The sequence below is a fragment of the Harpegnathos saltator genome, unplaced genomic scaffold (genome assembly GCF_003227715.2).
Source record: "Harpegnathos saltator strain DR-91 unplaced genomic scaffold, Hsal_v8.6 scaffold160, whole genome shotgun sequence".
Lineage (NCBI taxonomy): Eukaryota > Metazoa > Arthropoda > Insecta > Hymenoptera > Formicidae > Harpegnathos > Harpegnathos saltator.
This window is the reverse complement of record NW_020229940.1, coordinates 4,733-148,911: the sequence shown is the minus strand read 5'-3', so window position 1 is coordinate 148,911 and position 144,179 is coordinate 4,733. Positions and strand designations below refer to the sequence as shown.

General features: G+C 34.4%; 11 protein-coding genes across 28 annotated transcripts in view; 7 read left to right on the top strand and 4 right to left on the bottom strand.

Moving 5' to 3' along the window:
• Window positions 1-4,321, bottom strand: part of LOC105188442 (uncharacterized) — a 34,717-nt gene extending 30,396 nt beyond the window's left edge. The window contains exons 1-3 of one of the 2 annotated variants that reach the window (XM_011149895.3): window positions 4,096-4,321; window positions 3,488-3,752; window positions 1,427-1,578 (exon numbers count right to left, since the gene is read on the bottom strand). In XM_011149895.3, the coding sequence (XP_011148197.1) occupies window positions 1,427-1,578; window positions 3,488-3,736 (401 nt within the window). In that variant the 5' untranslated portion in view covers window positions 3,737-3,752; window positions 4,096-4,321. The other variant, XM_019843757.2, reaches the window with a different exon arrangement.
• A 1,417-nt stretch (window positions 4,322-5,738) lies between these two features.
• Window positions 5,739-11,305, top strand: Usp30 (ubiquitin specific protease 30). 4 transcript variants are annotated; one of them, XM_025296888.1, is made up of 8 exons: window positions 5,739-5,923; window positions 6,005-6,296; window positions 6,390-6,832; window positions 7,156-7,311; window positions 8,551-8,714; window positions 9,124-9,387; window positions 9,486-9,818; window positions 9,951-11,305. In XM_025296888.1, exons 3-8 carry the CDS (start codon window positions 6,736-6,738, stop codon window positions 10,221-10,223), a joined length of 1,287 nt encoding a protein of 428 aa, XP_025152673.1. In that variant the 5' UTR covers window positions 5,739-5,923; window positions 6,005-6,296; window positions 6,390-6,735; the 3' UTR covers window positions 10,224-11,305. The 4 variants fall into 4 exon arrangements, with proteins under 4 accessions (XP_025152673.1, XP_011148201.1, XP_011148203.1 ...); XM_011149899.2 differs by lacking the exon at window positions 5,739-5,923 and having other exon boundaries at window positions 5,971-6,296; window positions 6,596-6,832; XM_011149901.2 differs by lacking the exon at window positions 5,739-5,923 and having other exon boundaries at window positions 5,971-6,296; window positions 9,124-9,372.
• Window positions 11,306-12,302: 997 nt separating this feature from the next.
• DENR (density-regulated protein) lies at window positions 12,303-13,839 on the top strand. Its single transcript, XM_011149903.3, has 5 exons — window positions 12,303-12,569; window positions 12,823-12,907; window positions 12,981-13,163; window positions 13,420-13,559; window positions 13,687-13,839. The coding sequence occupies exons 1-5, from the start codon at window positions 12,468-12,470 to the stop codon at window positions 13,729-13,731; spliced, it is 555 nt and encodes a 184-aa protein (XP_011148205.1). The 5' UTR covers window positions 12,303-12,467; the 3' UTR covers window positions 13,732-13,839.
• Window positions 13,737-14,675, bottom strand: crcp (CGRP receptor component). Its single transcript, XM_011149904.3, has 3 exons — window positions 14,374-14,675; window positions 14,048-14,306; window positions 13,737-13,948 (listed from the first exon to the last, which is right to left on the bottom strand). The coding sequence occupies exons 1-3, from the start codon at window positions 14,379-14,381 to the stop codon at window positions 13,844-13,846; spliced, it is 372 nt and encodes a 123-aa protein (XP_011148206.1). The 5' UTR covers window positions 14,382-14,675; the 3' UTR covers window positions 13,737-13,843.
• Window positions 14,676-16,116: 1,441 nt separating this feature from the next.
• On the top strand, window positions 16,117-19,806 carry dx (deltex E3 ubiquitin ligase). Of its 4 annotated transcripts, none has more exons than XM_025296881.1 (7): window positions 16,117-16,215; window positions 16,676-17,051; window positions 17,192-17,405; window positions 17,478-17,744; window positions 17,839-18,127; window positions 18,299-18,617; window positions 18,800-19,806. In XM_025296881.1, the coding sequence occupies exons 2-7, from the start codon at window positions 16,882-16,884 to the stop codon at window positions 19,140-19,142; spliced, it is 1,602 nt and encodes a 533-aa protein (XP_025152666.1). In that variant the 5' UTR covers window positions 16,117-16,215; window positions 16,676-16,881; the 3' UTR covers window positions 19,143-19,806. The 4 variants fall into 4 exon arrangements, with proteins under 4 accessions (XP_025152666.1, XP_025152665.1, XP_025152664.1 ...); XM_025296880.1 differs by having other exon boundaries at window positions 16,288-17,051; XM_025296879.1 differs by having other exon boundaries at window positions 16,117-17,051.
• A 4,374-nt stretch (window positions 19,807-24,180) lies between these two features.
• On the bottom strand, window positions 24,181-47,039 carry CLIP-190 (Cytoplasmic linker protein 190). 7 transcript variants are annotated; one of them, XM_011149907.3, is made up of 22 exons: window positions 46,854-47,039; window positions 46,153-46,290; window positions 41,295-41,363; window positions 38,476-38,628; window positions 38,152-38,337; window positions 36,141-36,345; window positions 34,995-35,217; window positions 34,204-34,248; window positions 32,779-32,919; window positions 32,138-32,302; window positions 31,468-31,488; window positions 30,166-30,346; window positions 28,965-29,633; window positions 28,577-28,695; window positions 28,181-28,493; window positions 27,947-28,098; window positions 26,159-27,804; window positions 25,913-26,003; window positions 25,721-25,748; window positions 25,472-25,646; window positions 25,206-25,387; window positions 24,181-24,893 (listed from the first exon to the last, which is right to left on the bottom strand). In XM_011149907.3, the coding sequence occupies exons 2-22, from the start codon at window positions 46,262-46,264 to the stop codon at window positions 24,847-24,849; spliced, it is 4,923 nt and encodes a 1,640-aa protein (XP_011148209.2). In that variant the 5' UTR covers window positions 46,265-46,290; window positions 46,854-47,039; the 3' UTR covers window positions 24,181-24,846. The 7 variants fall into 7 exon arrangements, with proteins under 7 accessions (XP_011148209.2, XP_011148211.2, XP_011148212.2 ...); XM_011149909.3 differs by lacking the exon at window positions 31,468-31,488; XM_011149910.3 differs by lacking the exon at window positions 34,204-34,248.
• A 1,015-nt stretch (window positions 47,040-48,054) lies between these two features.
• LOC105188451 (nuclear cap-binding protein subunit 3) lies at window positions 48,055-51,015 on the top strand. Its single transcript, XM_011149915.2, has 8 exons — window positions 48,055-48,106; window positions 48,239-48,363; window positions 48,454-48,605; window positions 48,679-48,827; window positions 48,912-49,295; window positions 49,408-49,793; window positions 49,858-50,405; window positions 50,778-51,015. Exons 2-8 carry the CDS (start codon window positions 48,247-48,249, stop codon window positions 50,920-50,922), a joined length of 1,881 nt encoding a protein of 626 aa, XP_011148217.1. The 5' UTR covers window positions 48,055-48,106; window positions 48,239-48,246; the 3' UTR covers window positions 50,923-51,015.
• Window positions 51,016-54,309: 3,294 nt separating this feature from the next.
• On the top strand, window positions 54,310-73,609 carry rl (Mitogen-activated protein kinase rl). The gene is made up of 8 exons (XM_011149917.3): window positions 54,310-54,642; window positions 64,664-64,790; window positions 64,861-64,971; window positions 71,053-71,304; window positions 71,385-71,552; window positions 71,690-71,878; window positions 71,999-72,128; window positions 72,417-73,609. Exons 1-7 carry the CDS (start codon window positions 54,515-54,517, stop codon window positions 72,119-72,121), a joined length of 1,098 nt encoding a protein of 365 aa, XP_011148219.1. The 5' UTR covers window positions 54,310-54,514; the 3' UTR covers window positions 72,122-72,128; window positions 72,417-73,609.
• A 12,140-nt stretch (window positions 73,610-85,749) lies between these two features.
• Window positions 85,750-90,402, top strand: LOC105188453 (uncharacterized). Of its 2 annotated transcripts, XM_011149919.3 has the most exons (7): window positions 85,750-85,826; window positions 86,113-86,218; window positions 86,389-86,941; window positions 87,039-87,212; window positions 89,592-89,726; window positions 89,797-89,931; window positions 90,006-90,402. In XM_011149919.3, the coding sequence occupies exons 3-7, from the start codon at window positions 86,549-86,551 to the stop codon at window positions 90,096-90,098; spliced, it is 930 nt and encodes a 309-aa protein (XP_011148221.1). In that variant the 5' UTR covers window positions 85,750-85,826; window positions 86,113-86,218; window positions 86,389-86,548; the 3' UTR covers window positions 90,099-90,402. The 2 variants fall into 2 exon arrangements, with proteins under 2 accessions (XP_011148221.1, XP_011148220.1); XM_011149918.3 differs by lacking the exon at window positions 85,750-85,826 and having other exon boundaries at window positions 85,854-86,218.
• Window positions 90,403-94,703: 4,301 nt separating this feature from the next.
• Window positions 94,704-100,652, bottom strand: Cul1 (cullin 1). 2 transcript variants are annotated; one of them, XR_003112588.1, is made up of 13 exons: window positions 100,014-100,652; window positions 99,216-99,436; window positions 98,955-99,117; window positions 98,639-98,857; window positions 98,317-98,571; window positions 97,383-97,676; window positions 97,032-97,295; window positions 96,687-96,866; window positions 95,942-96,091; window positions 95,608-95,847; window positions 95,445-95,548; window positions 95,155-95,325; window positions 94,704-95,030 (listed from the first exon to the last, which is right to left on the bottom strand). XR_003112588.1 is itself a non-coding variant. In XM_011149920.3 (13 exons), exons 2-13 carry the CDS (start codon window positions 99,377-99,379, stop codon window positions 94,950-94,952), a joined length of 2,334 nt encoding a protein of 777 aa, XP_011148222.1. In that variant the 5' UTR covers window positions 99,380-99,436; window positions 100,014-100,648; the 3' UTR covers window positions 94,704-94,949. The 2 variants fall into 2 exon arrangements, 1 of the variants encoding a protein (XP_011148222.1); XM_011149920.3 differs by having other exon boundaries at window positions 95,155-95,374; window positions 100,014-100,648.
• A 3,812-nt stretch (window positions 100,653-104,464) lies between these two features.
• Window positions 104,465-141,054, top strand: sl (small wing phospholipase C gamma 1). Of its 3 annotated transcripts, XR_002162991.2 has the most exons (19): window positions 104,465-104,620; window positions 105,616-105,811; window positions 105,941-106,090; window positions 106,210-106,348; window positions 106,461-106,623; window positions 106,753-107,075; window positions 107,142-107,348; window positions 107,457-107,877; window positions 119,546-119,857; window positions 124,197-124,378; window positions 134,236-134,413; window positions 134,515-134,580; window positions 134,651-134,842; window positions 137,004-137,228; window positions 137,302-137,508; window positions 138,777-139,158; window positions 139,225-139,364; window positions 139,759-139,991; window positions 140,812-140,882. XR_002162991.2 is itself a non-coding variant. In XM_019843769.2 (18 exons), the coding sequence occupies exons 2-18, from the start codon at window positions 105,637-105,639 to the stop codon at window positions 140,923-140,925; spliced, it is 3,576 nt and encodes a 1,191-aa protein (XP_019699328.1). In that variant the 5' UTR covers window positions 104,465-104,620; window positions 105,616-105,636; the 3' UTR covers window positions 140,926-141,054. The 3 variants fall into 3 exon arrangements, 2 of the variants coding, with proteins under 2 accessions (XP_019699328.1, XP_011148228.1); XM_019843769.2 differs by lacking the exon at window positions 139,759-139,991 and having other exon boundaries at window positions 140,812-141,054; XM_011149926.3 differs by lacking the exon at window positions 139,759-139,991 and having other exon boundaries at window positions 104,466-104,620; window positions 106,762-107,075; window positions 140,812-141,054.
• Window positions 141,055-144,179: the final 3,125 nt, after the last annotated feature.

Here is a 144,179-nt window from a genome sequence, read left to right as displayed (position 1 = left end):
GAAGCTTTTTTGTCTTAAATCCGTACACATGCATGTGCCCATGCGCACGCACGTGCGTGCGTATGCGCAATATAATTGAAGATCTCATAAACTTTCCAGTCCATCTAGGTATCTAGGAAGTTATAATTATGTAGTAATCTAGGGAATATTATATTGTTACGGCACTGAAATATTGATTAGACAGAAGACGGATAGCAAGCGGCGGCATCAGCTGTTGTTTGGTTGTTGTTGTTAATAACGAGAGAGAGTCGGGAGAGGACCTCCGAGTTGTAAAGATGTAGCGAGTTCAATTAAACCATTCTTAAGCACTTTAAAACAGTTGATAAATCCCGAAAAAGCATCCATAACTTTAACGAGTCAAAACTGCCAAGATCTTTTCGCGAAGGCATTCATCAGTCACCCGAAAGATGGAGTAAAGTCATCGAAAATAATGGAAATTGTTTCAAATATGAAATATGTACTTGTCTTTTTATTAATAAACTTTGAATTTCATGAAAAAAGACATCAAATTAATTTGTACACCTAATAGAATATATTTTATAAATTTTGTAAGCACTAGAAGCAAGTAGACTTTGTTCTAATCAAAATAAATAATTGTGTACATGCATAAATACGTATGCATGTGTGTACATAGTGTATTTGTACGTGTATGTACGTAGTATGTGCGTGCGTATATGTGTATGTGTGCGTGTCGTTTGTGAGCGCACGCGCGTATATGTGTATAATATATTAAAAAATAGTTTAGAACACTAAGATAGTCGAGAACACTGAAATAAATACATACGAAATATATGACGTACGAAATATATGATATACAAAACAATAAAAATATTCAATTTTGCAATAAGCGCACATGTGCTCTTTTCTCAATCTTTCCTCTCCCTGTTTCTTTCTTCCCTCTCTCTTACTGTCTTATCTACTTTTGCCTATATACTTATTTTTTTATCTTTTAATTATTCTTAACAAATGCACAATAATTTTTGTAAGCTTCAAAATATATCATTAAAAAAATAATAACAATATTGTTTTGAAGAAATATGGTACAAAATGTTCAAATTAATAACTTTATACATTATGTTGCTCAAATATCTAAATATTGTAAAATTATTATATTATTTTTAAAGTTACCTCAAAATATATACATGTACATGTATATTAGTTTTATTGTAGTATAAATTAATCAAAACAATTAAATGTGTATCTTGTTTAAGATATAAATAAATTATCTATATACATGAGATAACAAAATTTAAATATTAAATTTTGATAGTATAAAAATATCCCCAAGTATTATATAAAAAGTATTATAATTATACAATAAAATAAATTAGTGAAAATGATTTATTTTTAATCATATAATGCTCTGTATCTTTTTATATATGTTTCCATTATATTAGAGAACATTTGGTTTTGGTAAAGAACTTACCAATGTCTTCCATTTCGTAATTCTACTCCGATAATCCATTTATCATGAAGAACACATTGCCATTGAGAAGTTATTTCCAAGTTTCTTTCTATGTTATTAGTTTTGTAATCTTGTTTCTTTTTTATAACAGGTTCACCTTCAATAGTATATAACTGTAACATCAAGTTACCAGAAATTAATATATTTAAATTATACTGAAAATAAACCTAAATTAACTCTAATTTAACAAAACTTAATATTATATTTCTAGTTGTAATAAACTTAAAAAAGTAATAGATCTGATTAAATTGAACAACTTTTCTTTAATAACTTGTGTTTGGCAATGTTTTCCTAAAATGATAATTATCAGTTGAATATTCTATAGATAAATTACCAAAAACTATCTGATAGATTATATTAGGTACAATGTTTCTTTTGTATGTATATTTACCCCTAAACAACATTTGTCTTTCATTATCAACAAGTTTTCTGTGACTATTTGGGAAACAAAATTGTTCATGATAATTTAATTAGTCCATGTAATATAATACCAGCACAATTATTAAAAGAATTATCTTTTCTTCAAAACAGTCATCCTATATTGTTATATGTTATATTGTTATATGTATCACTTAAGATCAAATAAGAAATATAGTTCCAACATAAAGATGCATCACTTCATTTCCATCTTCAAATGCTAAATATATTATTGATACTTTTGAAGGTAAGTAAGAAAAAATAAATTTGTTCTTTGGCCAATGTGTTTACTAAACATAGCTTACAACATAGTTTACAACATGGTTTATGGGAACATATTAAACCTGTTATGTGTTGTATAAATATGTCAAAGTTAGGGAACATATCAAAAGAATTTGCTGTGTACAACTTGTATCAATATATGAACTCATGTTAGAACTCATCAACAGAATAATTAATGTATCTAATATAATACTTAACTTTTAGTTTTTTAGAGGATATATCAATCAATATATTATAGATATAATATGCCTATAATGAGGTTAAAAATTATCTCGAACATTTGTTGTAAAACAAAATAATAAATAAAATTCAAAAATACAGGACTTATTTTTTAATACCGATATAATTTTATAAGAATTAAGTAATATCAAGAATTCAACAGAGCTAAAGAATTATACCTAGAATATCAAAGAAACATTACCAGACATGAATTATTTGAGAAAAGTTATTCAATTTTACGAGATGTATCTTTTAAGTTTGTTGCTACACTAATGGTCTGTTCTTTGTAGCTGCACTGTTGAACTGGTGCAATAAGTTAAAGTGAGACAAATATAGGTTTTCTCATTCTAGCTTATTCTATATCTATATCTATATATCTAGCTTATACTAGTTCAGCAGCTACAAAGAACAGACCATATTTCATACTATACATGTACTTATACATACGATTATCGTGTATAATGGAAATATAATAGATCTTGCAATTTTATAAATTTGGTAGTAATAAGAAAACTTGCACTTACGCATGCACATACAAATTTAATTATTTGGATAAATTATACTGTACACCTAAATTGTATTGTATACATACATAAATCTGTCAGGACACAATTATAAATTTATATAGACTAATAATACAAATTTAACTCTTCATATATTCATTTTAAATTTACATAACTGGTGCCGTAATACTACAATATCGGTTAATATTTATATATTTATACAATATAAGTACAAAAATAATTATCACCAAGCAGTCTTAGTATGACAGATTTCCTAACCTTGAAACCGCCACCGTTCAATAGTTCACTTGTAATATCGGAATACGATTTTTATTCTCTTATTTTTTACATACATAATAAGTACACAGATATATTAATTTTCTGAAAACAGTGAAAAAGTTCTGTATAATTACTTTTTATTATATTTATAACAAAAGGATGATTTTAACCATGTTTTAATTGGAAATATTAAAGAGCACACAATACTGCTAAATATTATTATAACTATTAATAAATATTTTCCTATATATGTCCATAAACAGAGTGTAATAAAATTCAACGTAAAATTAAGTAAAGGATTGTAAATAACATTCAAATTTACATCATTGTCAATATCCGAATTAATATCAGTCCCATATTGTACATGTTGTTGTAAAACATTCAAAATATAGCCAGCAGTTGCTTTCACTTCTTCAATATCATTAGTCGTAGTTTCAATCTTGTTCTGAACATTAATAAATTGCTTCATCAAGTACTTCTCAACAGGATTCGATAATCGCACAAATTGTGAAGATGAAGATGACACTTCTTCATCGGTAATAGCAAACAAATCCTCATCGCAAGAATTCATTATACTGTCACTTGCACTAGAAATAAGCAAACGATGCGACTGCAAACCGATTCAATTCTTCTTCTTTCTTAAGTGTTTTAATTTATAAAGTTATGCACAATCCACACAAAACCGATTCAATTCATTCAATTGAGTGATTCAATTCAATTCAATTCAATAAATGGCTCTGGGCAAAATAGGGTACTGCTCCAACGCCACTCTCACGGTGTAGATAGATTAAATTCTGTAAGGCTATTTTCCAATAGTATGGAGGTAAAAGAGAAACAGAGACAACGCGTACGCAATCCCCACGATCAAAAAATATGCGTAACCTTACAGGAACCACATCCAACCGTCACGGAGGCGAACAAAAGACTTACCAATTGGGTGATTACGGAGCAGCATAGTTGTTAAATGCGATATATTGCGACGCTACAGCGCATGCGTGAAATGATATAGGAGCTCTACGAAAGCATATGCCAATAACGGCAATAAAGCGCATCGCAGGGTCCATGGAGGGGCCTGCGCTATCCGATCAGCTGTCTTCCCGCATAGTTTTCCCGCGTTTCTTGCGCAAGTGCCTTATCCCAGGTTATGTTGTCCAGTGGATACTAAATACAGTTACGTTACATCAACATTATAATTTTTCACTCGACTATATAATTGTTACATAATACTTGTATTATGTAATAATGACATTGTTAAGTGAAAAATTGTAATGTAGATTGAGAATTACTATCGAACCAATTAAAATAACCACGATTTAGATTATGTAATTTACTCGATTGCAATGCATAGTTCTCAATGCATAGTATAATACGGGCGCTATAATACCTTAAAAGAGATACGATACTGGGACTTTTACTCAAGCAACGTGCCTACGTCATCTCACGCATGCGCTGTAGCGTCGCAATATATGCATCTAGCAACTATGTCGTATATACGGTCGCGGACATAAAGGTTGTCACTTTTTTTTTAATGATTTTCGGGACGTTCCCGACTCGAGAAAGATGAGAGCTGCTGCTCCGCCTGCGGAGCACGCCTACGCAGTAAAACCAGCGGCACACGGTGCTTGTTTTCATGCTGGATTGCTTGCTGGATGAAAATACTGCGTTCTGATTGGTGCATTTCCGAAGATGGGTGGAAATGCACCAATCAGAACGCAATATTTTCATCCAGCAAGCAATCCAGCACAAAAACAAGCACCGTGTGCCGCTGGCTTTACTCACAATAAAAGACGAGAAATGAAATATACATGGTATGGCATAAGTATGTCAACAATCATTACGTTCAGCGGAGAAAACCGCTCAGTGAGCAATTAGTGACTAAATAAATACGATTTCACTTAAAATTTAATATACATACCTGTTCAATACCTTGCAAAAGACGCATTCCCATTTGAATGACTTACACTATGTATCTATCCCTCCGCTGCTGATTTTTCAAAATGTAAGAATTGGGTGCGTTCACGACACTCAACGGTTGAGCAACTGTTGAATAATTTGTCAACATTATTGGTCTGAATGTAAGGATCTAACAGTAAGTATCAATAGTGACCAATAGTCACTAATCGCTCATTGAGCGGTTTTCTCCGCTAAACGCGATAAAATGGTTGCGTTTAGAAATCAAAGCGCTCACTGAGTGCTTAGTAACTACTATTGGTCCTTACTGTTAGATCCTTACATTCAGACCAATAACGTTGACGAATTATTCAACCGTTGTGTAACCGTTGTGTTTTCTGAACGCAGCCACTGAATGCACCCATTAAAGCTAAGACTCCATGCATGCGGTGAGCTGCGGCAAATGCTGCGATGACCAATCAGGAGGGAGGCGCAAGTCCGGTTGCGGCAAAAGCTCCGGCATGCGTCTGTCTCCTGATTGGTCACCGCAGCCGTTTGCCAGAGCTCACCGCATGCATGGAGTCTTAGCTTAAGCGCGCATCAGCTACTACAGCTCGGACTAGAAGCAGTTGATGCGAGCATGCGCAGATTAGTATTTATAATCTTTCATATAACCCTATTTAAATACTGACAACGTGACGTGACGACTGATATATTTAACGTACCGATATTTTTTTATTTTAAACATACAGATAATCACAGATACGTATAATGGACAAAGTCGACAAAGTTAAATTCCCCGTATTAGTGGATAACGAAATGATCACTATGTTTCTCGAAAAAGAGATCGCGTTAAGAGCATCGAAAGGTAAAATTGAAATTTTTAAGTTTTAGAAACAATTCAATTGTATTTTTAAATTAATGCATGTGTGTGAATATTTTTCTACAGATCAAGATTTCTTGATAAAATATAGACTCACTACTACTACTGCTACTACTGCTGCTAATTCTGTTGTCATCATTCACTAATGAAAATAAGGCTATTGTTGGCAATGTTTCGATGTCCATTGTGACCATGGTAGCATCCATTTTTCCTTTCACATCAAACGCATTAAAAGTCGTTCCGTTCCCAAAAGCGCATAGGCGCATTAACGAAAACGGAACGATATCAATGCGCGTAACGCATTGGTTGCGATCGATGCGCTCGATGCGTGAAACGGAACGCAGCCTAAGTTATAGAGGTAAGTTCACAACAATTGGTTAGTGTTCAGTAGAAATCTGGATATTTCGACGAAGCTTGAAATAAAGTTGGTATTGAAAGCTGACTTTTCCAGTTCCTGGGTACACCTATCATAGAACTCGTCGGAATCGATTCCGATCGGAATAATTCCGTTTCCCCTAGAAAAGACAACAGAAATCTAGGAAATAACGGAATAAATTCGATCGGAATCGATTCCGACGAGTTCCATAATAGGCACCCCGGTTCAGCAGTGCAGCTACAAAGAACAGACCAATAATCCACGGTAATCCGTACGGTTAGTGAGTTCATGCACGGTGCCGTCACGAATGGATCATCCAGGGAGATTCATTAGAAGAGAGTTGGACGAGCTTGAACGTATACAATTCACATTTGAAGAGCCGATAAATCGCTACAGTAAAAGCAACTGACCTTTAGACGCCATGGAAAAGTTCACGATGTTCGCTGCCGGTGTGGGCTTCGCTTTCTTCATCGGTCTATTTGTTTTATGGGGTCCGTCGCCTAAACCAAGAAAAAGAGGTGATATTCTAAGGAATTTTTAGATTGTCGTTGAATGAGACAATATTAATCTATTAATTTTTTACGATCTTACATCATTCATGACAAATTTAATCTCTGTGAAGAGAATGAGAATTTAATGGACATGTTTAAAAAGAGAAAAAGATTATTAAATTATTAATATTTATACAAATTAGGAATGTTAATCTATAAAAATTAATATGAAAAATTTATGTAAGAGAAAGAAAGTATCCTTAAGGAATAAAATATAATGAAGATAACCTAACTGTGTAACATTGAACAGATATTAATATCTGTAATTTTATTTTTTATCATATTTTTAGGCAAAATTATAGGGATTAACAATTTAGGATACACATGCTTCTTGAATTCTCTCCTGCAAGCATTGGGTTCTTGTCCTCAATTCATCCTATGGCTTGAAAAACAACGGGGAAAGAAGAACAGGAACTTTATTAATACTCTATTTTCTATTCTCAACAGTATGTTAGTTTTGATTTAATAATATCTTGATTTTTAATTCCACATTTAAAAAATAATATTTATATAGAACAAATATATCCATATGGAATATATAGAATACATACAGGATGAGTCAAAAGTATGAAAACCCATAAGAATCTCGAAAGATATAAGTTTTACAGAAAAGTGTTTCAAACAAAAGTTATAAGGCTCAAAACAATGTATTTACTGATCTTATCAGTCTGACCTTGAGTGGTGTTGCCAAGGTCAGGTCAAGGTTAACTTGTTTTTTTTTTTAATAGAAATCCTTATTTTTTATTATATCATCTTTTTCTATCAATTAATTTTAATAACTTTTGTCTGAAGTATTTTTTTATTTATCTGATATTGAGATATTTAAGAAAAACTCAGAAACTTTCTTAATATTTAACTTACGATATTTTGCCAACTATTTGTCGGAAGAAAGAGTGATACTAGACTTTTTTGCTCTATTTAGCCTCAAGAATATATTGTTCCAATAGCGCTCTGAATTTGGTTAATTTGATGATTTTGAAATTTTCAAAAATCAGCAAGTTAATAAAAGTTAGAGAATTATTGTAACAATATGTTCTTGAGACCAAATAGAGTAGAAAATCTAATATCATTTCTTCTGCCGACAAATGATTAGCGAGATATCGTAAATTAAGTATTGAAAAAGTCACCAAATTTTCCTTAAATATCTCAAAACATATTAGGTAAATAAAAAAATCTTTCAAACAAAAGTTCAAATTAATTTGTATAGAAAAAGATGATACAATAAAAAATAAGGGTTTCTGTTTAAAAAAAAAAAGTTGACCTTCACCTGACAAAGGCAGCGCTACTCAAGGTCAAACTGATAAAATCAATAAATACATCGTTTTGAGCCTTATAACTTTTGTCTGAATCACTTTTCTATAAAACTTATATCATTCGAGATTTTTAAGGGTTTCCATATTTTTGACTCATCCTGTATGTAGAAGAGAGAAAACAAATATCTGTACATACAATATATACATATAAATATATATAAAATATAAATATATTTAATTTTTTTATCTCACTTAATATTAAAATATCCATCTAAATTTTTAAAAATTGTTTTGTTGATACATGATTATTATTGAGAGCTCCTAATTTTATATGTACTTTTTTATTTTTCAAAACTTTAAGAAGTCTGCATTATTACTCAAACTGATTTGAATACTTGATATTTCTACATTGATCCAATTTATGTCTGGCAGAAATTAATGGTTTTGATGAGGATTTTTATGGTAATGTGACACCTACTGAAATAATCTCTTCCCTTGGCACATCTTGGAATTTTGGACCTGGTCATCAAGATGCACATGAATTATTCCATGTGATTTTCAATGCATTAGAAGATGAAGTACAACCTGTGAATAGGGTATGATATTAGAAATCAATAATTTATGTAATAGTATAAATTTTCTTGTTCCATTTCTAAAAAAAATATTTTTAATATTACTGTATCATATATTGATAAATATATACAGGTAAATATTATTGATAATAAAAATTATACACTTAATTATTTCCTTTCAAAAGGTAAATTCTGAAAGGTTTAACCTTTAAGTAGGCACAGGTTAAGTGGGATCAGAGCAGACTGACAGAAGTAGTTCCTAAGTATATATAAGAAAATGTTTATTTTTTTGTTAACTTAAAAAGAATTTATTTGTTTTTTGTTAAAGTGATAAACTTTAATTATCAAACTGCTTACTCATGTACTCACATCTGTGATTTGTCAATGTATTTACTTAAGGATTAAAAGACAAAAATTGCTCTTATGATTCTAGAAGGGATGTTTGTCCGATGTGTTATATAAAGGAAATGAATTGAAAGATATCTTAAACAAAACCAAACCTGGCATGATTATCGCCAGATCACCAGAGCTGTTGTCAAGAAACAATGGCGAGTATATAAATTCCATATGGTCTTGGCAGTGTCTGTTTACTATACCATATTCTAACACTCCATCGACGGAAACAAATCCATTCTCAGGACTGATTACCAGCCAGTTACAGTGTAGCACCTGTGTGAAGAAGGTACTGCAAACTAAAGTAAGGTTTTTTTTTTCTTTTTTTAATATATTCAAATTAAATGTTTGAATAATATTAATGTCAGCATTTACAGCATTTAATATATTTTTTTTTTGTAGTCTTCAGTACGTTATGATAAGTTTGAGAGTTTGCTATTACCATTACCACCATATACTTCGCAATTCATGCCGCAGTATACTTTGGAAGATCTGCTGTCACGCTTTGTAGACAGTGAAGTGGTGAGCGACGTAGAGTGTGATCGATGTTCATCACGCTGTGAAGCCACCAAAACTCTCCGAATTGGCAAACTGCCAAAGTGTTTGTGTTTGCATATTTCAAGGACTACATGGAGCTCCTCAGGATCAACTAAGAGGGACGATCCAGTTACTTTCCCACAAACGCTTATATTGGATCCTTTCATCTATAAGGAGCAAAAAAGAAGAAACGCGCAGGTATGTATAAATAAAATTGATAAATATAATATACATATAAGAAATTGATCAAGTATATAAGAGCTCTATAGTGAGAAAATGTTGAAATCAATATGTAGTCTGATTGATATTGAACTACATTATTGCTTGCAGGGTGATGCAAAAGATCTATGTAACGGTTTCACGATGACGCAAAACAAATACAAATACCAGTTGTGTGCGGTAATCGAGCATCGCGGCCCGGTAGATAGTGGTCACTTCGTTTGCTATAGACGTGCTCACAAAGAGAATATGTGGTTGTATACGTCTGATGTTGTCGTCGAAAGCGTGTCTCTGACACATGTGTTGTTCACCAATCCATACATGCTTTTTTACGAGCGCATCACGGCTTCGCAGGAGACTACGATGCGCAAAGGCTGTAGCTAGGAATGAATTTTCAATGCGATAGAAATTACGAAATCTAGGAATTACGAAATTGCGCTTTGATCGGTAATGGGTCTGTTCTTAGCTACGTTCTTACGTGCTTCCGATATTTGGAATGAAGCGACTATGACAGCGACACGGAGATCGTGCGAAGATACAGAATTGCAGATGGAATTTGCAATTGTGGAATTGCAACGAAAGAGACGCGAGGTTCGCGCGGACCGCAACAGACTGTTGAATTTTTTTTACACTCGATATAATATCGCTTGATATCGCGATGTAATAGTAAATGTAATTTCATCGTAGCGTCGAATTATAGAACGTGTTTCTTAAGTGATATTTTACAGCGATGGCTCTATACTATATTAAATGCGTATAATCTAAAATTCATCGGTGTGTCATAAATGACGAACGACGATAATCGCCATTACGCCATAACAAGTTTGGCAATTAATAGTGTCGAAAAAAGAGAAGTTCCGCTTCGAACACAAATAATGTGATGATATTAGATTTATATTTGAAAAAACTGCCAATACTAATCGAATCCTTTGATCTTATTAAAGTTTATTCTAACGAAAATGTGCCAAAATAAAATGCTTTAAATTTAATGAATCAAAGGTAACAAATTTTACATATTTTTATTTTATTTATATCCGTGACGTATACTCGTATTTATATGTAAGATTAATATTGCAATCAGAGACTAATAATTAATTTATGGAAAATTATCGGATGTATTAGTTGGCCATCGAATAGAGAATTACTACAAATTCCAAACTGCTTTCTTCAAGAAACCAGAAATTCTCTATTTGATGACCAATTGGTTGTAATGTGCAATATCAGTTTTCGGATGTCACAAGCTATTAAATTAAATGAAATTAATAAGCTGTTTAAATCTTTCTTAATTTGTAATATCAGATTTTATTATCGATTATTTATTGCGAGTTATCGATTCGGAAAATCGTGACATAGTCTTAAACAATTCGCAACCAAAATCGTTAAATTCAACTGCATATAGTGTATTGATTTTATCTCTAGTGGAAAAGAAGGAATTATTAAAATTTCTAATTCTTTTAATTATAAAATTTTCTCATTTTTCTTGTTCAATCCTATCAAACTGTTAAATCTATACTTTAAGCACATTGATTTACTATTTCATATATTTCTTAATTTTATTTAATAAATCTGTTTGATCTTTTTTTTTATAATTTAGCAGTTTTCTTTTTAGAGAGTCTAAAAATCCTAATGTATCTATCTTTTCAAAGAGAGAAAGAAAGAAAGAGAATTAAACTAATAGCGATTTTCATTATAAGATTTTCACATACAACTTCTATTATTTGAGGATCAGGACAGAAACTATACTTATTTTTCTCGAGACACACTTTTTTCATCGAAAGAGAAATTGAAAAATGTCGCAAAGTATATTCGACGAATTTGTACGACAAATAAAATATTAGTTGAAGATTATAAATGTTTTCTTTTCTTGTATTAAAAAATTGCCCTTCTATTTATATATATAGTGCTAAAGGAAAACATATATATATATGTATATATATGCTTTAAAGATGTTAAAGTAGTATATATAGGTAGTATATCTAATTAAAAATTTTACAAGAAAAAAATGTACAGAAATGGAATAAACTTTAGAATATATAGAATATATATAACTTTAGAATGTATATATATTTTCTTTCATTGCTTATCTTTCTGTTCTCAAAATAACCAATTATGTAAAAATATTAAATTTAATTTAACAAATTTAACTGAACGTTATTTACTTATACAACTACTTAAATTTAACATAGAAAAGTACGAAAAAAAGTGCATTCAATTATTAAAGAAAATATTACTGATTGATATTTAATTATTATTAAATCTCGAAATGTATAACACAATTATATTATGATTTAATAAAAATAAAGATGGTCTGAATTTCAGTGAATCTGAATTATCTAATTTTGCATGCGTTTCACAAATATAACTAGAAGATAATTCTCTCTATATGTAAATCTTTTTTAAATGAAAAATACGGATTCTTAGTTTACAGTCCTCCATTAGAGGTCTCCACAAGTTTCTCCCCTAGGCCTTAACAACGGCGCATGGTGTTTATTTGCGGAAGGTAAAAGTGTCACGTTTCCAATAGCACGGATAGCATAGACACCGGTTGTATAGATCAAACTGAAAGGCTCTTTAAAATAGTTGTTCTAATAAAGACCGCCTGTAAAAGTAAAGTTAAACGTTGTAAGAATGACAACGGAAGTACAATCGGATCTTCGATTAGGACCAGATCCTAACATTACATATCCAATTCAGGTCCTTTATTGCGGAAATTGCTCCCTTCCTATCGAGGTAAATTTCATCGAACAATAATCTTAAAAATAAGATGAACACAGAAAGTTTAATAGCGATTAATAGATAGAACTTAATTATAACTTATATAACTGTCTTTAACTTTATGTACCTGTTTTATGCTTTAAAGTTTTCTTATAAAAAAGTATTTACTTTATATATATATATATATATATAAAATCTATCAAAGAGATAGTAAATTTTTAGTCAATATGTGACCATAAAATTTGACAATTGGATTTTTAATTCACAGTATTGCGAATATTATCCTGAGTATGACAAATGCAAACAATGGCTGGAGAGAAATCTGCCTACTGAGTTTGAAAAAGTAAAACTAGGTAATTATAAAAGATCGATAATCTTTATAACAATTATTGGAATTTCTAACTTAATGGTTTGTGTTTTGATCAGCTGTGGAGGATGGTTCTACAGAAGCTGGTGGAGGTGAAGATGAGAAGAAACGTCAGAAACGAGGTGGTAAGGGCATGTTAAAGACGAAGAAGAAGGAAGATGTGCCACGATTAGTAACTGTCTCCAGAGCACCTAGAGGAAAGAAAAAATCTGTCACTGTTGTAACTGGCCTCAGCACTTTCGGTAATTTGCTAAATTAATAAAATTATTGCACTAGTAAAATGCATACATTACTAAATGCATTTAATATTACTACTAAATATATTTAATACTACTAAAAATAATACTCTAATAATATTTATTATTAAAACTTGAAATACATAATATTATTGAATTATGATTTCATGAATGTAAAGATAATTTAAATTTGAATGAGTTTAAATTATTTAGCACTGAGAAATTCTAATGACATGATTTTAATTTTTTGGACTTTCTACAGATATAGACTTGAAGGTAGCAGCAAAATTTTTTGGTAGCAAATTTGCCTGTGGCTCCAGTGTAACTGGAGATGATGAAATTGTCATACAAGGAGATATCAAGGATGATCTGTTTGAAGTGATACCAGAAAAGTGGCCGCAAGTAAGTCAAATCTATACTCTCTTTCTCCAAAGACCACTAGCTGCTTAATTAGCTAATAAATTATCTAAAATACATTTTGTCTCGCTAAAAATTCTAAATTTATAGAATTTCATTTTTTTTTATTTAGATTGATGAAGACTCTATAGATGATCTTGGGGATCAAAAAAGATAATAAGGTTATTTATACTATATCATTGTATTTAAATATTATGGTATTTCTATTCATATTTACTACATGAATAAAAAAATGTACATAAAAATATAAACATGTCAAGGCCTAGAAATTAAATATGTTCAGTATCTTGTTCACTTTCTCGCAAGTTGGCAATAATTTGTAACACAGCCGTAACATCTTCTTCTGACAGTCGGTCCTCACTGTCCTCTACAATCTGTTTTCAATCATATAATTATTTAAAAGATAATTATATAAATTTCTTATATAAACTTATAGTACTTCAGTTATTAAAACACTAAAAAATAAACCTTACCAATTGTATTTCAAGCGCAGTTGTAGGACAAAGATTTAGAAGAGTAAGTTTCTCGCATTTAGTTAAGTTAAAAGATCCTATTGCCTGTAAGAACTTCTTAATCTTTTCTGGGTTCTGTTTTATACATGGTGTACTTCCTAGGTATCCCTTTGTTAGGAAAGTAATAGTTGCTAAATTCTTGAACTTCTCACTGGATTCTACATTTTGTATAAGGTCTAAAACTTCATAATTGCTCAAATAGGCAGAGCAACTTTCTACCCTGAAAGAAACATGTTATTTTCGTATATAAGATAAAAATCAAATAAACGCTAAATTTAATAACTTACACTTGCATGTTGTATTATCCTTAAGATTAAAAATAATTGGACGATAATGTTGAAATGATTATCAATTAATCAAATTGAAATTTATAGCTAGAGGTTATATGCATATGTACCACGATACTTCATTTCAATAAATAACTATAGTGCGTGTTCGCGACCAAACCATCGCTTCATGCCGGTCGCGCTGCTTTCCGGCGCACTCGTCGGTGCTCGTCGGCAAGAGGGAAACCGCCTAGTCCCTCACAAATCCACAACGCGTCGCGTGAGTGGTCTGCTTATGCACGCAGCGCTCTCGCGAAGTCAAATTCGTTGTAGACACTACAACTTTACAGCTTAAAGGCCATCACACACAATAGAACGTAAGCAGTACTGACCAATCACAATCAATTATTCTCGTAAGTTTTAAAATGGCGTCTTTAAGTTTCGATTGTGATTGGTCGATTTGCTTACTGCTTACGTCTTACGTCTTACGTCTTACTGCTTAAGTTCGTTTGTGTGTGATGGCTTTAAGTCTAAAGCGTCGTCTACAATGGCAGTAAGCAGTAAGAAGTAAGCGTGAGCGGTAAGAAATAAACCAATCACAGTCGATTATGACAAAGATAATCAACTGTGGTTGGTCCATTTCTTACTGTTCACCCTTACTTCTTACTGCTTACTGCCATTGTAGACGACGCTTTAAGGTCATTCTACAATGAGGTTGTAGTAGTATGCAGTAGGCAAGTTGACCAATCACAGTCGATTTTTCTTCGATCGTAAAGAGAACAATCGATCGTGATTGGTCAATTTGCCTACTGCATACTACTACACCTCATTGTAGAATGACCTTTAAGGCTCGTCTACAATAGTTGTAGGAGTAAGGCTATAAGGCTGTAACGTAAGCTGTCAGCGAATGAAAATATTTCATTTCGTGTCTTGCAACCTCACAGCAACCTTAGGCTCGTCTACATTAGCTGTAAGAGTAAGGCTGTAAGGCTGTAACGTAAGCTGTCAGCGAATGAAAATATTTCATTTCGTGTCTTGCAACCTTACAGCCTTACTCTTACAGCTAATGTAGACGAGCCTTTAGTCTGAATGTGGTCTACAATAACAGTAAGCAATAAGAAGTAAGCGTAAGCGGCAAGAAGTAAACCAATCACAGTCGATTATGACAAAAATAATCAACTGTAGTTGGTCCATTTCTTACTATTTCTATTTCTACGCTAAGTTCTACGCTTACTTCTTACTGCTTACGGCCATTGTAGACCACGCTTATGGCTTAAGGCGTAAAGCTTAAATCTTACGCCTTAAATTTTCATTGTAGACGCCGCTTTAGCCCTGGTCTACAATAGATGATTTAAGCTTTAAGCTATAAGAAATTAACCAATTACAGTAGAATGTGAGGAAAATAATCGACTGCCGCTGATTAATTTCTTATACATTAAAGCTTAAATCATCTATTGTAGACCAGGACTTATATTTAAGACTGTCTTAAGTTCACTTTCAGATATAGCCCATAGCCAATGAAATAATTTGCACAGCATCTGAAAATGTACTTAAGACGGTCTTAAATATAAGATTTGACTATGAATACCGGCCTAAGACCTACTAACTTTATAACCAAAACCAAAGTTTTTGAGACCGATTTCAGAACAGACCTTTGCTAAAAATAGCCTTTAATGTAGTACAACCTTGCTAGATGGCGCCAGATAGTTGGTTATACCCCCAGACTTATATAGATAGACTGCGCATCCTTATGGGTACGCTGGGAAGACTACATTAGAGGACAGAGCTATTATGTGAGGCAGGCTCTCTCTCGCTCTGTGTTAGGAGAGGGGTGAAAACGGTGAAAACGACACAAGGGGAGAGGTAACGTCGGGTGCGGTCCAGCGACCGCTACAAATGTTTCGAGGTGTTCTCTGTTCTATTCTATTTTTTCAGATAAGCCGTAACAGTGATTAAAACAAGCAGAGAGTTTAAATCTAGCAAGGTCAATTGATTTGCGAACCATAACCTTTGTACATAGCTCGTACAACTGTCCTCCTACCTCCTATTCTCCTCTTCGGCTTGCCCCACCAAGATACATGTTCGACAGAGGCACACTCACTCAGCTATCGCTCCTCTCACTTTAATGTTGTCTTCAAGTCCTCTCACGGGACGCGCAGTCTATCTATATATGTCTATGGTTATACCAGTTTTCAGTTTACCCAGTGTGCATCGTTTCTTTTGGTATTGAAGAGAGTTGCGATTTTTATGCGATTTCGTAGATATTGGTGTTTTCACGGTGGGTTCTGGTGATTTCACGGTGAGCGAAAAGTTTAATTTGCAGGTGAAAATAGAGATAGATTGATAATATTCATTGTCATCGCCGTGGAGAACGACGACGCGTACGATACGACCGTGGGAAAACTCAAAAATGTTCCCACGCTCCTGCTGTACAAGTGTGCGTGGCACGTGCGTGTGAAATTCCACAGTGAGAGCTGTGTGGAAGAATAAGAGTGTGGGAGGTAGCGAGGGTTGGTAGTGGTGGAGAGGATGAGTGCCCAGGGGCAGGAGCACGGGCACGCGGTGGTCGTATGGGAGTGGGAGAACCGTCACGGACGGTGGCGACCGTACAGTCCAGCTGTATCGCAACTTCTTGAGCGGGCCCATTGCAAGAAGCTCACTCGTGTCTTCCTTCACGATGCGGATCCTACGCTTGACAGGTTCGTTTACGTAAAATAACATAGGTCTGTTTCCCTCTCACTCTTCTTAAAACAACAAACGAACGACTATAATAATTATAAAGTACAAGTAGAGGTTACATATAAAGTAAAATTATATATAATAAAAATATTATCAAAAGGAACCGATGTTGTTATATTAGATATTATATAAATCTGAAAACTAAGACACAATGCAGCGATGATGGCGATGAGACATACAATGTAAGGAGAAAGTTTTATCTGCCTGGCTCACCAGCCGGCAAAGGTGCCAAATGGGAATGGGCAGGTGATTCGGATGACTGGCATACTTATGACATGGAAGTGCAATGTCTCATAGAAGAAGCATGGGCAAGAGTAAGTTAAAGGTTGCTGTAAATTAAACAATTTTGCAATTATTTTCCTAGTAAAACTTTTCTCTTTTGTTAGGGTGATAAAACTATTGATGTCTCCAAGACTTATCTAGGTTTCCCCTATATCATTAACTTCTGCAATCTGACCCAAGTGAGATGTTGCACCGGCTATGTAAGGCCTATAAAGCGTATACAGCAAGCACCCTATCCTCTAGTCAAAGTTGCTCTGGAGGAACTGCAAGTCACTTCTGGTAGCAGGAGATCTACGTCAATTAAAAATTCAACTGTTAAAGTCACACATAAAAAGTCGTCCAACGGAAGTACAAAGAAAGGTAGCAAGAAGGTAATACATGTAATTATGAATGAGAAAATTATAATTTATTATAAATTATAAATAGAAATTTATTTCCAAATATATCTATTATTAATTTGTTTAGGGTAAAAGTGGAGAGAATAGTCCGACGAATATTGCACGTGTTATCTTGAGCAATTTCAATATCTTTGGCAGTAAACATGGCATTGAGACCAACAATCCAGTGGCAAACATGGAATCTGGTCAGAAAAGAAAAACCTGGGATACAGTTTTAGATATGGATTCTAGTAGCACCAAAAGTGGCCGCAGGCCGAGTGTAGATACTGTGTCGACGTATCTGAGTCATGAGAATCCAGTGGATTTGTTGGACAGTAGTGTCGGAAGCGACGACGCATTCAAAGATTCTGCCCTCGGTGCGTTTAGAGAGACGCACTTTTGCATGTTTGTCATTCCACTTATTTTTAATATTTACACTTACATCTCCAAATTTATACATATACTTCTAGATCGATGGCCATTTCCTTTTTTTGCGTGCCTAGATATTGAATATTATTTATATTTCATCTTTTAAACATTTTTCACAGGTGTGGATGTTACATCGGACGTGATATCTCAGTATGTAAAAGTGGTCGAGAGCGACGGCTCTGATTCATGTCCAGTATGCTTGGGTGCTCCTGAGCCACTGACGGTGGAGCTGACACGATGTAGGCACAGACTACATTTGGCGTGCTTGAACGCGATGCTCAACTGTCAGCAACCTCCCATGTATATACAGTGTCCAGTCTGTCGTATGATCTACGGCGAAAAGCGAGGCAATCAACCACCAGGAACGATGAACTGGACGCGAATACCGCGCGCACTGCCGGGTTTTTCAAACACCAATACTATACAAATTACTTATGAGTATGTTGTCAGTGAATATTTATTTATTGTTTCCGATACTTGTCAAATATATCATTAACAATATTTATCGTTTTTCAGAAGATTCGCGCAATCTGAAAATATTATTGAGATTAAATTAAAATTTGAACTAACAGTAAAATCGCTTGTATATTGATCTTAATCTTACATTAATTATCTTTCAGCATTCCGTCCGGGATTCAGACTAACGAGCATCCTAATCCTGGCCAAGCTTACTATGCCGTGGGCTTTCCTCGAGTGTGTTACCTGCCGGATAATAGTCTCGGTCGCCGAGTGTTGAGATTATTGCAAATCGCATTTGAACGTAGACTAATTTTCACGATCGGCCGATCGGTGACTACTGGCCGCGAAGACGTCGTCACCTGGAATGAGATCCATCATAAGACTGAGCTAGGTCCGTCTACGTCCGGCCATGGTTACCCCGACATGAGTTACCTCGAAAGAACACTCGCGGAATTGGCAGCGCAGGGTGTAACCGATGGACAATCACCGTCGACGTATCAATAATTACATTAATCACTTTTTCTTTTCACTTTGCATTATTCTTGGGATTTACATATAACTAGCGATATTACGCGAAAATGAACTGAACAAATGGATAACAGTTAAAAAAAAATTGCCGTTTTAATTTTGCTCAACTCGATTTTACGTAATATCGTAACACAACTGTTCATTTTAAACTTTTCACATTAAGGATTTTATTAGCATAAACCTAAACCGGATAAGAATAAAAAGACAGTACGCATATAAACGAATTAGAGATGTATATTTTGACACGATTATTCCGTGCTATGCAAGGAACTGATAGATATATTTCTTCTAGAGCAGAGTCTTAGAGTTTTATATATACATATAATTTTTTTAAGCTAGAGCAAATATATCGCGCCTAAATTCGCAGAAGCAATCGTCAGGCAAAAGTGTTATAAATTTGTATTCTATAAAATATTGATTTACACACTAAAGAATATATATAGAAAAGAAAAATTCATCTTCCATGAAACATATCCTAAAGAGAAAATATAATGAAATTATAAGTCACGGGAACAAGTTATAGAAACTATTAATTCTTGAAAAAATAAAAAGTTTATTGTTATTATTCCAAATTCTACGTTCAAAATTGAATTATAAGTTATATTAATTGTAGTGTGAAATATATTTAACATATTGGTAAAAATGAAAATGAATTTTATAATAGAATATATGTAATGAGAGCGCAAAATTTTATTATAATATATAAAAATGCCCTGTACTCTCTTTTTCTGCCCACACATGTATTCCTAAAGTCCATTATCCATTATCAGCAATTCTATTTCAAAACTGGTCATTATATCTTTATTTCAATTTAATACTTGTTCTAATTTACAATTTTACTTTTAATTATGTAACAGTTAAAACATTCGGCGGTAATATACATATATTATATAACATGTTTTATAAATAAAATTCAAATATATATCAAATTGTATCTCTCTTTTATCTGACATATCTGTTTGCAATTAATTATATTTATAAAAATATATACATAACATGTATGCAGTACATCGAAAGTTTACTTGTTCGTTACAATGATTAAAGGTAAAAATATAAATTAGAAAAAAGGAACCGAAATATATGGACTTATTTTAAAAATAAGATATTTAGATATTTACATGTGTGTGTGTGTGTGCGTGTGTGTGTGTGTGTGTGTGTGTGTGTGTGTGTGTATAGTGTCTTATATAGATAAAATATATGTACAGGGTGTTTGAAAGCTTATCATGCAGACGAAAGTTGGAGACAGATTGGGTGTAGCTGAGAAGAAAAGTCATGTACCATAATGTCAAATTGGCAATAGTTACCGAATTATTAATTAAAATATGTGAGCCAACGAGCGCGTAGAGGGCAAAGGGCGGCCGCAGTAAGCACGTAGACATTTGGTACAGGCGGAGTTAGCGAGCGGCGATAGGCGAGCGCGCGCGCGGCGAGGGGCAACGTAAGCGACAAACAAGAGGCGAGCGAACGCGACGAAGAGCGAGCGAGCGAGCTATAAGGAAAAAGCTCCTTGTCGCTTAAGTTGCCTCTCGCCGCGCGCGCTCGCCTATCGCCGCTCGCTGACTCTGCTTGTACCAAATGTCTACGTGCTTACTGCGGCCGCCCTCCGCTCTCTACGCGCTCGTTGGCTCACATATTTCAATTAATAACTCGATAACTATTGCCAATTTGACATTATGGTGCGTGACTTTTCTTCTCGGCTACACCCAATCTACCAGTACACAAAATATTAATGATCACATTCCGGACACCCTGTATATATTATAGAGATAAAAATCATGTGCGGATAGAACGGATCAAAATGAAAAAATGAATAGTAAAGTCCTGTACTGAACTTTTCTGAACAACTACGTTTTTGAGCTATTTGTGGAAGAAAATTGAAGAATCAAAGTGCGTGAATCAAAGTGGGATGTCGCGATAAAAAATGGCTTTGCGTAATTGTTTCTTAACAGCGATTAATGGTGAATGACAGCGAAAAATAGAAGAGATGTAAGCGGCATACAAACAATTTTTGGTTGTAACATTGATTATTGTTATAGTTATCTAACATTAATAGGAGTCATTCACGCGGTCAATCATTTTCTATGCGACGCACACACACACACACACGCACACGCACACGCACACATACACACGTAAATATCTAAATATCTTATTTTTAAAATAACCACATCGCACACGCTGATTCGTCAATACTCTTTCACTAATAACTTGAAATTTTACATGGTTATTTAAGAAAATGGAAGATATAGGCGGTGCCAAGGGTTGGGGAGGGAATGTCAGCGCAGTTCCCCCGACTCCTTCACTCCGGCCCGCTTGGTAGGCACCCTGGGAGGGTTTTAGCCGGTAAGAGTCCGGCATAACCCCGCCCCCCCCCCCCAAGGGGAGAGGAATGAGGATTTTCCCCCGTTAACAAAAAAAAAGGCGACGCCAAGGGTGGGTTTAAATGAGCCCTGGCCCATCTAAAAATACGTTGGCCCACCTTAAAATTTTAGAAAATTTTAGCATAATTATGCTGTCCTATTCTGTCCAAGTTTTCAGCTTTTTTATATGAAATTATTTTTATAACTAAAATTCTACAATATAATTTTAAATTCTATCTTCATAATTAATTTCTCCTAGAGACAAAGTGCAACGGTTAGAAACATTAAAGTCAATGATAAAATGATATATAATATACACGGTGTTTGATAGCTGATCATGCAGACGAAAGTTGGAGATAGATTGGATATAGCCGAGAAGAAAAGTCATGTACCATATAATGTCAAATGAGCAATAGTTACCGACTTATTAATTAAAATGTGTGAGCCAACGAGCGCGTAGAGAGCGGAGGGCGGCCGCAGTAAGCACGTAGACATTTGATACAGGCGGAGTCAGCGAGTGACGGTAGGCAAGCGCGCGCGGCGAGGGGCAACGTAAGCGACAAGAGGCGATCGCGCGCGACGAGGAGCGAGCGAGCTTTTTCTTTCTAGCTTTTTCCTTATAGCTCGCTCGCTCCTCGTCGTTCGCGCTCGCTCGCTCTTCGTCGCGCTCGCTCGCTCCTCGTCGCGCGCGCTCGCCTCTTGTCGTTTATGTTGCCCCTCGCCGCGCGCGCTTGCCTACCGTCACTCGCTGACTCCGCCTGTATCAAATGTCTACGTGCTTACTGCGGCCGCCCTCCGCTCTCTACGCGCTCGTTGGCTCACATATTTTAATTAATAAGTCGGTAACTATTGCCCATTTGACATTATATGGTACATGACTTTTCTTCTCGGCTACACCCAATCTATCTCCAACTTTCGTCTGCATGATCAGCTATCAAACACCCTGTATAATAAATATGACCCATCCATAAAAACACTGGCTCACCTGTGGCCCGCATGAATAGTTTTGGCGCCGCTTATGATGGAAGAGGACTTTTCTATTTGTTGTAACTCATTCTATTCGTACAAGAGCTTTGCTACGTGTTGTGGTGAACATCTGTATACAAGATATCTCGGTCACACACATATATGTTATAAGAAATATATTATTTTATATATGAACTGAGTCAAAACATCCTTTACAGTTTCGAATATTTTTAATATTAACCGAGATATTGTAAGTTGAAGTTTGAATAATGTCTCCAATCAAAAGCTACAGTTTGTGCGTTGCACGCTCGATAGTTCACTCAAGAGCGCGAAGTCGCAGATTTTTCTACTTACCTCATTACCAAAAGCGAACTTTCAATCTTCCTGATGGCGGTTCCATCAGGAAGATCCATTCAAATCCACACTGCGCAGCCACGGCGAGTCCTGCGGAACATCTTCCACGCGAACGTCAATGGGTGCATAGGGCGCATTCAGTACTACAACCGCTCACTGAGCGCTAAGTGAGCTCTTGCATCTGATTGGTATATACCTTTAGATTTAAAAATATACACCAATCAGATGCAAGAGCTCATTTAGCGCTCAGTGAGCGGTTGTAGTACTGAATGCACCCAACGCGTACTTATTTGACACCTCGTATATGTCATTTTTCGTTTATCGTTGTGAGTCACTGCGCAGGCGTGCTCCGCAGGCGGTTATAAACATGTTGTAATCTGAAGTATTCTTTCATACAAATATCTTTTTATTTGGAAATTGCACGTCAGAATTTTGGGCATATGTTTTCTCTTCTAATGACATCAATCAAGAATCCCGCGATGAGGGATTAAGAACTTTAGATGCGTTCCGGGGCTCGATTCCTGACGGCGTGCGAGATGCGTATGCAAAAATGTACAGTTCACGTTACATATAATATAGATTTTCGCATGCGCATCTCGCACGCCGTCAGGAATCGAGCCCCCCCGATTCCTATATTCGCTGCCAGTGTTGAAATTTTAGAATAGACGTGATATGAATTATGAATTTCCAGTTCTGTCAGCGAATATTAAAACAACACAACTTTAATAAATATTCAAAATGTCACGCTCAAGCTTCGATGCAAGTAACAGAGGAAATAAGGAAAATCTGTGGTTCCGCTCTTTTTGCGAATTGTCGTGCGTGGCGCGTAAACGTAGCGTTTCATTGGAGAAATTTTTTAAATTTCAACTTGCAAAAAAATATTTCGGTTAGTATTAAAAATATTCAAAAATTGTAAGGAGCTTTCCAGTTTTTTATATAAAATATGCGATCATTCCTGTAATATACATGAGCGAGACACCCGTGCGCTTATACGCGTATGCACACGTACGCATACACAAATACAAAATTTTAATATCGTCTTTAACTTTCCTTGCAACATTTTTCTTTAAATAACATTACTTATCAGAAAGCTTATGCTGCTTAAGTAAGAATCATTATTGAAGATCCCACTTTTTTTATAACTATTGCTGAAGATTCAATTTATTTTTATCTACAAAGCATTATTTGCGATTCCTAGGCATATCACATGTTACAACAGTACAATTAATTTAGAAAATATATTGGTTTCGATCCTAAATGTCATAGCGAAAAGCAAGACAATGGCAAGTCATTGTATTTGTAAAAATCGACATTAATCGTTAAACTTTTGAGACATGCTAGTTTTTTTTTTTTTTTCATTACGTATTAGACGAAGACTGTAAAGTGGAAAGCCGAATATATTGCGGTCGAATTAGAAGCGTCGATTAATCGAATAGTCTTATATTGTAAACTGCGCTTTTACTATAGTTGGTATTACAGGAACTATTTTTTTCTTTAAAGCCGCTCGAAATGCGGAGAATAAATATTAGAATTAAATGTTAATTCGAGTATCTAGTATATACACAAAATTATACATAATTCGTCTCGATGTTACAAAACAGGTTAAAGCTGGAAAACAAATGTATGTTCCCTTCAAATGGAATATTAAAAACAATTGAATAGAAAACAATTGTTATCATTATTAAATTATTAAAAAATAAATTAATGTCTAATCTAACTGTAATAAGACAAAATGATATAACAATTATTAAACTTCTTAAATTTTAGTAAAGGACATTTTAATTTATGTGGGAATAACGTCATTTGAAGGGAACATAAATTTTTATAATACATCGGGAAGTTCTATGCCGATGTCCATTCTATGTGGGAAGACTTATTCGAATTCAATTGAGAAATTCACCATACAAAAATATACTCTGTAAAGTCTAACAGATCTCTTTACAGATACGAGATACTTGGCAAGCAATGGATCGTATTGGTTTACGAACAATAATATAACGTTAAAATGTTTCGGTGTCGTCACAATCACGCGTGTCATGTCCAAACACTGCAATCAACAAGAAAAAAAGTATTAGTAGCAATTATTAATAAAATTTTCGAGAAGATAATAGCTGTAAAAAATGAGAATATAAATATAAGACAAATATTTCGATAAAATATAATATCATAATAAAATTTAATTTCGAACAGAATTATATCTTATTCAACTTAAATTTGTAATTATAATGAGATATAAATTGACAAAAGAATGTTAATTTTGACTTCAATTTAACTTGAAAAATTTATATCTTCTATATATTTTTCTAAATATATTTCACTGTTTAGATAATTTAACGATTACATAGATGATGAATCTTACTCTCGCAGTTTTCGCAGTACGGTCGTTCCACCGATTGCTTTTTCGATGATTTCGGCAATTTCTCGGTGCTTTCCGAGAAATCTTGAGCCTGTCGAGGACAGTCCTCCGTTTCGTGCAGATCAAACTGATCGCAAATATCACAGAACATACGAGGCACCGCCATTCGTTTGTCCAAAGTACTTCTGTCAAGCACAAACTCTAACTACTTATTATACTGTAATTTAAGAAAGAAATTATATTTTATAAATATAAAATTTTTGCTGTACCGATTGTAGTCGTCGGCCTCGTTTGTTGGTATTCCCATCTCGAGGACTTCGATTTTACATAGAAGAGTTTCATTCTTACGTTGCATATCGACTATTACAGAGTTCAAAAAGTCTATTTGACTCTTAGCGGTGTCATTTTCTTCCTGTAATTTCGCGATATCTGCATCCTTCGTAACTAGAAGAGATCAGTCGATATTATATCGCCATCGCTTTTTCTTTTTATTATAATAATAATTACGAGTAACGTACCGATATGTTGCCTTATGTCTCCTGTTGCCTAAATACACAGATCAATAATCTTTTATATATAATATGTCTGTATGGAACTATTTTAGTATTTTATGTACTATCGTTGATGAAAATAATAAATCAAGTAATAAATTAAAGATATAATATTGTTAAATTGTTATTTCCATATTAATTTAGAGAGACAGTACTTACATCAAAAGTATTTTTCATATTTTCATGCGTCAGTTTCAACTGATTTGTTGCTTCTATCCATTTTGCAGTAACTTGCTTATTTTCTTTTTCCCTGTAAAATATATGACTGAATAAAATATAAAAAAAAGTCTTCTTTCCCTCCTACCTCTATCTATCTATCTTTCTTTATCTTCTTCGTTCTCCCTCTCTTTGTGTTAAAAACGAAACAATGTTCAGTGCAACGAAGACATCCTACAGCATACTCACAACCGACTTAACTCGTCCAGGAGTCGCGTCTCTTCCACTTTAGCAACATTCAGCTTCTCCATGAGGTTTTGCACGTTCTTGTCTACTTCTTGCTCATTGCACTCCATGGTTTTCGCTAGATCCGCTGACTTCGTCTCTTGTTCCCTCAGCCTTTTCTCCAATGTGTATACCATGCTCTGTAGTTCATTGATCCGCTTATTCGCGCCACTTAACTCGTTCTGCTTCTGCTTGATTTCCTCGTTGCGTAATTGTTGTTCCGCTTTTGCCCTCTCCACTTGTGCATCTTTCAAAACTTTCACCTGTACTCGCAGATCGCCGATAGCGGTTTCCTTTTCATCCCGATCGGCTATCTGCTTGTCAAAAAGATCCTGGGATCGTTGTAGCTGCTCTTCGAGTTCTTTATTTCGCTTGTTCGTTTCTTCATTCTCCTTTTGTCGTACTACTACTTCGGATTCAAATATATTCCGTAGCTTCAGTATCTCTTCTGTTTTTAAAGCGTCTGATTCCTTCATTTCAATTTCCATTTTCGTTAACAGTTTGTCCTTTTTCTGTATTTCTTCCTCCGCATTCGACAACTGCGTCTCCAGTGACTTCATGGAATTTTCTAAAATGACCTTAGTCTTTGTTAGTTCGTTTATTATGCTTTGTTGTTGCGTAAGTGTTTCTTGTGCGTTCTTCAATTCGTCAGCATTACGCATTTGCTCCTCTCGCATGGAGGAGACTGCGGTGTTCAGTTCAGCAATTTGTGTGTGACATTTTTCCACTTCCACTTTCGCCTCCAATAGTCTGTCCGCCTTGTTTTCAATTGTTTCTTCCGCGTTCTTTAACTTGTTCTTCAACTCTTCTATCATGCTGGTCAAGCTGTTTAATGATGAGGTTAAATTCTTATCGCACGCTTCTTTATCGGTAGACAAAGCGTCGTTCATCCTCTGCAACTCTGCCAATTTATTTTCCATGTCATGAAGCTTCGAATCTTTTTCCTGAACTGAATTTAATAATTTTAATGCGTTCTCAGATTCAATATGCATTTTTTCCGTCAGCTCCTCGATTGTCCATCGATTCGCGCTTTGGTCGGCCTCCAACTTGTTCTTCAATTTCTGTAAATTTTTCATCTCATCTCGGGATGTCAATAATTCGGATAACATGCCAGCGATCTCTTTTCGCAGCGAAGATGTCTCTTCTTCATGGGATTTTTGCAGATTTTCGCACTGACTTCGAAGAGCAGTAATTTGTTCTTCGCTGTGCTTTAATTGTTCTAAAAGGCTGGTAACCTCGCGCGATCTGTCCGCCAACTTTTCCTTGGCACATTCACCTTCATCGATCTTCAGCAGCAATTCGTTCTCTTTTTGCTGGAATTCGCGAGTCCTTTCAGCATAGTCGGCGTTTGATTTTTTCGCGTCACTCATTTGCAATTCTAAACTTGACTTTTCCGAACGCAATTGTTCTACTAATGCGGCACTTTTATTCATTTCCAGTTCAATTTTCGATAATTTCTCCTGCGTCAGCTTCAAAGTATTATCCATCTGGAAGACTTTCTCGTGAGCTTCGTCCAATTCTTTCTCCCGTTGTCGCAGATTCTCATTGTACCTCGAGAGTTGTTCCGACGAGTTGGCGGAACTGCTGATTGAACTAGCTGTGTCAGATTCCTATCGGTCAAGATATTTTAACCAATTATTTTGCTCCTATGAGATTAGAATTTAAAATGAAGAATTTAAAATGAAAAGATAAAAGGATAATGTTGAAAGAAAAATTTGCGGAATCAAAAAGCTGAACAATTCTTATACTGACCAGTTTCTCCTTCTGAGACAGAAGTTGCGATATTTTCTCTTCTGCTCTGGCAACTTGCTGATTCAAAGATTGTGCATTGGATTCAAACACGCGAAGCTCGCTCTCCAAATTTGTTTTCGTTTGCTCGGACAGCGTGAGAGCATCTTGTAATTCTAATGAGTACACCAAGGACCGAGTTACATTTAAATGAATGCACAATTTATATCATGAAATATGATTTATGTCTGACTTTACCCGAGGTCTTTTCGAGCAGATGTTTTATCTGCTCATCCTTGCTTATAATAACCGCTTTCAGTTCGGCGATGTCCTTCTCCAACTTGGCAAGCACCAGGACCTTCTGCGCGACGTCCGCATTTATCTCGTCGATGTACTTGATTTTGTCATTAATTTGCGACTCAAAGCGTTTAGTGATTTCTTGTATTTGTACCATAGTAGCGTTACGCAGTTCCGCGAGTTCTTTATCTTTCACTTTTAGTTCCTCACTCAACTTGTTTAGTTGCACGGTAGACTTCTCTTCTGATGCAACCCGACTAGCCAGGTTTTGTTCCTAAAGTGACAACACAAAGAAGATGAAATCGCGAGTGTTACATTCGCACATATACAGGCAGAAAAAGAGAAAGATATACTTACTAGCTTCTGTTTCTCTTGAATAATTCTGGCACTGTCGTTGCTCTTAGATTTGTAATCTTGGATCTGTTTTGAGAGTACATTGTTACTTTCCTCAGCTAGTTTCAGCTTCGTACTTAATTCTGCAAAATGATAAAACTTATAAAGATCTCACATTAAGATCTTATATCCTTAAATCTTAAATCCTTTTAAGAAAGGAGAAATATAAATACTTCATATAAATAAAAGATTAAATAAATATAAGATATCCGTAAATAAAAAATTATATAAATATAAACTATACAGATATAAAATATAAAGAAAACAATTATTTTTTTGTTAACAATTCAATATTATACAAATTCTTTCTCTTCACAATTATCTTATATGATTTTACTTCCATGAAACGAACCTTCCAACTTTCGCAAAGCGTTCTCCAGTTCTTTGCCTTTCTTTTCACACAGTTCCCGTTGAGCAGATAATTCGCTCAACAGTCTCTCGGTTTCGGATGTTTTCTGATTAAGTTGCAACAAGATTTCCTCGATTTTCGAGTCCTTCATATGCAACTGTTGCTTGAACGACTCTGAAAGTTCATGTATACACTTAACGTTCTCGGCCTTTAGGCCCTCCAGAGCACTCCGCTGCTCTAACAGCTTCTTGGTTTCGTTTTCCAGGTCTTCAGTCTTTACCTTTATCAACCGATCTTTCTCCTCGATCGTACGACGGTACTCAGATAATAACGTGTCCTTCTCACTCACGTTCTCTCGCTCGATTCTTTCAATCATCTCCTTTGATTTCCGCAGCTCTTCGCTCAACGAGTTCGTGTTCTTCTCGAATTCCAGTTTCATGTTCTTCAATAGTGTCTCCCTATCTTGCAATCTTTGATTGGCGGCTTCTAGTTCTCTTTTCAGATGAACTTTAAACTCTTTGTGCGTTATGTTGTCTTGTTGTGCTTCATTCAGTACGACTTCCAATTCCCTAATACGTTTTACGCACTCGTCCGCAAAGCTCAATTTCTCTTGCAGTTTTTTCTCGAGGCTGCCTTTTATCTCTTCCAAGCTTTGATTGCGATTCTCCAGATCTAAAAGCATGCTTTGGTTAAGATTGAGTTTCAAAGAAAGAGGTAAATAAAGAAACTTCTTTATCTTTATTAAAGAAAGAAATTATCTTTATTAAAATACTATTGGATTGTGTAGTAAGTAATTTGGAATCCTTTAGATAAAATGAAATAATTGTATTTTTATATTGTTATAATTTTATGAAACAAAATATATACGAAGGATGATAAGAGACCATAGATAAAAATGGAGCATATATTGTTTTATAAAATTATAATGACACAGTACAATCGTCTCATTTCATTTGTGTGTGAAAAATCCGGAAGTACTTATTACATAACACCTGATGTATATAAAATAATTGAAACTTAAATATGAGCTTTTGAAAAGAATTCTGAAACTAGAAGAGTCGATACTTCCTTTCTGCACGCTATTCGTATATTTGTTATTTTATCGTTGTTTGGAAACTGCCTAATTTAATGAAAAAGTCTAGGATATATATTCCGCTTAATAGCGGAAGTAAATCTAGTTCAGTCTGTAACTATATCTAAATACCTTGTAGCTGAGAGTTTTGTAGACTCGTTACGCTACTGATTTCGTTACGAAGCCGAGTCAATTCCTCTTCGGTTTCAAAGAGCTTGATATTGTCACGTTCCAACTGAACGACCCGCTCGCGCTCCTCTGAGAGTTCTTTTTCGAGCTCCTTGATCCTACTTTCATTTACAGTATTTATGACCTAGTGATAAGGGGCAGCAGTTTAGTCGGTGAGTGACGAGGTCGTGTACAATATGTCCGTTTTCAAGCGTTAATGTACAACTAAATAACAAATAGAAATTATAATATTTGCCTTTCTGGTAAAACTCATGTTGCTTAAATGAACTTGTCGATCGATCTAAGCGTGAATCTTGTAACATTAAAACGTCGCGCTTTCAATGATTACAACAATAACGGCATATTAACACTTGAAATCGCACATTAAAGAAATAAGAAGCACACACTGAGATACGCGAAGCCTATAATTGTTTAATCGTACGCATTGTGCGATAATCGGACGTTTAATCGGATAATAAAGCAAGAGAAAAAACAGAAAACAGAAAAAAAGAAATTATATGTGTACCCTTGTAAGAAATATATTATTCAATTTCAACGCTCAAACATGTATACATATTCACATGTATATAAATGATATAACACGTATAAGCGAGTGATAAATAATATGAAATTAATAATCGTGCGACAACAAATGAATAGGAAACAAATTATATTAAATAAAAAGAAATAAAAAAATAAAAAAAAGATATGAAAAATACAATGCGAGAAAATAAATAAATAATAAATAAGTAATAGCAAACGAACGTATCACGCCTACGATGATACCAATATATCCTTGTGTGTATAAAGCATGTAAGGCATACTCTTTTTAATTGCGCAATAGCAAAGCATTTTAAAATTAATATTATTAGCTCAAACGTGTTTCTATATATCGTTTGAGGTTACAGAGCGTGACCAAAACGCGTGATCAAATAATTCTAAGGAAATTTTTACACATTAGTATTCGAGAAATATTCGAATTTCGTTCGTTATCTGCTTTCTTATCTGCTGAGATGAGCAATGAACCGTGGTCGTCTCAGGAAACTGACGACTCGATATGGCGTAATTTAGCGTTAGTGGAGTTTACAGCCGACAAAGTTAATGAACAACGAAGTTAGCGTCCCGCGCGTTTTTGTATACACGTCAGGCGGCTCTCTGATAGAATTGCGACGAAATGCAAAACGACATGGCTAGAGTGATGACTAGACAAGCGGTGCCGAAATACTGCGTCAATCCTTCCACGGGCCCAAACCTTCGGATACTCACACATTGTTCAGATCTCTCTTTCTGAAAATAAACGATAAGTTGGCCAGATTAACCAAGGGAACTAACTACGTTCTCTGCTCTTCCTAAAAATTCCACATTTATTCCATCATTCGATGAAACAAAATTTAAGAGAGTGAGAATAATTTCACCGACGTTATGAGAAAAATCACCGATTTGTCGAAATATTGAGTCGCAAAATATTTTTTGCAGAAAATTACCGAGACAAGATATATAGCCAAGCGCATATATTGTTACCCGCTTACATTACCCGCCACCGTTATTCCCCGTAGACGTATATTCAATTAATTGCGAATTTCACATCGAAAGCATGATACGATATTCGTCGAGTGACTATATCATACGAAATCCTAAGTAGAGGGCTTATAACTAATTTAAGAATATTACAGTTAAAGCGCACATCTTTGGAAAAAAATCAAAGATCATCATTATCATTAAAATTAAACATTTCGATATTATCCACTATTTTATCGAATACTCAGAGACACACGCGTTCCGTGAGATTCTTTGCCGAAAAGACAGATTCCATAAATTTGGAGACAAATATACTTACCGGTCGTTCTCCCCGAGTATATACTTTTATAATGTATCCCCCATTTATTGCGCTTTATCAATGATTATGTGTTGGAATGCGGCACTTATACGTACTCACCTGTATGTCGTCCTTATTCACCGACTCCTCTTCAAAACGAAACAGAAGGTCCTCACATTTCCGCTTCTCCTCTTCCAACTGCACTACCAACGCGTTCTTCTCGCCAAGGAGCTTAGAAACGGTGATCTCCGCTTCGTTAATCGTTTGTTGTACATCTTCACGATACTGGACATCAATAATAAAAATGATGAAAAAGATAAGAACCAAAACACACACACACACAGAGAGAGAGAGAGAGAGAGAGAGAGAGAGAGAGAGAGAGAGAGAGAGAGAGAGAGAGAGAGAGAGAGAGAGAAGAGAGAGAGAGAGAGAGAGAGAGAGAGAGAGAGAGAGAGATCGAAATCGGGACGAGATACCTCGAAATGTCATTGAATTAATTCGTTTATTATTTCGGAATTACACATACATACGCACGCGCGAACAACGCATGTATACGCACAAACGGTCAAGTCGCTTTCATAACATGTGAAATTCTTTGACATTTGAAGTTTCAAAGCTAAAGCTAAAAATCGCTTATAATTTTTCACGTCGATGCTTTATGTTGCCGAATACATGGTGTTTTCAACATATAAACACGAGTTTTCCCTGTTTAAAAGGAAGAAAACAATGTAATTCAATGTGTCACAAAAATATTTACTTGCCTTTTCGTATTCTTGCTTGATCGATAATGCTGATTGTTCCGCCTGATCAGCCTGACTTGCCGCTTTCGTGACCCTCTCGCGCTCCAGATCCCGCTCCTTCCGCAAAAAGTCTATTTCCTGCTGCTTTTCCTTCAAAATCTCCTACAAACACGAGCCAGGTTCTAACTCGAAATTGCGGCAGTGGGATCTTATAGACGAATAATCGAGCGAGTAAAACAATTTTCATTGTACGTTTCTTGCGAAATTAAATGAAAGTAAACTACCGAGCTAAGCGCTTAATTTTGCACTTGGATATTGACAGTTGCGAAAATGATAAAACGAATATGATCAACGCAAGTTGCAGAGCGAGGGGAGAGGGGCGAAAAATTAAGGCATCATCGTAACTAATCAAGATCGAACCCGCCAACTAATTGTTTACTCTGCGCTGTGCTCCAACATTATGCAACAGGTGTCAGTCGCCTCGCGATCGCGTTGTTAATCGTTTGTCGACGAGCTTTTAAACGATGCTGAACAGACACGTAAGACACGTAGAGGCGATACCCTTCGATCGCCTTATAATTATAATAACGCGCGATTAGTAATACAAATCATGTAGTCAATATCACGTTATCATCCGACCAACGAGAGATCAACGAGATTAATCGTCTCGGTGATGCTGCTGGTCGTCGTTTCTTCGCGTATAGATCAGTCCTCGAGAGAGATCCTCGCGATAAATTAATCGAGAGACGTATCGAGGTATGTATTTTTCAAAATGAATAGTAACATTTACGTCGCGTCAAAATCGATAGCTGTTGTTTCGCGCACACAATAGTTGTCACAATAAATGTACGAAACTCTTCGATACTATGAACACGTCATTTACGTCCGATTGTGCGTTAATCATTATTTATGTACATGTAAAAGAAAAGAAGAACGCAAAGCGCTCCGACATGGAACTAATTGAAATATCCATCTAAAGACTACATTAGCGAAGAGATCACAAGGAGAAAGAGAGAAAAAAGGACCTTAGGATTTTATTAACATTATATACACATAAGTCGGCTATATATTACTATAACATTACAAGCTCCTGTGACAATATAAATTATAAAACGACGAATAAATAATAAATAAAATGCAAGTGGCGATTGCGAGAGATCGTGCTCTCGCGCCGCGCTAATTACATCCTTTATTATTATACTAATGTACTATCACACGTCATAATACGCCCGATAAATCTACTAATTTGTAGTTAATCTATATCTGCGCGCGTTCTACGGCAGATTATTTCATACATTTCACAGGGATAATTGCGAATGAGACAGAAAGAGACGGGGGCAAAAGAAGGGGGAAAAATCATGGGAGCTCGTCGATCGGCAGCGATCGCTTAATTGGCTGCGTTAAATGGGGATCAATCGGATGATGTACAAGTCATTATGGTCTCACCTGCAATGAACCTCGTGCAGGTATCGACGTGCGCATGCCAGGCTTCTGGAATGTCGGATGTAATGGATGAAACAAGAAAAAGATAGAAAAGAAAAAGAAAGAAGAAGATAAAACCATGCACAGAGACTTTGCAAAAGTAACCTTTAAAAAAAAAAGAAAAAAAAAAAACTATGAACACGCCAATTGTAGGTAGGATGTGTGTAATCACGCGCGACGTGATAACGTCAATAATTGCACTAATGTGCAATTTAATTGCGTTACAATGTTTATCGCTGATTGGACGGAACGAAACGGGCTGCCTATAAGAAAAGCGGCGAGAGCGATTACTATCAATTTACACAGCGCGATGTTGACCCTCGAGCGACGCACCAAGCGAAAAGGATGAACTTTAGTCCGCACAAGGCTTTATAGGCTTGAAAGGACCGAGTCCGCCTTTTTTTTTTTTAAAAATGTGTAAAAAGCGCTTGAGACATTCTCGCACTTCCTGTACGTTTTTTTCTCGTTGCAACCGTCTTCCCACTTGCCACTTGCCGAAAGGCTAAAGCCGAATCCGCGTCATCTCGACGATCCTCGTCGAGTGAGAAGAGCTCGCTCGAGGGTCAAGTGCTGTTAGTATCAACATTCATAAGAACAACAACAAAATCTACACACAACTAGATAACAACTACCAAACGCGTGGGATCGAGGCGGAGGGCGAACGCTAAGGAAGGGGAGGGAACGCTGCGGTGTTCATATCCGCGTTCCTTGCGCATCCTCTCGGCTCTCCCTTACTTTGGCATGGTGAATCTTACCCTCGCGGTGTTGCCGCCGGTAGTTTTCGCGACGATATTGCTGGAGACGCTCGACGTAAGAGAGGTGAGTGACTCACGCGAGCCGCTTCTCTTCAGGCTGGCATTAAGGGCGGCGCCGGTCGGTTTGTGCACCATGCACGTGGACTGACGTTTATTGGACGGCGACCTGCTGACCTTGTGCACGGGCGCGAACAGGCCATATTTGGGCGAGCACTCGAAGTATCTGGATCAATGGGTGGGTTAATGGCGCGGGTCTCGGCATATTTCTCTCACTATGCTCGTTCTCTTACGGGAACGCGGTCCCCGGGATTGCGAGTCGCGCGAGGCAAGTGCATGTAAACTATACAATATGTCGCGACGCATTTCGAGCGGGGGGCGTCTATCAAGTCGCCGGAGACTTCGGAGCGAACGCGCATATCATGCACGATAGTCATGAGGAGTCGAGACAGAGCGAAGACGTTCTCGAGACGTTCGTGTCGTCGACGAACGAAGAAGATTATCCAAGATCCAAACCGATTCTCTTCCGTTCCGAGGTGAACGCGAAGGTGCGACAAAATCGCGCTTGACGCGCGAATCTGATTCCGCGGACTAACGGTCGCCCGGATTCTTCTGGTTTCGCTTCTTTTGGTACGGACTGGTTAGGATCTCGTTGATAAAGCAAGAAGGTCCTCGATCTATAAGGGCGGCATTTATAGAGGAATTTTATATTTGAGATCGCCTTGAATTCATTTTCGAATGCTGTATGGGACGAAGTTACCGGCTACGAAGCATCTGAAGATCGACTTAAGACGGTCTTAAATATAAGATAAATACCAGCAGGAAAATAGCGGTGTACGACGTAGCGCTTCCGATAAAGACGAATCTAATATCACGAATCAACAATCTCTCGGATTCTCTCGGTCTCGCTCCTTCGGGGATAAATGTTCTCGGCCGAGGGAGAAAGAGGGTCTCTCTCTTCAAACGATCTTTATCTATATGAATCATGCAACGACGCGTCTGGGAACGCGCGATTTCTTTTCTCGCCGACATCGACTAACGGAAAGCGCATGACTGTATCGAATGATCATCGCGGATGTTCGGTGAAACGGCAAAGGACGAGCTTTCCTATAGTCGGAGAGCCGTGTTGGCGATACAGGAGATGCACACCTTTTGTCGTTGACGGAGCCGTCGTTCTTGCCAACTGGCTCGTCCAACTCCACACCGCACCATTCGCCCAGAGCGAATTCCGTGGTGCCCAAATACTTTAGCACGCCGGTTTTACTGCCCTGGCTTGATGAGACTATCACTCGGTCACCTATCTTCAGATCAGTCCTCTGCGATATCGTCGATGACAGGCTAGTTGTGGATGCATCTGCATTTACAGTGTTTAGCGCGGACAATACGATCAGTATGATGACGATTCGTACAAAAAGCCGCATAGCATCACTCTGCGCTACTCTCTCTCTCTCTCTCTCTCTCTCTCTCTCTCTCTCTCTCTCTCTCTCTCTCTCTCTCTCTTCGTGTTTCACACGAAGCGCTACGAAGCTATACGTTACTCCCTGCGCAAGCGTTTCTACTACAGCGACGGTGGTACAACATCGTTCTCCATCCACCTTCGTTAATTAATGCGCTTTGCCGACTAAATTAAATCGGGATCTTCGCGCATCCGCGAACACGTCTCACATTCGAGATCGATCCTCACGAATGTGAGTATCGATCTTATTCAATGTGTTTTTTATTAGTGAATCTGTTATTCGCAGAATTAGTTCGCTATATCTTGACGAACCGAGTCACATGGCAGCTTCGTCTCGGCATTCTACGCATCGTCGGAGCGGGATTGCTGCCGCGTATTGCATGCCGATCTCAGAAAGAAAACTCAATTACTTTGTCGCCACCTTTTGCATCAGATGGTCGCGTGAATTTCTACTTGGGGTTACAGGCAATAAGCGCGTTCACCAAACACTATCGCAATATGTCACACTTGAAATAAATAATCGCCATCGCTACGCTCAGTGCTCGATAAGCATCTAATATACATACAGCAACGTTCGATTGATTAACCCTTATAACCCTTTTACCCCTGCACTTTCCTTATTGAATAATATCGAAGAAATCGAAGGAATTCTGATAAATATATCCCAAAAACGCGTCTCTCTGCTTAACTAGATAAGTCTTGATAAATCATTTTTTGGTATTTATGCATAAAAGGGGCCCCCTCCCCGATTTAATTAATTTTTAAATATGTTGTTGGGGGAGTCTTTCTAAGTTGTTTCATATACATATACATATATAAGGGTCGGACGCAAACTAGCTTCGGAGATAGAGGAAGCTGAGAAACGATGAAAGTAGCAAATATGAAAATTCATTTAAAGTAATGAATCACCGAAGCATGCATACACACAAACACACACACACACACACACACACACACACACACATCGAAGGGAAGGGATGCGGGAGGCCTTCGGCCCCCTCCCCCCCCTCCCTCGTCTGGTCGAACTTGCGTCACGTGGAGAATCGCAAACTCATGTGACACAGAACAATACGACTTTCCATATGAAGCGAGTTTCATTCGTCAAGGGGAAGTGCAGGTGGGGGGCCTGTTTGTTTATGTTTTCAAAATGGCTCTATTGGTTTGTTTATGTTTGAATCTCTTCATATATTTTAGACGTAGAACATTCAGCATTCACTTAGAGATCATCGTACAGTTTTCGAAATGTGAAAAATAATGAAACTACACGAATTTCTATCCTTTCTCAACCTATATCTCCGAAGCTATTTACGTCCGACCCTTATATATATATATGAAACGACTCAGAAAGACTCCCTCAACAACATATTTAAAAATAAATTAAATCGGGGAGGGGGCCCCTTTTATGCCTATAAATACCTTCTTTCTTTCTTTTTTTTTTTTTTTTTTTTTTTTTTACCACAGTAAACAGCGTATTAATCGAATCTTCCTGAATCCGATACTGAAATTAGTGAACATTGAAATGAGCGCATCTGAGAATGAAACTTTTCATTCATTGTCGAAGAGGGGAATAAAAAGAGAGAAGCAAGAGGGTTAAAGAGTAGACCAAGAAACTAAATAAAACTGGTGGATAGCGTATAGCGTGCGTGCAGCGCGCTAATTAACAGATCTACGGACGTGGTGAGTATCTCTTGAGACGATCCTTACTTAGAGACTGCGACATGGACTTGCTGAGAAGGCTTCGGGTGCTGTCCGGCGGTGTGGTCGGGGTTCTCGGCGAGGTGATCGGATCGCTTAGCGGTGTTCTCGTGAGTCTGGTGAGCCTCGAGAAAATGCCTCGCTTCGGCTCACACTGGAAGTATCGACTGCCAGCCACCGAGCCGTCATTCTTTCCTAAAGTTCAAGCTCATGTCTTCACTCGCTCCGAATTATCATCGCGCTCTGGATTACTCTTTGAACGCATCTGCCACAGAACTCTCCCCCGCGGATCATCTAAGAGCCGTCAGGACGGTTCTGAGCTGGGTTTCTTACCAATGGGCTCATCCAGAACAACCCCTGCCCAGTCGCCGGGCGCAAATTTGGTTTCACCAATGTAGGCGATCGTACCAGGTTTCGTGCCGCCAACCCACACTCGGTCTCCTATCTTAAAGCTGTCTGTGTCTTCGGTCAGCACGACGCTAGTATCTGCGCGGGATCGAAGAGAATACACTGTGAGACGTGAGATCGAATCACCATCGGCAATCAAATGTCGTCCGACTGAACGAATTCGTCGCGGAGGCAAGGCAATTTATCTTTCGAACAAATGGCACGCTTAATCACGCGAGAACTCGCGGTTTCGCGACCACACACACATATAATCACCACTCTATAATCTATAATATATCCGCGGATTACGTTATGTTCAACGTACAACGTACACGTTACACGACGCTACTACTGCTACATTCTATCACGAAATACGTGTACATTACCTACCTACGCATGCAATACTACGTTACTGTATATATTACACGTACTACATGTTACAATATTGTGATCGGGGTGCGAAGTGAGAGTATAACGCGCTACCTTAAAACGAATGACAACATCGCGCACAATGTTATGAGCGAACGATGCTCGCGACATCGAAACTGGAGTTGAACTTATCGAGATTTACATTTTGCATATGATCGCCCTACTTAACTCTCACCGTTACCGAGGCGATTTAGTTAGTCTAAGAGATTTGCAGGATTGGGAAAGTTACTTTGTAAAAGTATCTAGTAGAGATGTGCGAATCAAGAATTTTTCTGTCGAATCGAATCGAATCTCATTCTTTTAATTCGAATCGAATCGAATCGAATCATTAAAAAATGTAACATAACTATTAAACATGCACATAATGATGGAAGATTTTAATATGAAAGGGAATATTGATATTGTAATATCATCTTAAAGTAAAATATATGTTTAAATATTTAAAGCAATTTATAATTACTAAGTTATTAATTATAAGTTAAGTTAATTACAAAAGTTAAGGGTTCAAACATACAGGCCCAGATGGCCTATTTTGTAGCTGATGTATGCAAACGCTGCAAATATATTTGATTCGTATTCGAATCTTCGATTCGAAATTTTCGAATTATTCGGATTCGAATCATAGGGATTCGGATTCGAATCGAATCACATTACATTAGATTCGATTCGATTCGAATTCGAATAGTTCGCACATCTCTAGTATCTGGTTACAGTTACAGTTTTTTCACTGAAGAAGTAACTAGTTACAATTACAGGTTACTGACCTTCAAAAATACCATGTTATAGTTATTTAGAAAGTAACGAGTCGTTACTTTTTTTACAACAATTGTGCTCTTATTTTATATTTCGTAATTGTATAAATTCCTTCAATTTTATATAAAAGTAGTATGTTGATTATTATATTCCTCATATAATTGTATATAATTTTTATAAATTAGATTTATTAATTTAAATAAGCAATTCATATTTATTCTCTAAAACTATTAATAACAAAGTGAATAAGAAAGTGAATGAATTTGATCTGGATAATAAATACTAAAAATACTAAACGTAATCTTAATATCAAAAGTTAGATTTTTTTATTGACTGATAAAAATATATCGATATTTTTATCGATAAATAAAGACACACTGATATGTTTTCTTAAATTTGCAATTGAAATTCTACTTGCATGAATAATTCTTTTGCCGGCGCATGTTTTGCAGAGAAATGCCCAGTGGTCCTTATTTACAAATTTTTGCTGTAATCTCAATATTTCTGCATACATTGGCCATGACATTTTACAATCCTTTTCTCCGAAAATTAAAATGTTTTATCCATTGCTTGAATTTTTTATTATTTAACTAAAACCACACACACAGCGCACTTCATGCTGAACGCAGGTTATGTTAATAAATAAAGACTGGCGACGCGCGACAGAAATGTCCAATAGGCGTACAATTTTTCCTAAAGAAATACAGGTTGCTTTCGGAGAAAAGATTATTAACGCTATTGCGTCATTTTATCTTTGTTTTACATCTAATGAACGATAAAGATAGATGATGCAATAGCACGTTTTCCAAATGCAGCCTGAATAATGTATGCTTATTAGATATCGCACATCGCACATCGCATTATCGTGCTCAGTAGTCAGAAAGAAATTTAAGTTTGAAAGATACAAAGTAACTATTAAATTGGTTACTAATTATCAAATAAATATAATTAAGTTAAGTTACAGTTACAGTAGATGAAAAAAACGGAACGAAATTAAGTTACAGTTACCAGAAAAAAATAACTAAAACTGTAAGTTGGTTATAAGTAACGAGTTACCCTTCCTAACCCTGAAGATTTGTTTCAGCCTGAAGAAAAATCCGTGTGCAGAGATTGCGAGTCTCAATGAGGAAGAATTTAGACCTGATATACAAAACGTTTCTCGATTCGCGTCTTTCAATAGCGCTATATCAATTAGCAGGCGTGAAGGGTCGCATTACTCTCGAAATTTATCGTCGTTCCTCTTACGATTCGAATCTCGAGTCAAAATTTATTCGATCCTGCTCTCGACCTCAATATATAATCTATATAATCTATATAATGCTAAATTTGTATTCAGTGAAATCTATATCAATCTAATTCGATTGTCTTTAATCTACATATGGAAAATTGTGCATTTTCTGCCGTTTAGAGACGCAGAGTAGGATTTTAGTTTCTATATAAATAAAATATCCATCGACCCTTTACAGATGTCGAACAGTTCAGGTTGAAAATTCTGACCAGATATTCTGACCGATCTGGACGAGGAATTTCACAAGACAAGATCTAAAAGATCACACACGTTGGTTCAATGTTCAAACGCTCACCTGATCCTCTTCGCAGACCAGCCTCGCTTATGTGACGGCCGTGCAATTCCCAGAGGGGTTCCATTTGATCTGCCGTTGTCATGCAAAATAACGCAAATCATAGCGAAAACATACAAACAAACGAAATGAAAAAATTGGAATATGTTTCTGCGTGACAGAATCCTTCGCTACAATCACGAGTGTCTCCCTCGATAATTTTTTAATTTGTACAGTCGGTCAAGTAAGAGCGTGGTCGGGTTAATTTATAAAAAGATTTATTAAATAAAATTTTTAAATAGATATATGCATTGTACTCGACGAGAACAAGGACGCAATTATGTCAATAATGCATCCGGTCACCACCGGAGGCGTCGATAATCGCCTCCGAGGCATCTCCGAGGCATGCTTTTGACGGCCAAATTGACGGCGTATTGTAGCGAAAACTCCAAATAATTGGATTGGCCGTCGCAGTCGCCCGATGCAAAATCCATTGAAAATGGATGTGGGTGTACATTAAGTAGGAGCTTCGTGGAAAACGCACGTACACTTTGAAGCAGTTATCTCGCGAGATAACTCGTCGGATACGCCGTCAATTTGATCGAAAGCATGCCTCGGAGGTAATTATCAACGCCAATTATCGACGCCGGTGGTGACTGGATGGGGACACGTTATTGACATAATTGCATCCTTGTTCTCATCGAGTACAATGCATATATGTATTTAAAAATTTTATTTAATACATTTTTTTTATAAATTAACCCGACCACGCTCTTACTCGACCGACTGTAAGTCATCTCCGTCATCATCTTTCAACGCGACTTCTCTCTTTCAACCGTGCGTCATCATCTCACTTACTTATACGAATGAATTCCTCCTGCGCCACGCTCATAATGAATAAACGTAAATATACATGTCGTCGTGAAAAATATCAAGTTAGTTACAACCGAGTCAATTAGTGATTATTACGGAGCGATTAAAAGGAGCCGCGGACGAGAGAGTCGCCATTTGGTGTGAAACGGATCGGGGCTTGGTTCTGTAATTGCCGTCGCAATAATCGGCAACGGAAGTCGATTACAATCGGCTCAAGACAGAGAGTTATGTAAACGCATCATTAATGGCGTCAGGGTGTGTTCAGATGACAGCGATAAGATCTCAATGATTTCCAACACAATCATGCGACGAGAGACGGACGACTGCTCGCACCTTGTTCAAAACCTAATTAACCAATATGTGTATCGACGCAAATAATGACGGAAATATAAAAAATAAGAAAAAGAAAGACACACACACGCACGCGCACACGCACACGCACACATGTCGCGACTCGTCGCTAATCGCTGTCTCACGTCGTCGGTTATTTTCGCACAGCGAAAAAACTCCGCAAAAGGAATCGCCGCGGTATTGCAAGTTCGGGTATCGCAATTTACGACTTAATTATTTATGGGAATGTGATTAGTAAGCGGAGCGGCGGCGGCGGCGGCGGCGGTGGTGATGATGACGACGACGGCAATCGTAGTAGGTCGATCGCGTAGGTTGGAATTTCTGTTCGATGAGATGAAATCTCAGCGATTACGCGGCCACAACTGCGAGAGGTGCATTGTATGATTTTATCGTGCGGCGCAATCTGCATTAATGCGCCTTCGTTTTACGCACGCGACGTGATCGTTTTTAATAAATAATCGAGTGATCGAATGTTCGAGCGATCAATCTCGCGGTAAGTATTCCATGTTTGCGAAATAGTTAAATAGCGAATATGTGATACGTGTAACAACGGCGGTAACAATAAATGATAATAAAAATGATGATTATATGAGAAATTCTTAAACGCATTTATATAAATCAATCTAATATTATATTTATATATAAATCAATAATTTGATCTAAATTTTGACGAGATGTATGCCGACCAAGTCGAGGAAATCAAGGATTACGAGTTAAAAAAAAATTGACTACAAATCCCCACCGAAGGAATATATGCGTTTCACGTGTCGAAAAACGAGAATCCTTCGTTCCGCGTGATTCGATGTGATTTTCGTCACACACCGCGCAAATTCCGTGCAAGACAAGATGATAAATTCATGATCGCCAAGCCATTACATTGCGGCGCGCTTCAATAATTTCCGACAACAGGACACACTATATTTCTTAATTCAGGCGTGTCAAAGCATGATCAACGACAAAGCGTGTTTCTCGAGAAGCAACGACGCGGCGAACAATCGTGATTTGTGTGCGCGGGCGGCCGCGCGATTAATTATGCGCGTCGGATGTACATATCAGTCACAATATTTTGATCTGACGTCGCTACGCAATCTCTCATGAATCGACGACGTTCCAAATATTTTTCTTGTCGTTCACAGAATCAGCGATCAGCAGCTATATCCGGCGGCAGAATATATGAATCCGCCGTGTTAACGGAGTGTCGAGTGTGATCGGTTTCCGATCACACTCGATATAGTAATGTAATCCGCGCGTGGTTATCGAATACGGGCGTACTAGGTGCTTTCGATTGTGGATATTTCGCACGTAAAGTACAAGGTTAATAGCGTAACTACAGAGATGCACGCGTCATCCGCGCGTTAGCCGCAATAAATCTGCAATTCTCATCTCGCGATGTAACGAGATTATGATGTAATTGACGCTCTCGGGCGCAACCGCGCCGCGAACGCGCGCGGCTCTCTCCTCCATCTTGCCGCTAATTGTTATTTCGCATTAATTAGCGATGCGTTCGGCTTTACGAAGGCTTCGTCTAAGAGGCCCGATCAAACGTCTCGAAAATTATTTAGGAAAGTGAACGTATAGTATTATACCTACAACGACATTGTGTTACTCTCCATGTCATATCTCACCGCTCGCCGTTTTAATATTTACCAGGGATTAATAACAGGTTCTCTATCTTTAGCTTTCCCTCCCTCCTATCCCGCCTCTCGTTCAACGTTCGACTATAAAAAATCGAATGGATGACCTTAAAACCAGCTTCGATGGACACCTTGTATAAACACACGCGCGAAGCGGCCCGAAATGAGCATAAGACTCACTAGTGGTCACCGCTTTTGTAAAACCGCTTATCTCTCCGTATTTGGCCGATGGTGTCACACGGTTACAAAACATCATACCGATTACGTCGATGCAAGCTAAGCGCCGCTAATGCCGCTGCACGAATTTTTTTTACCTGTTTGATAACATTCGCGACGCTAATAAATAGCAAAGAATCAGCTGACCAAAATGCTATGCTGAATGCTAAGCGGCCGAAAAATGAGCATGATAATTTTTGGAATGCGGCTTGTTGCGATCTATTGAGTATCGCAATGCGCGATTGAATTCGCTTCTTTACGATGATCTAAAATCAAAGAACAGAATTTCGCGCGCGAATGTGTGTGCCGGTGTGAATTCACCGGCCTGTGAATAATCATCAGGCCTTGAATCTTCCGATCGTATAGCAAAATTCGAGACGATCGAACGAACGATTGATTGTCCCATTCTAAGAGGACGGTCGTCAAGAGGACGCGAGAAGGTAAAGGACGACAAGCTAAAAACGAGCGAGAGGAGAAAGAGATCAGAGGGAGAAACGAAACGGAATGAAATCGCGGACGCAAGGTAAACAGTGGCTTGCATAATCGCAATGCGTCAGCCGACGAACGCGCACATTGCGCACGATTGTGCACGGACAAGGAAGGCGATGCAACCAATCGCACCGATAAGGCAAGATACATGCCCTGCACATGGCAACATGCTACGTGTACGACTGCCATAAAGATGTATCGAGATTCGAAATAACGATGCATCTTATTTTTAGCTCGTTCGCCCTTTCCGCGCACAAAGTAATACAAAAGTCATAAATGCGATGTTGTAAGTATCGGGCTGGGGAGGAAAAAAAAAACAAGAACATAGAAAGATAACAATAGAGAAACAAAAGAAGAGGAGAATGATAATGTAACAAAGATTTGGGCCTAATGTGGAATATGGAGACGAAATATATGACAATTGAGTCTATTAGGCGTTCAGAAAAATTCAGACAAACTCTCGTAACTTGAATATCGCGATTCTCAGGAGATTTCTCCTTGGGGTCTTTTTTATTCCGGATTATTTAATTATGCCGTATAGGAGACAATGTCCTTAGCTATCTAAACTATTTTCACTTCGATTTAAGTACACAGTACTCTCTCTCTCTTCTCCGGTTGTGAAGTCAGTCAATTATGGATTATTGTAGATTACAGAGAATGCAAAAAGAAAGGTCGATTCTACGTTCTAAATTCTGCAAATTTTTTCAAAAATGTTCGCAAAATGTTCCCTAGACTTGAAAGCTGTACTCTCGGGACACAAGTTCGAGGGGGTGAGTTTCTAGCATTGATCTAAGACAGAGATATTTACCCGATTTCTTTGGCAGCCGATGTGTCGTCGCGAACGGTCGAGGAACGACTCACGCGCGGTGCGCGCATAAATGAGCACCACTCTCGTTCACGATCGCTCGTGACATCGAGCACGCTCGTGGGCGTGCACGATGTTCTCTTATGTGCGTGCAACACTATGTGTGAGACGAATTAATAACGCGTCGTCGTTCTCATGCCTTCGTAGTGTGTATTCAAAGAAAAGGAACGAGCCGCGAATAGTACAACAAATGTACAGTTGCAAAAATTTTGTTGCATTTTCTCCCTCAATGAGAACTCAATGAATGGATATTGAGTATTCTCTTCTTCTGAGATATCTTCCTCTTACAGAAATATTTAATATCAGTACCTAATATCTACAGCGGTATTAAATATGTTATTCATTAGTACAAAAAAGTACAAACTGGGCAAAACACTCTACTCAAAGATATAAAATCTACAGGCGTGCAGAGAATACATGAAAGAAACTGGTATATGCCATCTAAAAGACTCACTGGATACTGGTCTCGGTGAAGAAGGCGGGATTGCAGGTCTAGGTGGCATAGTGGAGCATGGCCTGCCAATTTTTGATGGTAGCCTTAGTCCTGATGGCTTTGGTTCTGTCATGTTCTATATATTCACTGTCACACAACCTTAAACAATAATAACACAGTTAATAAAGATGTAAACAATGTATACGATGATACAATATATAAGATATCATAGCATACAAATATTAGATTAAAGATTAAATTAAAAGAAATTAACACTCACACACACACACACACACACACACACACACACACACACACACACACACACACACACACACACACACACACACACACAAATATGTCAAGCTAATTGCTAATTTTCAAAACTCATGATTCATTTGAAATTTCTTATCTCGCAACATATACTTCTATGAATTTTTATGAATTTACTGTGTATGTTTGTACATTGCGAGCAAATCGTGAGGATAATTCTGCAAATATTTGTAAGTATTTTCATGTCTATCAAGTTGATTTGAATTTCGACAACGTTACTATTCCAAATGATAACGTGAACAGTGTGAATAATTTTAGCAATCTTTGCTAAATTTTGAAAAGTAAGACAAAACGACGAAGTTGACGAGTAGTTAACCTTAAAACTTGCAATAAGTGCTTGCGAGCGCTCGCGCACAAAGAACGAAAGAGAATAATAATTGTAATCTAACCTGCTGAAATATGACGAATGAAGTCTCTAAAAACGATATGATCAATGCATTTCATATGCGACGATCGCAGAAATGCGATACGCGCCGTATCTCGCAGATAAGCACAGCAAAAACTCATGTAACCGCAATCGACGAAACGGATGACAACTGACCGAACAACTGCGTAGTCAGGTTCGCCAATCTGTCAACAAGAATGTTTTTCGAATCTGGGTAAATTCAATTCCTCCACCAGAGGTTCACCAGAGGCCTGTTCTGAAAAACGATTCGGGAATTTTGGTCACAGCAGAAGTGGCCTATTCTCTAATTTCCTAACTGGTTCCTAAGTGAACTTATTCTGTATCTACTTATTTTGGCCGTGTTCCAAAATTCACTACCAGTACTGAAAATATGCAGTTTGTGTCACGCAAATTATAACTTTTCAACGCTGGCAGTGAATTTTGGAACACGGCCACTGTATCTGTGCCGCCGCAACCGGACCTGCGCTTGTTTCCCGATTGGTCACCGCAGCATTTGCCGAAGCTCCACCGCATACATGGAGTCTGAGCTTAATATTAACCTTAAGCCAGCGGCACACGGTGCTTGTTTTCGTGCTGGATTGCTTGCTGGATGAAAATACTGTGTTCTGATTGGTGCATTTCCATTCATCTTCGGAAATGTACCAATCAGAACGCAGTATTTTCATCCAGCAAGCAATCTAGCACGAAAACAAACACCGTGTGCCGCTGGCTTTATGCTTTCTATGGTTGCGTTCAGAAAACAAAGCGCTCACTGAGCGCTTAGTAACTATTGGTCCTTACTGTTAGATCCTTACATTCAGACCAATAACGTTGACGAATTACTCAACCGTTGTGTAACCGTTGTGTTTTCTGAACGCAGCCTATGGGTGCATTCAGTACTACACCGCTCACTGAGCGCTAAGTGAGCTCTTGCATCTGATTGGTGTATATTTTTAAATCTAAAGGTATATACCAATCAGATGCAAGAGCTCACTTAGCGCTCAGTGAGCGGTTGTAGTACTGAATGCACCCTATGCTTATGTTGTTTTCCAACAATACACAAAGTCGTTTCATTGGCTAAATATCATCTTACAAGCATCTATAATGATAATCAGCCAATAAAACAATTTTGTGTTTCTTATTGGAAAACAACCTTAAAAGTAAATAATTTAATGCATCTGACTATATCTTTGCTTTGTAAATCTTCCATTGCTCACAACTTTCCACCAGAAGTCTTCATAGCTTTTCGTGTGTTCAGTAAGTCTTATTAGTAGATTTTAACCTGTAGATTTGGATTTTAAAATTATTTTTAGGATATTCAATTATTTATAAGCTTGGTAAAACTTGTTCATTTCTTTTGTAATATTTCGTATCTGACATATTTATTAGACGTTTATATGATGGACGAATGTGACGAGTCGTCGGACATTGAGATGGTGTCTATGGAAGAGAGTATACATGTACAAGAAAAACCAAACGATCCTATTAGGACTACCGTAAAAGCAGAGCCATGTGTAATAAAAATAATTTTGATTGTTACTATTTTTTGTTAATGCTCAGAATAAAAAAATACTCAGAATGATTCGAAACATATTTTTATACAGACGCAGGACAGACGTATTGGCATATTTGTGACAGGTATTGATACATTCAGCAAAGAAGAGAAACTAAAGATGGAAGAACGAGCAAAGCGTTTTGGTTTGACAGAAAAATTAAAAAACTTATTCTCTGATCAAGAAAAAGATTTATATAGCAGGTAAAAGAAACTTTTATTTGTATAACTGATGGTAAATACTATAAAAAATGACTTAATATTGCAATGCTTGTAGTATGGGTATCACAGATGACGATCATATGAAAAATATTAGATTAAATGTTATTCATGTTAGAGGCACTGAGGAAATGAGTACCAAAGATGTATTGAAATATTTTAAAGATTATGCTCCACAGTCTATTGAGTGGATCAATGATATTTCATGTAAGTTTTTAAGTTTGACTTTATTCAATAAATATGTAGTAATTATTCAATTAATATTTGATTTGCTTATTTATGATTTTATAGGTAATGTAGTTTGGTTTGATAACTTGTCAGCAGCCAGAGCTATGTTGGGATTATCAAGAAAAATATTAAATAATACCAAAAAATATTCAGATGGAAATCTTAATCCAGAAACTGATTCTGAAGATAGGAAAGATTGTAAAGATGATGATTGGATAGAAAATGGGAAAAATAAGTTTGCTAATATAGACAATGATAAAAAGAGAGAAAATTATATAAACATTAAAGATATAGATTATCCGTTACCTCCTGGCACATGGAGAAAAGGGATTGATTACCCAAAATCTAAGGGAATATTTTTAAGATTTGCTACCAGAATGGATAGGAAACAGTCTAATGCAGAAAAAATAAACGAATATAAAGAATACGGAAGCACTAATTTCAGAGGTAAACTTGAGTGTTATTTTATGTATTTATATGCAATAAGAATAAGTTCAGGATTAAATAAAACAGAAGTGAAATTGATAGGATAATTTTTTATCTACATGTGAGTTTATAGGTTTCAAAAAAGCCCTAACAGAATCTCGTAAACGTATATACAAGCAAATTCAGCAAAATAAACACAAATTATCGACTGAAAATAAAGATCAAAATCAAATGAAGAATCCGTGGGGTACATTGTCTGAGACATGGGGTTTAAATGATGTTGTGGAAGATGACTTTCTCCCAAGAAGTGATCAAGACCATGGACGTAGCATAAAAGACAGATTAGGTACTAAATCTTTGGATAAGGACACAACACAAGTGATGGAATTAGGAGAAATTAGCTCAAGCAGTGATAGTGAGGAGAATTGGTGTAAGCGAAGCAAAGTTTTGCGAATGCGAATGCATGCCGATGACGAGGAGGAAAAACAGCAAAAACGACGAGCAAAACTTCGATATCAGGTTAGTTTATGTTTATTCAAAAATTTGTTTTAATATGTTAATGATTATGTTTGTTTTTACATAGATGATTCTTAATAATTTAAATAATAGTGGTGATTTGCGATCAAAGCTGAAAAAACCCAGAACAAAAATACAGTATCATGATCCTATTCAAGTAATAGTCACGAACACGGCCCTAACAAAACCAAGTTCTTTGAAACATGATAATAGCTCTAAGATAATATGGAAGCGAAATCGTCAAATAATGAAAGAAATCCAACCATCGGAAAGGGAAGAAGGAGAGTGGCAAGAATCGGAAAACGAAAGTGATCAGAAAAAAGAAGATGAAAGGATTGATCAAAGTCAATATAGGCAATACACATTATCAGAAGACAACCAGAAAAAAAAAGAGGAAGGACAAGAAGAAGAGCAAGAGGAGGAAGAAAAGGATGAACACAGAGAAGACGAAGAGGGTAGTGTTGAAGAAGACAGTAATGTGCCTGCGAAGGAAATTCAGGGTCCTAAAGGAAGTGTGATAAAAGTAATCCCACCCAAGCCACGTATTGCCTCCACTGTATGGACAAGATTAAATCACTTAAAAAGTGAAATTAATGATAGCTATCTGACAAACAGGTAAGAAAATTAATTTATTTTGTCTTTGTCTACAGAAAGCATTACAAATTAAACAATTTGAAATATAAGTTCCTTGTTTAAAATTCAAATTCCCTAGACTATATATAATAAATTAAGCATATGAAATGCTTATTAAAATAGACATATATAATAAGTGAATTATAATAATACTCGATGCCTTGATATCGCGATAAAAATTACTGTCATTTTTAATGTCTATTAGTATTTGTAATTATGAAAAAATGTTAAATCTTTCAAAACATACTGTATAAATCGTATTCATAAGGAAACTCATAAGGAAATATTTAAACGTTTTTATCTTAAGACATCAAACTAAGATTTAAGAATTTTATTCAATTTTTTCTTTTTCAGACAATCGAGAAGTCATGATTTGAGAAATACTTTGAAAGGCGGTGACTTACGATCACGCATTGGAAACCATACCAGAGGACGTTCTCCACTGAGGATAGAAGTGAAAAACGATAAATATACAAAAAATGAAAGCGACGGAGAATGATTGCAATCCAAATGAATAATATAGTTCATTTGTTTAACAGTCTAACATTTGTAAAAAGAGCGTTTATTACATCGGTTTATGATTTTTGAGATACATCACTTTTTCATGACATTTTATATCATCTACTTAGAATATAAAATCATATCCATATGTGTGTGTGCGTACGTGCACGCGCGCGTGGATTTGTGCATACAATTGCATGTATGTACAACACGTGTGCGTGCGTATGAGTTTAGTGTACAGGGTGGGGCATCTAAAACAAGCCACCTGAATAACGCCCACAGTTTACGAGATGGGAAAAAATTCCTGAAATAAAAGTTGCAGAAAATCGAGTAACAGACTTGATGGTGACCTTGAATTTGATCTTGGCCATGACCTTTAAGGTCATTTGGAGGTCAATTTGCGTTTCTTAAATGGGAACCCTTATTTTTTATTGCATTGTTTTTTTTTTCTATCAATTTGAACAACTTTTGTTTAAAACATTTCTTTATTTGCTTAATATTTTTCGAGATATTTGAGGAAAACTTGATAACTTTTTCAATATTTAACTTACCATATCTCGCTAACTATTTATCGGAAGAAAAAGTAGTACTAGACTTTCTTGCTTTATTTAGTCTCGAGAATATATTGTTACAATAGTGCCCTGATTTTTGTTAATTTGATGATTTGAAATTTCCAAAAAAAAAAAAAAACAAGTAGTGAGATATCGTAAGTTAAATGTTGAAAAAGTTACCAAGTTTTCCTCAAATGTCTCAAAAAATATTAGGCAAATAAAACAATATTTTAGACAAATGTTGTTCAAACTAATTGGTAGAAAAAGACAGTAATAAAAAATTAGGGTTCCCATTTAAAAGACGAAAGTTGACCTCTAAATGACCTTGAAGGTCATGGCCAAGGTCAAATTCAAGGTCACCATCAAGTTCGTTACTCGATTTTCTACAACTTTTATTTCAAGCATTTTTCCTATCTCGAAAATTGTGGGAGTTATTCAGGTGGCTTGTTTTAGATGCCCCCACCTTGTATAAGTAAGGATAAGTAATGGGACGTCTAAAATTACTCAACCACAAACCCCTTTCTTTATTGAATATAGATTTTCGAATCTATTTTATATATTTTCATTATTAAAATATTAAAATGTCTTTTATGTGGAATCAGAATTTGCAATAAAAATATATCTTGTTTCTTTAATTTGACTTCTGGTATGAAGACTATTTTTGATCTATATCAAAAGTTAAAGATCACTTGTGTTTATTATTTAAAAGATGGTGTTTAATTTCCGATATGAATCAGAAATAGTCTGGTTATACTAAAAGTTGAGCTTTTTGTTTAAGTATTTCTTATTACAGATTTTGCTTTTATGTAAAACCAAGAAATTTTGATAATAGCGTATACTTTAGAACACAAGTTTTATTTTGGAATGATTTTCAAAAGTCTGCAAATTGTAAAATCCATTTTCCTTTCCAAGGATTCCTTTCAAGTAATAGAAACGATTTTCTTTTTGTCACGAAATAATATATACCAGTTCTTATGGTGTCATTTTCAATTTTTAGTCAGAATCAGAAGTGGACTTAGTCAAATTAAATATTAACATTTTTTAATACATACACCATGATGATCACTGATAACCGGTACTGAGTTTTTTTTATTTACGTCTCATCGTTCACAGGTGACTATCATGATATGGATGTTAAAATATCTATAACATACAATTATTTGTTTTATAAGATTATAATAGTGTTTAATAATAATCGCAAAATATAGACAAAATGCATTGATAAATACTTAAAATTTTTATTTATTAAATAGTCATATGCATATATTACAGTGAATTTTATTAAAACTAATGTAAACTAATGTAAAATCAACTAAAATACCTTGATAGTGAATGTGTTAATAGAACATAAAATTTTTTGCAGATACATATTTTGTATTAAAAAAACTTATGGCTGAATATGACTTATGACTGAAATAAAATTTTTCTTGCTAAATCTTTTTTGAGCTTAAGAATGATATGTAAATAAATAAATAAATAAATAAATAAATAAATATATATATATATATATATATATATATTTATATTCAATTATTACTTTTTTCTTCTTTCTATTTCATAATTACTTAAAAATTGTTGTGAATAAATCAAACAAAACAAGTTTAGTTTGATGACCAATAAACTAAATCTGCTTTCAGTTTGCGTAACAGTATGAACACAGAAATTTTAAAACAGCTTAAATACTTTGATTTTATGCAGTTTGAAATGTGGCAGTTATTTAATAAGAAAACTTTTAGGTTCCTCTTATAAGTAAATCTTCAGCAAACTATTGGTTTCGTTCTAAACTATATAAAAAATAATGGTCTAAATGTTTTGAAACAATACATTTTTTTTTTATCAAAAAGTTTGCGCAAACCAACAGCTTACCACTTAAACAGTATTACTAACCTTTAGGAATTAAAACTATGTCGTCTAGAAGTTTTCGTTGATACCAACCTTGTCTCCGCCATTTTTTCGGGAAATTATCGCGTTACCGTCTTGTTGCTATTGCGTTGAGTTAAGAAAGACGGTAGTTGACGGTAAAACAAAAAATAGGATAGAATGTAATAATTCGCAAAATTGTATTAATTGTGATAAAAAACAAATTTTAACGATGCGTGGTAATTTTACATAATTATAACTTTTAATAAAGGTAATACTTATGATGATTAATTAAAATTTATTGTTTATCACAATCAATATAATTTTGCGGATTATTACCTTCTATCCTATTTTTCGTCTTACCGTCAACTATCGACTTTCTTAACTCAACTTAATGGCAATAAGACAGCATTGAGTTGTCATGAAGTATGATGGTAGTAGATGGTTATACCTATACGTATATTTTATTCCTAGGAAACTTAACTCTAACCAGGTTATCGGAAGCACCCTGTGTTACCTAACCTAGTGTTTTACTGGCTATATATTATCTACAACATCTTTTTAGATAATGCATAGCCAATAAAATATTTCTGTGTAACACAGCGTTTCTTGCTGGAAAATGGCCAATTATGACTGCGTTCCGAAATTTACTGTCAGTACTGAAAATCTATAGTATACGTGACATAAACTATATATATTCAGTATTGGCAGTGAATATCGGAACTCAGTTTTCAGCTTATGTTTTCAATTGAACAGATTATGATTAACTTAAGAATAATAAATGACATCGTAAGTTCTATCTGGCCCATCATGAAACTTATAACTTAATATTACTAATGAGCTGATAAAAATTCTTTTAATTGCAAAAACTATAAATTCTTTATACGTTTTATATCTACTTCTTCAGAGGGCGCACCGAAGAAAAGCATTCTCAAAAAATATCCTAAGAGCATATGGTATGGTTATTCTTAAGCTTCTCTCTGTTATAAATGCCTACACTCTAAACTCTTTGAAGTATTTATAACTTCAAACGGACTATACTCATTTTAAGCGACGTCGCGGCCATTGTAGTGACGATAATCTGTCTAGTGGTGCATTAATAGTGTGTTATTGCTTGTCGCTTTTGTAGCGTAGTACTTCGAACACTTCGCAGGAACGGGCTACCAAAGTAGTGTCAAAATGGCGGCGTGTGAAGGTTCTGCGAGTGCAAATCCGAATTGCGAAGTGGTGCGCGGACAAACATTTGAGGTCGGTCCGCGTTACACAAATCTGTCATACATGGGCGAAGGCGCTTACGGCATGGTCGTGTAAGTGTTATCAAGTCAACTTCATGTCAGAATAACGCAGCAGAAAGTTGATTGCGTATCGGTCGCTTGACAGACGACGTTGAGATAAACATTGAGAGCAGCGATCTGACGTTACGCGATAAGTCTGACGCCTAATGCATCATTTAATATCATATAATGCTTTGGGATGGTTACACATATTGTATATTGTAATATGGGTTACCAAGTATTTCAGAAGAATGATTACGCTGATTGCGGTATGCAACAAACAAAATTTATGCGCCATTTATATTGCACACATCGTGCAACATTCTGCCGCTACTTTTAAACGCACGTCACGCCCTTTTTATAACATTTTCTCTTTTATCTCCTATTCTTTTCACTTATTTTATCATTTAATGTTTTTCCTTTTTTGTATTATGTCTTTGTAATTGTTTACAATAATATAAAACTATTATACTATTATTGCATTGCAACAATAATATAAAATTGTATATCTTATGATATGATCTTATCATTCTTATCAACATACTGTTCATATGATATATTACGTAGCATATTTCGGTGAATTACATTGATGTGTATATACATACATATACACATATATATATATATATATATATATATACATATATTATTTCTTATGTTAAATTGTGATTATTATTGACTAGGAATAATGTGATATTTTATTATGTGACAAAAAATTTCAGACTTACATTATATCACTGAATGCTGTGCTAATTTTTATTTCAAAAATAAATTTTTTTATTTAATCTAGTCTGTTTTAATCTCCTTAATCAGTTTTTTCATAATTAAGATTTTAAAGTCTAGAATTTTTAACTATTTGGACATGAATTTCCAAGTTAAATTTGATTTTTAATTACATGTTCTTTTTATAATTTTGTTCTCTTAATATTTTATATATTTTCACTATAATTTTTGTTCTTAACTTTAATCTATAGTTTTTTAAATTTTAATTTAATATTAATTCAATATAGTTATTAATTTAATATGAAATAAAATCTTTTTGGATATACATTTGTGTGTATGTACTTGTGTGTACATAATTATCTATAAATAATATTTTTAAAATAACACTAATAGTATAAGTGGTTTTCACCAAGAGAACATAAATAATATCACATGATTACACACATATGGATGCTGCTTTAAAGTTGCATGATACTGATTATTATAGTACCGAGTACTGAGTATTGATATAAAGCTGTTTTAGTGTGTATATTTATTAACTCTCTAAATTCTCAGTGATCTTTCAGATTTTACTGATGTATATTTCTAAATATTAATTAAATGAAAATACGCACCATTCAAATCCAGAAGCTTACCAAATACTCAATGAATTATTTTAGTGTCAAGTATATATATATATATATATATATTAGTTCAAAATGATACAGTTCATCTGAGCAAATATGATTCCATATAATTATATATAATTTAAATATGTACAAACTGTCTCTATATGATTATATATGTATAATCCTATACAATTCTATATTCATTAAACAAAATACTAATAGTTTACTGGCAGATTGTGGCAGCAGATTTGTTCAGGAATATATATAAATTCATAGTTATTTGTGTCAACATTAAGTTCAGGATCTGTCGATAGAACCTGTTGACATGTCAGCAGATTAGTGGCAAAATCTTCCTAAATTCTATTCATGTAATTTGAGACTAGATTGAGTATAGACTGAGCAGACTCTGTTGATATGCAGATATTTAAATTAACTTGATATACATTGTTTTGTAAACAATGCTTTTGATATGAATGAAGGAGAGAGAGAGAGAGAGAGAGAGAGAGAGAGAGAGAGAGAGAGAGAGAGAGAGGGAGAGGGAGACGGAGAGGGGGAGAGAGAGAGAGAGAGAGAGAGAGAGAGAGAGAGAGAGAGAGAGAGAACTATATTGAAATATATTTTTTGTTTTTACAAATATCTCAAGTATCGCATACTCCTTTTCTGAAACATTTTATAAACATTTATCTAGGAAAGTTTCTTAACATCGAATAATGTTTCTTATAAGTTAAAAATCCCTACAAAAATAATTAAATGTAATATTCTTTCAACCAAAACTTGGAAAATCATGATAGGAACAAAAGTTAAAAATGTATGATGAATCATATAACAATAGTGATAAATTGTATTTAATTATATTCCAAGTAATATTTATATATATTATTTTATTTTTTATTTTCAAAGTGGTGTTAAAGATTTTACTTGAAATTTCTTTAATTATATAATATTTTTATTTAATTGATGTAATCTATCTCTGAAAAATATTTATCATTATAATACTAATTATTATTTTCTCAGTGTGTATGTGAGGATTGTTGATTGATTCTATCTTTACTTTCAATACAATTTTTGTATAACTTAACATAAAGATAAAGAATCGCTAGTTTCACTGACAAGAGGATGGTGTATAGCTGATACTCCACTGATTTTAATTTGCTCAAATAGATTAATAATATATAAAACATTAGCAGAATTTTGCAATTTTTATTTGAATATATCTTGCTAACAATATTTTTTTATTCTTGAAAATTTACTCAGTGCTTAATAGTGTACTATACATATATAAGTCAAAATGAAATTATCATTTTTAACGATAACATGTAGCATAGTAGACTGCCTAGAATTTTCAATGTGAGATATTCGACCTCAGTCTCTTTTCTTTTTTCTTTTTTTTTTTTTTCCAAATCTATATTACGTTAATATGTAAGGGACAAATTTACATATTTTTATTTGTATATGAAACATTATTTTCTCACATGAATATAATAAATGACATACAAATATATACATTTAATTATTTGTATTATTTTAATATTGTTTTATATATATTTCATGCAGTATTGCAATTTGTCAGATGATACAAATCATAAAAACATATGAAATATCAATAATCTTTATAAACTGCATTTTATAAATACATATGTTGTATAATGTTTTGATCATTGCATTTTGTGATATTATGAAAATTAAATTTAAGTAATATTACTAAACATAGTTCTTTCTGAAATTAATTTGAAATGTAAATCATGTATATTTTATCATGCCTTTAAAAAATAGAAGTGGTAATTGATGATAAATTAGGGAATGGATTTAGCATTTTTCTTGAAGATAATTGCTTTTTATTTTATACAATTTTAATGTTATAGCTTTTTATAGTTTTTTAATAAAATTTTTTATTTGACAGAAGAGAACTATTATATGATTAATTATGCAAAATGCAGTAAGGAGGAACAACTTCAACAATCGAACTATAATTGTCACTGCCATCCGTGAACTACAAATCTCTTAGTTGTTAATGACGAAAATATCTACGGAAAGAAAACTGAACTACATTGTTAATGACGAAAAATGCGTGGAAAGAAAAGTATATACCATCATGGTTCGTTATTTCCTGTCACTGCATGTCATTCTCTAATTCTATGTCTGTAATTTCGTAATTTTATTATTTTTCTTTCCACAGGTATTTCTGTCATTAACTGCTAGGTTAAAGTGTTCACTGAATCTGTGTGTGTCTTCCATTTATAAAATATGCAGTTTTAGGAAATATTAATATTTTTCATGCTTTTTTGTGCGGATAAATTGTGATATTGTATGCTGAAAAATAAATTCTATAATATGTTTGGATATTTATCGAAATTGGAACCAACAATCACTTCATTCCATTAAAATATAAAACTTGTTCATATGTTTGATGAGCTAAGATATACGCTTACTAAAAGAAATTGAATTTTATATGTGATATCTATAAGTTTTATTCTATCTCTGAATAAATGTTTTTATAAATCATACGATGACTTTTTCCGAATAGTTCACAGTGAATATTAGTTATTATTATCTTGAAATGTACTCTCTAAATTTATTGGAGTAAAATTATCACTCGATAAATGGAGTAACGACGATGGAATCACTAGAGTTGGAATAACTTTTTACTCGTATAGAATGAATTTTTATTTTTGAAAGAGTGGATATGGAGCATTATATGGAGTTTATATATGGGCATAATAAGAATCGTTTCCACTAGTTAGTAGTAGTGACTCAGTAGGTAAGATGAACTACTCCTCAAAAGCTAGAGATCCCGAGTTCGAGTCTCACAAGGGAAGGATTATTTTTCCGAGCATATTACAAGAGAATCAACTGAACAGAGAGAGAGAGAGAGAGAGAGCACACCATTATAAAACTCCAAGAAACATCAATTAGCTGCACACATACAAAGATTTCAGACAATTGGTTATTAATAAAAAATGAAATTCGCCATTTTCATCCGCTATATCGGATCCGTCATTTTGAATTTTAACATTCTGATGGCAAATCAGCAATCAGAAGCCTCGAAAACCCCCGTATATAAAATTTGGTGATAATTCGTTGAAAAGAATCGAAATTCGCCATTTTCGTCTGCCATATTGAATCCGCTACTTTTATTTTCACATATTTTATTATATAAATATGAATATTAGTCTTCCCTTGAATTTATATAGCAGTCACAAATTTTTATCATGTTTCACAACAATTATAAACGGCTTGGGAATGACGTACAAGAATGTGCTATTTTTCCACTATCCGCCATTTTGTTAATAATTGTAGTAAACATTTTATAAAATAATTTATCGATTCTATGCTACGAAACAGTCATATAGTCCAAGTTTCAGCGAGAAAGATTAAAAATTGTAGAAATGGCAAAAGAAACAAGAATTTTGGGGTCACTCAGTTACCCCACATGGTCCTCCAAGGGTTAATTAAGATTACCCTTCATTCACCTTAGGGTCCCCTCTTAGGTTTCTGTTAATATCAGGTATCTGATCAAAATTTCTAGTTCATGTTATATATAGGGTATCCCATTTTAATAGTGCACCTCGATTATCATCGCGGAAAGTGCTCGGATGGAAAAATGTTTTAGACAAAAGTTGTATGGTTTCGAGGAGGACATAAGATGGTGCCATTAGTGTGACCTTGAATAGTTGCTTGAAAGTCAGATGAAGGTCACCTTTAATTTCTTAAATGGAACCACCTACTTTTCATATTCTTTTAGCTTACACCGAGAACTGTCCAAAAACCTATAATAAAGTACCTTTTTGTTAAATACGTTTTAACTTATAAGGCAAGATCGGGGCACGGTCCGGCCGGTCAAGGCAAGATCGGTATACGACCTAAAAATCCAGAAAACGATAGAGAAAATTTTACGTTAAAAACGTATCGTTCTGTGGACTTCTATTTCGCTCACGCTACAGACAGTTATCAGTGTCGTCGTGCAGTTTCTGATCTAAACAAACAATGGAAGTTTACTCATGTAAGAATTCATTATGTAAAAAAGCATATTATTATATCTATTAACTTTTTCTTGTTAGGACAGAAACTTTTTGTACTTTTGCGAAGTTTTTTGTTTTCTTATTATGATTGTTTTGTTTTTTTATCTTTTATTATAATTATGGCTGATTATCCACAAAATGAAATTGTGGATATGATTCGTACGTTGGGTGAGACCAGAAATAATTACTCGGCAGCAGGAAGGCTTTATGCTGAAAAATTCCCAGACAGACGCCATCCTGATGATGATAGGAGGGTAATAAAGAAACTTTGCGACAAAGCTGAACAGGGCATTCTTAAACGAATACGTCGAAAATCGGGCCCTAACGAGGTCACATCGTTGGTTGTTGTAGGTGCCGTTGTTTTGAATCCTCAAATATCTACGAGACAAATTGAGAAGCGACACGGTATACCCAAATCAACAGCCAATCGTGTGCTCCGGGGCCAATAAGTTCCATCCATAACATATCCACCTAACCCAACAATTAGAAGAAAGGAACTTCTAACGCCGTATACGTTTTTGTAACTGGGCTCAAGATCAAATCCGAGCAAACCTCCGGTTCATAGCTGATATCCTTTTTTTCTGATAAAGTCACGTTCTGCAACAGAGAGGGCATTAATTTACCTAACTGTCATTATTATTCAGATGTCAATCCACATTGGCAAAGAAGCCGAGAGTTCTAAAGGCAGTGGTCTATTAATGTCTAGATAGACATTTTGGGGGATGTGATTGTGGGTCCATATTTCTTTCAAGGAAACGTCAATACGGCAAACTATTTAAGATTTCTTCAACATAACCTGTTTAACCTGTTGAGACATGTCAATAATGACGTACTCACCGAATGTGGTTTCAATAAGACGGAGCACCGGTTCATAGATCTCGAACCGTTACAGAACAGTTAAATGAAAGATTCCCGAATAGGTGGATTGGTATGGGCAGCCGAATTCAAGAATGGCCTCCAAGATTACCCGACTTGACGCTTTTAGATTTTTATTTCTGGGGATACATTAAAGACAAAGCTTTTTCGGAACAACCTACGACTGTAGAAAATATGAAAGACCGTATTAGAGAAGCATGCAGAAATATTAATGCAGGTTTTCTTCAAAAAGTTAGGGACGATTTTCGATATAGACTGGAGCTATGTATACAAGTAAATAACCAGGTTTTCGAACACCTTAAATAATTAAACGCAAGCCCAGATCTTGCTTTGACTGGCTGGGTCGCTTACCGATCTTGCCTCGATTGGCTGTGGGTCGTTTACCGATCTTGTCTTGACTGGCTGGGTTGTTTACCGATTTTTCCTTGACTGGCTGGATCGTTTATCGATTTTGCTTTGAGCGGCCGGATCGTGCCCCGATCTTGCCTTATAAGTTAAAAAGTATTTAATAAAAAGGTACTTTATTATAGACTTTGGAAAGCTCTTGATGTAAGCTAGAAGAATATGTTATGAAAAGTAGGTGGTGGTTCTATTTAAGAAATTGAAGGTGACCTTCACCTGAACTTCAAACAACTATTCAAGGTCACACTAATGGCATCATCTTATGTTTCTCTCGAAACGATACAACTTTTGTCTAAAACATTTTTCCATCTGAGCACTTCCTGCAATGATAATCGAGATGCACTATTAAAATGGGACACCCTGTATACTATGTATCAGCTATCAACGCAATATGTATTATTTCAAACTTAATGATACGTATCAGTCAGCGATATAGTTACGTATTTCTTATGTGCCATTCTCATACTATAAGATGGAAGATGTGTTAGATAAATATGCATTTACGTATCATATACGTGTACGTATGTTATATGTTGATGTAACTTCTTTAATTCTTTGTGGTTATATAACAAGAATTATCAATGCACTTGCAAGGTATATACGTACGTATTATCAAATCATTAATAAATATATTTTAAATTAAAATTATGCTTTCTATATACGTTTTTTCGACATTTACACTAAATTCCAAATATTAAAAAATTAAAAAATTTGTTAAATATATAAAAAGAAATTTGTATATGCTTATATAATTCGATAACATGTGCATACGTAATACACGTAGTGTATTTTGACCCTTTAACGCCTACTGGTAACGATAGTTACCAGAAACTCATTTAAGAATATATCTTAGTGAAAAATCTTTCTAGTGAAAAAAGGAGATATTTTCGTTTCCTTTGCACCACTAAAGGTAAAGGTGAGTTCTTCTTCTAAAAAATGATATATAGATTGTATGTAGATTCGGTTTAGTCTGTTTTTAGCTCAGTTTTAATGATAACATGTTTTGTCAAATTCCAAGTAGGCATAGTTAGCATTGTTACTGACATCTAGAAGTGTGCTATAAATGAATAGATTGTTGGTATCTGTTATAATTTCTCAGATGCAAAATGTGAAATTAAAAGAATACAGAAATTCGAAATAGCGAATAGTCCAATATGGTGGATGTTGAAATCAAGAAATCAACCTATTTTCATGAAACCTGGTGACCTACAATTTTTTATGACGAAAAATGAAGGGACGATTGACTATCTAAATGGTGATCTATAAGATATTATTAAAACTAAAAAAAAGAATTTAATTGATCAGGCGTGTTTTTCGCTTCTGGGAGTAGTTTCTGCCTGGAAAGATAGTTTTTCGTAAATATAAAATTCTGATATTTTTTTTTTGGTTATGATTACTTATAGTCTCAGTTCAAAAAAACTCAAATTTTATTCTTGAAACACTTATAAAAAAGTCGGGCGTTAAACGGTTAAATTAAAAATACATTTTCTATATGTTTTCTCGACGTATACTCACATTAATATAGAATTTAAAATAATACAAAAAGAAAAAGAAAAAATCACATCTTACAGCAGCACAATAGAATCAAACTGGTTTAGTTCACCTTTTTTTTTGTTTACGGGGGAAAATCCTCATGGATACCCCACCCCCTTGGGAGGGAGGGTGGGGTTATGTCGGACTCTTACCGGCTAACCCCCCTGGGGTGCTTGCCAGGCGGACCGGAGTAGGGGGAGTCGGGGGAACGACGCCAGCATTCCCTCCCCGACACCCCGACCCTGGGGCTTTCCGGGAGCCCCTCGTCCGAGTGCTGCGCCCCTCCCCCTTTAGGAGGGGGCGCGGCGTTCCGACCGGTTACCCGGTCGGATTGGCCTCCTGGTCCGATTGGAGGAGAGAGGGGACACCCATCCTCTCTCATAGCCCCCCTCGTTAGTCAAGGGGAGCGGGGAGTGAGGCCCGTCTCTAACCGGGACACCCATTCCCCTCTTCCTCCCTTACCACAGGGGGAGGCAGGCCCCCGGCCTAGGTCTGTCCCCCCTCCGCGGACGGAGGCGGGCTCGAGGCAGCCCCCGAAGAATCGGGGGCGGCTTCTCGACCGGCGCCACCTCAGGCCTGCTATTTAGGCCGGGGGAGCGTCGCCCTCTCCATCGCTCCCTGCGACGGATGCCAGGGCGGCACCCCCATTCGGCCGGCGGCCTCCTTGCGGGACATGACGTCCTCCGCGAAGGAGGCCGCCGACCAGACCTCCTCGTTCCCGCATATGGCGTTTACCAGGCGCGGGAGCGAGAGATCTTCACTTGTTTAGTTTACTAATCGGGTGACCAGGTTACCCCATCATTTCTTGGTAACCCATTTTGTTGTATACTTTATTTGACTCACTTGTACTTTACCATCTAGGTTAGGCTAAACTTTATTATTGCATAATTTCAAAACTGTCAAGTGTCTCAGCAAACAACAAAACACAGGCCAAATATTTTTCGATTTTTTATTTACTTACAAAAATTCAGCTGAATCGATGATTTACATTTCGTGCAGTTCCCTTGTAAGTAATTTTTTGGATTTTGGTTTTATTTTTTTCTGTACTTAAAAAAACTTGGAAAGTTAGCTTTCGAAAGCTAACTTTCGTATGTTATTTTATATTGTATATAAAATATTGCATTTAATACATCTTTTTCTTTTTATTTTTGATTGATATATTTTAATAGTTATTTTTGCTGAAATTATTGACCTTTGGCTTAACTTTAATATTATTTTTTTTTATGAGATACGTCACAACTGTGGCATTTTTACAAATTTTGATCTACAACTTTGAGGAAACATTTTTTGGAGAAACATTAAAAAAACATTTTTTGAAAAATCAATTTTTTTACCTAAATGGTTTTGTGGTCCCTTAATACATTAATAAACACTAGAACACTAATAAACAATTAAACGTCAATAAAAATAAAAATAATACAAATAAAACTACTAAAAATTAGAAAAAAATGTAATAATTAGAATGAAACTTAAGTGGATTTTCAACCTATCAATTTTATGCTTAACTGTGCGACGAACACTTAAAAAAGAAACTTGTGTTTCAAGTTTATGTAGAACACTATGGCTTATATGGAGGAAGGGGGTACTGAAAATTTTAGAAATCAACATATTAAATATATTAAACATATTAAAGTATATTGGACTATATATTTATAAGAATTCGAATATAAGTCTTATATTTTGTTATACATATTTACTATGCTAAAATCTGTCAAAATTTATGAATACTTAACCGTGTCCTCTCTTTGTTAATACTTTATTGTATTAAAAGCAAATGATTATTTAACTGTAGTGCTAAGCGTTAAGACATATTTAAGTATTTAAAGAATAAATAAAAATACAGATGCATCATGTACATCTATTAAGTTACATCTGTATAGCCATTTCTTGCAGGTCTGCCTATGATAACGTAACCAAAACAAAAGTAGCTATCAAAAAAATTTCTCCATTTGAACATCAAACATATAGCCAGAGAACTTTAAGAGAAATAAAAATCCTTACGAGGTTTAAACACGAGAATGTAAGTTGACGTGTGAATATATTCTTTGTAACTCTTATTTCGTCATTAATATTGTACTGTTTTATAACAGATAATAGATATAAGGGATATATTAAGAGCGCCTACTATAGAGCAAATGAAAGACGTATATATCGTTCAATGTTTGATGGAAACTGATCTCTACAAATTATTGAAGACACAGGTAAAGAAGATACATGTATTTGCATATTTGATAATAAATATTCAAACAAAACCGCATGGAATAACTGCATGTGACAACTTAGCCTTTTCGATATGACGTAGGATTATCCAATGGTTTAGAGGAATAAGACTTATGTGCATTTATTCTTGCACGGTAGTTATCGATATCTTTGTATAAGAAATTGTGATATTATTTTTTATTTGTGCAGAAATTTCTATTTATTATATTCTATTTATAATGTAACTTGACTTCAACATAAAATTTAAATTTAAATGTTTAATTGCGACCGCTCCTATCGCCTAGGAAGCGAGCAAATGGTCGCGGCGATCTACCGGTCGCACCCCGTCGCTTTCCAAAATTTCACGAAAAGAAAAGTTGGGTGCCAGACACGATTCTCGTGCCCACTAATACAAATTACCGAATTTGATAACGACGGCGGGGTGACTCGATCGCCTATGAGACCGACAGCTGCGGTAATTTAAGTCGGAGTTGGGAGTGGGTCTTTCGAGTTTCACGGGAAAAGAGGGTATCAAAAAGATAACACTCGCGCGGTGAGAGATATTTCGGAAATGTATTCGGAAAACTTTACAAGAGTGATTACAGATAATCGGTAACGTTCGGAATTTCCCTGTCAGAAGTCGGTGTCTCGCTTAACACGACAAGTCGCCACCCGCTTGACTCCCGACGGTACAGCGAAGACGACAACTCGTTCTTTATTTTATAATAACGCGATCCTAGCATCCGGTTAACATCCGGTAGTAGTCGAGAGAGAGAGAGAGAGAGAGAGAGAGAGAGAGAGAGAGAGAGAGAGAGAGAGAGAGAGAGAGATGTTCGTTTTCCCGCGCTCTGCGGGAAGACCACCGGACGGCTTCGACAAACGCTAGTTTTACACCAATTTCCGAGATACGTATATCCGATAGCCGCCGATCGGTCCCGTCACGTAATCGGGTCACGAAGGCACAAAAGGGTAATCTTACAGCAAAGAGGTACTCTTACAGTTACGGGCGCCTTGTGGTAGCTTCCTCCGTCGACGCCGCGTTCCTCCGCTCGATCGCTCCTTCCGTCTCTCCTACTCGCTTCCTCCGCTCTCGCTCCGGCCGAGGTCCGTCCGCTCGCTTACGCTCTCTCTCTCTCTCTCTCTCTCTCTCTCTCTCTCTCTCTCTCTCTCTCTCTCTCTCTCTCTCTCTCTCTCTCTCTCTCTCTCTCTCTCTCTCTCTCTCTCTCTCTCTCTCTCTCTCTCTCTCTCTCTCTCTCTCTCTCTCTCTCTCTCTCTCTCTCTCTCTCTCTCTCTTCTCTCTTCTCTCTCTCTCTCTCTCTCTCTCTCTCTCTCTCTCTCTCTCTCTTCTCTCTCTCTCTCTCTCCTCTCTCTCTCTCTCTCTCTCTCTCCCTTCTCCTCCTCCCTCTCTCTCTCTCTCTCTCTCTCTTCTCTCTCTCTCTCTCTCTCTCTCTCTCTCTCTCTCTCTCTCTCTCTCTCTCTCTCTCTCTCTCTCTCTCTCTCTCTCTCTCTCTCTCTCTCTCTCTCTCTCTCTCTCTCTCTCTCTCTCTCTCTCTCCTCTCTCTCTCTCTCTCTCTCTCTCTCTCTCTCTCTCTCTCTCTCTCTCTCTCTCTCTCTCTCTCTCTCTCTCTCTCTCTCTCTCCTCTCTCTCTCTCTCTCTCTCTCTCTCTCTCTCTCTCTCTCTCTCTCTCTCTCTCTCTTCTCTCTCTCTCTCTCTCTCTCTCTCTCTCTCTCTCTCTCGTCCTCTCTCTCTCTCTCTCTCTCTCTCTCTCTCTCTCTCTCTCTCTCTCTCTCTCTCTCTCTCTCTCTCTCTCTCTCTCTCTCTCTCTCTCTCTCTCTCTCTCTCTCTCTCTCTCTCTCTCTCTCTCTCTCTCCTCTCCTCTCTCTCTCCTCTCCTCTCCCTCTCCCTCTCTCTCTCTCTCTCTCCTCTCCCTCCCCTCTCTCTCTTCTCCCTCCCCTCTCCCCCCTCTCTCTCTCCCTCCCCTCTCCCCCCCCTCTCTCTCTCTCTCCTCTCCCTCTCCCTTCTCCCTCTCCCCCTCTCTCCCTCTCTCTCCCTCCTCTCTCCCCCTCTCTCCTTCTCCCTCTCCCTCTCTCTCTCCCCTCTCCCTCCCCCTCTCCCCTCCCTCCCCCCTCTCCCCCTCCCCTCTCCCTCCCTCCCTCCCCCTCTCTCCCTCCCTCCCTCTCCCTCCATCTCCCTCTCCCTTCTCTCCCTCCCCCTCCTCCTCTCTCCCCTCTATCCCTCCCCCCCCCCCTCTCTCTCTCTCTCTCTCTCTCTCTCTACAATCGCCCTCGCACGGGACACTCACTCACTGTAGCTGCGATACGTCCGCGGAACCTAAGTTCGCTAGCTTAGGCGCACACACGGAACGATAAGGGGCGATGGCTCGATACACCAAAAGAATAATCGGCGGTATTCTTCCCGATACAAGAATTACTTTCGATATCCTGAGTCACGTCTTCGCATGGAGTGTGAACGGTCGAGCGAGCCCTGGAGATCATACCCAGCGCTCCGCTCCTTGCTCCGTTTTTTCCTTTCTTTGATCACGCGATGTTGGGATGTTGTTCCTTGTACTCTCTCCCTTTCGAGAGTCTTCGGGGCGTGATCGGCCCCTCCTTGTTGTTGTGCGCCCTCTTGTTTGTCTTCGCTAACAATAAAAGACAAATATATCGGCATCGGCGCGGTGACAAACGGCAAAGCTTCTCACAAAATATTGTAGCAAACGAGGACATCACCTGAGAGGTCTCTCCTTCGTCCCGGCTGCTCCTCGGTTCCTCCATCCAGTCCTCCTCGGCCCGATCTCCTTTGTCCGCTGCTCCTGCTGGTCGGAAGTCGGACCCGCGGCGATAGGGACACACAAATGATCGGGGGGAGCGCGGGAGTACCAAAAAAAAAGTCTCGCACGCCTAATGTACGCGGTCTCTCGCAAAAAAATCACCAAGATCACCAGTTATCTGACGAAATCTGACGAAAAATCTGACGAAAAATGCGCAGCTCGCCTCGCGGTCGCGGGCGAGCGCGACGTCTGCTCGACCCTCCCGAAGGCTCTTTGCCTCTTGTGACGAGCGACTCAAAATTGCCACGTCACAATTTTTAAATTTAAATTTAAATTGAAAAAATGCACATGTGTTGAAATCATACTGTTAACTGTTATAGTTAATATCACAATATTGCGTTATATTTGAGCATTCGGCGGAAGTCAATTTTAACTACGTAACCTTTTTGATACTGATTATATCTAACCAAGAATAAAAATAAAAATAAAAATAAAAAAAATAGAATACATAAACATAGCATTTATTATTTTATTTATATACTTAGCGTTAGTATTTACTTAATATTATTGTGCCACATTTGATATATTATAACTTATTTTTCGATCAATTTGGCATTAGAATAACTTGGCGAATTATACATCATATCATATTATATCTAAAAACGCTAGAAACACTTAGAAAAACTAACAAATTTTAATCAAATAAATGGTAAAGCTTTGTTGAGATTTAATATATAAAAAGAGCAGCTTAACAAAATCTTTGAGTATATAAGTACAAATCAAATACCCTAATAGCCAAACCTGCGTGAGCAAATTTAAAGCAAAAAAATTTATTATCAATTTTTGATGGCAGATAGGTAATAAATTTGATGCAGTATCTGTGTTATCAAATTTTGTTCCCAAACTGGCGCTAAATACGCAACAGAGTTTGCTGCCAGGTAACCGTGCAAACGCTGCGCATAATACCTAGCGCTAAGTTATGTGCAGCAAGATTGCGCAGTTTTTGTTGCAAATTTGCTGCAAATTACCTGGCAGCAGGCCTTGCTGCCAAAACATGAGTTAAATGTGGACACAGATGTCTATGGTTTTGGTATGATGAGTTCTTGATCGAATTTGCTGCAAATTTGCGCGCAATTCGCGGTCAATTTGCTTGTGAGTATATGTAACCAAATAACTCGATATGCCTATAGTCCTTCCTCTTGCAAATATCAATATTCTTCTTGATTAAAATATCAATATACATTATGTTTATACATTCTGAATTCGTTGATTTTCTCATCTATGTTTATACAGGGTGAGGAAAAAAGATGAAAACCCTTAAAAATCTCGAAAGATATAAGTTTTACAGAAAAGTGTTTCAGACAAAAGTTATAAGGCTCGAAACGATATATTTACTGATCTTATCAGTTTGACCTTGGGTGGCGTTGCCAAGGTCAGGTCAAGGTCAACTTATTTATTTTATTTTTTTTTTTAACAGAAACTCCCATTTTGTTATTATTACATCGTCTTTTCCTACCAATTAATTTGAACAAATTTTGTCTGAAACATTTTTTTATTTGCTTAATATTTTTTTAGATATTTAAGGAAAACTTGGAAACTTTTTCAATATTTAACTTACGATATCACGCCAACTATTTGTCGGAAGTAAAAATGCTATTAGACTTTTTTACATTACTTGGTCTCAAGAATATGATATTTACAAGATATTTACAACTAGTAACAAAGGGAAGTTTCTTTCTAAAGTCTGGTGTAAGATCTTTTCGCAAACGCGAATATACACACTAATCGGTACTTAGTGCGTAACAAACAATATTATATAACAACGAACAAGAGGAACTGAAAAAGCGAAGAAGAAAATAACTAATTTTCGAATATACAGGGTATCCGAAAAGAATGGGACCTCCATATTATCTCCAGAAGTACGCACTTTCAAGGAAAATGACCCGAATAAAAGTTGTAAGGGTCATGAAGTACTATTTTTGTTAATTGATGATTTTGAAATTTCCAAAAGTCAGTAAAGTTAACAAAAGTCCGGACACTATCGTAACAATATATTTTTGTAACTAAATAGAACAAAAAGTCTAGTGCCACTTTTTCTTCCGACAAATAGTTAGGGAGATATCGTAAGTTAAATATTGAAAAAGTTACCAAGTTTTCCTTAAATATCTAAAAAAATATTAGGCAAATAAAAAAATGTTTTAGGCAAAAGTTGTTCAAATTAATTGGTAGAAAAAGACGGTGTAATAAAAAATTTATTTTTTCATTTGAAAATTTCGAGTTGACCTTAGAATGACCCTCAAGATTAAGTTCAAGGTCGATTTCAAGGTCATTAAAAGATATATTTCATGACTCCTACAACTTTTATTCGGGTCATTTTCTGTAAAAGTACGTACTTCAGGAAATAATAGGGCGGCGGTCCCATTCTTTTCGAATACCCTGTATATAATATATGAATATAGCAACGTGTTGTTTTTCCCCTTACTGCGTACCAGCAACAATTGCTCGATCAACTGGACCGCGCTATGACCTGAGAGGCTGCAACGCTTCTCCAATCATTCATTTTTCGTGCGGCCGTTCCTCGGATTTCTATCATTAATAATTCAATACTATTACGAATATCACAAAACGATATGGGACTTTTATATTTGTTTTAATCTGTTTCATGTCTACACGAATTCCTCATAGTGAGTTATAAGGCACCCTGTAATATCTTATGATATGAAATTTTGCTTTCCTACCGAACTACATCATCTTTAGCTGTTTCATCTTTATCAGTTTTTGGTGTAATAAGGGAAATCACTATAAAAAATAAAACGCATCAACAATAGTACCTCACGAATGATTTGGAAATCTATTGTCAAAATTCCGATGACAGCGGAAAGTACCCAGGTGTATTTTTCATTGTGTGAACGCTCTTGAAAACAAAGTTGTCATGCGTAATCAGTGACTCGGCCGTCAAAGTCAAGAATGCTAGTAGAGAGAAAGTAGGCGTCGTCTCCAAAATCTGGCCGAATTGAGCACTTATCCCCCAACACTGTAATACAATACTGTACACAGTATGTTCTTAATGGAAAACGTTCACTAATTATATTATAGCAAGAATTGTTAGTCATGTACATCACCTGTTTCATATGTCTTATTTACTATTATTTTGTAGAATTTTAACTTTGCGCATATATGTATAAAGTTAAAAATTATGTATGTAATTTATTATAATATTAAGATATATATCTGGCGTATATAACTTTTTTAAGGAAAAAAAAATGACATGTAAACGTAACAAATGAGCCCAGATGTAAATTTTTATTTCAGGCTATTAGTAATGATCACATATGTTATTTTCTGTACCAAATATTGCGAGGGTTGAAATACATACACTCAGCAAATGTATTACATAGAGATTTGAAGCCAAGTAATTTATTATTGAATACCACTTGTGACCTTAAGATCTGCGACTTTGGTTTAGCGAGAGTTGCGGACCCGGAACACAATCATGCAGGTTTTCTCACAGAATATGTAGCAACAAGATGGTACCGAGCTCCAGAAATTATGCTTAATTCCAAGGTATTAATTCTAACAAAAATATTGAACTACATAAAATGAGAAATGGTTTACGTACTGTTATAATGCTTTTTTTTACTCAGGGCTACACTAAGTCTATTGACATTTGGTCAGTTGGTTGCATTTTAGCAGAAATGCTCTCAAGACGAGCGATATTCCCCGGCAAACATTATCTAGATCAATTGAATCATATTCTCGGTGTTCTTGGTTCACCTTCCTCGGAGGATCTTGAGTGCATTATAAACGAAAAAGTATTAGTCGCTTTCACGTTTTTATGTCATTTTAATTTTCATTCTAGAGTACAATATATTTGTATTGTTTATATTCTCTTTGTTTTTTTAACTTATACTGTATTCATAACAATGACGTTAAAGCATTATCATTTCAGGCACGTAATTACCTACAATCTTTGCCTTATAAACCAAAAGTACCGTGGACAAGTCTCTTTCCTAATGCTGATCCAAGAGCTTTGGATCTCCTAGATAAAATGCTGACATTTAATCCCAATAAACGTATCGTAGTGGAAGATGCACTTGCGCATCCCTATTTGGAACAATATTACGATCCTGCCGATGAGGTAAGAGGTTTTATTTGATGAAAAATATAGATTGCGATTATTACTTTTACAATACACATTTTTAATCTATATTATTACTATATTAATGTATTTTTAACATATTAATTAATGTTATTTTAGCCTGTGGCAGAAGAACCGTTTAGGTTTGACATGGAATTAGATGATCTTCCAAAAGAAGTATTGAAACAGTATATTTTTGAAGAAACTATATTGTTTCAAAATCGTCAAGAGAATACTATATAGTCAACTGGTAGTTATTAATTCGTTTCTGTTGATTCTTGTTGTTTTCAACGGTGTCTCTATTATAATATATATACATACGTGTGTGTGTGTGTGTGTGTGTGTGTGTGTGTGTGTGTGTGTGTGTGTGTGTGTATGTGCGCGTGCGTGCGTGCGTGCGTGTGTGTGCGTGCGTGCGTGTGTGTGTGTGTGTGTGTGTGTGTGTGTGTGTGTGTGTGTGTGTGTGTGTGTGTGTGTGTGTATGTATATATATATATATATAATAATTGAACATTGCTTTTTTGTTTTCTCTGTCAAGCATATCATTGCCGAAATTACAATAGCAAATATACGTAATAAACAAAACGCTGATAAAAAAATAAGTAAAACAGCGAAATTATAAAGAGGTATAAAGAGAGCATTTCAGCGATCGTTTACCATTTTAATAATTATCAAGAAGAAAGAAAAATGTGCTAGGTAAAAGAGGAAAAAAAGTATCGATAAACAATTAGTTAAGTGATCAACAAACAATTAATCGATCAATTATTCGAGTGAGTAAAAACCGCAGCGTCCGCGCATACATTTGTACACTCTTCGCATACTCTTACTGGGAAAAAAAAAAGTAGTATTTCTCATACATTATACCGAGAACAACATAATATCAATTGATATGCAGATATTAATATAGTTCTTTCAGATATAAATATTAAAAATAATATCTCAAATGCACACATGAGTGCTAAGTATATATTTTATGCGTTCTGAGCACGGTTAAGATAATCTGCTATTCCGGTATTACGTATCAAACAGCGTCAAATGTAAACAATATCAAGCGTAAAATGCTTTGAGCATTAATATTTATATCTTGAAGAAACTTTATTAATAACCGGTCTGTGTACGATTTCTCTCTTTATTTATCGTTATTGTATTATATCGGACTACTGTACCGCGCGCGTACCGTCTGTGATTTAATTGTAAATTGTGTGGCAAAATATGTAACGCTGTCTTCGTTCCATTTTTGTTTCTTAAATTCCGTTTATTTTAAAAGCAAAAAGGTTAGAAAAAGAATACCGTATACTAGTATGGTATAACAGGCAATACACTTTTTGACTATTATGTCTCGATATTGTCTGTCAAGGTATCTGAACTATCGGCATCAAATATTTTCCTCGCAATTTGGACTCTTATAACCTCTATATTATTTATTTTATATTATATTTTCATCTCTTGTGTATGGGTGAGAGCGCGCGCGCGTGTATGAATATGTATGTATGTGTGTTTAACAAAACTTCGTTTGGTATTTAATGTATCTTTGATAGTCTATCGCTATAGCGAATATGACTCGTAAGCACCACGGTCGACGTATCTCTATATGAGGATAATAGAATAAAATTTATGTTAAAAAGAAGAGGAAAAATCAGAAGGCAGAGAAAGGAATATGATTTTCTAAGCTTCCTAATAATTATGCACAAGAATAATAACATATGAATAAAGAAATTCTTTTACCTATAATGTGTGGAAAAGGTTTCCAATTTTTTTACTTTTTTCATTTGTTTTGTTAGGGATTTTATAAATTATATAATATATATGAAGTTATTCCGACGTCTTTAGCTTACTATACCATTTTCTAACATTGAAATTTAAAATCTTTCTATGAAGAAAGTTAAATTTAAAAATTGAATTTGTTAACCTTTGATTTGCAAAGATTGCAAGTATGTGATTAGCGAGAATCTGTATTGTGAGTGGACAGTGCTTGAATAAAAACATCTCGACGCTTATCGTTTACTGTTGTTACACTAGGAAAAAAAATTTAGTATCTCTAACAAAATTGTTTAGTTGAGGCATTTTTCAATAGCAACCAAATATCCTGTTTTATATAATAAAATATTTAGTTGTCCCAACTAAATATATTTTTCTGCTTCGTTCTCTGGACCAAATGATTTTGTTCTTAGACTTCATGTATAAAAATTAAGTATTTTAGTTATTTTATTCATAAAAATTACATAATAACGAAATATTATTTTACATAAATTTGAAATAATGCCCAATGGATACTATTTTGTCTTTCTGTGCACTAAAATTTAGATTTTATATATTAAAAAAAGATTATAGTATTTTTAACAAAATCCATACAGTTAAAGCTTTTTGGTTGCTATAACAAAAGTATTACGTTATACGAACAAACCGTAATCAAACAAGATATTTGTTTACAGGAACTAAACAAGTTTTGTTTACAGGAACTAAACAGTTTTGTTGGGCATATTTTAACCAAATTATTTTGTTGTTACAACAAAATTTTGGTTCACGCAACAATATATTTTTCCTAATGTAACGTCACTAAAATACAGCCTACACGGAATTGTCTTATTTCTTGTTAGAGTATAAGCGAAACATAACAGAACTCTTTGCTTAATTTAATTACTTTAATTCTCTATTGTGCATGTGCGTTATATTATTTAACCCTTTCGATACTACGGGTGACTATAGTCACCCATTATCGTATGCTCATTGTGTCCTACGGGTGACTATAGTCACCCACCGTCGAAATTATATTATTAAACAATTTTTTAAATCTGGATAATTTAAAATACATTACACTGGAGCATCTCATCCTTTATGAACAATTTATCTGTAATTTATATTATTTTACTGAATATATCAAATGTACCCACTCCACAGTAAAATGTACGTTGTAACTGGCTCATAGAATAGAATCTTATTCGCGACTGGAGTAGCCGTACGGTGGAAGCATATTCGCGAACGACAGCCGTATCGAAAGGATTAATTGTTAAGAATAGCAAAATAAAGAAACAAACTCGTTTGAACAGTTTTTAGTATTAAATAGAATATTAAAAATTATTAAATTATTTTCGTGATATGCATCAAAACCTTCTATTTTCCATATAGAGTGTCGCACGTCCACTTATGCAGGTAGAACATATTAAACTAAGAATCGAGATTTTTCTGATTATCGAGAGTGTTTCTTATCGATCTTTGAATGTGCTATAAACTAGTAGAGTATTAGATCCATATTTTTTCTCATATGCTTGTTTCGACGTTCAAGATTTGAAACCATCTCTCCAGAAAAAGAGTATTTTAATTTTTGGAGAATATTTTCGAAATTATAGTACGTAAGAAAAAATAATTATGGGAAGTTTTTATATAAAAGTATTTGACGCTCTTTATAATAGTATACCTATATTCTCCAGAAATATTGTTTTTAATAATTTTGTTTAATAATTAAAATAGCATCTTTGGGTCTCAATCACTTGAGTCACACGATATTAATGTGAAATAATAAAATATAAAAATAAATATAATAAATAAACGTATATAAACATAAAAGTTATAAATTATAAAAGTTTATTTCAATAAAAAACCTTAATACATAAACGACATGTCAAACGTTTCGGCTCTGTATCTGTATCTGGCTCTCATTAGTGGTTAAAAGTACGCTGCCATACGGACCATCACATCGCTATCTCTGCTATCTTGTGAATTCATTGAAAGTATACCAATTCAGGTCCTACATGTCATGTTTGTAAATATTTAAGATTCACATCATACTAAGTAATATGTTGAATATAAAAACCACGCTTTATGTGCGTTGTGTTCAATTTTAAATGTTTTGACTTAATGTCTTTTTCTTCGATTGTTAATAACACACAAGTATATCACATTAGTCATTAAAACTTGTCACATAAAGACTATAAGGATGTTTCCACAGCATTTCCTGATACTCTTCCATATGTCAGGAGAGATCGGGAGGAGAAATTACATGGAATTCATTCATTTACAGCAGAGCTCGGCAAAGTTTACAACTTTCGGCCGTTTCTCGGGAGCTACGCCTCCTATCTCCCCTTCCCTTACCGCGCGGCGGATCCAGCAACTGACGGTCGCGGCTCGCGACTCGCGACCTCAGGACCGTTGAGATCATAAAGCGCATCTATGTGGTGCCTATTAAAGATCAGCGTTCGATCAGCGCTAACGCGTCATTCAATCCTTATACATGTAATGAGCGATAAAGATGGAATAACGTGTTAGCGTTGACAATGCGCTCCTTTAACGTACCTCAAAGGCTGAAAAATAAATGTATCGATACAACTATATGTATAATATTTCGTACAAACTTGTACAAATATATACTTGTATAAGTATATATATATATTTTTTCTTATATTCTTATAATTAGAAGGTAACATAAGGTTTCCTCGTCACCCATGACGTACTATTGCCGACGCATAAAAAAAGAAAACGCGTCGGCAATAGTATCTCATGGGTGACGAGGAAACCTATAGACCCATATTCAGAACATGCTTATAACTATGTTAGTGCGCTGTTAACTAATCAGAAGGCATATTGCGTGGCTTTTCATTGGTTAACAGCGCGCTGACATGGCTACAAGCGTGTTCTGAATATGGGCCATTATGTTACCTTCTAATTATAAAAATATAAGAAAAAAATATATATATATATATACTTATACAAGTATATATTTGTACAAGTTTGTACGAAATATTATACGTATAGTTGTATCGATACATTTATTTTTCAGCCTTTGAGGTGCGTTAAAGGAGCGCGTTGTCAATACTAACACGTTATTCTATCATTATCACTCATTACATGTACAGGATTGAATGACGCGTTAGCGCTGATCGATGCGCTCCCCCGATCGAACGCATCTTTAGTAGGCACCATATAAAAGGTGTCCCCAAAATTCACGCAAGAAGTAATTTTGATAGAAAACACAGGTTTATAATTAAAAATTGTAAATTTTTTATTGATTCATAAAGTATATAGTATAGGGTTTGGTATGAAATAGCAATATCGAGTAAATGGCCTCCATGGCTTTGCTGGCACATATGCACTCTTTTGTTGAAATTTTCCATGACCGTTTTGCATAAATGTGGCTGAATTTCGTTGATACAGCGCTCAATTTCCTCCTTCAAGGCGTGGGTGGTCGCGGGCTTGTTGGCATAAACCTTAGACTTCAAAAAACCCCAAAGAAAAAAGTCCAACGGCGTTAAATCGCATGATTTGGGCGGCCAAATCTGATCACCAAAACGGGAAATTACACGACCAGGAAATGACTCATGCAGTAATTGAATTGTTTCTCGGGCTGTATGGCATGTGGCACCGTCTTGTTGAAACCACATGTCGTCCACATTCATATCTTGCAATTTAGGCACAAAAAACTGGATTATCATGTCGCGATAACGAGCACCGTTAACTGTTATTGCCTGACCAGCCGCATTTTCGAAGAAGAATGGTCCGATGATGTCTCCAGCCCAAAATCCGTACCAAACAGTGACACGTTGTGGATGCATTTGTTTCTCAACAATCACTCGTGGATTTTCTGAACCCTAAATGCGACAATTTTGTCGATTAACCATCGACAAACCATCAAGATGAAAATGAGCCATATCGCTGATGATGATTTTGTTTGAAAAATCAGCATCCACTTGTTGTTGTTCCATAATCCATTCAATGAACTCTCTTCGCTGTGCGTGGTCAGTTTAAAAATCCTTAACTGTCAGCTGTCACGCTGTCTTTTTTTTTTTCGTTGGCAACACTTTATCGCACAAATGGCGCAAAATTCAAATCTTGCGTGAATTTTGGGACACCCTTTAGATAGATGCGCCTTATAATCTCAACGGTCCTGAGGTCGCGAGCCGCGACCCTCAATTGCTGGATCTGCCGTGCGGTAAGGGAAGGGGAGATAGGAGGCGTAACTCCCGAGAATCGGCAGAAAGTTGTAAACTTTGCCGAGCTTTGATTTACAGGGAATTCATTCCCTATTATTAATCCATGTAAATTTTATAGCTTAAGGAGGTGCACTGTGTTATCGAGGACGTGAATTGGTATATTATTTTCAAGCAGTTCAGAAGATAGCAGAGATAGCAATGTGTTGGGCCGCATGGCAGCATACTTTTAACCACTGATGAGGGTCAAATACAGGGCCGAAACGTTTGACATGTGTTTTATGTATTAGACAGGGTTTTTATTAGAATAAATTTTTATAATTTTATTATTTCATATTATTTCGTTTATTAATACTGTGTGCAGTCTCAAAATTGCTATTTTAATTATTTTATTGCATTTGAAAGAGCAACTTGAGATAACAAATTTTTTTTATTTACCTTTATCACTCCCTATTATTTTTAATTTAAAAATTTTTATAAGAATATAAGTTAAAGAACATTGAGTGCCAAATCTATCCATATATATAACGATAATAACATAACGATTGTTTGATTACATTTTTAAGAAAAATCCAGTAGTAATTTTGTGCTATGTACTTTCTGTTCAAAAGTATCTAGAATTTTTCATTTAAATGACGTGTATTTATGGTATTTCAAAATCTTTTTGTGGTTAAATTAGTACTTAACTTCCATACAGAATTAGAGCGTAATCTGTCAATTGGTTTATAATTTGTAGCAGTTATTTATGTCAGCCGACTTCAGGTACTATATGTGATTTTACGATGTCGAATAATTGTAGAGCAAAGAATTTGCCTTAAATTTTATATTTTTAATGAAATTTTTTGTGCTGACGCGTTGAAAATCCTACAAAAAGCATTCAACAATCTTCGGAATGGCGCTGCGAAAATGAGACAAAATTCAAAAAAACCACGTCAAAGTCGGTCAAGAATTAAGGCAATGCTGGCCTGAAAGAGTTTCCTTTGATTGTCGCAGCATTGTGCATTCAGAATCCTTTTTGGAGGACGAAACAATTAATAAATATTACTATTTGGGCGTTATTAAACGTTTGAAGGAGCAAATCCGTAGGAAAAGGCCCGATTTGTGAAAAAACAACTCATGATTTTTACATTACGATAATGCACCGTCGTACACATTGCTTCTCGTACGTGACTATATTTGGTCAAATACCCGACTAATATTATTTCGCACTTTACTCGCCAGATATGATACTATGTAACTTTTTTCTCTTCTCAAAACTTAAATTATTGCTTCGTGATAAGCATTTTGAGACGACTGAGGCAGTAAAAAAAAATTCGCTGGAAGAACTCAAGGCCATACCAAATCGACTTATGAAAAATATTTTGAAGATTGGATTAAGCATTGGCATATATGTGGAAACTATTTTGAAGGCGACAAAATTTACTTGAATAATTGAATATTTTGTATTTTATTATCCGATTCCGGATACTTTTTGAACAGAAGGTACTACTATGTTGCGCTACGCGCTATACTATGCAATAAATATGTAATACATAATTTCTTTTCTCTACTGCGTGGTACTTACACAATACACATCCTCCCATACTAGAAGATGAATACGAATTATTCTTAATTGTGTCATATGTAACGTACACGAAATTACATGAAATCATATGAAGATAAAATATGAAATTAAACTAGAATATATGAAAATACTAATGTATTGAACGTTAGTATCTGTCAAAAATCTTTAGGTATATATAGTTGTTGAAAATTCCAAACTTATAGAGTATATACTCATTATAATGAGTAAAAAATCCTTAATAAACATATATATGATCTATTCAAAAGTTCCAGGAATAATTTCCTTTTTTTAATACTATGCACACGTGCGTCACACACACATACACACACACACACACGCGCGCGCGCGCACACTCACCGCACACACACACACACACACATACGCACACGCATACATACACATACACGCACACGCATGCATACACACGCACGCACACGCATGCATACACACGCACGCACACGCATGCATACACACGCACGCACACGTGCACACGCACGCATACACACACACACACATTCTTGAGCGAAACATGAACTATTACTTACAAAATTTCAGTAATTGTCATTTTTTCATGTTGTTATGATTTAGTCACGGTAAGTGCACATATTTTTTCACGCTAAAATTTTTATTACGTATCACACTTTTGACAATGTTAATTGTCATACTTCGATTATTGTTAGTTAATTTCTAGTTAATACCAAACTTCTTCCTGGTTCCAAAAATCAAGGCACTCATGAAAGGAAGACATTATGCATCAATGGCTGATATTTATACAAGAGATAGTACATCTGAATAACATCTCACTGATGATTGTGATAATTTCCCTTGAACATTTAAGAGACTTCTGGAACAATCTAAGTTATATATTGAAAAATGAGGCAATTATTTTAAGAATTAAATCAGTAAAATTGCAACACGAAAAAAATATATCTTTTTCCTGGAGCTTAGTTGTTCCTGGAACTTTTTAGACAGTGTATATCGAAAGATCAATCCTTTTAGAGTTACAAATATTTTTCAATTCAAATAATGCAAGTTATTTGAAAGACAACATAACATACACTATTGTTCAACGGAGTTTAGTATTATAAAGAGTAACAATCTAATAATCTAATATATATGTGAATAACACGATACTAAAATTACACATGTACAATTAATGTATGAATCTAATATTTATGATACAGATTCTTCGAGAAGATGATATTCATGGAAAAAAATGTGTCACATAAATTAACTTTTTAGATCAAGAATATATAATTATAACAATTTTACTGCAAATGTTGCAAATTGATTTTGTATTATTTTGAATACAGAATTCTACATGTGTTTGAAACTTTTATTTGAAATCTTACATACCCGTTGTTAAATCATAGCTTTAAACTTCATTTCTAATCTCACCATGCATATTAAATAAAATTTCGAATTTTGGATGACGATAACTGATCATGCGTTAATCTAAAAGTTATATTTTTCCGTTCTATTGGTCAGAATACTAAATAGTATCTGTTACTGATTTTGATCTAGTTTCAATTCTAAGTAGTGAATATGCACCATGGGCAATAGTTTATGAATCTAAGTAGTCCAATAATCTAATAATGATAAAACGGATTATAAGCCGATATTCGAAAAAATACATTTTTTTAAATAAACTTTTTACATAGTGTGATGTTGATTTGTGTTATGTGTTAAAATCATAATTAATCCTTGAATTAAGTTCTGCAATTGACACTTTTGGACCAAATCAGTTTCAGTAATTTTTTTTTAATACAATGAAAAGAAGTGATAATAATTTTCTTTCGTTTAAATAGTGAACTGTATGGTGTAATTATATGTAATTGATGCTATTGAATATGACCATGATAAATCTGATATGAATTATAAATATTTTTTACCTTATATTGACCAATGTAATATTTAATGTTTTTAGTAAATAGATTGTATCTGTTTTCCAAATGTGCTTTTGATATCATAGATTTTTTGTTACAAATATTTTTATTTTTTGTGACAAAATATGTGAAACATTTATGTGTGTGAAGTTAGCATCGCCATTTCGAAATTTCGCAAAAAAACGAAATTGTGCTGAGTTGTGCTAGGTTTGTGCCGCAAGAACCAATCGCCTATCTCAAAAAACAAAGCGACAAATAAAAAAACAATTTTTTGGCCAGCACCATTTTTTTTTCTCGAAAAAACAAAAATTGTGCTGGTTGCAGCCTCGGCTACTGAAAGTTGTGCCGCAAAGATAAAAACTGTTTCTTTCCGTTCAAGAGAAAAAAATATCAAAAATTTCGAATTTAAGATATAATGTTTATTCACATAAAACTTTTGAACCGTGACAGATAAACGAATTCTGCAATATGTGCTGAGTTGTGCTAATCGAGTTCAACCAGAAACTATTGGGACCTCGCCTACTCGGGGAGAGGCGGGGTCCAGGGTCGGCACGTCGTGGAGCGTGGTGTCCCGCAGGGGTCAGGGGCAGTCCTTTGGTGACGGATTTGCTGAAAATCTGAAATATATAAATTAAATTTAAGTTATCACGATTAAAATAGTATCAGAGAACCTGTGCACATTAAAAATAAGGATGTAAAGTTGCAAAGCGTACTTGCAAATCTTACTCTCATTTTTGCTGCACTGTTCAAATAGAGATGGTTTTTACTAATTTTTGGACATATTCGATATTCGGCTTGCAAATGCTTTTCTTTGGTGTATAACGTGTTGAAATATTCCCAAGAAATTGGCGGTTCGGCAGGATCCATCTACTCAAATAGCAATTTGAAATCGAAATAAAAAAAAAGAATATAAGTATATAAGTTATTTTCATTAACTTTTACCTGCAATGTGCAATTATTGTATAAACGATTCCGAATTGTCTTCATGGGATGAGGTGTATCGGAGAAAACATAAACTTTTCGATTTTTTTCTGTAGGGTGTTCAAAATAATTTTTTACATGTCCGAACTTTCCTGTGACACCCATTTCCATCCAAAACTTCCTGTTTGATGAACCGCCATCACTTATCACGCCATGTATACGAGCACCAGCCTTTTCCAGTAATGTAATTGCTTTTACAACTATAAGGGCCAGATTTGCTCCTGACACTGGACCTTTTGATGCAAACACTGCAATAGGCTGAATATACTTTGTATGAAGTGCTTGGAATATAAGTACCAATACCATGGTTAGCCTTTTCTGCGACATCATTCGATTTGAGTCCACCTTCACCAAAATCAATAAGACCTTTGTAGGTCAAATTTTGTGAGTCGACAGAAATGCTTTCGCGAGTAGAAATTTCATCAAATGAAAGGACTCCATGTTGTTCCAAACTTCCTTTTTGTTGAAATGTTATTTTCAATAATTCAAAAAACTTCGAGTCAAATCCGCACGTCGTATTAATTATAGAAAGGTACCTATGAAAAAAAGAGCATTATTAAAAGGTTGTAAACAATAAAATATATTAATATTACATATAGATAAACAGAAAATAATTTAGTTTATATAAAACAATAATAATATGATTTACCTTCGAATAGTACGTACACAAGGTAGAAGCCAGGATTTCATTGTTTCTTAAAAAATTATATGACGTTGGTGATCGCATATGCATCAACATGCACAGGAGCATCCACTCTTCAGAATATTTTCTTCCATGTTTATCTTTTAAATTAGCTGCTGATATAATTTCTATAATTGCAACATGTTGATGTTTTGGTATATTTTTTTTGTTAGCATTTCATTAATTGATTCACTGTTTATTTTAGCCACAGCTACCTGACATTCTTCCAAATTATTTTTCATTTTTGCAGCATTTTGTTGAGCTCGACTTTTAGCTTTAAGAGCTACACGACGTTTTTTCCTTAGTCTACAAAGCTTCTCATGTTTTCTTGGAGATAATATGAGATAAATTCTTTTGTTTTCTTGTCGTTTCTTCATACGGAGTTCTTTTCTCTTTAATGTTCCTTCAAGTCTTTTGCAATATGTGCATTGTTCTTCACTTTCAATTAATACAAAACATTGCTTATGTCGTACAGTACCACTACCTTCTTTGTATGCAACACTTGAGCCATACATAATATTTCTTGCAACAGATGTTCCACAACAAATCTTTCTCGCATCTAAAATGTTTAATGTTGCTTCTACCTCTTCAGTGCTACTTATTGCATCACTGTAAATATCTAAATTGATAGCATCAAAGAATTTGCACATTACATTAATTTTCAGATGTAAGTTGTCTTGCACGATGAGTTCTTTGATATTTCTGGTGAGAAAACTGTCTTCTATTTTTAGGCACTGTTTAGGTACTGTGATAAATGACTCAATTGTAGCTCCTTCACAGATGAAGGTATGTCTAATCCAACCTATTGGTACTTGCAATGTAGTACAAGATACCAAATATGTAAATGAAAATTTTAATTCATTTGGTTTATTCAACGCTGTTTCTTGTATATTTTCTTCTTCAGACCGTTGCACAATCTCATGCACCGGATCTTGTATTCGTTTGTGAAGTGGAGCATTATCAAAAGTTATAGTTTCTGTTCATGGAAACTGTGATAGTGCAATGCCCTTTCGCAACCTCGGTTGTTTATAATATGACTGGAAAGCAAAGATTGTATAAGCTGTGTGTTCAGATAAACACACAGAAATAATACAATAGTTTGTTACAAGTACAACTTACAACGCTGAGTATTTGTCCATCAGAACCTGTTAAATCTCGCTTCCATAATGTGTCTTCAGGCACAAAATATTTTTCACAGAGAAATTGTCCTGCTCGCACTACAAAGTCTTTTCTTCGTATTGCATTTTGCCATAATTTTCTTATATTTTTGTCCTTTGGCACAATAAAGAAATGTATTTCTTCCGGATTCGATTTATATCCAGAAGTACATCCCGGAGCTGTGCAATGTGACATGCTTGTTATCGCTTGTATACGTTTATTATTTATCACACTCTCTCATATACCCAAGCAATATCTCTATACAGTCTAACACAATATAGCGAACTATTCTAATACGATGCACACATCCTTAACTAAAGCCAGCGGCACACGGTGCTTGTTTTCGTGCTGGATTGCTTGCTGGATGAAAATACTGCGTTCTGATTGGTGCATTTCCATCCATTTTCGGATATGCACCAATCAGAACGCAGTATTTTCATCCAGCAAGTAATCCAGCACGAAAACAAGCACCGTGTGCCGTTGGCTTTACTTGTGCCTGTGTCACGTGTCTGCTCACTGGTGGTGAGACAAAGTCAAAGCGATTCAATTGTTATCCTTCTCTTACTCATATATATATATATATAATTTTCACTATAGTCTGTTTTAGTAGCTTGGACATTAACCAGACTCAAATCACAGACACAAACCTCATATCGTTACCGAGACATCGAGTTAGTTGACGTCTATTTTCTCGGGGGGCGTATCAGGACAGACATATGCTTTCGCCCGGTGGCCATTCTCAGGGTACCTATTATGAAACTCGTCGGAATCGATTCCGATCGAATTTATCCCGTTATTTCCTAGATTTCTATTGTCTTTTCTAGGGGAAACGGAATTATTCCGATCGGAATCGATTCCGACATTCTGACGAGTTCCATAATAAGTACACTCGTTTCTCTCTGCCTACAGTAGCCATAGCAGGAAGTGACGCCGAAATTAATGACGTCATACATTTATAGAGGCTGCGTTCCGAAATTCACTGCCAGTACTGAAAATACATAGTTTGTGTCACGTATACTATAGATTTTCAGTGCTGGCAGTGAATATTGAAACGCAGCCAGAAACGCTTTCGCAGTGTACGGTCGCGGACATAAAGGTTGTCACTTTTTTTTTTAATGACTTTCGGGACGCATCTCATCTCGAGAAAGATGAGAGCTGCTGCTCCGCCTGCGGAGCACGCCTGCGCAGTAACTCACAACGAAGTGCGAGAAATGAAATATACGTGGTATGACATAAGTATGTCAACAATCATTGCGTTCAGCGGAGAAAACCGCTCAGTGAGCGATTAGTGACTAAAAAAATACGATTTCACTTAAAATTTAATATACACAGCTGTTTAATACCTTGCAAAGGACGCATTCCCATTTGAGTGACTTGCACTATATATTTATCCGTCCGCTGCTGATTTTTCAAAATGTAAGAATTGGGTGCGTTCACGACAACGGTTGAGCAACTGTGGAATAATTCGTCAACGTTATTGGTCTGAGTGTAAGGATCTAACAGTAAGGACCAATAGTCACTAATCGCTCACTGAGCGCTTGTCTCCACTGAGCGCAATGATTGTTGACATACTTATATCATACCACATATATTTCATTTCTCGCATTTCGTTGTGAGTTACTGCGTAGGCGTGCTCCGCAGGCGGAGCAGCAGCTCTCATTTTTCTCGAGTCGGGATGCGTCCCGAAAGTCATTAAAAAAAAAGTGACAACCTTTATGTCCGCGACCGTACTGCAATTCATATCGGAACACTGTTGGTAATGCTGACAGTTTTATTTTGATACTTTCCATTATAAGATATAAATTAAGCATAAAATATTTATTTTTTGATAAAATCTCATCTTTGTAGTTTTGTGCAGAAATTAATGAAAGAATTCATTTGACAATATTAATTTCTGCTCACTATTTAATACTATATTACTACCCGCAGTAAATAAAGGAACGCGCCCTAATCACTTTATGATACTACAAATGCGTTCCATTTTCCGTGCTACTAATCATTCACTGCAGGTTTTGAAACGACTAACACGCTGCTTTCAGTAGCAGTCCTATCAGTACTGTCAGCATTTCAGAACGTAACTTATCAACACGTCGTAATCATCCTCAGGCTTCTCTCTGCTAATAAAATGGAATAGTTCATGCCGTGTTGGTAAGCAAGCTTCGAATTTTTCTGTACTACACACAAGCATTTGTAATTATAAAATTTTTATAGTAAATATTATTTTGTAGTTATTTTAATACATAGGGCATTATAGTCAAATTTTTGAGAATAAAATTAATTTAACTAAATATATGAAATCAATTTCTTTAAATTTTTAGAATGGAAAAAGAGAGAACTTTAAGTATTTACTTGTATGTCATTATCATTTTATTCAGAGTATAAATATATTTAATAAATATATACTTTGAGCATATATACTGAATAACATTGTCACATTCAAATCATTCAGTATACTGAATAATATTGTCATAAAGAAGAATGTCCGATAATTTATTAACTAAGGAAAACAAATTTCATAAAGTAAATCAGGACCTTCAATTGAAAATGCATGATATAATGATGGAAATTAACTCCATGACATGTATTAAAGCCAATAATAAGTTGCTCATCGATACAAAGCAATTACATACAAGTTTTACAATGAAAGATATGGAAACAACTTGTCCAGGGGATAAAACATCAAATATAGACGAACAATTAATAAAATCACTTGAAGTTTCTGAAATCTTGTCTACAGAAAATATTTCTGACACTGAAATTTCATCAAAGAAGTATAATTTAGGAAATGAGGCTATTATCAAATTGTTTAAAGGCAAAATAGATATATTACATAAAAAGCTACAAACAATACAGCTTGAACATAACAAAAAGGTAATTCTTATTATCAACAAAAAATTCTCTAAAAAATTATAAAAATAGATTTATAATGTTATGAAATAACCAAATAATAATGTATTATTGCCTACAGTGTGAATATTCTAAACAATTAGAAGTAAAAAATAAAAAGCTTGATGAGACTCAAGTTAAATTATATAGACAGATAGAATTATTAAGTAATACAATTGCAAAGCTGGAAAGTACAAATTGTGATATATTCTCTAAGTGTCAAGCTTTGAGCAATGAGAACATTGTCTTGGAGAAGGTATTTATATATTTTCTTTATCATAATATATACATATAAATAAAAAATTATAGAACTGAAAAGCCATCTAAAAAGGTCATATTTAACAGATGTAGTAATATAGTATTAATAAGTAGTGAACAGAAATTAATATTGTCAAATGAATTCTTTCATTAATTTATGCACAAAACTACAAAGATGAGATTTTATAAAAAATTAAATATTTTATGCTTTAATTTATATTTTATACTGGAAAGTATCAGAATAAAATATAAAATATGAAAAATATTTACTTTCATGCAATTTTATTCCTATACTATTATGTGTAAAATGATTTTAAAATGACCAAAGGAATTGATTTATATTAAAATACATTTGATTAAAAGAAAAAAATATAATTCTATTAAAAGCCAAATTCTGATCTTGAAATAACTTAAAAAATATTTTAATAATATTAATATTATTTTTATAATATTATTATCTTATAATTACTTTTTGAAATCTTATAATTCTTATCTATAACAGTTTTTTTTTTTTTTTTTCAAATAAACTTCACTGTTTCAAAACTAAAATATGATATTCTGTATGTGTATGTTTATGTGTATATATATATATATATATATATATATATATATATATATAATAAACTAAGATATCTGGTCTCTTTATAGTTTATCTGTATAGTGTATAGTATATAGTATATAGCTACATATATTGCAACTGAAAAATATCTATCTAGGTAGCAATAAAAAAATTAAATTTAGAATAAATTGTTCATTCTACATTTATAAAATTAGGTGTATTAAAATATCAAGATATAAATATTCACTAAACTAATGACTTTATCAAAATCTATCAACAATAATTTTTGGAAAACAAATAAAAATTTCTGTGCAAATTTTTAATTCCATTGGTGCAAATGCAGTACAATAATATCCCACATAGCATTAGATCTCCAGAGTATATCCTAATTTGATCAAAATGATCCTGTTATGATCCAAATGAAAAAGTTATCCACAGAAGTACCTGAGGACATGTTCATTAGCTACAAATTACACAATCCGCATAACATCCATAGGATGTTCTAGTGTCTTAGTTGATGTTTACTAAGGAACAGCAATATACTCTTTTTTTTTTTTTATAGTGCAATATTTATTTGATACTGTGATTCATTCACATACAGTAATTAGTTTTTGTTTTTATTAATTAGATATTTAACATGTATTGTTTATGTCTGAACAATTAATATCCTGAAAGCACAAAGAATACAAAAAGACGTTAGTCTATATATTATGTCTTATAATAACATGTAATACTTAGATACATCACTTAACATCTTAATAGTCTAATATTTACTAAATATTTTATATTTTTGACACGTTTTTTTTATCTTAAGAAGTGGACTATACAGGATGTCCCATTTTAATGTCACACCCCAAATAACTCTTCAGCATTGAAGTTTCAAGGAAAATGATCTGAATAAAATCTGAATTGTAGGGATTTAAGTGAGTTACCCTATGATGATCTTGACCTCTATTTTCAAGGTTATTTGAAGGTCAACTTGCGTTTTTTTAAATGGGGACCCTTATTTTTTATTACACTGTTTTTTTTACTAGTTAGTTTGAACAACTTTTGTCTAAAACATTTTTTTATTTGTCTAATATTTTTTGAGATATTTGAGGAAAACTTGATAACTTTTTCAATATTTGACTTACGATATCGTGCTATTTGTCGGAAGAAAAAGTGGTACTAGATTTTCTTGCTTTATTTAGTCTCAAGAATATATTGTTACAATATATTCTTGGTTTTTGTTAATTTGATAATTTTGAAATTTCCAAAAGTCAATAAGTTAAAATTCAGGGCGCTATTGTAACAATATATTCTTGAGACTAAATAAAGCAAGTAAGTCTAGTACCACTTTCTCTTCTGACAAATAATTAGCGAGATATCGTAAGTTAAATATTGAAAAAGTTATCAAGTTTTCCTCAAATATCTAAAAAAATATTTGACAAATAAAAAAAATGTTTTAGACAACAGTTTAAATTAATTAGTACAAAAAAACAATGTAATAAAAAATAGGGGTTCCCATTTAAATTTTTCAAATTGACCTCCAAATGAAGGTCATGGCCAAGGTCAAATTCAAGGTCACCATCAAGTCCGTTACTCGATTTTTTACAACTTTTGTACTTAAAATTTTTCATGAAAACTTGATCCTGCGAAGTTCTCCGGGGATTTCGTATATTTTTAAGACACTCTGTATACATGTGTGTTTGTGTGTGTGTGTGTGTGTGTGTGTGTGTGTGTGTGTGTGTGTGTGTGTGTGTGTGTGTGTGCGTGCGCGCGCGCGCGCGCGCGTAAAAATAGATATTTCGTGCTGAAAAAATACCTTCTTCTTTTTAGGATTTATACAGTCTTAAGACGGAAATAAAGACATTACGTAAACAAATATCTAATTTTGATATACGACTAAATAGATCTCTAGAAAGTAATGGGAAACTTAGGAGCATGTTAAAATCTAGTCAATTAGAGGGAAAAGTATGATTAACATGAAACGTATCTAATAAAAATGTATATAATTATCTTAAATATAATGTATGTTTTATAGGAATTAAGAGACCAAATTAAAAAATTGCTGGAAGATAAGAATTTATCCATAAAAAATTTAGAAAAACAACGACTGGAATTAATGCAAGCGTTTAAAAAACAAGTACTGCTTGTAGATAATTTAAAACGACAAAATGTATGTATTACTTGATAAACTTTTATAACTGTAATAATATTGTAATTAATTTTCCCAATTATTTAATTTTACAGATATATTTAATGGCAAGTGGGAAAATTCATTTGACAAGAGAAGACCTTACAAAATTATTAGAGTGGAAACCTCAGAGACTCTCAAGTGTATAAAAAATATTTATTGAACGACTGTTACTATTTAGGTTGATGTAAAAATAATTGTGATTAATTACATAATAATAATTACATTAATTACGTAATAATAATTACATATCGAGTACAAAGGCATATACATCAGTTAAAAATTATATTTATTAATTAAGATAAAATCGTTGGCCTTACACATTTCTCTCAACGGCAACCAAGTTTGTTTATTCCTACAAGATAGAATTTTGGAAAAGATAATGGTAACTAGAAAAATCGGCGCCAAACTTAAAATGATGAAAACCGTAATTATTTTTGCACCAACTTAATATATGTTGTAGAAAATGAAATTATAATTATTTACATTCGAAAATACATTTCTTTCATTTTTACATATGTTATTAAGTACGTAGTCTTGAGTAACAGCTAAACGATTTTAGTCATCGATCTTTATTTTTTAAAAGTTATTAACAAATATATTTAAATTATATTAATCAATTTCGAAACAATTATGATAAAAACATATACTTTACGAAACAGTTACTTTGTTCAACTATTCATACTTATATTTTCTTACATGATTGTTATCATAGACATAGTTTACCTAGGCTGCGCGTTTTCTCAAATTTTAAGAGTGGGTGGAGCTTTCATAGAAAAGGATGCACTCTGTTTTGTCTGTGCGCTCTCTCGCACACTCGATAGAAAGGGAATAGGGGAGGCAGTTGCTAACTTGTACGACAATACAGCGGATATGATATACCTATATATGTCTCGGAGTGAGCTAAAGACACGGTGATGTAGGTTGATTACTATATCGGAAAAAAAAAATAAAAATACAGCGGTTGTATTGTCTATCAAGAGTGTGCGAGAGAGAATAGACAAAACAGAATGCATCATTTTCTACGTTGAGCTCTACCCCCACTCCTCGGATACGCAGTCTAGGATAGTATTGCTGCATTCTGATATTCACTTCCAGCTAGGATTGCCAGATGGCCAGGATTTCCGGGATTATCTCGGAATTTTTTAAGTTTGTCCCGTGTTGCGGAATTTAACTTTTCTGTCGCGGAAAATCGGAATTTCAACAAAATTATAATATTCATGTTTTTAACTGGTACTAAAGGGAAATGTGAGAGCAACTATCGGGATTTATAAAGTCAAAAAATTTAACATACTACCTGAGAAAATTGATGTCAAATAAGCCGTGTGGTAAAAAAAAAAAAAGAGTAAAAAAATTCAATCGTGCGGATTTATGTCTAAACTTCTCTCTGGTGATATCTAATTCACACATTTATTTCTTGCAGGTACACGGCGACATCTCTTTACCGTCTTACCCCTCTATCTCTCACATTTAAGTAAAATTCTCTAACTTATTTTTCAACCGTCGCTTAAAAAATATCCCGGAAATAGTCATTTTGCATTTGATAACCCTACTTCCAGCACTGAAATTCCATAGTATACGTGACACAAACTAAATATTTTTAGTACTGGCAGTGAATTTCGGAACACAGCCTATGTCTATGGTTAAAACCCATTCACTGGGATGTGCCATTAGATAGATTAAATTAAATATATTTTTAAAATCTTTTGTTAATAATTTTTGACTGACAGAGAGGTATGTTCTTGCTAATGTATGTGAAGGTAAGAAAAACATTTTTGATGTCTCTTGATTTAAATAATTACCGAAATTAATTCCATTTTATAGCCGTTTATATTTTACAGTGTTATATTACAGCACGAATTAATATATATCTTTTTACAGAAAGCATGAATATAGGTATGCCTACGTTGTGTGTGTCTGCATATTAGTATATTACATGTCAAAACAAATATATCATTGGATTGGGATATTTTATACAACTTTTCAATATAAATATATATTTGTTTTATAAAATGTACTTCCCTGCTTATAATTGAACATTAACATTTATGTTTCGCTTAATAATTATAGCAGTTGATTTGTTGTAAAATAACAAATATATTTGTACGAATAAATTATGACACAAAATTTTTGGACAAATTTTTGAACTCTGAGTTGTAAAAAGATAAAATGCACATTTTATTTTATTTGACTTGAATATATTTTACTTGAATATATAACTTGAATATGTAACTTGAATATATTTTCATTTATTAAAATATACATTCTAATAAATTAAACATTTTTATATATTTTTATATATATCAACATTTGTTTAATATTTATTCTCAGTATGGGAAGAATTAAATCAATCTAGTAAAAAAATTGAAATTTGAAGTTAACAGAGAGAACCGTATATTTGATTTCTATTGTGACTGTACCAAATTTAAACTCCTTTTCTTTTGATAACTAAATGTTTCTCCTAATTTATTTGTATATATAACTTTTGTTTTGTGAAATAAATAATAATCATAAAGTACAACTGCACAAAAAGTTGAAATATCAATCAGCGTTTTGTATAAATGTTAACTGTTAATATTTACAATCCTAACATAAAAATATATCTTGCGATATTCCTCAAACTTAAAGATATAAGATCTGCGTATCCATTGAAAAACGTTGATAAACTTTTATTGCACGGTAAATAAATATTAGAAAATATTGCAGTGAAGAATTAAATTTAAATTGTTTAGCAGATGATGTACTGTTGTATATGTCTATCATTTACAAAAATGATCAGATTTATTTGCACAAGAAATTTGTTAAGATAGCTTGTTTGCAAATCGTGATATTAATAAATAATAACTGTCACAAGAATATGAATAGAGACTGCATAATATACTCAATATCCCTTACGCAACCTAACTTATAAATAACATTACATTTAATGATTTCATAATTCAAATTCGTAATACATTTTATTTAGTAAAATACATTAATATGTTTGTGTATTCTTTTTGTAGTTAATTACATGATGTTAACACTTGCCTCACAGACAAGTATCAATACATACACACACAATTTAATTAGTTTTAATTTAATTATAATTTTCAATTTATTTTTTTTTGCTCTTCAGCCTTTTTATCATTGACAATATGTTACGAAAAAAATGTTATTTTTATTTGAATATATATATCGTCATATATATGCACATACTTAAAGTCTTATTTGCACACAATTCTGATGAAGTTAGAAGCACATCAAATGGTTACGATTGCGAGCTACTTCTCATGAGCTTACACGATAATTGGTCACGACAGGAGTCAAGGCAATATATAAAATTTGACGTCATAAATTTAACGGAGAATTTAAGAAAATCATTATTTTCATTATATTCTTATTCATCAGATAAGAGTATAATAAAAGACCAGTATTTACACTGTAAATTGTCATATCAGCTCTTGTCGAAACCGTTTATCACGCCAGCTTGTAAATAAAGTTTCGTAATTATGACTATTTGAAGCGTTCCTAATTTTATCAAATAAAATGCGTGAAAACAGTTTGAAAATGAGTATATACATATTGAATTTTTAAATTGAACTTTCCAACTAATCGTAATATCTTCAAATTATTAAATTCGATACATCAACTTTCTATTGAGGGCACAGAGTTTGAGATTCATTAAGCACCATTCGTGCCTGTTTTCTATATGCCATAGGTATCTACTATTGTTATTGTACTTTGAATACCAAGCATTTTAACTACTACAATAATATAAAATTTATAAAATTTTCACAAATTTACTCGAGACTGACCATCAATAAATTAATCGACACGTTGATACTTAAACTTTGTTTTGACTCAGGATAATTAAGGATAATTAAGGCCATCACCTCTTGATGCTTTGTATACATTTTTTGCAATTTTATCAATAGTAATCTCGCAACTAACGAGTTAGTATGTATGCATATATTTGTATTAATATTAACATACTTCATATCTTTAATAAGAAATCATTATTATGTATATTCAATTTGTGTATATTCTAATTATAAATATTTTATTTAGAACGATTTAAGAGGCGAAATTATACTACATACGAAAATGATTAAATTGTTAGATTGCAGTGATAAATTTACATTCATCGATATAAAATTCGGTTTTTAAAGTTGTCTATCATAAAAAGTAGACTTGCCAAAATGCATTACTATCTATGTGTTCACAAAAATTTTCTACACTTTTTTGCTTATGTTATATAATACATTTTATTGTGATGTTATGATTTATTTTTTTATAATTGATTACAATTTACAATGATTTTCTTTATGTGACAGTAGAGAACAGTAGATAACATGTGGTCTTTACTTTCTCCATTATTTTGCACATCACTTATTTCGTGAAAAATAGTTTTTTAACATTCTAGTCTTCCAGAACCGAAAATATCAGCAGCAAATAAAAAACGTAATAAATATATTGTTTTATATTTTTATAAATTAAAAATCTAATTTTGCATCTTGTATTGTGACTACAAAAAACTACAAAATGTCCCATTTTATATCAAAAACAGCACAGACAGTAACACACTTAGCATTTTATGAGTTACAAGAAATAATTTTATTTATTATATATATATATATATATATATATATATATATATATGTATATGTGTATGTATGTATGTACATACATATATACATATTATACACACACACATACATATATATATATATATATGTGTGTGTATATAATATGCACACACACACACACACACACACACACACACACACACGTATGCATATGTGTGTATATATACGTATATGTGTGTGTATGCGTGTGTAATCAGACATTCTAAATGCGACCAGAAGGACAACAATGTACAAAGGCATCCATGTACAGAAAAAAAGTGCAAAAGTTAATTTTGACACTTAAATAAATATGATACGTATGTGGCAATGATAATATAAGATTTTTTTTATTATGCATATATGATTGCTGCTGTATCGTTGTCCCAGATCGACTGATCATGCCAGGTAGCTATAAGTATCCTTCTGACCCTCTGTGCGCTCCAAATATTCTTTTTCAATTAAAATATCTATACATTTCTGAAAAAATAGAATCCATATTTTTTTTTACACAATATTATAATATATGAAAGTATTTTTATATTTGACACATTCTTGTTTAAAGAAATAACGATCTTTTGAAAGAGATTCAATTAATAAATACCTTAATAACATGTACTCTTGGCTTGAATCTGGAACTTAACTGATTCAAGACTTCTGCTACCAATTGTTGATGTTTCAATACTTTTCGCATTTTCATAATTCTAACAATTGCTGCCTGAATTAAAAGTTTTCTGTCTTCTTCTATATGTTTGTGTGTAGTTTCTTGTTCAACCTTTAATTCCGTTTTCATCGGTATATTAATATTCACTCTTAATTTCTTGCTATTAAACAAGTAACATAATGAAATCAATTGTTAATAACAGTTAGTTACACGCATGTAAAGAAACATACTTCTTGTACCCCGTGAAAAGTTCTACCGTTGATAGTGGGGTCAGTTCAGCTACATCATCGCTAGCTGCAGTTAAAAGTTTGGCTTTTAGAAGTATTTGAATAACCTGCAAAATATAGTTTTTGATATTTTGCACTATATTGCCACTTCTTATTATTATATTACCTGTAATAAAAAATCCATTTTTATTTGCGTTGCATAATGCAGTTGCTGTATTGTCCATGATGTAGATCCATTATATTGTAATAAAACTGCCATTTGGAAAGTCGAGGCTTGCAATGTATACCTGTTCTTAAAACAGTTAGTATGCAGTTCCCCTTTAGACATATTGTATAACCAATTTAACTTTCTACCACTATGTTGTGAGCTATAGAAAGTAGTAAACCTATGTACAGATCGTTCTAGCTGTAAACAATCGAATCAGAGTGAGCAATTGATAAAGATTTTCAATCAATTAATTATTTAATTAGTTTGTGACAAATATTTTTAGACACTTTACCTCTGTTGGTAAAGAAAATGTGAAGGATTGTTGAAATGGCCATGAACCAGAAGATAAAACTTGTATACTGAAATCCACATCTAATGGTTCAGCAGATCTTACTAAGTGTCTCCTGAACTGTTCATTTAGATCTTTTGATACACCAATATCCTGTAAATATAGTGCTACAATCATGTTTGACACATGTTTGTGATAATTTTTAATAACAAAAACAGTTTATATCTATTTAGAGAATATTAAACTGAATGCAATTTGTATATATGTAAGACTCCTACTTCCTCACCACAGTTATCTCATATGATAACATCATAAGCGAAGATATCTGTACTAAAAATCCCTATTGATTACATTGAAATAAAGAGATATATTCATAAAATGACTTGTAATCATGGCTGAATATATTTTTAAAATGCCTTCAAAAGTTTTTTGTTGAAACAATCAATAAATAGGCAAAAAATTAATGTGACAAAATCATGGAAAAAAGTAGGTTAAAAAGAAAGGTTGTACATCATGTTAATTTTAATAGTTATTTATTGATTGTTTTTGTTAGATTAAAAAAGTTTTTGGAACATTTTATAAACGTATTAAAGCAATTGATAGTATCATTTTATGGAAAATTTTTTTTCTTACTTCATTTACGGCATAATTTACAGGGATTTTTATATGGATTTCCTCATTTTTAATGTCATCAACTAAGAATTCCGCAACTAAGAATCATAAATTTTAACATATTATGAAAATCTACCTGAAACATGCGTTGTAACTTCGAAGTATATTCAAATCCACAAGCTTGTTTTAACTTAGAGATCATTGAAGCCTCTGCGTCATCACTGGCAGACATATGTTGCACCAATCGTTTTGCTAACATTTTGCTATAAAATTTTTGAAATACATCTTTGTCTTCGATGTATTTAAATACTACCATCTATAAACAGATGTATAAATACAAGTATAGTAAATATATTTTTACAGAGAAAGAAATAAGGATAAACACTTTATTATACTTGTGGACAAAGGAGTAGTAACTCCAGGACCAAAATTTAACCAACCAACCAACCAATTTTATTATACTTGATGTAAATATACTTACGACTTGATTGAGAGTATCTTCAAGCTCTGCTTCTTCTGGATTTTTACTGCTCTTCTTAAGCAACAAGTCACAATATTTTGCTAATAATTCGGGCGACTTACTGCTACTGTTTGCTGCTCTTGTAACAGAATTCGCATTAATGAATCGACCGCAAGCCTTATCCAGAGCTGCCACAAAACCACTATCGTTATTAAATGCGACAAGCACTAAAGCATTATATTTTTTGTGTACTTCCAAAATTGTATTCACATAAACTTTCGGGTCCTACAAGCAAAAATAATTTAATATTTGGATTATAATAGTTTAGTATTATATATGTGTAAATATAGTTATATTAAATAAAATATATACATTAGCCGCAGAGTCGCCACATTTATCTATAGCTGCAAGTCCTTGATTAGCTATATGAGTTTCTAAAAGATTTCTTAATTCTCCAAGGCCATTCGGTATCCTTGCTACTAATTGGTACATTCTGCCTAAATCTGTATTTTTATCAGCATTCAAAAGATTCTGGAACTCAGAATGAAATATATCTAGATGTTTTTCAATGAGCACTCTTTCACATGTTTTCGCTAATCGTTCATGAGTTGTTTGATGTAGATAAACGCGAACTCGTTTTTGTTCTTCTAATAACCTCTGTTCCGCCTGCACAGAAAAAATATATGTACATATACATATATATTTAAATAAATAAAGATATATATATATATATCCGTATATGTATATGTGTGTGTGTGTGTGTGTATATATATATATACACACACACTATATATATATATATATATATATATATATATATATATATATATATATATATAGAGAGAGAGAGAGAGAGAGAGAGAGAGAGAGAGAGAGAGAGAGAGAGAGAGAGAGAGAGAGAGAGAGGAGGGGGATCATAATACAAAGATGTTAAACATATCATATACAGAAGTAGATAGAGGGTAAGTAACATGTACTTTTCATAGACATATATCAAGATAGTAAAGTAATAATATAAGACATACTTGTCTGTTAAATGCTACCAAACTAAAAAAAACAATTTATAACTCTGAAAGAATTAATTTTTGGTTTACTAAATAATTTTTACTCAGTATAATGTCTCAGTAATGTAATGAGTATAATTTTACTCAGTATAACGAGTTTTATTTACCCTACAAATCATAAATTCTTTCAACATCTTATATATATATACACACACACACACACACACATCTGCTATACATACGTGTGTATGTACATATACATATAATAATGTATATTTTTTGTATACTTATTTGGTTCATACCTTTTTCATATATTCTGTTACAGGATTTTGTCTGAGAAAATTTAAACTTTCATTAGAGTAGAAACGTTCTGTATCTTCAAGGAATTGATTTTCAAAGGAATCTTTATATACTGTTAGGTTTTGTCCTTTTGCACCTGGATCTTCTTCATTTAAGCCCAATTCTACATAACAATTTATAACACCACTGACTAATCGGGTATTAATTGTTTCTCCATTACGTTCTCGAACAATTAATTTAAGCACTGCACTAGTAACCTGGAATAAAACGTAAAATATGTTTATGTTAGGTACATGTTAGTATTTACAAATCTTTTCTTCACACCTGTTTGTTTAAATGCTTAAATAAATTATCTCTCCAGGTAACCAAGGCTAATTGATAAATTTCATAAATTCCTTTCCGCCCTTCCTCACATTCTCTGCGTACCCAATGACGATTGAGATATGCACATACACCATTTAATACTTTACTACTAAACTGATATTCTTCCCATTGTCTTGTATAAAATTGTAGTACATCTTCATCCATCAAGTCAATCCCATGCTGTATGCAATAAGATGATTTATATGTTACAAAGTATTATTTAAATATATCTTTATGTGTATAGAAAAACAAAAAAAGACAGTATTTATATATTTACTTTAAGTAAACTAATAAGATAATTCCTAAGAAAGTCACGTAGACGTTTGTATAGTTCCAATCCTACTAATTGTGCACCTCCTTGTGAGATTTGCCCTTTCTTACTCTTGGTTGATGCTCTAGTCAATTGTTGATGAACACTTGTACAATAATCATATACATGTCTATAGAAAATTTCAGATGTAGCAAGGAAACATCTCATGATGAGATCATATAGAACAAAAGAAAAGTTAAAAAGAACTTCCTATAATACAAAGGATACGTATATAATTCTATATATCTTGGTTTTGACATACACTGTCTATTGTAAACTTGTTCTATGCCTTCACGTAAATCTCCCCAAATTTGATCCAAGTCAATCTGTTTTAGACCTGGAGGGCCTCCATGATGACTTCCAGCTCCTCCACTGCCTCTATGCCCAGACATTTTGTTTCTATATGCTTGTCGAGTGAGCGTCACTGTTACTATGTATTACTATAATTTCTATAGAGATAAAAGAACAAAATTAATGTTCAATAATATAAATAATTTTATTAGAGACATATACACAAGTCACATTATATATACCTGCAAAATAAAATATTTTACATATAGTACAAGTCATATTATACATTGTAATATAATATCAAGCAAAGACATATACAATGTAATCTAAAAGTAAGATAAGGGAAATACTTATCCACACAATACTCTAATTTGAATGTATCAAAAAATAATTATTGATTTATATTTTGATTGAATATTTTATAGATGTAATATGAATTTTATTACTGCCATTGTCATATATTAAATGTCAAATTTATACATTTTAAAAAAAGACTTGTACAAGAAATTGGCAACAATTTCAACAAAGATTATATGAATTACACTAAAAATGATACATATTTGCAGCATTGTGCAATTCATTTATTAATAAATTTCGTGAAATGTAAGAAGAGCACGTTTCTCATGCGCTATAGTTTCTTTTGAAGCGACAAACAAATACCAAAAAAATATAGTCACCGTAAAATACAAAGTTTTGAAACAAAAATACGGAATGCGAAGCAAAGCGCGCACTCACCTGTCGACGTTCACCGCATAACAGGCAGTGACGACCGATAGATAACTCGGGAAAACGCAGTAGCCAGCTTTGTTCCGCGATCAGCGAACGTCGGACGCACGACGTCGACGTTGCGCTTTTCTTCCAGAAGAATATACCGTCGAATTCTTCTTCTTCTACACACTACGTCTCCAGTACCCCAGTAGCAACGCGCAACGAGCGCAACAAAATCACACGAATACTTAAAACGAATATACGAGTATTCAAGAACTACTCACGACCTCAAATCCGCTTCACTTCTGACAGGTTAGGTCGCAGAGCAGCCAACCACATGCAGCGATTAAGGGTCTGCAGGAGCCCCAGAGACAAATCCAGCGTTGACTTTGGAGGCCTCGAGCGGCGAGATCGCGAACCAACACCGTACGCGCGAGCGCAAGGGCAGGAAGGTTGGGTCGAGTCAGTTTGACAAGGACGAACAATCGATCGCGCTGTCCTCGTCTTACTCACTCACGGCATTTCACCGGCCGATACACGGCAAGAAAATGCTTTCCAGGCGTTTGAGGGCGAGTGAGCCAAATGTCGCAGCGATTTACGTGCAATACCATTTTACAAATTGACCTATTTTGTCTAGCTGACGTTATATATCACCGCCAAATTATTATAGCATTTTCCTTATATTATTTCCGAGATTCCCACAAAGCCAGAGACAACAAGCACCATGTGCCGCTGGCTTAAGGTAGACTTAAGCCAGCGGCACACGATGCTTGTTTTCGTGCTGGATTGCTTGCTGGATGAAAATGCTGCGTTCTGATTGGTGCATTTTCATCCATCTTCGAAAATATACCAATCACAACGCAGTATTTTCATCCAACACGAAAACAAGCACCGTGTGCCGCTGGCTTAAACTGTTCTCCTATTAGGGCTGCGTTCCGATATTCACTGCTAGTATTGAAAATATATACTTTATGTCACATATATTATAGATTTTCAGTACTGGCAGTGAATATCGGAACGCAGCCTAGATATCGGATCGTCGTACGTTGGACATCGAAGTGTGTGGCGAATCGAGAGTGTGAATCCTCCATAAAATCATTTTTACATTTGATTTAAGCTCCAAGGAGCTTGAAAATGATTTTATTACATATATTATTTTTGTGTGATAGAACAAATATAAGTTTGTTTATTTATATTTTATTGTATTACATAGATTGTATTGCAAAGATTTATGTTCAATTAGTAACTTGATATTATTTATAACAAATGTATATATATATATATATACATATATATATATATATATACCAGAGAAATATATATCATTTCTTAGTTCTCAGCTCATTTATAATTGGAATTGATGAGATTTCTGTACACGCACACACACGTACACAAATACGACTGTACTTGACATCTTATGGCTCTTTCGACGATGTCTTTGCGCTGTCCTAAATTTGCCTTGAAGATATTCTAAAAGTGTTCCGAAAACATCTTCGTTCTCTCCTAAATATGACCTGCGAATGTCATAAAGGTGTCCTGTACTTCCGATCCACAGAACGTCTCCAGGATGTCCTTAATACCTCACATTGAACATCCTTGTACTCTTTCTCTGAACATTCGTCCTGGCTATCCCGAGGACGTCCTCGTGCTTTCCTGAGAATGTCCCAAAAGCGTCCTGAACGGGACGTCCTTTGGACATTCTCAGGGGTGCGTTCAAAAATTCTGCTCGGTTAAAGATCATTCTACAATACGTGTCGTAAGTTGTAAGCCGTAAGAACTGACCAATTATAGCCGATTATTTTTGTAATAATCGACTGTGATTCGCCAATTCTTACGGCTTACAACTTACGACACGTATTGTAGAATGACCTTTACTCTGTGAAACCCGTGGTAGTGGGGGAAAGAGTAAGGTAAAGTTAGTTACTACATGTACGAGATTTTGAACGAAAAAGAGTAGGGTAAAGTTTCAAATATTGCACGTTTCGAAATTCATTGTCAATATTGAATATGTATAGCCCAGACAGCACCGGACATCCAATGGATGTACGTTTCACGTCCAATACGTTTCACGTCCAGTACGTTTTATGTCCGTATGTCCGATTTACGTCCGTGGACATAAATTGGACGTAACAATTAGGATGTCCTTATTGGACATCGGACCTGTAGGACGTCCGATGTACGTCCATCGGACGTTCTATGTCCGAAGTTGTGGCAAACGTACGTCCTATGGACGTCTTTTGTAAAAAAAAAAATGGACATATAACGGACGTCCGTGTGCTGTCTGGGAGTATACGTAACGAAACAATAAATTTTCAGTACTGGCAGTAAATATTGGAACGCAGCCATGGATAAAGAATTTTGCATATTCTATTATCAAATGTAATGATGATAGATAAAATACGATATTTATAAAAAATATTATTTATTTATAGAAAAATATTTATAAAAGATATTAAAAAAAAATTGAATTTCTAACCTCTTGTGTCCATAATCCATTCCTAATAATGGTAATCCATCTTCTTTTGTAATTAATATATGAAACTGTTCAATTAATTCTTTAATTTCAGCCATATTTCTGAAATAAGTTGTTACATAAAAAACTTGCAAGATGATATTTAAAATTATATATATTGTAATGTATCACTTACGATTGTGATCTCTCGGGCAATGAACGACCAGCAACACCAACACGAGTACAACGAAATCTAACCTTTATTATCTAACTTCTTAAAAATTCGCGCATTTACCTTCAAGTTACTCTACTAACCCACTTCAGAAGTAAGATCCATCTGGTTCATTCCGAATACACCTACTCTTACTTTTGGAACGCGTAATACCTCGTCTACAATAGAAAGGTCATTCTACAATACGTGTCGTAAGTTGTAAGTCGTAAGAACTGACCAATTATAGCCGGTTATTTTTGTAATAATCGACTATGATTCGCCAATTCTTACGACTTACAACTTACGACGCGTATTGTAGAATGACCTGAAATCGTAGAGTCGTAAGTCGTAGAAATTGACCAATCATAGTCCGGTAAGAGAAAAATAATCGACCGCGATTGGTCAATTTGTACGACTTACGACTCTATAGGTCATTCTATAATACGTGTCGTAAGTTGTAAGCCGTAAGAATTGGCGAATCACAGTCAATTATTACAAAAATAATCGGCTATAATTGGTTAGTTCTTACGGCTTACAACTTACGACACGTATTGTAGAATGACCTTTAAAGGCTCGTCTACATTAGCTGTAAGAGTAAGGCTGTAAGGCTGTAACGTAAGCTGTCAGTGAATGAAAATATTTCATTTCGTGTCTTGCAACCTTACAGCCTTACTCTTACAGCTAATGTAGACGAGACTTAAGGCTCATCTACATTAGTTGTAAGAGTAAGGCTGTAAAGCCCATATCAGACTACGGATTGGAATTGAGTATTGGATTGAAATTAACCAATCAGGGCTAAGTTTACTATATTTGAGATTATTTTCTTTATTCCAATTGGTCAAATTTCAATTCAATCTCAATTCTAATCCATAGTCTGATACGGGCTTAAGGCTGTAACGTAAGCTGTCAGCGAATGAAAATATTTCATTTCGTGTTTTACAACTTTACAGCCTTACTCTTACAGCTAATGTAGACGAACCTTCAGACTTCCATTGTAGACGAGGTATAAGCTCCGCCTACATAGGCTGCATTCTGATATTCACTACCAGCCTGAAATTCTATAGTATACGTAACATAAACTATGTATTTTCAGTACTGGCAGTGAATTTCGGAACGCAGCCATAGTAGGTTAAGTCAGCGGCACACGGTGCTTGTTTTCGTGCTGGATTGCTTGCTGGATGAAAATACTGCGTTCTGATTGGTGCATTTTCATCCATCTTCGGAAATGTACCAATCACAACGCAATATTTTCATCCAGCAAGTAATCCAGCACGAAAACAAGCACCGTGTGCCGCTGGCTTTACTCCGCGTTTTAGAATGGTGATGAGTTAACTCCACTACTCGGAGTAGAATTTTGGAACGCACCCCAGGATGTCCCACGGATATAACAATGTCCCCACCTGGTCCTAGGACGTCCTAGGACATATTCGAGATAATCCTGAGGACGTCATGTGCTATTTGGGCTGAAAGTAAAGATAATTTGTCTAAAGACTCATATAATAATAATAATAACAACAACAACAACAACAACAACAACAACAACAACAATAATAATAATAACGAAAAACCAAAGAACCTAACTGCAATCAGTCTTTAGAAACAGTAAATTGAAATATTCCTTTTTCAAATATTCAATATCTCAAAAAATAGCTAAAGCGCTTCAAATTCAAAGTTGGATTGTAAATCTAACTCGATGCATACTCTATGGCTTGTCCAAGACGTAACAAGCCAATGAAATAATTTATACAGCATCTGAAGATGAACTTAAGACGGTCTTAAATATAAGTTTCGACTATGAATATCGGCCTTAGTCGTGCTTTGCATGTGAATCTGCATAATATTGCTTACACTAGATTAAACGGAAGTTTTCAATTCTTGTAAACGCAAGTTAGGAGCAATACCTACGTATGATAAGTGAAACATTATATTTTTATTTTGTATAATCAACATCGTGTATCATTTTGGGAGCAGGTATGACATGTTTATAAGTATATTTTGCAATAAGACTGTTTGAAATTAATGGTAATTAAATCAATTATTAAACGAATCAATATGTAAGAATGCATTCTAAAAATTAAATTTCGATTATGATTTACAAGAAAAAATTCTCAAAATACATGTTTAAGAGGCCGTGTATTATCAGTGATAATTCTATAATATGCGTAATATGTGTAATAAATGTAATATGTTTTTCTATGACGATCTTTTCAAAGAAAATTCTGATTAGGTTATGTTTTAGTTATAAAAATTTCATACAGCTATATTGATTAATGTTTCTAAAAAATTGAGGACCGTACATTTATTTTTGTCTCAACTTTATATGTGTATATATATATATATCTACATGTATACATATATAGTGCGGATATGTAATAAAAAAGAATTCTAAATTAAAATCAGGTTATTATTTTTGAAAATATATATGTAAAATATACACAAGAAATTATTCTGTTATTTTTAAATAATTTAAAGATGAAAATATATAACCTAATTGCGGAATACAATAGTGACCACACACACACACACACACACGCGCGCGCGCGCACGCACACGCACACACACACACACACACACACACACAATATATATATATATATACATTTATATATTTTTGTGTGTGTATATGTATTATGTAATTTTAATACATTATTGATAGAAATTTATAAAATGAAAAAGAGAAATATATTAATTTTATAGTTATAATTATTTTCATTCTGTTCAAATATCAATACAATGAATATTTGTCTCAGTTTTAAACATTCTGTTATTTAATACATCTATTTTATAGAACTATATATAATGTTGCAATATACTAAAATTGTAAATAACTTATATTAAAATTTTAAAATTTTTTGACTTTATATGATACAATTATACAGTTAATTATACAGTATTAACAGTTAATATTAAAGTTACAATCATAATATAAAATTTAGCCTGTTTTAAGTCAGATAATATAATTACAGTGAGCATATAACTTTTTAAAAATGAATGGAATCATTCCTGAAATGGAACAAATTATTAGTCAGCTTGAAAGAGGTACTGTAGTAACTAAGTTTTTTACACGAAAACGACCAGAAAAGAAAACTCTTATGATCAGGAGAGAAACTAGACAGATTGTATGGTCAAGGAGTACAACATTCAGACCTTTTGATGGTTCAGGTAAAATTTTATTGATTATTAAAAAAAAATTATATTAATACTATTTTGGATACTATATTGAATAGCATACATTTGGTGTCAGATGTTGTATATATGAAGCATATATTTATTTCAAATGTTTATTTATAGTTGAAATAAGAGAAGTTAAGGAGATTAAGGTAGGAAAACAATCTAAAGATTTTGAAAAGTGGCCAGAAGATGCTAAAAAAATGGAGAATTTAAGGTGTTTTGTTATATCTTACGGATCTGAATTTAGATTGAAAACTCTTTCTATATCTGGTAAATATAATATATAAATTTATACTATTGTATTTGTTTTTTACATGTTTCTAATAAACACAAGTATTAATTATTTAATTACTTTAATTAAACTAAGATATTGATTTATATCTATTTAGCTCTTAGTGAAAAAGAATGTGAATTATGGGTTAAAGGATTACGTCACTTAGTACAAGATACTATAAATGCACCATATCCTTTACAAGTTGAGAGATGGCTTAGAAAAGAGTTTTATATCATGGAAAGTTCTCGTGAAACGTAAGTATTCTTAATAGAATTAATTTTTTTGTCATATACATATATATCATTTTAATAATATTAATAATTTTAATAATTTTAATTTATAATTATGTCACATGTTATCTAACAGAATTACTATGAAGGATATAAAAGCATTTTTACCTAGAATTAATTGTAAAATTGCTACAAGTAGACTTAGAGAACTATTCAAAGAAGTAGATACAAAAAATCGGAATGAACTTGGGTTTGATGATTTCATTATTCTATATCACAAGTTAATATTTGATCAAAATGTAAGTATATCATTTACATATATACATATATACATATATATACATATATTTGTACATATATATTGCATATATATATATATATATGTATATTATTGTTACTTATTTATTTGTACTGAAATTAATAAATAGTTTTTGCAGAATCTTGCAGAATGGAATAAATTATCAAGTTATTGTCAAACTGGACAAACTGTTACGCTCCAAGAATTTCAGAACTTTTTAATAACTGAACAACAAGATGATTTAGGCAACAATGAGTTAGAAATATCACGTTTTATCAGAGAATATTTGCAAGACCCTCAAAGAGATATACAAGAACCATACTTTACTTTCTCAGAATTTATTGATTTTTTATTTTCTAAGCAAAATGGTATCTGGAATCAAAAATTTAATCAAGTTTCTCAAGACATGACTCTGCCTCTTGCATATTATTGGATAGCATCATCACATAACACGTGAGTAATCTTTAAAGAAACACATGGATGAAAATATAACAATTATAATTTTTTGTTAATTTATAGGTATTTAATGGGAGATCAGATTAGCAGTGAAAGTAGTTGTCAGGCTTATGTACGTGCACTGAGAGCAGGATGTAGATGTATTGAGCTTGATTGTTGGGATGGTCCAGATGGAATGCCATTTATATTTCATGGCCACACTCTCACCACTAAAATTAAATTCTTGGACGTTATTAAAACTATTAAGGAATATGCTTTTGCTACATCTGAGTAAGTTAAATAAAAAGAAAAATGAATAAATTTTGTATGATTTATTATTTATTATTTTTTTATTATTATATGAGTACTATTTTCTACTAATATTCGTTATTTGTTCAGGTATCCTGTAGTTTTGTCTATCGAGGATAACTGTACTTTAACGCAACAACGTAAAATGGCAACAACTATGCAAGAAGTATTTGGAGACATGTTGTTAGTCCAACCTGTTGACAAAAATGAAACATGTCTACCTTCTCCATACGTATTACGTAGAAGAATTTTACTAAAACACAAGAAACTTCCCGATGGTGTCGATGAATCTTCGTTTCTTGTTCGGAATGATGAAAGCAGACAAGAGATGGATCTCAGAAACACTGTGAAAAATGGAATTCTTTATTTGGAAGATCCTATTGACAGAGAGTGGAATCCTCATTTTTTTGTATTAACACAGCAGAAACTATTTTACACCGACACATTTTCCAGAACACAAGAAACAGAGCATGATGATGATGACGAAAACAGCATTCGAAGATCATCAGACGTATGTATAGCTATATATATTTACAATACACATACAGGACAGTTTGGTTCTCAATCAAATCAATGAGCAAGTTTGGTTTTAATTCAGTGAGCATTCATTGCATTGATAGGTTTGAGAAAATAGAAATCGTTAAACTAAATAGAAAAGTCCTTTACCATTTTTTAAATTACCATGGTTATTATTGAGATAAAAAAATCATGTAGCTGGTACAAGCAGTGACCTTTATAAGGCAATGAATCTGAGAAAGTAATTATATATAATATTATATAGGACTATATATAATCCAATAATAATTTTGTCTCTATGTAATTGTGTATATATGTAATCATATATAATTATATATAGAATATCTACGAATTCTTGACACAGTTATTGTGTGCAGATAGAATATGTCAAACTAAAGAGAAAGATCAAATATTATTTTGCAAATTTTGTAATAATTATTCAGGAATTAATTAAATAATATAATTTAGTAGACGATATGTAAGATTTGATCAGATAAACAGATCTATTAACAGATTCATAAACATCTGTGTCTATATTTGTATGCAATTCTGACAGTCTACTGATAAAATCTGATAGATTGGTGATAGTAAATAAACAAAATTTGCAAGATGTTTTATTTAAATACATTGCAATGACATATCCTGCTCAGTTTCTGCTATTAATAAGTTACTATACTCTGCCATCAATCAAATTCCATATTTTTGATAGCAAGTTTTTGGCAGCAGATACTGTGTAAAATTTGTTTCTGCAAGTTTTGCTATCTAGGCAATTGAGAAATGGTAGGATCAATTCTATAGATAAGTCTAATGAATGATAATGTCCAGTTTAGAAGAAAGATATCTTACTATCTTCTATCAAAGGCGAGTATCAATTAACAACTACGATATCTGTGGATTCTATGAAATAATGCAGTGAGCGACACGTGACCCAGAACCTTACATAGAAAAGAAACATTCTTTTCTTTATCAACTGATACTTAAGATATTTTAAGATATTCTAAATAAACCATTTTTTTGCAAATTGGAAGTCATCTTACATTAGACAAGTTTATCCTACTGTTTCTCATGTGCTTAATTGCTCATATCGCTTAATTAGTTCTTGAATAACTATTGCAGGATTTATAAAATGGTACACAACTTTTTTTCTAGTTTGATCTGTTCTACTTGTATATTATAATTTTGTCAAAAATTTGCAGATACTTTGTATGTAAATATAGAATGGGATTATACAGAGTACTGCATACAGTTCGGACAGAATCCAACGTCTGTTTCAGTGAAAAAAGAAAAAATAGAAGCTAAATAAGTTGTATAACATAACGATATATTTTTGGTAAATGTAAAAGAGATGAGTTCCACCTCCAATTTGCGTGAAACTTTGCAATATTATGTATTTTAATCTGCAAACCACAAAACTGAAAGTAGAAAGTGTCGCTCTTAGGTGAAAGAAGAATTATGAAGTGTTAAAAAGTGATACTTCTGAGGTTAAGAAATCTGTCATATCGAGAGATATCTTTCGTTCGTTCGATATATGGCTTCAGGTAGTAAGGTGTACCCATACGCCATTCACCAGTTGCGTTAAGGGGATACCGAGAGATATGTAGCAGCAGAGAGAAGGAGAGTGGTCATGGGACGCTTTTAGCCAAGCTAAGTGCGAAGCGCTCTCTATACAACCGTGTACATAAACTAACGATGCCAGTGTCCACGATTCTTTACTGATTTCTCCCACCATGCACGCATTCATAGATGGCTCGGTCTATCCCACTGAAATATACAGTGCCTACCAAAAGTTCCGGGCCACCTAAATAATTTTTGAATGGTTTGAAATGTAGGATTGAAATTTATAGGGATACAATGGGATCACAAAGTCTATTATTTAACCACAAAAACACCCACCTCCACATCTTTGGGAGACGGGGGGAGGGGGAGCCAAAAAATCTTAAATAGCATGTGGGATTGAGTGAGGGCTCGTTCGGAAGGGTTTTCTGAGACGAAACCAACAGGTCGTCAAGATCTCTAAGATTTTTTTCCGCAGAGTTGATCATTTGAACATTTCTATTGATTTTGCAATAGCGAGGGCCCATGGCGACAACAGAAGAAAGATAAGGCTCCATGCGGGCACGCGCGTTCCTCTGCTGTGTGTGTGTGTGTGTGTGTGTGCGCGCGCGCGCGCGCGCGTGTGCGTGTGTGTGTGCGCGTGTGTATGCGTGCGTATATGTGTGTGTGCGTGCGTTCGTGCGTGTATATGTGTGTGCGCGCGCGCGTGTGTGTGTGTGTGTGTGGGACAGACTTCTGGAAATTTCAAAATCATCAAATTAACAAAAATCAGGGCGCTATTATAACAATATATTCTTGAGACTTAATATAACAAGAAAGTTTAGTACCACTTTTTCTTCCGATAAATTAGCGAGACATCGTAAGTTAAATATTGAAAATGTTATCAAGTTTTCCTCAAATATCTAAAAAAATATTAGACAAATAAAAAAATGTTTTAGACAAAAGTTGTTCAAATTAACTAGTAGAAAAAAGCAGTGTAATAAAAAAATGATGATTCCCATTTAAAAGACGCAAGTTGATCTTCAAATGATCTTGAAAATAGAGGTTAAGGTCATCATAGGGTAGCTCACTTAAATCCCTACAACTTCAGATCATTTTCCTTGAAACTTCAATACTGAAGAGTTATTTGGGGTGGGACATTAAAATGGGACATCTTGTATACATATCTATAAGTAGGGTCCGTTTGACGTTGCAAATGCTATTTTTTTTTATTTTCTATCTACAATTTTTTTATAACTTTTATAATTTCTCGCTCTTCTTTCACTCTTTCACTTCTTTTATTCTTTATTTTCAGCGACCAACTTTTTCATTGACTGTACCTCATTATCCCCCCTCTTGACGACACTGTAGGTCAGACAAGGATAAGAGAGGAACCAGGGAATCTCTCTCTCTCTATTCGCATACAAATAATAAAATCGTACGCCTACGCTCGTTCCAGTTAGTATATATTTCAGTGGTCTATCCATATTACATGAACGTAACGTTGTACACAGAGCGCTTCGCACTTGGCTCGACCAGAGAGAAACCTGAGAGGGGCCATCGAGCCGATTACGCTGGGACGATTTTTCCGCCGTATTCCGTCGCGCCTCCTGAGAAAATGTGTGCACACTACATCCGTCCTGACGGTAACGGCAAAGCGTGCACGGTTGTTTCTCACTCTACTTCCTTATAAGAAATAGCAAGTTAGACAAGCACAGACGATCAATCGCTCTCCATCTTTATTGCACCACCGATGAGCGTAAGCGTGGCAGGAAGAGGCACGAGGCGAGTCAGATCTTATCGCTAAGCTAGAATATTTCCTGTCTTACCCCTCCGCCTTCTCATATTTCACGCGACGCACTGCCCGCAATTCGGGAAGGAATATTTTGAGACCGCGTGGACAACTTCTAGCAATGACACAAAATGACGTTAATGGGGGTGGCCATTTTTATAATTTTTATATTCAATTTTATAATTTTCATATTCAGTTATGAACATATACATGCATATGCGTTGTAAATGTTAATATGCAATAATTATTATATTTTAATTATTAATATTAAATAATGTTATTAACGCTAATAATTTAAATGATATCAGTAATTTGAGATACTCATCTTCTCACAAGAGAATTGACATCCATCTGATTTAGAAGATTTCTTTGAAATTTTTACAAGTCAGCATGCAAAATTATACAATGGATTGTTGAGTGTTTGCAGGAGAAAAGTGAACAGTTTAATACATAAATATTGCACTTAAGTAGAGATACTAAAACCTCTACAGTCAAGAATGCGTGGTGGTCGTGGAGGTAAGCAGCTAGCTTTGTCACCCTGAAGGAAAAGGTTTCGAAACCTGACATGCTATTTTGTTTTTTTTCTCATTTCCTCCCATATATGAAAATGTTATTCAATGCAGTCGGTATTATGTTTAATATGTATTTAACTTATGATATAATTATATGTAAAATACGTATTTATACTTTGCATGGTGTATGTTTGCGTGTACCTAGTATGCTGAGAGGAAGTAAGCAATTGGATCGACAGTATCGGCAGCCCGTCACCTTCATATTATAATTACATATTAATATTTATTTTGGAATGTGCAATAATGTATACAATTTCTGTATCATTATAAGCGAAAATATCAATTAACTACACAATTTACTTAACAATTTATTGTTGCACTAACGCGTAATTTGTCTTATATATACAATATTTCTTTGAAGATAAGGGGCTGCCAATACTGTCGATCCAAAATAAATATTAACGATCTTAGCAATGTAGCAGTATTATAGCAGTACATCGTTTCGACAGTTTGATTACATGTACTGCTGCACTGAGAAAAGAAAGTCTGAGTTAATGAAACTTTGCGTGAACGAAAAAAATCGTTCACGCAAACGTTTAGTCGATTGAACAAATTGTACAGTTGCTGTAATGAGTTGTCAATTGATTCAATAATTACGACTTGATCAGTAACTATATCAATTTATTGTTGCACTAACGCGTAATTTGTCTTATATATATAATATTTCTTTGAAAATAAGGGGCTGCCAATATTGTCAATCCAGCTGCTTATTTTCTGTCAGCATACAAGGGGCACGCCTTATGAACATACACACCATGCAAAATATAAATATTTTACATATAATTATATCATAAGTTAAATATATATTAAACATATTAATATCGACTGCATTAAATAACATTTTCATATATGGGAGGAAGAAAATGAGAACAAAAATCCAAATTGCATGCCAGGTTTCGAAACCTTTTCCTTCAGGGTGACGAAGCTAACTGCTTACCTCCACGCCCTTATGAAAAAATCCTCAATTTTGGGTGTAAACACTGAAATTTGGGTGTTTACCATGAAAGTTGAGTGTTAACCGTCTACATTCGGTGTTAGTTGAGTGTCGAGCATCAATGTTGAGTGTCGGTTGGGTGTGACTATCAAATTTTCGGTGTAACTTTGATGTAGATTCTCAATATTGAGTGTCAATTGCGTGTGACCATCAATATTCGTTATTATCTTAGTGTAGACACTCAATATTGGGTGTAAGCATCAATATTCGGTGTATTATTGGTGTAGATACTGAATATTGAGTGGTTAAGCATTGGGCATCAGTATTGGGTGTCGGTTAAGTATGACCATTAATATTCAGTGTTAGTTTAATGTAGATATTTAATAGTGTGTGTCGGTTAGAGCGTCAATGGTGCAATAGTGCGCGTGTGTCAGTGGTTAAGAAACCTATATTTTGAATAAAATATAATGTCGAGTAATTAGTCTTTTATTTTCCATTTTTCAGAATATTTCAAGTTTGCAGTGGATGACAATATTGGGGACTTGAATAAGTTCTCGCTGTTTCCCGACAGATGGTATTACCTTAGCCTTTTTGCATCGGGCAATACTATTGCCAACTTCATCGTGAAGTTCCACCATTAGGCTCGAAGTGACAGTATATGTTAGTCCGCCGAGGCGTAAACAACATATTTTTTCATAGCGTTAAATATGTCGAATTTCATGCCAAAAAAAGAGTACTTGCGGGGAATTTTACTGCATTGCTTTTTTCAAAAAAAACCTGCAGCTGAAGCACTAGAATTCTTGTGGAGACTTACGGCGACTATGCTCTGTCGGAAACAACATGCAAAGATTGGTTTAGACGCTTTAAAAATAATGATTTTGATGTTGAAGATAAAGAACGTTCTGGCGCATCGAAAAAGTTTGAAGACGAAGAATTGGAAGCATTACTCGATGAAGACCCATGTCAGACGCAAAATGAACTTGCAGAATCATTAGGAGTTGATCACACAACAGTTGCCAAACGTTTAAAAGCATTAGGAATGATTCAAAAGCAAGGAAATTGGGTGCCGTACGAATTGAAGCCGAGAGACGTCGAACGGCGTTTTTTGTGTGAACAGCTGCTCCGACAGCAGAAAAGGAAAGGCTTTTTGCATCGTATCGTGACTGACGATGAAAAGTGGATACACTACGATAACCCGAAGCATAGAAAATCGTGGGGTAAGCCCGGCCATGCATTAACATCGACGGCAAAGCCGAATATCCATGGTTCCAAGCTCATGCTCTATATTTGGTGGGATCAGCTGGGTGTAGTATATTATGAGCTCCTCAAACGAACCCCAACGAAACCATCACGGGAGATCGCTATCGACTACAATTGATGTGTTTGAGCCGAGCATTGAAGGAAAAACGGCCGCAATACGAGGAGAGACACGACAAAGTAATTTTGCAGCATGACAACGCTCGGCCACATGTTGCAAAATCGGTCAAAACCTACTTGGAAACGTTCAAATGGGAAGTCCTACCTCACCCGCCGTATTCACCGGACATTGCTCCTTCCGATTACCACTTGTTCCGATTGATGACTCATGGCCTGGCTGAGCAGCACTTCCATTTTTATGAAGATGCCAAAAAATGGGTCGATTTGTGGATAACCTCAAAAGATGAGTCGTTCTTTCGACATGGTATTCGTATGCTGCCAGAAAGATGGGAGAAAGTAGTGGCTAGCGATGGACAATACTTTCAATGATATGTTCTTTACTCATTTTTTTAAATAAAGCATTCATTTTCACGAAAAAACAGCGAGAACTTATTCAAGTCCCCATACATGAATTACATACCACAAAATATGTTAATGAGACCAAAAAGTTCGGATAAACTATAAATTTTAAAAACTATCAATTATATTTGCAATCCTTATTATAAGATGTAATATTTTATTGTATTATAAGAAAATTAGAACAATTTTTACTTTATGTGACATCACAAATATTATTACAATATTTTAATATTACATATCAGATATATTTTCATTATAATATTCTAAAATATAAATATAAATATATTGTCTATATTTTCAAATTCTTAAAGTATATTATCTGTTTATTCTTTATTCATCGTACTATTCGATCTTGCTAAGGAAGAATATTAATATTATTAAAATAATTATAGTCATTTCGCAATCTTAAAGCATTAGTGTATCCATTCCCATCTTGAAGAACTAATGGAGCAAAAGCTATTGTTGGTTCATGTCTTTATTCGCTAGATTAGGTTGTATTGTACTTGCCAGGTAGACAGACATGTTGGCAACAGCATGCATGCGTTCAATGTATATTTTATGATACCATTGAAGCAGCATAATATGCTTGCTGTAAGAAATACATATTTATTATACTATACTTTACAGCAAAATATCAGTTTGTTTATATTACTGATTAATTGCGTCCTCTTGCTCACACAATTATGGCATCTACCGTAATTTTCATGGCATCAGATTGCTTCTTTTATACAGGGTGAAGAAAAAACCCCGAGACCCCTGAAAATTTCAAAAAAATATACACTTTATACAAAAATGTTTCAGACAAAAGTTGTAGCGTTGAAAAATGTCTATTTACCGATCTTAACAATTTGACCTTGGGTGGCGTCATCAAGGTCAGGACAAAGTCACCTTGGATTTTTTAAATGGAACCCCCAATTTTTTATTGAATATTCTTATAGCTCTTCTTCAGACCTTTTCAAAGCACTATGGTTTTATCCAATTTGAATAAACTGTTCCGAAGTTATCGATTTTAAAGATATCTAGCCAACTAAGGCAAGATCGGAGGATGATCCAGCCAATCAAGGCAAGATCGTAGGATGATCCAGTCAACTAAGGCAAGATCGTAGGATGATCCGGCTAACTAAGGCAAGATCGGAGGATGATCCAGTGATGTTGATGGCGGACATTTTGAACAATTACTTTAAAGCTTTCCAGTATTGCCTTAGTTGGCCGGACAACTCCCGACCTTGCCTTAGTTGGCCGGATCATCCTACGATCTTGCCTTAGTTGGCTGAATCATCCTCCGATCTTGCCTTAGTTGGTCGGATCATCCTCCGATCTTGCCTTAGTTGGCCGGATCATCCTCCGATCTTGTCTTAGTTGGCTGGATCATCCTCCGATCTTGCCTTAGTTGGCTAGATCTTACTTTAAAAAACTCGATAACTTCGGAACAGCTTATTCAAATTGGATAAAACCATAGTGCTTTGAAAAGGTCTGAAGAAGGGCTATAAGAATACGCAATAAAAAATTCGGGATTCCATTTAAAAAATCTGAGGTGACCTTGTCCTGACCTTGATGACGCCACCCAAGGTCAAATTGTTAAGATCGGTAAATAGATCTTTTTCAACGCTACAACTTTTGTCTGAAACATTTTTTTATAAAGTGTATATTTTTTGAAATTTTCAGGAGTCCCGGGGTTTTTTCTCCACCCTGTATGTTATTATAATGTTTTTATATGAAGACGCATCTTTATGTACTTATGCTACTATTTTAACTCTCGAATTCAGTCTCTATGCAGGCAATCTATCGAAATTTGTCTATCTGGGTTATTTATTTATCCTCAATGTCAAGTATATTTTTAGGAATATACAAGGTGTTCCAGACTACTCGTGTCACCCGATTTTTTTGGTAAACATGACATTTTAGAGAAAAATGTTTCAGAGAAAAGTTGTATGGTTTCAAAGGTGACAATTATATCAATTATGTTATCAAAACAATTATATCATTATGTTTACAGATAGCTACTTTCGAGATATTTACCGATCATTTTCTTAAATGTAAATTCTAATTTCTTATTGTGTTCACCTGTTTCTATTAATTAATTTTAACAACTTTTGTCGGAAACATTTTTTATTTGCATATTTTTTTAAATATTTAAAGAAAACTTGGTAACTTTTCCAACATTTAACTTATGATATCTTGCTATTTGTCGGAAGAAAAAGTGGTATTAGACTTTTTTACTCTATTTGATGTCAAGAATATATTGTTACAATAGCACACTGACTTTTGTTAATTTGATAATTTTGAAATTTCCAAAAGTCGATAAGTTAATAAAAGTTAGGGCACTATTGTAGCAATATTTCTTGAAACTAAATAAGGCAATAAATTCTTGAGACTAAATAAAGTACGAGGGGATAATCGTTCGATAAATAAGGTAAATTTCCGCAAAATGGCAGGAAGTAACACTCATCAAACTGCTTCATACCAAGTTTTAGCTAAAAGCGACGTTTAGTTTACGTGTGGCAGACGTTTGAAGCGAACGTGGCAGCAGTTGTCGTAAAAACGCTCTGATTCACACCTCCATAGTCACAATGGCAAAATTGCACGAATTAGGGTTCGAATTGCTGTCCCATCCACCCTATTCTCCTGATTTGGCCCCTTGTGACTTCTTTCTATTCTTAAACCTCAAGATCTGGCTCGAGGGAAAGAATTTTCATCCAATGAAGAAGTCATCGCTGCTGTGGATGCGTATTTTGAAGGCCTCGAGACTGCCTATTTTTTCGAAGGGATCAAAAAATTAGAACACTGCTGGACTAAGTGTGTAGAGCTCCAAGGAGACTACGTCGAGAAGTGAAAAAGAATTTTTCCGAAAATAGGCGATTTTATTGATTTTTTACTTTACTTATCGAATCCTCGTAAAAAAGGCTAATACCACTTTTTCTTCCCACAAATAGTTAGCGAGATATCGTAAGTTGAATGTTGAAAATATTATAAATTTTCCTTAAATATCTCAAAAAATATTAGGCAAATAAAAAATGTTTCAGACGAAAGTTGTTCAAATTAATTGCTTCTATGGGCTAGACATCTTACTATAAAAACTCGATAATTTCGAAATGGCCTACTTAAAGTGAATAAAATTATAGTGCTTTGAAAAAGTCTGAAGATGGTCTATATGAATATGCAATAAACAATAAGCAATTCGAGTTAAAAAATTTAAGTAGGTCTTTTCCATCTCGTCTTTTCAAAGAGGGTAAGTTAGGGATTTGTATTACCTAAGTCTTCATCGTTCTATCTTAGGGGTGAGATGTTATCCGGACGTTATTACTGGTGCCTTATAACACAGTATATCCAGTAGCTATATTCTCCGCTGGCATTTTTGATGTTAGCGTAGCGAACAATGAACTGTACATGCGCAACCCAGTCACCTAACCAATAGCAGTCAGGATCCACTTGAGACTACAAATGCTTTGAACGCTAAATGGAAGGCTATTATACGGCGTTCAAAGCATTTGCAATATTTAATAAATCGTACTTCTCTACATGATTTAATAAAATTGTAAATATACTTATATATACAGTGTGTTAGAAAAGTCTGGAAACGGTCAAATATCTCGAAAACGAAACGTTTCTGAGAAAAATGTTTCCAATCAAAGTTGTAGGGTATTAAAAGTCCTATTGAATGATCATATCTGTTTGACCTTGAGTGGAGGGGTCAAGGCGAGGTCAAGGCCAACATAATTTTCTTAAATGGCCGTACCTTTTATCACACCCCACTTTTTATCACACAGTGTTAAAGATGACAGCGAGACGTTTTCAAAACACTACTTGATGACCTATTTTTGTTGAGAATTGTCTGAGTTATGAGTTATCTTTAGAATTTACGGTGCCGCCAGCATTAGTATTATTCAGGATGTACCGCGTGACACGCACGTGCGGAGAACGCACGCACGCACATTTTGTGCTATAGTATATTTTTCTTATTTTTTTTATATAATGGTTTGTATTGTGAGTTTTTTTATCATTGCTATAGAAAAGTCTTTAGAACAACGACACGCGATAAAATTTTTGTTGCAAATTTAGGAAAGTGTATCCTGGACGTACGAAATGATTCAAAAAGCATTTGGTGATATTTCTCTGAGTCGTTAAAACTCAGAGAAATATTTCACTGGTATTTGTGACAGCAAAGGGATGGTAAAAGAAGTAGCCACTTATTGATTAGTCGGACTAACGTTAATATTGAAGCTGTTTGCACTCTGATCGCATCAACCTGATGAAGGACAATTGGAATGATAGTCAATCAATACCATTAGTAAAAATATAACCTGATTAATCATTGCTAGTGTACGACTCGAAACGTATTGAAGCGATTGATTATTTTTATATGACAATACATCCTCTTATAATGCGGTGATCGTGCAGTAATTCATCGTCTCCAGAAACGTTATTGTACTGCACCACTTACCATATTCGTCAGATTGAGTTCCGCATGTATGCCATGGAGAGATTGGAGATTGCATAAATTGCTCTAAAGTTAGGAGTAATGTATATTGAAAATTAAATAGTATTAATATTTTCCGATCTTAATTTGTCCCTTTTTTTATGAATTCTGTTCTATACTTTTATATCTGCACTGTATATGCCACTAGTAAATTTAAATGATTTGACGTAAATATGATGTTAGAAATATTGTTCTTTAGAAGATGTCAAAAAGGTCAATACCTTATAAACATATTTTGGCCAATAATAAAGAATATCTCAGAATTCTACTCATTATACTTGACACAACAAGTAAAATTTGAGCGTTCAGAAATATTTGATGTGAAATTAGATAATTTTTGTATATCTTTCTTTAAAATGTTTTTTTTTAAATTAAAGAACTTTACCTTACAGTTATTATTTTATTGAGCATAGAGAAAAGATGGTACAAGATTTTTCTATTTCTACTTTTATAGGGAAATAGAGCTATATAAATAGTTATAAGCGCATAATAATTTACATTATATATTAGAAAGTTATACATCATATAATATAGCCATAAAATTGTAAACTAATATTTGATTATAACTTTATTTAAAAGGGCGCGCCAAATGATGAATTGCATTTTGGAGAAAAATGGTTTCATGGAAAATTAGCAAGAGGAAGGGAAGAAGCTGAAGAATTATTGCAACGTTATTCTTATCTTGGAGATGGTACTTTTTTAGTACGACAATGCGTTACATTTGTGGGCGATTACTGTTTGTCATTTTGGAGAAAAGGAAAAGTGAATCATTGTCGTATTAAACTGAAACAAGAAATGGGACAAACGCAATATTATCTCATTGATACTAATTGCTTCGATAGTTTATATAGTTTAATTACTCATTATCGTAATCATCCACTTAGAAGTCAAGTAAGTACAGAAAATTAATATATTATTGTAGGAAAACTAATATAACATTAAATTATATACATATATATTTTTTATATATATGGTGTTTGGTAACTCATGTAGCCATAGTCAATGGAGGCATAAAGCTGATTAATATAATGAAAAAAGTCAAATATCATTTTGCAAAAATCGTAAAAATGGCTGAGTTACGTACCTTTATTGGCTATGATTATGAGTTACCAAATATTTGAGGCATCCAATTTGTTGTTCTGCTCCCGACTGCTCATGCTGGCGACTCCCGATGCTGTCGCTGCCCTACGATGAGTTTGGTACACTATGTGTATATATATATATATATATATATATACATACATGGTGTACCAAAAGTCTGGAAACGGACGAATATTTTATAAACTATGCATTTTAGAAGGAAATGTTTCAGACAAAAGTTATTTGGTTTGAGGGGGGATATAAGATGGTGTCATTGGATTGAGCTTGAGTGAACGTTCCAAGGTCATATGGAGTTCAACTTTGTTTTTTTAAATGGAGCCTCCTATTTTTCATTACATATTCTTGTAGCTTATCCCAAGAACTTTCCAAAACACTATAAATAAGTTATATTTTATTGAATACTTTTTTAGTCATGGGGCTTGAAAATTACAATACCGCCGGCATTAGTGTATCGGCTATAATATAGCCGGCATACAAGATGTATCGCGTGGAGGTTGTACGATCGGATTTACACCTCTTGTGTATGTGTATGTGTATGTCAAAGCAGAGATAAGGACACAGTTCGTCACTCCCGTAGTATTTAATGACTCCAAACCCTCTCTGCTGTGTGTGTGCGCGCGCGCGCGCGCGCGCGCGCGCGCGCGTGTGTGTGTGTGTGTGTGTGTGTGTGTGTGTGTGTGTGTGTGTGTGTGTGTGTGTGTGTGTGTGTACGCGCGCGCGCGTGTGTAGGGGTGTGTGGTTTAGTTGAGTAAGTATTCAAATTGACCTCCGTCTGCTGCTTGACAATGGCCTAGCCGTAGATAAAAATTATTTAAAACATTTCGTCTCATCTCTGCCGAGATAAGATCGACTTGGTGTATTATACGTTCCCTAAGGTCCGCGAGGTTGGCAGGTTTTGTTTCGTATACATTGTTTTTAAGATATCCCCAAAAAAAATAATCGACAGGAGAAAGATTTGGTGATCTAGCAGGCCACTCTATTTGACCACGTCTTCCTATCCATCGATTTGGAAAAGTATTATCCAAAAATTGCCGTACTGCTACTGCATAGTATGGGCCTGCACCATCCATCTTGTTGGAACCAAATATTTTCTGTTTCCATCAAACATATTTTCAAGAGCGGATATGACTTCATTTTGCAATAGCTCCTGATAGATCGCCGCGTTCAAATTCCCATTAATGAAGAATAGTCCGACAATACCATATTCGCAAAAACCTGTTCATACGTTAAGTTTTTGGGGATACTGCGTGCGGATATCACGCATTCAATGAGGATTTTCATATATCCAATATCGGCAATTATGCCGCTTCATTCAATTCAAAAGAAACTTCGTCGGAAAAAATTATGTGATCGAAAAAGTTATTATTATCATCGTATCGATACATAATTTCGTCGCAGAATTCATTTCTTCGATCAAAATCGTCTTCCAATAGCTCCTGAGTGATTTTAATTTTGAAATTTTGAAAGGATGCCATTTCTTTTTCACTAAAATATGATGAATGGACATTGTACTAATCTCATGCGCATGAGCGCATGTGCTGCCTACCTCAAAGTAGAATGAGGATTTTCGACGAATGTTTGCATCACTTCGAAACTCTTATCCAAGTTTGTCGCAAATTTTGGTCTGTCAGTGCGTTATCGGTCCTTGATGGATTCTGTTTCATCAAATCGTCTGACCGTTTTCTGGACTGTAGACTTCGAAATCGGTTCACGATCTGTATTGTTATATAAAGCAGCTACTTGTTCATAGGATTTAACGCGGTCACCATATCCTCGCATCATCAGTAAAGTAATTCTTTCTCTTTCAGACAGTATCACTTTGGATGCCACTAAAATTTCATTCAGTTGCTTGATAGTGTGTCGTAATACGAAGAGGTATCCAGGATAGAAAAACGTTCGACTACAGGTCAAATCAGAACGATTAATGTAGCAAGACCTTTATTGGAAAAGAACCATGAAAAGTATAATAATTCCGATATTTGAATTTTCCCCTAGTCTACGGTCCGCATTCATTGAATCTTCTGTCGATTTTTTTCAGAAAGAATTACTGCGAATGATGCAAGGATATGGTGACCACGTTAGATCCTTTGAACAAGTAGCTGCTTATCTCTGCTGTGACACACACACACATATACACAAGAGGTGTAAATCCGATCGTACAATCTCCACGCGGTACACCTTGGTTAATGCTGGCGGTATTGTAAATTTCAAGCTTCATAACTCGGAAAATATTCAATAAAACATAACTTATTTATAGTATTTTGGAAAGTTCTCGAGATAAGCTATAAAAATATGCACTGAAAAATAGGGGATTCCATTTAAAAAAACAAAGTTGAACTCCTCGTACGACCTTGGAACGTTCACGTTCACTCAAGGTCAATCTAATGACATCATCTTATGTCCCTCGAACCAAATAACTTTTGTCTGAAACATTTCTTTCTAAAATGCATAGTTTATGAAACATTCGACCGTTTCCAGACTTTTGGTACACCATGTATACAGGGTGTCCCATTTTAATGTCCCAACCCAAATAACTCTTCAGTATTAAAGTTTCAAAGAAAATTAAAGTTTCAAGGAGTATTAAAGTTTCAAGGAAAATGATCTGAATAAAAGTTGTAGGGATTTAAGTGAACTACCTTATGATGATTTTGACTTTGATCTTTATTCTCAAAGTCATTTGAAGATCAACTTGCGTTTTTTAAATGGGAACCCTTATTTTTTATTACACTATTTTTTTATACGTTAATTTGAACAACTTTTGTCTAAAAAATTTTTTTATTTGTCTAATAGTTTTTGAGATATTTGAGGAAACTTGATAACTTTTTCAATATTTAACTTACGATATCTCGCTAATTATTTGTCGGAAGAAAAAGCGGTACTAGACTTTTTTGCTTTATTTAGTCTCAAGAATATATTGTTACAATAGCGCCTTGATTTTTGTTAATCTGATGATTTTGAAATTTCCAAAAATCAGTAAGTTAACAAAGGTCAAGGCGCTATTGTAAGAATATATTCTTGAGACTAAATAAAGCAGGAAAGTCTAGTACCACTTTTTCTTCCGACAAATAATTAGCGAGATATCGTAAGTCAAATATTGAAAAAGTTATCAAGTTTTCTTCAAATATCTAAAAAAAAATTAGACAAATAAAAAAATGTTTTAGACAAAAGTTGTTCAAATTAACTAGTAGAAAAAAACAGTGTAATAAAAATAAGAGTTCCCATTTAAAAAACGCAAGTTAAACTTCTAATGATCTTAAAAATGGAGGTTAAGGTCAAATGGAAGTCAACGTCATCATTAGGTAGCTCACTTAAATTCCTACAACTTTTATTGATATTATTTTCCTTGAAACTTCAATACTGAAGAGTTATTTGGGGTGGGACACCCTGTATACAGGGTGGCCCACGTAAAGTGTGACATTCAAAAACTCTAAAAATATTTGTTGTATCAAAAAATTGTTCATGAGAAAGTGTTATGTATTTGAGAGATCTTTCTATACTATACAGGGTGTCCAGTAATTAGCTGCCAACCCGAAGTGTGAAGGTAGATTGGGTTAAGACAAACATAAAAGTCCTATACTGTTTTGCAAGATTCGTAATAATTATCGAGTTATGAATGACAGAAATCTGGGAGGAGTAGAAGCGCGCCGACATAGATGATTGGAGAAGTGTTGCAGTTGCTCAGGTCATAGCCAGTCGACTCAGCAGCTGTTGGCGGCGTGCGGCGAGACGTAGGTACGGCGAGATAAGACACCAATACCGGCGCGTTGTCCTTCCCCTCACTGCGCATCGGCAACAGTTTCTGGATCAATCCGGCGCGCTCCCACTCCTTAAATTTCTGTCATTATTAACTCGATAATTATTGCGAATCCCGCAAAACGGTATGGGACTTTTATGTTTGTGTTAATCCAATCTACCTTCCAATCTACTTCGAGTTGGCAGCTAATAACCGGCCACCTTATATCACATTCTCTCGAAATCTTATAATATATTCTAAAACTTTTTTTAGATAATTTCTTTTTTTGAGTATTTGTTCCGAAATATTAGTCTATAAAAGTTTATATGCACTATTTGTATATTATTCGCAGAAAATATATGTTTAGGAAATATAACGAATGTTCTTAATATATAGGAGTTTCTAATCACCTTACAAGAGCCAGTGCCTCAACCAAATAAACACGAGGAAAAGGAATGGTGGCATCCTGCATGTACTCGAACTGCAGCAGAAGAGATGTTAAAACGGATACCTACAGATGGTGCATTCTTAGTAAGACCTAGTGAAAGAGAAAGTAATTGCTATGCAATTTCATTTAGGTAAGATATTCTAAAGTGCCTTGTGTATTTGTTTTCATTATATATATTTTATGTATGTTATCATATAGCTTATATACAGGGTGAGGAAAAAATATCGGAACACCTGAGTAATTTTGAAGGATCAAGTTTTCAAGAAAAATGTCTTACAAGGAACATCCGCGAAGTGTGTGTTTCCGATTTTGATGAAATTTGGAATAGCCAAAAATAAAAGGTCCGTATTTTTTTATCGGCAATGGCGCAGGTATAAGGGGTGAAACACCCTCTCAAAATTTCGTCTCTTTTATGCTATCTCGATAACTATTGCAGATAGAAAAAACTTTTTAAACAAAAGTTGTATTTTGGAAGTTTTTTATGAGAAATAAAATACGCGTGGTTAGACTTCCGTTTACGGCGACAAAGGATTGTGAGTTAGGAGTGACAGGGCAGGAATTATACACGAGGGTTTCGGTGGGAAATTGGAGAGTGTGGAGGAGAGGGGAAGGGCGCAGGGTGTGATGGAAAGGTAGTAGGGACAAGGGAGAATAAGAGTTGGAGAAGGAGAGGGGGAAGAATAGTGATAGGGGGGTTGAAGGAGTGAGCGGGCAGATAAGGTTAGGGAACAGGGACAGTGTGGAAGACAGAGAGGGACAAGTGAGTGAAAGAGGTGGCGCGGACTGGTGACAAAAAGGGGAACTAAGAGAGAGAAGCGGAGAATTTAAAGAAAAGTAAGGCAAAAGTTGAGGGGGAAGGGAGGGAAGGGTGAGAGGATGGAGGAGGAAAGGAGGAGGAGAGGGAGGAAGGGGAGGAGCAGAGGGAGGAAGGTAGGATGGAAAGAAGGATGGGAAGACCGACAAATGCGGAAAGGCTAAGAAGGGACAGTACAAGTAGCATGGGAAGTGAGGAAGCTACATAGAGTTAATGTGGGAGGGGGAAAGGAAGACAAGAAAAGGAGAAAGAGAGGAGGGGGAAGAGGAAAGAGTTGTGAAAAAGAATACAAAGATAGGAAGTCGACAGGAGAGGGTGGCAGAGGGGGGAGAAGAGGGATGGAGGAAGAGAAAGGGGAAGAAGGGAAGGAAGGATGGATAAAAGAAGGAGAGGTGAAAGTAACGGTGTGGAAATTAATGGAGGAAGTAAGAGGTTTTAAGGAGGAAGTGAAGAGGGTGGGGGAGAGGAGAGAAAGAGAGATCAGGGAACTAAGAGAGGAACTGAGAAAGGAGAGAGAAGAGAGGAGGAGTGAAAGGAACGGGAGAGGAGAGGGGGGAGGGGGAGGAAAAGATAAAGAAAATAGAGGAATAGTTGAGGAGTTGGAAGGAATGGGAGGGGGAAAGGGGGAAGGTAGGAGGATTAGGGGAGAAGGAGAGAGAAAAGATAAGGGAATTGGAGATAAGGATAGATAAAAAGGAAAGGGAAGAGAGGAGAAGGAATGTAGTGGTAAAGGGGGTGGAGATAGGGGAGAAAGGAGTGGAGGAGGGAGTGAAGGAGATATGGCGGAAATTGAAGTTGGAGGTGGAAATGAGAGAAGCGAAGATAGGGAAGGGGGAGAAAAAGGGGATGGGATGGTACTAGTGAAATTAGGTAGTGTAAAGGAGGAGAGGAAAGTGATGGAGGCGAAGAAGAAGCTGAGAGGAAGAAGGGAGAGGATAGAAGATGATTTAACGGTAGAAGAGAGGAAGACAAAATGGAGGATAGAGAGAGTGGCAGAAGTAGAGAGAAAGAAGGGCAAGAATGTGCAGGTGCAGGTGCAGATAGGGTATATGAAGATGTGGGAGAATGCAGAGATGGGACGAAGTAAGAGAGAAGTGGTTGGAGATGAAGGGGAACTGGGGTAGGGTGAGGCGAAGGGAGAGGGGAGACAGAGGGGGAGGAGAGAGAGAGGAGTTGAGAAGGGGGAGAGGAGGGAAGAGAAGAGGGAAAGGTGAGAAAGGTATATAAGGTGGCTTTTGGAACGTGGCGGGACTAAGGAGTAAAGATAGATATATATGTATATTATATACACACAGGACATTATGTATATTAGCCCTTATAAAAAAAGATCCTCAATTTTGGTTAACACTCAAAGAACGCTTAACTTTGGGGTGTTAAACACCGATAAAAAACGCTCAACTTGGAGTGTTATACACCGAATAAACGCTTAATTTTGGACGTTATACACCGGAAAAACACTTAAATTGGGTGTGATTTCGGGTCGTTAATTGAAGGTTACAGCCAAATGAGGGTTAACGCTCAACGAAAACCCTCAAAATAACACCCAAGAAAACTCAAAATAACACCCAAATATTCACATTCACATTTGTTACTCTATATTTCTTATCCATGCATACACAAATACCTATATATGCCCAAAAGACGTTTTAGAAATAGGATATCTCTAAAATGTTTTTCGGACATTGTATATGTATATGTATAAGCTATATTATCATTTAAACAAAAAATCATAATGACTTCAAAATGAGTAACAAAAGACTATAAAAACTCACTTTGCAATCATGATTAGATAATTTTCTTGTCATTTTGACGTCATTTTGACGTCACTTTGATGTTATTGTAACTTTGTTTTAATGTACAGTTCTAAACGTCACCATAATATCATTTCAATATCAAAAAAACATCACCAAACCATTACGGAAACTATATCGAATGACATCATCCTGATTTGTCTTAAAATTATTTTTTTTTATATCATAATTATATTATTATTATTTTTTGTTCTACCTGGGTGAGCGAGGAGCATCTTGGAGATTAAAATCTCCGCAACGAAATTTCGCAAACCACTTCCGACATACACTTTCGCTTACGGCATTCTCTCCCCACATAGCACCGCAATATTGCAGGAATATTACAGAAATGTTGCAGGAATATTACTAAAATATTGCATAAATATGACAACAATATTGTAGAAATATTTAATGTCCTAGGCATAAGTCTCGCAGAGATATTGCGGGAATATTGTAGGAATATTGTCACAATATCACAGGACTATTGCCACAATGTTGTTGAAATATCGCCACAATGTTGCAGGAATACCTATGAAATATAGCCACAATACTGCAGAAAAATTGCAAAATATTGCCGAAATATTACTGCAATCGTGCAGGAATGTTGCTACAATATTTCTTAAATGTTGCTGCAATATTGCAGGAATATTACTGAAATATTGCATAAATATCACAGCAATATTGCAAAAATACTTAATGTCCTAGGCATAAATCTCGCAAAAATATCTCAAGCGTGGTCTACAATGGCAGTAAGCAGTAAGAAGTAAGTGTAAGCGGTAAGAAATAAACCAATCACAGTCGATTATGACAAAAATAATCAACTGTGGTTGGTCCATTTCTTACCGTTCACGCTTTCTTCTTATTGCTTACGGCCATTGTAGACCACGCTTTAGAAACACTGCGTTAAATAAAAAAATGTTTCAGACAAAAGTTGTTTGACTTGAAGGGGGACATAAGACAGCGATAGCATTTTGTTAATAGATGGTGCCACTTTTAAGATATTCACTGACCATCAATTTTTATAAATGAAAATTCCAACTTTTTATTATATCTTCTTTTTCTACCAATTAATTTGAAAAACTTTTGTCTGAAACATTTTTTATTTGCTTAATATTTTTTGAGATATTTAAGGAAAACTTTGTAACTTTTCCAACATTTATCTTACGATATCTCGCTAACTATTCGTCGACAAAAAAATACTATTAGACTTTTTTACTTTATTTAATATCAAGAATATATTAATAGTGCCCTAACTTTTGTTAATTTAATAATTTTGAAATTTCCAAAGGTCGATAAGTTAACAAAAGTTAGGGCGCTATTATAATAATATATTCTTGATAGTAAGTAAAGTAAAAAAAGTCTAACACTATTTTTTCTTTCGACGAATAGTTAGCGAGATATCGTAAGTTAAATGTTGAAAAAGTTACCAAGTTTTCCTTAAATATCTCAAAAAATATTAACCAAATAAAAAAATGTTTCAGACAAAAGTTGTTCAAATTAATTGGTAGAAAAAGAAGATATAATAAAAAATTGGGATTTTCATTTATAAAAATTGATGGTCAGTGAATATCTTGAAAGTGGCATCATCTATTAACAAAATGCTATCGCTGTCTTATGTCCCCCTTCAAGTCAAACAACTTTTGTCTGAAACATTTTTTTATTTAACGCAGTGTTTCTGAGATATTTGTAATGTGACATTAAAATGGGACACTCTGTATATAAATTGTTTCACACTGCAGTATTGCGGCGATAATCAGAAATATTACGTGGCGGTCTGTCATGCTGGAATACAGCGGCAATATTCCTGTGATATTGCAATGAGATTTATCATCGCGCAATAATGTTGTAATATTGCCACTATGTTGTCATACGATAGTCACATTGTAACATTGCAGTAATATTCTAGTGATATTGTAATATTCCAGTGATATTGTCTGATATATCGCTCATCTATTAAGTCAAAATGCAAATATTTTCGGTAATCATAGCTTCAGAATAATAAATTTTATAAGATTTGTAAGATGCTATAAACCATAATTGCTAAAAAGTTTTTATTAAAATCAGTATCTTATCATTATCATTTTTATAATAAAAATATAGATGTAATATTAACGTATATATATATATAGAAGACAATTTTCAATAATAGAAATATAAATATAATGATAGCATAAAGAATAATGTTTATAGAAGTTCTCAATAAGAACTTTTCGCAAATCGAAAAAATTTTATGTCTTATTCAGTAAAGGATTTTGAAACTGAGTACAGCTACCGTCAATAGCGTGACTATAAACTTTGAGCTAACAGATATTAAAGAAATCGCTAATAATCCTTTTCGGGAATAATTTTTTTAAGTTTTCGGGTAAGCTTTTTACAATTTGACCATTTAGATCTAAACAAAACGGCGTATTTTCTTCAGTCTGTCTTTTATGAAAATCATTGATTTCTTAAAAAAAATTGTTACTTTATACCGGAAACTACAAAGATCGCGTTATTAACATTTGTACCTTAAAAATATGTGGATAGTTTTTTTTCAAAATTTTTTTTCAATATGACGGACTCAACATTGCAGCCGAAATCACAAATTTCATCTTATATCAATTTTTCTAACGTTTTTTCATTTTATAATGCTGATTTATTCAATCTGTCTGATATATCACTCCGCAACATTGTTATAATATTCCTGCGATATTGTAGATCAATATATCACATTGAAGTATTACTGCGATACTCAGAAATATTACATAGTGGTCTATCATGCTGGAATATAGCGGCAATATTCCTATGATATTGCTATGAGATTTATCATCGCGCAATATTGTTGTAATATTGTCACTATGTTGCCATATAATAGTCACGTTGTAACATGCAGTAATATTTCACTGATATTGTAATCTGATATATCATTTTGCAATATTGTTATAATATTTCTGCGATATTGTAGATTGATATATCACATTGAAGTATTACTGCGATAATCAGAAATATTATGTAGCGGTCTATCATGCTAGAATATAGCGGCAATATTCCTATGATATTGCAATGAGATTTATCATCGCGCAATATTGTTGTAATATTGTCACTATGTTGCCATACGATAGTCACATTGTAACATTGCAGTAATATTCCAGTGATGTAATCTGATATATCACTCTGTAATATTGTGATAATATTGCTGGAATATTATATAATAATCTTGTGATTTGTAATATTGCTACGATATTATAATATTGCTCCAATTGCTGCAATATTGCAGTGCTGTGTGAGTCCGTACACGGCGTATATCTTTTTGTGAGTTTGCGATGCGTTTTTGCCTTTTCGGAAATAAAAAAGCGAAATGCACCGAAACGTTTTTTCCTTCTATGTTCAAAATATAATTAAACTTCATATACGTCATGGATCTCGATGAATACTTTCTTAAAATGTCGGCATAAGTTTCAGCTTTCACTTAATGTACGACACTTAATATGTTTGACACATGTGCGAGCGGAAGAACAACTGCGAACGACATCTGTCGGAATTTCGCTACGGAATTATGCATAGATCCAATAATTTTTAGGTTATGTATATAGAAGGTTATTCAAATGACAATCCACTGTATTGCAACTTTCAAGCCTTATAACTTAACAAGTACTTAACGTAAAATAACTTATAGTGTTTTGGAAAACTCTCGACATGAGCTATAAGAAAAATGTTATGAATAATGTAATAAAAAATAAGAGTTCCATTTAAAAAATTGGAGGTGACCTTCAGAGGACTATCCAAGGTCAAATCAATGGCACCATCTTATGTCCCCCTTCGAGCCAAACAACTTTTATTTGAAATATTTTTGTCTACTGGGTTTAGCTTTCGAGATATTGAGCTGGATCATTAAAAATGGGACATTCTGTATAATGTATACTTATAGTAATTACAGAACATTACAACCTTTCTTATCAAAAATTAAAACAATGCACCAACATTCGATATGGGATGAATATCAGTGTAAGTTATGTTTCAAAATTACTGATAATGGAGTATTATAATGGTTAACCCAAAAAAAAAATAATTTGAAATAAATTCAAAGAAGTCTAAATAAAAAGTTTTAATTACTAAATCTAAAAAAAATCTTTTGAAAAATATCTTAAATATTTTTTTTCATCAATATGGTTTCTTTCAAGGAAATAGAGTATTTATTTTTAAAAATGCTATTGTAAAAATATAATATTTTAATGAAACAATTCAAAATCAAACAAGTAAGAATATTAAACCAAAGAAATTCTTCTGTGTGTGAGTTTTGTATAATATACAAGCGTTCTTAAACGTTTAAATAGTATAAGTGCAGATATCCCCACGAAAACAGGAACATTGTATCCACGTGAAATCCATGTGGTTTTGTGGATTTCACGTGAATGCAACGCGCGTTCCACGTGGATTCGATGTACCTTTTTATGGGAATATACATATCAGGATGCATTATGAACGTCAATATAAATGGGCAATATGGTCTGCTTAAGCGCGATGAAGGCATTAAAAATGCAGAAAAACACAGAACTACACAACAAAGTATCCATAAAAAAGCAGACCGAAATTTCTGGTTGATTAGCCTCCCACCATTTCTTTTATTTGTTACTGTTCCGCTTTGCTATTTCTTTCTCTATCGGAATGCACCCTTATTCGCAATAGAAAGTATTTGCAGCTTTTAATGGCTTGCATGAATAATTGTATTATATAACATCAATTTAATATGAACGTAATTATTGTTATATAACGTGTTACATTACTATTATATTATTATTATTATGTTATCTCCAGGTTATAACAAAACAATGTAATAGATATATAACAATTATATTACAATTATATAACCTCAATATAACTAGAATATAACATATGTTATATTACATGTTACTCCTATGTTATATAACAGTTATATTCTGTGTTTGCTGGGTATATATGTATATATATATATATATATATATATACCCATATATATATATATATATACGATATATATATATATATTGACCATTTGACAAATAAACTATATATATATATATATATATATGATATATATATAGTTTATTTGTCAAATTTATATAATATATAAAATAAATAAATATATATTTATATACGTGAATTTCTTATTAATAAGACGACATTAATAAATGACGTGATAGGAGGGAGGGGTTAGCTGTGATGTGATATTAAAATCACGTAGGGGAAGAGGTAAAAAAATACCGAATAATATATCAATGTGATTAACGGACGATCCCATATTATAAGTATACAATAAGCACAGTAGCGCATATCTTACAAGTTTCCGCCGCGTTTTGTTTTTTTAATATAAAAAAGCATAATACCTTCTGTCCGGAAACTAACGAAACTTTTGATTAAAATACATAAGAATTTACCCATACAGCACAGCACCGTTGCAGCAACATTGCAGGAACGTTGTTTTGCAAGATTGCAACATTGCAGAAACGATGCGAAATGTTGCTGCAATGTTGCTGCAATCTTGCAGCAAAGGTAAAATGTCCGCTTGCATCAATATTGCAATGAAATATTGCAATAAATTTGCAGTGTAACATTGCAGCAACATTTGTAGTATAATTTGTATACAATAATGCTTTATATATACAGGGTGTCTTAAAAATACCGGAACCCCCGGATAACTTTGCAGGATCAAGTTTTTATGAAAGACTTTAAATATAAATGTTGTAGAAAATCGAGTAACGGACTTGACGGTGACTTTGAATTTTCGGCAATAAATTATCTATGCTATAATTATTTTGAGCAGTGTATGAAGTAATTTCATAATCAGTTCATACCCCACCATTATCTACGTGCTCTTTCCATCTGTACAGCTTCCTCTGATGTTTAATTTTTACGAATCGACGTTGCACTGTTTCCAAACTTCTTTTTTTTTCTTTCCAAAGTTGTACTGCTTTTTTCTTATATTCAAGATGCACAAAATCCCTTGATTCTTTATCGTCTTGGACAAACACAAGAAAGATCTCAGACTTTTGGATTCAAGTTTTCATTACGGATAATATTACATGATTATTAGAGTAGAAGCGAGTTATTAATTATACGCTACCCAGATAACACAAGATATGCTATTTTATGTCCATTTTACGTCCGCACGTTCATGAACGTGAAATGGACGTTCATCGTATATCCAATTTTGGATTCATCAAATGTCCATATTAGGACATCCATAGAATGTCCAATGTTGGACGTCAATAGTCATTGTCCAAAAATTTTTATAGTGAATTTGATTGCTTGCACTAAGTGTGCCTTAAGGCTTGTTTAGATTTCGTTCGTATATATATACAGGGTACTAAATTTCAAACGTAACAGGTAAAAAATCTCGAAAATTATGAAAGATATTAAAAAAGCTAAAACACATGTTCCATAATTTCGAAGGGGAAAGAGAATGGCATTATTAGTTTTTTATTTGGAAGGCATTTTCAAGGTCAGTTGAAGGCCAACTTAATTTTAGAAAATAGAAGGCCCAATTTTTTATTATATCTTCTTTTTTTTACCAATTAATTTTAACAACTTGTGTCTGAAATATTTTTTATTTGCCTAATATTTTTTGAAAAATTTAAGGAAAACTTGGTAACTTTTTCAACATTTAACTTACGATATCTCGCTAACTATTCGTCGAAAGAAAAAAATAGTATTAGACTTTTTTACTTTATTTACTATCAAGAATATATTACTATAATATTGCCCTAACTTTTGTTAATTTAATAATTTTGAAATTTCCAAAGGTCGAGTTATAACTATTTATGTTTTCAGACTGGGTTTTGAGTAATAGATGACAGATGATTTAAAATAAGTATTATTTTCTGTTATATATACAGATATATACAGTACACTGAAAGATTGTTATTTCCTTAATATATTTTGGAACATAAGCAAATGATCCTTTAAGAAAGCTTATTTCAAAAACGTCTTATTCTTAAGGGATAAATTCTTTCATTAGACTATTTGACTTACGTTCCAAACGCATTAGAGAAATAAAATTTTGTAATTAAATTTTATATATTGATATAAAAATAAATAATATTTTTTGCATTTCAGAATTTTATTGTTGTTGATAAACCTTTCCTTTAGGTATTTTTGAATGTTTATTTTGCTAATAATTACGAATAGTAATTGAGAATGATGTCCATTTTAGATTCTTGGTTTGGGTATTCTATGGACGTCTAGAATTGTGAAAAACGGATGTCCTATGAATGTCCTATGAACGTCTGTCGAATTTTTTTGGACGTCTTATGGACGTCCCGAAGTCCAAATTCGAACGTCCACTGGACGTCTGTTGGACGTCTGTGTGTTATCTGGGTATATAATCTACTTTTTATATTGACATTAAATTGCATTCTATTATTACAGAGCAGAAAAGAAAATAAAGCACTGTAAAATAAAACTCGAAGGAAGACTCTATACCACTGGAACTGTACAATTTGAGAGTTTAGTCGAATTAGTCAATTATTATGAACGGCATACATTGTATAAAAAGATTAAATTAAGTCATCCTGTCAATCAAGATATTATTAGAAGAATGGGACTGGTACACACTTAATTTTTAATAAGTTTATGATCATAAATATATACATATACGTTTAAAAATATTAGACAAATTGATTATAATTTATTGTGTTCTTTATTTAGGATAATGATGATGGATCTGTTTATGGTATCCCAGGATATATGGATCCTACAAGCTTCACATCAAAGGTATATAAGATTGTACTAATAACAATTAAAATATTCAGTAAAACCATTTTTGTAATTTTTGTAATTATAGGTTACAGTTAAGGCTATTTATGATTATAAAGCGAGAAGAGACGATGAATTGACATTAGTCAAGCATGCTATAATTACTAATGTCAATCCACAAAGTGGAGGTTGGTGGAGAGGTGATTATGGTGGCAAAAGACAACACTGGTTTCCTGCTAATTATGTAGAACAAATTGATCAACAAGAAAATCAGGGTGATGTAAGTCTTCAATTCCATTTGTAAAAGCGAAACAGAAATGTCAGTAAAAACTTGAATCACAAGTTTTCAGCGAGAAATTGCACAGAGAAATTCAGCACACCAAGTGTGCTGAAGCCATTTCGAGTGTTATTTTTGAGGAATATCTTCTTATTTAAAAATGACATGCAAGAATTCTCAGTATGTCATTTCTCGCCTATGATCTCACAATTCTAATATAGCCACGTCGAATACCCAGAGGCCTTAAAAGAAGTATTAAGAAACGTCATGAAAAAGTGATTATTTTATGAGATTTTATATTTTATATAAAAAAATATTAGGATGTGTAATGTAAAATTTTCCATGAAGTATTAATGTGCAAAATATTATATCAATATTTTTATACGTAGCGTAACAAATAGAATCTATTCTTTTAAAGAAGAAACAATGTTTTTAAAATATTTAAAGCGATTATGACGTAATTTTAAGTTTAATGACATAACTCATGATCAAAATTGTAACTTTGAATGTTTCTTGGAACCTAATAATCTTTATTTAAAGCTCTTTCAGAGAATATTTAGTTTTTTTTTAGAAAGAATGATTTATCACTTAACCCTGTATATGCTGACAGTACTTAAATGAATCATTCAATATGAATGTTTATGTTTTTGAACTTTTTTTCTGTCTTATCCTACATTCTTGTTGGTATTTACAAGTACTACCTTAAAATTGAATTATTAAATTATAAAATTTATTTGTTTTTCTTTATATTTATAATAAATAAGAAATAAATATAAAAGCTATATAATTATATAAAAATTTAATAAGATTTTAGGTAAATTAATTCAGGATATAAAAGATTAAAGTAATTGTAAGTAAAGGAACGCGATATGCCGATTCTAACTCAAAATGACGCTGTCAGCTTCGATAATCCTTTGATAGCTGACAGCTGATTATTGGCGACAATTATGTGATAGCTGATAATAGATAATAGGGTGATGAGGTCAGCTGGAAGGACGAAAATAAAAAATAAGCCAGGACTGAGCCAGAAACGAACCCAAGTCTTTCAATCTTAGTTGATGGGCTATACAGGCCCATCAACTAAGCTACTGTAGATTTTTAGTAGGAAAAACACAGTAAAGCCTCTGGAACTGACTATCAAACCAGTATTAAATTACTATCGAATCACTATTAAATAATTATCAAAGGTCTATCATACTATATTATTTTGTCATAGTTGTAATTATACTTGGTCGTAATAGGAATTGTAATTGACAGATAAATAAAGTACTTTATTGCAGTTTGATATTTATTAGAAAGTCTATATGATATGGTATGATAGACATTTGATTAGACATTTGATTTGAGTAGTTTGGTAAACGTTTGATAATGTTTTAATATAGTACGATAACCGACGTAATCGCTTTCGCAAAAAATCTACAAGCGGGGATATTTTCCTCTTCCGTCCAGTATTGTAAGAAACTAGTAACTAGTAACAGAAGCTTCACTGTCTGTTCTACTAAACATCTATGATGACCTTGTTAGTAGAATTGTTATAGCAACCGAAAGACCTGGGTTCGATTCTAGCTCGGGTTTGGTCCTAGTCATAGACATAGCATATCTAAACTGCGCGTTCTGCCAAATTTCAAGGATGGGGGTAGACTTCATATAAAAAAGAATGCACCTTGTTTTGTCTATGCGTGCTCTCTCGTATGGAAGGAGAATAAGGGAGGCAGTTGCTAACCTGTACGACAGTATAATGATTATACCTGTACATATCTCGGGGTAAGCCAAAGGCACGGTGATCTAGGTTGATAACTATATCGGGAAAAAAATAAAACAACAGAGGCTGTATTGTCGTACAAGTTAGCAACTGCCTCCTCTATTCCTTTTCCATCGAGAATGTGCGAAACAGAATGCACAGATAAAACAGAATGCATCCTTCTTTACGTGAGCTCTACCTCCACTCCTCGAATATGCAGTCTAAGTATATTATGTCTATGGTACTAGCTTATTTTTTAGTTTTGCTTCCCTACCTTGCAGCTGACCTTCTCCTCATTATCAGCTGCTAAATAATTGTCGCCAACTGTCAGCTGTCAAAGAACTGTCGAAACTGATGACATAATTAAAATTATAAAGCTCTTTTACTATTATATCTATCCGAATAATATTTTATATTTTTTAGTCAGCAGATTCTATGATGCTCGGTAGTTTGCAAAAAGGTTCGTTAGATATAATGGGTGCTGTAGTTGAATTAACGGTTTGTCAAGAAAGATCTGGTTTGGAATGGATTTTAAGGATACAAAATCCTAGTATGTGTACAGTATTTGAAATTGCGACACCTTCAAAGGATACTGCATTGGAATGGATGACCAGTATCAAAGAGACTGCACAAAATGCAAGTGTTAGGGTAACTATTTTATATAAAATTATGATATTGTTTGAAATAAATATATGATATGCATTATGAATATTTTCTACAGGAAAGTCAGCATAAAGAAATGGAAAGAACATGGAGAATAGCCAAGGAAATGTCTAATCTTATTGTATATTTTAGATCAGTTGCATTTAACATAGAGAAGTTAAGGACTAAAGGATTTACATTCAATGAAATGAGTAGTTTCCCTGAAACAAAAGCTGAGAAATTAATGTGTCAACAAGAAAACAAATTTTTTATAAAATACCATCAGGTATATATATATATATACGTATGTAAATTGTTCGCACGCCGACAACTACTGTCACTAATGAGGGAACGAAGCGTGTGCGTGCGCGCGTGTGCGTGTGTATGTGTGTGTGAATGATAAAAAATAAATGAAATGTTCGAAATGATGAAAATAACTAATGCATTTGAAAATATTAGGGAAAATCCGGAAATGCTACAAAGAATTCGAGGCTTTTTAGAAAGAAGGCTTAGAGCCTGCATTCATGCAGAAGAAGGTTATTTCGATCATTTCATATAATTTTTACATTTACACACACACACACACACACACACACGGCAGAGAAGGTTTGGAGTCACTAAATACCATAGAAGTGACAAATTATGGGATCCTAATCTCTGTCAACGAATGCTAAGTGAGCTATACCTCTTCGTGATGTATCCTGGGTAGTGCTAAAGCAGCCCGCAACTTTTATTTGACTTTAATTATGTTTTGAAACTCATAAAAACCATCTCATGTTTCAATCTTGATAAAAAAATTCGAAAGCATGCCAATTTCAAATTTTAACATAAAAATGGCGATAACTCGAAAACAATATATTTTTGTACCAATTTTCTTTCTTGATTCCCTATTCATCTCCCGAATGATTTACCTCGACTTACGGTACACCCTGTATATTTTTATATATTTATAATATTAAATTAAAAGTAGTATAAATGAAAAAGGAAGAAAAAAATATATCTTATAGCAGTTAGAATCGAACTCGTATTAATAACTCACTCATCAAGTGACTAGCTTGTTTCACCTTGTGGCTTTTGATAAGCGCCCGTTTGAATACTCTATTTCACGCGGAGTCTAACCGCTTCAACTTTGTTATTGAATAAATTCAAAATTATCAGGCGTATGAATAAAAGGTAAAGCACGGGTCAAATATTTTTTGTTTTTTGACTTATCTACAAAATTTCAGCCAAAACGATGATTTACACTTCATATAAAGTTCCTTTGTAAGAGCCAGTTGCATCTCAACCATTTTTTATTAATTCGCGAAACGAATGGTCTACGAATTTGTCTTATACCGTTGCGCGCTCTGATCCGCTAATTTTTTATTAATACCTTGGAATTTCATGTGATAAATGAAATGACAGAAGTTCTCGCGCTCATGTTGACATGCTTTTAACAGTTCTTTCACGCACGGTTTTGGATATCTTGCTTCATATATCCTATATATAGTATATAAAATAGCATATAAAATTAAATAACAGAACATATAATTAATAAAATTCTATTGTTTATAGATTCAATTTAGTAGGGTTTATCCAAAGGGACAGCGTATTGATTCATCTAATTATAATCCTGTACCAATGTGGAATTCTGGTTGTCAGATGGTAGCTTTGAATTATCAGACTGGAGATAAATCAATGCAATTAAATCAAGCTAAATTCAAAGAAAATGGCAATTGTGGTTATTTATTAAAACCAGAATTCATGTTCGGACATGACTTTAATCCATATGATAAAAATGTATTACACGAAGTTAATTCACTTAAAATTAATTTGAAAATTATTGGAGCCAGACATTTAATGAAATCAGGAAGAGGTACTGTCAGTCCATCTATCGAAGTCGAAATTGTGGGTGCAGATTTTGATTCAGGAATAAAACTGACAACTAAAACTATATGTAAGTGCTTTTGTTTTAAATATCAGTTTTATCATTAATTATGACTAAACATTATAATTTTTACAGCGGATAATGGATTTAATCCAATGTGGAACGAAACATGCGAATTTGAGATATTTAATCCATATTTTGCCCTCATAAGATTTTTAGTGCAAGATGAAGATATGTTTGGTGACAATAACTTTATAGGACAAGCTACTTACCCAGTAAGTATCTAATTGTTGTACGTAACAGGAAACATCTCTATGTGTGTGTATATGTGCGTACTGTGTGCGTGCACGTGTGAGCACACACATGTATACAAATATTCTGCACGATATTATAATTTTAAGTAAGAAACTTTTGAAGTTAATGAAATAGAAACGTTTGATATAGGAATATAGAATGTAAAACCAAGTCCAGTTATTGCGGAGAAGATAATGAAATAACGGAATAAATAATGTTTACAAACTTTTATTCTACATATACATTATAACATATACAGGGTGTCTGGTAATTAGCTGCCAACCCGAAATGTGAAAGTAGATTAGGTTAAGCTGAAAAGAAAAGTAAAATATAATTTTGCAAAAATCGCAATAATTATCGAGTTATTAATGACAGAAATCTGACGAGTGAACGTGCACCGAGATGGATGATTGGAGGAGCGTCGTAGCCTTTCGGACCATACTGTGACCCAGTTGACCTATGGTTTACTGTTAGCGGCGTGCGGTGAGATAACACAACGAATAGCGGCACGTTGTCCAAAGGATTGCCACGCACCGACACCAGTTGTTGGATCGACTGGACCGCGCTGTGGTCCGAGCGGCTGCAACGTTTCTCCAATCATCTACAAGGTGAGGAAAAAAGATGGAAACCCTTAAAAATCTCGAAAGATATGTTTTACAGAAAAGTGTTTAAGACAAAAGTTATAAGACTCAAAACGATGTATTTACTTATCAGTTTGACCTTGAGTGGCATTATTAAGGTCAGGTCAAGGTCAACTTATTTTTTTTAAACAGAAACCCCCATTTCTTATTATATCATCTTTTTCTATTAATTAATTTGAACAACTTTCGTCTGAAACATTTTTTTATTTACTTAATATGTTTTAAGATATTTAAGGAAAACTTGGTGACTTTTTTAATACTTAACTTACGATATCTCGCTAATTATTTGTCAGAAGAAAAAATGGTACTAGACTTTTTTACTGTATTTGGTCTCAAGAACATATTGTTACAATAGTTCCCTAATTTTTTATTGACTTTTGGAAATTTATTGACTTGGAAATTTCAAAATCATCAAATTAACAAAAGTCAGGGTGCTATTGTAACAATATATTCTTGAGACCAAGTAGAATAAAACAGTCTAATAGCATATTTTCTTCCGACAAATAGTTGGCGAGATATTGCAAGTTAAATATTGAAAAAGTTTCCGTTCTTAATCCAATCTACCTTCATACTTTAGGTTGGCACTTAATTACCGGACACCTTATATATGAATGTCACACACACGCACGCGCACACACACACACACACACACACACACACACACACACACACACACACACACAATACAAGATATATGTATACATATACTTTATATATGAACATCTAATATAACATTAAACATGTTTATTAATATAATTCTTCTTAATTAAATTTCATATTGTTTCAGGTACGATGTTTAAGAACAGGATATAGGAGTGTCCCTTTAAAGAATATGTATAGTGAAGATCTTGAGCTGGCTTCTTTATTAGTTCATATTAAAATTATGAACTCATCAGGATAATAAAACATTATACTCAAAATTATATGTACATTAATGTACAATTTCTGTTTAAATTCATGTTTTTATGTGACATTGTTTCATCTCAGAAGTACCTTTTCTCTCTTAATACAAATACAATGGATACATAAATTAACAAAAAATTTAATTAGTGTCAAAAGATGATACGGTTAATATATAGATTAATAAAATATTTAACAGAAATTAGTAAGTATTTATTTTGTTCAATTGTATTTTTGTACAATTGTAATTTTATACAATTTTGTATAATTATATAAATTGTATAATACATCATAGACCTTCTTCCTATCCTTACATATATATATGCGTACACATGCATATTCATTAATTTTTAAAATATAAACGATTAATGCTTACTAGCAGCATTGCATAGATTTTATAAATTTTGGATGATAATACACATATATATATGCACATATGTTGTAGGTCGAAATTTATGGTGAGAATAGGGTTTTTACAGGACTATATTTTGACCAAAAAACAGGCCTGTATTTCTAGCCGTTTAGGAAATATCGAAGGTTAAAGTTTTTCAACTTGTACCGTTGATATCTCCGCTTCTACTGGGAAATGAGAGACGAAATTTATAGTGAGAATAGGGTTTTTACAGGATTATAATTTGGCAAAATAATTAGGCCTGTATCTCTAGTCGTGTAGAAGATATCGAAGGTTAAAGTTTTCCAACTTGTACCGTTGATATCTCCGCTTCTATTGGGAATTGAGAGTCGAAATTTATGGTGAGCAATGGGGTTTTTACAGGGTTATATTTTGATAAAAGAATCAGGTCTGTATCTCTAGCCGTTTAGGAGACATCGAAGATTAAAGTTTTCCAACTTGTACCGCTGACATCTCCGCTTCTACTGGGAATTGAGAGTCGAAATTTATTGTGACCAATGGGGTTTTTACAGGGCTATATTTTGCTAAAAAGTCAGGCCTGTATCTCTAGCCGTTTAGGAAATATCGAAGGAAAAAGTTTTCCAACTTGTATCGTTGATATCTCCGCTTCTACTGGGAACAGAGAGTCGAAATTTATGGTGAGAATAGGGTTTTTACAGGACTGTAATTTGGCAAAATAATCAGGTCTGTATCTTTAGTCGTTTAGGAGATATCGAAGGTTAAAGTTTTCCAATTTGTACCGTTGATATCTTCGCTTCTACTGGGAGTTGAGAGTAGAAATTTATGGTGAGAATAGGGTTTTTACAGAACTATTTTAGCAAAAAAAAACAGGCCTGTATCTCTAGCCGTTTAGGAGATATCGAAGGTTAAAATTTTCCAAATTGTACCATTAGTATCTCCGCTTCTAATGGGAATTGAGAGTCGAAATTTATGGTGAGCAATGGGGTTTATACAGGGCTATATTTTGGAAAAAGAACCAGGCCTGTATCTCTAACCGTTTAGGAGATATCGAAGGTTAAAGTTTTCCAACCTTTCTCCGTTGATATCTCCGCTTCTACTGGGAGTAGAGAGTCGCCATTTACGGCAAAATGTAGGGTTTTGAGAGGACTTTAATTTGGTGCCAGAACCAGGCCTGTATCTCTAACCGTTTAGGAGATATCGAAGGTTAAAGTTTTTCAAGCTTTCTCGGTTGATATCTCCGCTTCTACTGGGAGTAGAGAGTCGTCACTTACGGCAAAATGTAGGGTTTTGAGAGGACTTTAATATGGTGCCAGAACCAGGCCTGTATCTCTAACCGTTTAGGAGATATCGAAGGTTAAAGTTTTTCAAGCTTTCTCGGTTGATATCTCCGCTTCTACTGGGAGTAGAGAGTCGTCACTTACGGCAAAATGTAGGGTTTTGAGAGGACTTTAATATGGTGCCAGAACCAGGCCTGTATCTCTAACCGTTTAGGAGATATCGAAGGTTAAAGTTTTCCAACCTTTCTCCGTTGATATCTCCGCTTCTACTGGGAGTAGAGAGACGCCATTTACGGCAAAATGTAGGGTTTTGAGAGGACTTTAATTTGGTGCCAGAACCAGGCCTGTATCTCTAACCGTTTAGGAGATATCGAAGGTTAAAGTTTTCCAAGCTTTCTCCGTCGATATCTCCGCTTCTACCGGGAGTAGAGAGTCGTCACTTACGGCAAAATGTAGGGTTTTGAGAGGACTTTAATTTGGTGCCAGAACCAGGCCTGTATCTCTAACCGTTTAGGAGATATCGAAGGTTAAAGTTTTCCAAGCTTTCTCCGTTGATATCTCCGCTTCTACTGGGAGTAGAGAGTCGTCACTTACGGCAAAATGTAGGGTTTTGAGAGGACTTTAATATGGTGCCAGAACCAGGCCTGTATCTCTAACCGTTTAGGAGATATCGAAGGTTAAACTTTTCCAAGCTTTCTCCGTTGATATCTCCGCTTCTACTGGGAGTAGAGAGTCGTCACTTACGGCAAAATGTAGGGTTTTGAGAGGACTTTAATTTGGTGCCAGAACCAGGCCTGTATCTCTAACCGTTTAGGAGATATCGAAGGTTAAAGTTTTCCAACCTTTCTCCGTTGATATCTCCGCTTCTACTGGGAGTAGAGAGACGCCATTTACGGCAAAATGTAGGGTTTTGAGAGGACTTTAATTTGGTGCCAGAACCAGGCCTGTATCTCTAACCGTTTAGGAGATATCGAAGGTTAAAGTTTTCCAAGCTTTCTCCGTCGATATCTCCGCTTCTACCGGGAGTAGAGAGTCGTCACTTACGGCAAAATGTAGGGTTTTGAGAGGACTTTAATTTGGTGCCAGAACCAGGCCTGTATCTCTAACCGTTTAGGAGATATCGAAGGTTAAAGTTTTCCAAGCTTTCTCCGTTGATATCTCCGCTTCTACTGGGAGTAGAGAGTCGTCACTTACGGCAAAATGTAGGGTTTTGAGAGGACTTTAATATGGTGCCAGAACCAGGCCTGTATCTCTAACCGTTTAGGAGATATCGAAGGTTAAACTTTTCCAAGCTTTCTCCGTTGATATCTCCGCTTCTACTGGGAGTAGAGAGTCGTCACTTACGGCAAAATGTAGGGTTTTGAGAGGACTTTAATTTGGTGCCAGAACCAGGCCTGTATCTCTAACCGTTTAGGAGATATCGAAGGTTAAAGTTTTCCAAGTTTTCTCCGTCGATATCTCCGCTTCTACTGGGAGTAGAGAGTCGTCACTTACGGCAAAATGTAGGGTTTTGAGAGGACTTTAATTTGGTGCCAGAACCAGGCCTGTATCTCTAACCGTTTAGGAGATATCGAAGGTTAAAGTTTTCCAAGTTTTCTCCGTCGA

Coding starts and splice junctions, on each gene's coding strand:
- Usp30 (XM_025296888.1), top strand. CDS start 6,736: ATGGAAAAGTTCACGATGTTCGCTGCCGGTGTGGGCTTCGCTTTCTTC. Junction 6,833..7,155: donor GCCTAAACCAAGAAAAAGAG/GTGATATTCTAA, acceptor TCATATTTTTAG/GCAAAATTATAGGGATTAAC. Junction 9,819..9,950: donor AAAAAAGAAGAAACGCGCAG/GTATGTATAAAT, acceptor TATTGCTTGCAG/GGTGATGCAAAAGATCTATG.
- DENR (XM_011149903.3), top strand. CDS start 12,468: ATGACAACGGAAGTACAATCGGATCTTCGATTAGGACCAGATCCTAAC. Junction 12,570..12,822: donor ATTGCTCCCTTCCTATCGAG/GTAAATTTCATC, acceptor TTTAATTCACAG/TATTGCGAATATTATCCTGA. Junction 13,164..13,419: donor AACTGGCCTCAGCACTTTCG/GTAATTTGCTAA, acceptor GACTTTCTACAG/ATATAGACTTGAAGGTAGCA.
- crcp (XM_011149904.3), bottom strand. Junction 13,949..14,047: donor CTGCGCTTGAAATACAATTG/GTAAGGTTTATT, acceptor GATTGAAAACAG/ATTGTAGAGGACAGTGAGGA.
- dx (XM_025296881.1), top strand. CDS start 16,882: ATGAGTGCCCAGGGGCAGGAGCACGGGCACGCGGTGGTCGTATGGGAG. Junction 17,052..17,191: donor GCGGATCCTACGCTTGACAG/GTTCGTTTACGT, acceptor TATTATCAAAAG/GAACCGATGTTGTTATATTA. Junction 18,618..18,799: donor ACTATACAAATTACTTATGA/GTATGTTGTCAG, acceptor ATTATCTTTCAG/CATTCCGTCCGGGATTCAGA.
- CLIP-190 (XM_011149907.3), bottom strand. CDS start 46,264: ATGACAGAACCAAAGCCATCAGGACTAAGGCTACCATCAAAAATTGGC. Junction 27,805..27,946: donor TGTCTCAGAAGGAGAAACTG/GTCAGTATAAGA, acceptor CTTGACCGATAG/GAATCTGACACAGCTAGTTC. Junction 25,388..25,471: donor GAGGCCGACGACTACAATCG/GTACAGCAAAAA, acceptor TGTGCTTGACAG/AAGTACTTTGGACAAACGAA.
- LOC105188451 (XM_011149915.2), top strand. CDS start 48,247: ATGATGGACGAATGTGACGAGTCGTCGGACATTGAGATGGTGTCTATG. Junction 49,296..49,407: donor CGGAAGCACTAATTTCAGAG/GTAAACTTGAGT, acceptor GTGAGTTTATAG/GTTTCAAAAAAGCCCTAACA. Junction 49,794..49,857: donor GAGCAAAACTTCGATATCAG/GTTAGTTTATGT, acceptor GTTTTTACATAG/ATGATTCTTAATAATTTAAA.
- rl (XM_011149917.3), top strand. CDS start 54,515: ATGGCGGCGTGTGAAGGTTCTGCGAGTGCAAATCCGAATTGCGAAGTG. Junction 64,791..64,860: donor CGAGGTTTAAACACGAGAAT/GTAAGTTGACGT, acceptor GTTTTATAACAG/ATAATAGATATAAGGGATAT. Junction 64,972..71,052: donor ACAAATTATTGAAGACACAG/GTAAAGAAGATA, acceptor TTTTTATTTCAG/GCTATTAGTAATGATCACAT.
- LOC105188453 (XM_011149919.3), top strand. CDS start 86,549: ATGTCCGATAATTTATTAACTAAGGAAAACAAATTTCATAAAGTAAAT. Junction 86,942..87,038: donor AGCTTGAACATAACAAAAAG/GTAATTCTTATT, acceptor TATTGCCTACAG/TGTGAATATTCTAAACAATT. Junction 87,213..89,591: donor AGAACATTGTCTTGGAGAAG/GTATTTATATAT, acceptor TCTTCTTTTTAG/GATTTATACAGTCTTAAGAC.
- Cul1 (XM_011149920.3), bottom strand. CDS start 99,379: ATGTCTGGGCATAGAGGCAGTGGAGGAGCTGGAAGTCATCATGGAGGC. Junction 95,375..95,444: donor CTTTTCACGGGGTACAAGAA/GTATGTTTCTTT, acceptor CTTGTTTAATAG/CAAGAAATTAAGAGTGAATA. Junction 95,031..95,154: donor CAAGAGTACATGTTATTAAG/GTATTTATTAAT, acceptor CTATTTTTTCAG/AAATGTATAGATATTTTAAT.
- sl (XM_019843769.2), top strand. CDS start 105,637: ATGAATGGAATCATTCCTGAAATGGAACAAATTATTAGTCAGCTTGAA. Junction 106,349..106,460: donor ATGGAAAGTTCTCGTGAAAC/GTAAGTATTCTT, acceptor GTTATCTAACAG/AATTACTATGAAGGATATAA. Junction 139,159..139,224: donor ACTGACAACTAAAACTATAT/GTAAGTGCTTTT, acceptor TAATTTTTACAG/CGGATAATGGATTTAATCCA.